At 36.7% G+C, this 124,695-nt stretch overlaps 10 protein-coding genes and 1 pseudogene across 10 annotated transcripts; 10 read left to right on the top strand and 1 right to left on the bottom strand.

The window, feature by feature from the left end:
• Nucleotides 1–14,223: 14,223 nt before the first annotated feature.
• LOC131822653 (olfactory receptor 5M5-like) lies at nt 14,224–15,177 on the top strand. Its single transcript, XM_059158942.1, has one exon. The coding sequence runs from the start codon at nt 14,242–14,244 to the stop codon at nt 15,175–15,177; it is 936 nt and encodes a 311-aa protein (XP_059014925.1). The 5' UTR covers nt 14,224–14,241.
• A 9,641-nt stretch (nt 15,178–24,818) lies between these two features.
• LOC131810879 (olfactory receptor 5M11-like) lies at nt 24,819–40,282 on the top strand. Its single transcript, XM_059138870.1, has 2 exons — nt 24,819–25,409; nt 39,311–40,282. Exons 1-2 carry the CDS (start codon nt 24,819–24,821, stop codon nt 40,280–40,282), a joined length of 1,563 nt encoding a protein of 520 aa, XP_058994853.1.
• A 10,107-nt stretch (nt 40,283–50,389) lies between these two features.
• LOC131822652 (olfactory receptor 5M5) lies at nt 50,390–51,340 on the top strand. The gene has a single exon (XM_059158941.1). It carries the CDS (start codon nt 50,402–50,404, stop codon nt 51,338–51,340), a length of 939 nt encoding a protein of 312 aa, XP_059014924.1. The 5' UTR covers nt 50,390–50,401.
• An 11,747-nt stretch (nt 51,341–63,087) lies between these two features.
• On the top strand, nt 63,088–64,023 carry LOC131822651 (olfactory receptor 5M8-like). The gene has a single exon (XM_059158939.1). It carries the CDS (start codon nt 63,091–63,093, stop codon nt 64,021–64,023), a length of 933 nt encoding a protein of 310 aa, XP_059014922.1. The 5' UTR covers nt 63,088–63,090.
• A 6,297-nt stretch (nt 64,024–70,320) lies between these two features.
• On the top strand, nt 70,321–76,264 carry LOC131822650 (olfactory receptor 5M3-like). The gene is made up of 2 exons (XM_059158938.1): nt 70,321–70,329; nt 75,329–76,264. Exon 2 carries the CDS (start codon nt 75,332–75,334, stop codon nt 76,262–76,264), a length of 933 nt encoding a protein of 310 aa, XP_059014921.1. The 5' UTR covers nt 70,321–70,329; nt 75,329–75,331.
• A 3,504-nt stretch (nt 76,265–79,768) lies between these two features.
• On the top strand, nt 79,769–80,718 carry LOC131822649 (olfactory receptor 5M8-like). Its single transcript, XM_059158937.1, is given in 2 exon segments — nt 79,769–80,005; nt 80,008–80,718. Coding segments are annotated over 2 exon segments (936 nt in total). The 5' UTR covers nt 79,769–79,780.
• Nucleotides 80,719–85,375: 4,657 nt separating this feature from the next.
• On the top strand, nt 85,376–86,530 carry LOC131822648 (olfactory receptor 5M3-like; annotated as a pseudogene).
• Nucleotides 86,531–90,099: 3,569 nt separating this feature from the next.
• LOC131822647 (olfactory receptor 5M3) lies at nt 90,100–92,888 on the top strand. Its single transcript, XM_059158936.1, has 2 exons — nt 90,100–90,108; nt 91,953–92,888. The coding sequence occupies exon 2, from the start codon at nt 91,956–91,958 to the stop codon at nt 92,886–92,888; it is 933 nt and encodes a 310-aa protein (XP_059014919.1). The 5' UTR covers nt 90,100–90,108; nt 91,953–91,955.
• Nucleotides 92,889–98,509: 5,621 nt separating this feature from the next.
• LOC131822646 (olfactory receptor 5M9) lies at nt 98,510–99,442 on the top strand. The gene has a single exon (XM_059158935.1). It carries the CDS (start codon nt 98,510–98,512, stop codon nt 99,440–99,442), a length of 933 nt encoding a protein of 310 aa, XP_059014918.1.
• Nucleotides 99,443–104,068: 4,626 nt separating this feature from the next.
• On the bottom strand, nt 104,069–105,025 carry LOC131822645 (olfactory receptor 8U3-like). Its single transcript, XM_059158934.1, has one exon. It carries the CDS (start codon nt 105,023–105,025, stop codon nt 104,069–104,071), a length of 957 nt encoding a protein of 318 aa, XP_059014917.1.
• Nucleotides 105,026–119,625: 14,600 nt separating this feature from the next.
• On the top strand, nt 119,626–120,585 carry LOC131822644 (olfactory receptor 8U3). Its single transcript, XM_059158932.1, has one exon. It carries the CDS (start codon nt 119,626–119,628, stop codon nt 120,583–120,585), a length of 960 nt encoding a protein of 319 aa, XP_059014915.1.
• The last annotated feature ends 4,110 nt before the right edge of the window (nt 120,586–124,695 follow it).

Raw genomic sequence — 124,695 nt, 5'->3', positions numbered from 1 at the left:
ATATATACACTCATATTGATACTAAATTATAAAATAATTACCAAATGATGTTATATCAATGACTGTCTCTTTGCTTTTATACTTTTTAATAATTTCCAAACTAATTTCTGGAAACATCTCTACCATCGTCTGTAAGAAATTTTTCCCTTTTTCTTTTTATAGAAATCATATAACAATAATTACCTTTCTGAATCTCAGATTATTACTCTAAGCAATATGTAGAATTATGTTACTGGTCCAATGGTATCCTCATTCATAAGAATTCAGGTGGAATAGCATCTTTCCTTAAGTAGATTGACTTTATATCAATCATTCCCATAATAAAATTAATTTAGCAGTTTCAATTGTTAATTTTTTATTATGGACCATTTCCAACACATATGCAAAAATATAAGATACTGTAAAGACCACCTGTACAAGCGTGAGTGATCATCATTAAGTCTTCATCTTTGCCACTTTGCTTCAGACGTTTCACACACTCAGATCTTCTCAAAGTGAGCCATCCCTGCCTGATTCTGTTCCTCTCTCCATTGCCTGCATTCAACTGTCATTGAATGTAATGTTTTTATCCCCATGGAGAGTTCTAACAGTTGCTGGTGTTTATGTAATCACAGAACTAAATAATGTTATTTAGCAAGATTTAAAGTTTGGTAATAACGAGTTATGCTCTCCTTCTGCAAATTATTCTATTTTTAGTAAATATGGTTAGATTCTTCCTTGCTGGTTCATGTAGCATCAGTTTTCACTGAGATAGTCTACGTGAGTATATACACATACCACACACTATCTATCCATTCTATTATTATTTTAAAAATTTGATTTATTTATTCGACAGAAGGAGATCACAAGTAAGCAGAGAAGCAGGCAGAGAGAGAGGAGGAAACAGGGTCCCCACTGAGCTGAGAGCCCATGCGGGGCTTGATCCCAGGATCCTGAGACCATGACCTGAGCTGAAGGCAAAGGCTTTAACCCGCTGAGCTACCCAGGTGCCCCTCTATCCATTCCATTATTGATAAATGAATCTATTTTCCTGTTCTGGATAATATGAAAATCTAGCAATGCTTTTTCCTCTGAAATTCTGAGTGTGTATCAGTTCAAGAGATCCTCTCAGGTGCACTCCCTGGAGGGTGATTTCTGTGTTATAAGAAAAGAACATCTTTAAATTCAGAGAAAAGGGCCAAATTACTCAATCCATCTGCTCTCCTGCAAACAGTGTGCAAGATTGGTCTTCACTGCATCTTCTTATCAATACTATATATTATCAGACTTCCAAAATGCTTTCAGGTCTGATGGGTTTAAGGGAATCTCCTTTCTTGTTTAAGCTTTTGCATTGTCATTTTAAGTGGAAAGAAGTGTTTTAAGTGCTTTGATGCTACCTGCAGAGTTTTCTTTTCTTTGGTTGTATGTCTGTATTCTTTGTTCATTGTTCAGCTGGGTTATTTTATCTTTATTTTGTACATTTGTAGTAGCTCTTTATAAATTCTATACTAGGTACTAGCCTTTTAATGATTTCTGCAATGTCTATATTTCAACCTGATTTTAGCTAGTACTCCTTTTGTGCCTGATAGACTTGGTGGGATGGAAATTTTTCATTCTAACATAGTTCAAATTTTAATTTTCTCTTTGTGCTTGTGCTTTGTATGTCTTGTCTAAATTCTTTCTTAATATAAAGATATTCTCTTTCAATGGCTTTACAGTTTTGCATATTTAAGTCTTTATTTTTGTTGATATCCTAAATGTTGCAAAATAATCTTTCATCCTGATTTTTAATGAAAGTAATACAATTTCTGTATCTTCAATACTGCATATGTTTCTCATTAAGGTTTTAATGAAAATTCTCTCATGTATCAAGTTTTGGATTTGTATCAGTCCGGTTCTTTATCGTAGGACCAAGCTGTCAATTCCTTCATCAATGCTGACTATTTTTATAAAAATAATTTTACCACCCTTCTTCTCGAAGTTTGAACATTGGAGAATTTTCCTGAAGGGTCTGTGACAGAAGATAACGATTAAGATGCATCGAAATACTTTATTCCGCAGAGGTCATGTCTGTTATTTTCCCAGAAGGCAGGTGATACCCACTTCAATGAACCAATGTTAGTGGCTGTGAGAATGAGCAAGAGAAAAAGCTATTCATAGTGTAAACTGAAGTCTATGCCCACCCTTTTGTTTGGGACTTGCGATTGCAAGTGTTCCTGACCTTGGTGTTAGCATATGTTGCAATTTGTCCTCAGTTCTGCGTGCCATGCTCAGCTTTTTTTTTTTTTCCTTCCTTTTTTTCCTTCCTTCTTTCTTTCCCCTTTCTCTCTTCCTCCTTCATTTTTGCCTTCTCCTTCCTTTCCTTTTGTGTTTTTTTCCTTTGTGTTTCCTACTTTTGTAAACTGGTTCAACTCCCAAACTTGAATCTGCCACATTTCACAGAGAAAACAACCACCAACGTGGGGTATTGGTTTTTTTCCTCTTCAGGCATTACAGGTGGCCCATTCCTGATAGCTAGTTGGCACACCTATCCATGTCATGGTACCTACTTCTCACTTTTGGCTTCTTCTACTGAGATTACAAGTTCTGAAGTCAATAATGTTGAAGAAACCCTCTCAGAAGAGATTGGGTGAGCAGAGCACAGTTCTATGAAGTCCAGGTAAATCTAGCTAATTTTTTTTTTTTTTTAGTGTCTTCAGTAACCCTACAAATGTTTTATTGCTTCATATATAAAAACTGAGAGAGATGCATATGAATTTATTTCTTTTTGTAATTTTTCTGCTTTATTATCTCATGTCCAGTAATGAACTAGTATTATTCCTTTTATCCTTTTGTATTTTCTATACCATCTTGGATGATTAAATTTTCGAAATGTTTTTACTGATAATCATATGCCACCAGCAGTATTTTTCATTGTTTTTGTTAGTTGATGTACATTATATATATTTGTACCTTTTTGCTGCAGGTTCTGAGTCCTTTAATTACTGGGTTTCTTAGTTTACTGTGGGAATATATATACTTAGAAATATTTCCTAACAACTTATTTTATATTTTTAAAAAATTTTGTCTATCTTTTCCCCCATTCCCTAGCATGAATTAAATTATGTTTTCCAAACAACTTTGATTCATGATTTTATTATTCCCAGATTGTCAGCTCCAGAAAGCAAGGCGCATGTCTGTTTTTGTTCATCAGTTTATTTTTTATCATATTTTTTCAAGATTATTTTAGAGACAGAGTGTGTGTGTGTGTGAGCAGAGAAAGGGGAAGAGGGAGAAGGAAATAATCCTCAAGCAGACTCTCCACAAGGCATGGAGCCCTATGCGGGGCTCAATCCCAGGACCTTCAGATCATGACCTTAGCCAAAACCAAGAGTTGGACGCTTAACTGACTGAGCTATTATTGCTTATTATTTTAAATATATATCCCCAAATATATATATCCCCAAATGTAGAATATAGGTGGTTCTCAATAAGTCTGTATTGACTAATAAACTGTTATTACGCCCTTTGCATTAGAATTATTTGATGGAAAACTCTGCACTACTTTCCACCATGATCTATATGAATTCTTACCAATTGAAAACCCTACTGCGAAACTTCACATATGCTTGCTTCATCCCTCCCACCATGAAGCAGAAACTGTTTAAGGACAAGTCATTCCACTTTCTTTTATACTCTCTATGTTGACAGTGCAGTGATAAATACAAGACTTTCCCTGAATGTTTTTAACCCTTTGGATGAATGAATGAATAAAAGAATGAATGTCAGTAAACCTGCAGAAGTTTAGCATGGTGTGAGCTTGTCACATTTCTTTGCTTAATTGTCAACAATGTGGTATCAAGGACTATCCACTGGCCTGTTTGAATTCCAGGCTCACAATTTATAACTTGCCTCAACCAGGAAAAGTTACTTTATCTCTCTTAGCCTCAGTTTCCCATCTCTTAAGTGAAGATGAGAGTACCAGTGCCCCATGGAGTGGTGTGAGAAATTACTGAACTACTGCTTGCAAGGTGCTAAGCCTAATACTGGGCCCACACATGAGTGGTCCAATGCCTGTCACCTATGATTAATCATCCCCATTCTGATGTGTTACCTGTGGATTCTTAAACTAATTAGTCACTGATTCCATTTCATCTCCCTACAGATTTCATGTGTGAGGAAGAAAGAAGTATGTTTCATAAGACACAAAGTTACTTGGGAGGGGGTTGGATAACCAAGATTTGTTGTGTGTTCACTGAATTAAGCACACATTTCATACTCCTTATATTATCTAGCAAGTATCTATTGATAAGCTACCATTGTGTAGGGACTGGACTAGATGCTGAGATCACAGTCCTTGCCTGTGAGGGTTTGCAGTGTAATGGCAGCAAGAGAGATACTGGCAGGTAATGAAACAGAGTGTGTTAGACAGGGATGGGGGCAGATCCCTTAAAGCACATGGCAAAGTGCTAAGTTCTTGATTCTGTGAAGACAGAGAAAGCATCTTTTGAGAGAGATCTATTTGAGCCTTTCCTATTTCTAGGAGCAGCTTGAATCTGATGGGAATGAGGAAGGTGCTGAGTAGAGGGGAAGCTCAGGGAATATTGAAAGCCAGAGATGCACAGGACAAAGTGTGACTGCAGGTTGAGGCACGGCAGCTGCCTACCATTGAAAGAGAGTCCATTGGGCATGTGCAGAGGGGCGTCGACTTCTACCCTTCCACGTGATGGTTCTGTGGCACTAAGGGAGTTAGTCCCTCACTGCTGCTTTAGTGGAGACTCTGTCTCTTCAGCTGGACATTCAGGATGGAGTCCTTGCCTCTTAGGGTTTGAGGACATTCAATTACCTACATAAAAGTTGTCCACACATAGGAAGTACTCACCAACCCATTTGCCAATACCCTGTGTTATTCACAGTGCTACGTATGACTAACCGTCTCCAAGACTCTGATGGTTCTCTCGGCCACATTCTGAGAGCTCTGGAGTTTAGGGGAGAAAACAGTCTTAGTGTGAAAGAAAGAAATGTAAAACTCAGATGATCATCAGAATTTTGAGATGTGGAGCACTGGGTGTGGAGCATAAAGAATGAATCTTGGAGCACTGAAAAAATCAAATCAAATAAAAAAAATTTTTGAGATGAACATTTTTGGTTTGCCTTCTCCAGAGATCTTAGGGCAAACAGGAAATTTGAAATGATGGAAAACAAGATCTAGACATTTGATTAGCTTTCTGATCCCAGAGTGTCCTAATGAATCTGCAGAGGCCTAATTCCCATGTAACACTCATTGATGTTATTCTCAAGATCTTCTGGGACACCTGGGTGGTTCAGTTATCTAAGCGATTGCCTTCGGCTTGGGTCATGATCTTGGAGTCCCGGGATTGAGTCCCACGTTGGGGTCCCTGCTCAGTGGAGAATCTGCTTCTCCCTCTGACCCTCCCCCTTCTCGTGCTCTCTCTCTCATTCTCTCTCTCTCTCTCTCAAATAAATAAATAAAATTTTTTTTTTTTTTTTTAAAAAGATCTTCTGAGACTTGCTTGATGACCTGTCTGTACCTTTCACATCTTGGTATAAATGCAGCTACATTTCATAGCTTAGAAAGGACTCAGTGAATATCTTTAATCAGAGATGAGAAAATAGGTGCATTTCAGAACCAGAAGTCTGTGTTTGTGTTTTTATGTTCTTTACTTTTAGAACAGAAAACAAGAGGAGATTGCAAAATGTCTCAAACTGAGACACAGTAATTTGCACCTTATTTGTGTGAAATATGCCCAAACAATGTTTTCTGTTCTCAGTTCCTGAGTTTGAACCTCAACTAATTTTCCTTAAAACAGGCTTTTGAAATTTATATTGATCTCCCTGGAGCATGTGGGTGCAAAAGAAATAAGAAAGGCAAACAATACTGTTATGCTGAAAATAAATAAAAAATAAATTAAAAAAATTATATGACCCACTGGGTTAATGGGACAATTAAGTGATCAATAAAATACTCTTAAAAGCCTTAAAAAAAGGCAACAATAATTCTACTACCATAGAAAGATGCAAGGACATTTTTAAGCATGAGATTGAGCTTACCCTAACAGAAAAGTCCTTATAGTGAGAGCCGGGAGATCTATGAGCCCCTTACAGTTATTTTGGTAGACTTGTGAGTGTATTCATTCAATGTGGTTTAGAATTCTTGGTTTCATTAGTTTTTTCACAGAATACATATAAAAAATAAAGAAGCTGAAAGACCATGCTTACAATGAATACTTGCTATAAGTTTTTTTTTTTTAACTTTTTATTTCTTTTTAGCAGAACACTATTCATTGTTTTTGCACCATACCCAGTGCTCCATGCAATCCGTGCCCTCTCTGATACCCACCACCTGGTTCCCCCAACCTTCCAACCCCCGCCCCTTCAAAACCCTCAGATTGTTTTTCAGAGTCCGCAGTCTCTCATGGTTCACCTCCCCTGCTAGTTTTGTTAATTTTTCTTCCTTTATTTTGGAAACAAAGTCTTTTGTCATTTGGGTATAATTGAATGGACAATAGAATTCATCCAGACAGCTAGTCTTTTGAGCTGTTTTACCCTCTAGCACATTCTTACTGGAGTGTAAGCATTGCATTGTGTTTCTTTCTCCTTCTCATTCTCTTTTTTCCACCCTCATTTTGTAGGGGTTGGATGTTTTCCATCTCCTATATTCCTAGATGACCAATAGGCATATGAAGATGCTCAACATCACTAACCATCAGGGAAATGCAAATCAAAGCTACAATGAGATGTCCCCTTATACCTGTCAGAATGGCTGGAATCCCAAAGCTAGAAAACAGTGTTGGCAAGGATGTGGAGAAAAAGGAACACTTATTTATTGTTGGTGGGTAAGTAATTGGTGCCACCACTGTAGAAAACAGTATGAAGGTTCCTCAAAAAATTAAAGATAAAAATACTGTATAATCTAGTAATTTCACTACTTGGTGTCTCCCAAAGAAAACAAAAGCACTAATTCAAAAACACATATGGATACCTATGTTCATTGTAGCATTGTTTAAAATAGCCAAAATATGGAAGCAACTCAAGTGTTCATAGATGAATGGTAAAGAAGAAGCATAAATGTATATTATAGAATATTACTCGGCCACTAAAAAGGATGAGATCTTGTCATTTGTGACAACATGGCTGGACCTAGAGGATAATATGCTAGCGAAACAAGTCAGACAGAGACAAATACCATATGATTTCATTACATGGATCTAAAAAAAAAACAAACAAAAGAAATGAATAAATACACAAACAACAGAGATGGTCCCTTAAAAACAAAGAACAAATTAGTGGTTGCCAGTGGGGTAGGTGGTGGGAGAGGAACCAAATGGGGAAAAGCAAATTGGAGATACAGGCTTCCAGTTATGGAATGAATGAATCATGGGGAAAAGAGGTGCATCATAGGGAACATAGTCAATTATACTATAGTAGTGTTTTATGGTGACAAGAAATGGCTACACTTAGGGTGAGTATAGCATAATGTAGAAAAGCTGTCAAATCAGTATGTTGTATACATGAAACTAATATAACATTGTATCATATTATATGTTCATTACATTATATGTGTCAATCATATAGGCATATGTGTATATACATATATATACATAATACACACACATACATACACATATATTATATATGTAATATAAAATAGTAGAGCAGTATTAATGAATATAAGTTATTAATGAATACAAGTTATTACTTGCACTAAATATGAGTAACAATTTAAGAAGGAATAACAAAATATGAAAGTACAGTGATGGATATTAAGGAAGTCATGTATTGCAGAGAGCACAGGGTGTTATATGCCAACAGTGAATCATGGGACACTACACTACACCAAGAAAATGATATTCACTTACTTATGGAGCATAAGGAGTGACATGGAGGACATTAGGAGAAGGAAAGGAAAAGTGAATTGGTGTAAATCGGAGGGGGCGATGCACCATGAGAGACTGTGGACTCTGAGAAACAAACTGAGGGTTTTGGAGAGGAGGCAGTGGTAGGATGGGTGAGCATGGTGGTGAGTATTAAGGAGCACACGTATGGCATGAAGCACTGGGTGTGGTGCATAAATGATGAATCTCAGAACACTGAAAAAAAATAAATTAAGATGTGAAAAAGAAATGAATGATATACTGTGTGGTGACTAACATAACAATATAAAAAATTATTAAAAAAGAGAAAATACCAATGTGAAAGACAAATTTAATTTTGCACTAGCTAGAGATAATTGAAATGCTGTCTTTAGTGGTTTCTGAAAACTAGCAACTAGAGACACCTAGACATATGGATATGAAAACATCCTTTAATTCACTGTGTGACTTTGAACAATTAACTTTCCCCTCTCAGCCTCAGTTTACCCCTATGCAAGTTGAAGCATTTGACTTAATCTTTTAAAAATATTTATTTATTTATCTATTTATTTGAGAGGGGGGGGCAGAGGGAGAGAACCTTTAAGCAGACTCCCTGCTGAAGTGATCTCATGACCTGAGCTCAAACCAAGAGTCGGACACTCAGTTGACTGAACCACCCAGGTGTGCCTTGGTTTAGTTAATCTTTAAAATATGGAATATTCCATATGGAATATTTTGTGATTGGTGGGATATGGATTTTAGCACATAGAGTCTTTCATGTAGTATTCATTCAATATGTTCTATGAAATAAATGGATTTTTAAAATAGCAAAAATTAAAAGCAGAAATTTTTTTAAGTTATGGAAATGATATTAGGCTCTGGACAAGAGTGAGAATAAGAGCAGGTAGTCAAGGGTAACCAGAAGTTTCTGAAATGCATAAACAGATGAAAGGGGGTGCCACTATGGTAACAAGGATGATGCCTAGTTTCTAGGCAACTTTGGGGTAAAAGTTCTGAAGGACACCACAGGCTTATCCAATTAAGGTGAGTGGAGATTGGTGAGATTATGCAAAGGCTCCTTGCTGTGTGCTGTCTGTCCAACAATACAAGTCCTCTAATTCTCTATGTGATTAATGAACATGTATTATCTCCATCAGGTGTGTTGATGGGCCATGGCTCTGGAAAGGGAAGGAAGGACCAAGAGTTATGCTGGTTGACTTCAATTCAGTGGAAAGGAACACATAAGTATGACTCAGCCACACTGTCAAATCCAAGTCTGCCTGTGGTACTTCTAGTAATGATAATATCTCACTCATATGTGTGGCCCTCAGTTGATTCAGGATCCAGAAGCAGAGTACTCAATGGTCCTTTTGAGCTCCAGGCCAGAATCTTCAAAACCCTGATATATCCCAAAACTTTAACAAAAGGATTGATCATTCTTACCACAATTGTTTTTGTTGCTCCTACTCCCAGTGCAACATTATTGAATAGTTACTGTGTGTTGCTCTGGCCTGTGTTTCTCTAGGGACATGGCACAAAATGACATTTTACTCAGACTATTTACATGAGGAGAGTTTAGTGAAAGGATATACAGATTACAGGCAAAATTATAGAAATCAATCAGAGAAGTTGAAGCATCTGGAGGCTAGCAGCAAGAAGTAGTGGCCACCCCTTGTTCTGAAGTGACCAGGCAGTGACTATAATCCCCAGATCCAAGGAGAGCTAGAAGCAAGAAGCGTGTCTGTGACCACCATCTTCCCCAACACACAGCTCAGCAGGAGTTTTGCTTGGAAAGATGCAGCCACTCTAGCACCTTCACTGTGAATCTGGAAGAAAATGAGAAATAAATGGAGCTACTTTTCTCTTTCTCCCACTTCTGATATCCTCTTGGTTTCTCCCATTGGCCAAACTCTGCTGAAACTGGACACCAAAGGAACTCTATTGATGTGATCCATAAGGGTTAAGCTCCAGGGAGACAAAGGAAGGTAGAGAAGAACAGGCAGAAGTCTCGGTGGAGTGCGGTGACAAAGGGAGAATCACCAGCCCATCTGTATTGCCTGTATATCTGTCAAGTTTCCACAGTACATGCATAGCTGTATGCATTATAATTCTTATTAAAAAAAAAAAAAAAAAAGCATGTGGCACCTGGAAGGCTCAGTTTGTTAAGCATCTGACTCTTGATTGCAGTTCAGGTTGTGATCTCAAGGTCCTGTAACAGAGCCCCACTTGGGCTCACTGCTGAGCGTGGAGCCTGTTTGAGATTCTCTCTCTTCCTCTCCTTCTGCCTGTCCCCCTACGCTCTCTGTCTCTGTCTCTCTTTCTTAAAAAAAATAAAAAATAAAGATAAGGCACAAGGCTCAAAATTAGTAGATAACTAGCCCAAGTTCAACAGAAGTCAATTGATCTTCCAATGGCACGTGTGACAGACTGCAAAATTTTCTCTTTTTACCAGCCACCATTCTACCTTACATGTTGTAAACAGAAGAACCTATTATGCCCCCAGTGGAAAAATATTAAGATATTCAAGCATAATTTAAAATAAATGATGAATCCCAATCCTTCATGATTCCTGGGAGATTTGATTTCCTGTTGACATTGGGGAATGGGCCAAAATCATGTCCTCAATGAGCTTAGTTAGGATTTGCCAGAGGATAAGAGAGTGACTATACGTAGTCTGAATGATTTGTTGCTAGAAATAATTAAACCATAGGGATTTGGTCCCTGTATGATATTTCTATTATAAACTTTTCAGGTTCTTCTATCCATTTTATCATTGGGAAATTGTGCTTCTTTCACAGGTAGGATTTGATATTGTGAAAATATATTTTGAAATGTAGAAATAAATACTTTAGTGAATAAAAATAAAATTATGGACTGAAGAATTAGCAAATATCTTGATTTAAATTCTAATGATCTTCTAAAAATAAAAGTATTTATAAGTGTTCAATGGAGCAAAAGTTCAAATGGAAACAGAACTAGACTAGAAAGAACACTCATTCCACATTTAATGACTGAGTGTCTCCATTTGGGAAAGCATTGTTCTAGGTGCCACTGAGGCTGTAACTAATAATGAGATAAACTCTGGTCCTTGAGACTCACATGTAGTTGTTGAGTGTCATTTTATTTTATTTTATTTTATTATTTTAAAGATTTTGTTTATTTATTTGAGAAAGAACAAGCAGGAGCAGTGAGGTAGTAGGACATAGGGAGAAGGAGAAGCAGATTCCCCACTGAACAGGAATCCCGAATTGGGGCTTGATCCCAGAATCCTGAGATCATGACCTGAGCCAAATGTAGACACTTAAATGGTTAAGACACCCAGGCACAATGATGTTGAGTGTTATTTTAGAATAGACCGGGATTTTCCACCCAATATAATAATGGCTATGACTTATTAAGTGCTTTCTCTATGTCAGGCACATTTTAAAGTTTTTACCTGAATTAAATCCTTCATATGAGGGAGTTGGTATGAGAACCAAATTTTATGCATGAGGAAAATTAGACACAGAGAGATAAAGAAACATGGTCAAGCTCCATAGCTAGGAATTGGAGGATGTGGGCTTTCTGGCCAGGAGGTCTCTCTGCAGACTCCCAGTACTTTTTCACATTGTTGATTCTTTTTTTTTTTTTTTTTTTTTAAGATTTTATTTATCTATTTGACAGAGATCACAAGCAGGCAGAGAAGCAGGCAGAGAGAGAGAGGGGGAAGCAGGGTCCCTGCTGAGCAGAGAGCCCGATGTGGGGCTTGATCCCAGGCCCTTGAGATTATGACCTGAGCTGAAGGCAGAGGCTTTAACCCACTGAGCCACCCAGGTGCCCCTCACATTGATGATTCTTAAGACCTAACCATATATACTGTCTCTTACTTCATGAAGAAAATTAGTGAGTGATATTGAATATCGTTCTGGTTCCTTCCAAGTTAACAATGCTACTCTTCATAATTACAAGCATCCTATTGTATAATGCCCTATGTCCCTTCATAGAGAATCAGCCATTCTTAGGTTTATGATCTACATTAGTTATTTAACGTTAATTAAAAATGCATTTCATGCAAATGCCTTCACTAAATCTTTTTCTACTTCAAACTGAATGATGACCACCTATCAGGAGACATCTTCTTAAAATAAAGACCAGGGGTGCCTGGGTGGCTCAGTGGATTAAGCCGCTGCCTTCGGCTCAGGTCATGATCTCAGGGTCCTGGGATCGAGCCCTGCATCGGGCTCTCTGCTCAGCAGGGAGCCTGCTTCCCCCTGTGTTTCTGCCTGTCTCTCTACCTACTTGTGATCTCTCTCTATCTGTCAAATAAAATAAATAAAATCTTTAAAAAAAAAATTAAAGACCAATCTTCTAGATTCTTTGGGTGTTGGCATAGGGCCAGCAAGCATCTACTTGAGAAAATCTCAGAGTTAGGGAGAAGATCAAGAGTGCAGAGCCTCAGTTGTCCCCAGAGTCACTTCTGTCTTCCTACAAATGCCTCTTTCTGAGTTTTCTTTGTTCAAATTACATAGGATGTTGTGTTTTGTTTTTTAAAGGGAAGGTATTGTCATAAAGTACTTAGTTAAATTATCTGAAATGTTCAAGCTTGTGTTGCATCATTAACCCACAGTAACAAATAGAGACATTAATTATCTTGACACATGATTTATGTGTCAATCAGTAGATATTTATTAAAAATACTACCCCAGATAAAGCCTCTGCCTCCAGCTCAGGTCATGATCCCAGGGTCCTGGGATCGAGCCCCACACTGGGCTCTCTGCTCCGCAGGAAGCCTGCTTCCTCCTCTCTCTCTGCCTGCCTCTCTGCCTAGTTGTGATTTCTCTCTGTCAAATACATAAAACATTAAAAAAAAATACTACCCCAGCACCAAAGAGTATTTGAAATATACTAAATAAGTATGATTATATTGATTTAGGTGATTAGTCTTGCATTTTATTATCCTGGTCAGTAAGTCCAAAATGCACAAGTGTACAGTAATGCGCATGGGACAATGCATGGACAACACAATGGACAAGAATGTCAGAGACATCTATGAAGTGCCTTACAAAATGATCCTTGTCTCCTTGGCCTGACAGCCATCAGTAGGAGGCAGTGTGTGTTATTGAAGGAAGGTGTAGGTTTCCCTTGATGGTCTTTATGTTACATTTATCCTGCAGAAATGTGGGGAGATGCATTTGAGGGTATTTTATGTCTTAACTCAGTGGTATGATCAATGATTATTATTTCAGTAAGATCATTTACATCTATTGAAAAACTTAAATTAACTTTATGTTATATAATTTTTCTTAATTTTTACAAGAGGGAAAAGGAGGCAGAGTTATAATAAAATTATTATAAAGTATGGATATGTTTGTCAATATTTGTTTATTTTTATTTTTTTAAAGATTTATTTATTTATTTGACAGAGATCACAAGTAGGCAGAGCAGCAGGCAGAGAGAGAGGGGGAAGCAGGCTGCCTGCCAAGCAGAGAGCCCGATGCGGGACTCTAACCCAGGACCCTGGGATCATGACCTGAGTCGAAGGCAGAGGCTTTAACCCACTGAGCCACCCAGGTGCCCCCAATCTTTTCTTTATTATTGTCTCCTCCTCATCATTAGGGAGACTTTTAATACATTGTTTTCCCTTATTTCTCTTTTAATGAATACTTGATATCCCAGATATATCTGTATGTGAATATTTTACACATATATATGTATAAATTCTGTGCATGTGTGTGTGTGTATATATATATATAGTATGTACTCTACATGTATCTTTTTTATACCAAGAATATGATTGAGTTTTGTGTCTCATGAGCCAATTTTTGGCCCTGATATTTGGCATTAATACACAAAGCAAAGGAGATCCTAGGCTAAGCCTTAAAAGTTAAGTAGGATTTGGTGATATGAGGGCCTTCTGAGTAGAGGAGACACAAAGAGAAAGGACAAGTGTTGCAGAGTTAGGGAACAAACGGCTTGACTTGGTCTTGAGTTCAGAGGGGCAGGAGGACATGTTCTGCAGGGATGTGTGTCGTTCCATTCAGTTGTGCTAAATAGATGAGAATTTATATACAACGTCAAAAATATACCGAGAAACAGAGGACTGCAATGTTCGAAACACAATAGCATTTAAGGAAATTGTAAGTGAACTAATGTAATAAATCTTGCAGAGAATATAAAGTCTTTTCAACATGAGGGGACTTGCAGAAAAACATTTAAAATATGACTGCCCCACTAAAAGGAGCGCTATACTATTTTAAAGGGTTAAAATATCAATTGCACGCTTCCTCAACTATTTCTTTGTGTCACAAGTGTTCCTACAAGTTTTAGAGAAGACGGATCAGATGATATGATGGGGGTAAGGGACACGTGACAAAAGACATACGTTTTTATTTCCTTTCTTTTAGCCCTCATTTGAAGCCAAAGACACACAATGCTAAAGAAAAACGACACAGTGGTGACTGAGTTTATTCTCCTGGGACTGACAGATCGAGCTGAGTTGCAGCCTGTCCTTTTTGTAGTCTTCCTAGTCATCTACCTTATCACGGTAATCGGCAACGTGAGCATGATTTTGCTGATCAGAAGTGACTCAAAACTTCACACTCCAATGTATTTCTTCCTCAGTCACCTCTCCTTTGTGGATCTCTGTTACACCACCAACGTCAGTCCGCAGATGCTGGTTCATTTCTTATCCAAGAGAAAATCCATTTCCTTTCTGGGTTGCATGATACAATTCCAATTTTTCATTGCCCTGGTGATCACTGATTATTATATGCTCACAGTGATGGCCTATGACCGCTACATGGCCATCTGCAAACCCTTGTTGTATAGCAGCAAGATGTCCCGATGTGTCTGCTTCTCTCTCGTGGCTACCCCTTATGGTTATGGCTTTGCAAATGGTCTGGCACAGACCATCCTGATGCTTCGCCTCTCCTTCTGTGGACCCAATGAAATCAACCACTTTTACTGTGCAGACCCACCTCTCATAGTCCTTGCATGCTCAGATACTTATGTCAAAGAAACTGCCATGTTCGTGGTGGCCGGTTCCAACCTTACTTGTTCACTCACCATCATTCTCATCTCCTACATTTTCATTTTCTCAGCCATTCTGCGTATCCGCTCTGCTGAGGGGAGGCGGAAAGCCTTCTCCACCTGCGGGTCCCATTTGACGGCTGTCACCATCTTTTATGGGACACTGTTCTGCATGTACCTGAGACCCCCTTCTGAGTCATCTGTAGAACAGGGGAAAATTGTCGCAGTGTTTTATATCTTTGTGAGTCCTATGTTAAACCCTTTGATCTATAGCCTTCGGAACAAAGATGTTAAAAGTGCAATCAGGAAGGTTTTCCAAAAGAAGTTGTTATATTAAGTAGACGCTTAGTACATCTTGTTAAGTGACCAACTATTGTGCATTTAAAGTTAGCAAGTCACCCTATGTCATTATTCTTGTTTGTCTTTCTTAATTTGTATATGAGACTTAGAAGTAGTTAGCAAAATATTTGCTGACATTTAAAGTGCCACCTTAGTGAATAATAATAATAGTAATAATAAGCATTACATAGAAATTGAAAGGCAAGACTGAGGTCTTTGCTATTGCTCTATATATCAACAAACTACAAGAGTCTATCAATATACTTGTATTGGTACAGAGTTATAAAAGTCAGAATTTCCAAATGAATTCCGTGTCAACGATCAACTGTTCTATTTTCCTAGTGATTAGTAATTTGAAACTAATATACAGAAACCTTTTTTTAAAAATTTTTATTTATTTATTTATTTTTTAATATACGGAAACTTCTAAACTGTAAGCATTTTTTCTTGTTTCTTTTTGTCTTTATAGAGATCATATAGTGATGCAGATCTGTGGGTTTCACTTTGTACAGATCATATAGTGATGCAGATCTGTGGGTACCGTAAGAAATATCTTTACAGTGATAATCCTGGCTTGATGGAATCCTCATTCATAAAGGTTTTGATGGAACAACACAGTTTATGTAGCAGTTTTTTTAAAGAATCCAAAGTCAGCCTCATGATAAAAGTAGCTTTGTGGTTTCACTTGTTAATTTTTTATTATGGACCATTTCCAACACATATACAAAAATAGAAGATAGTGTAAAGGCCGCCCGTACAAGCATGAGTGATCATCATTAAGTCTTCATCTTTGCCACTTTGCTTCAGATGTTTCACATACTCAGATCTTCTCAAAGTGAGCCCTCCCTGCCTGATTCTCTTCCTCTCTCCATTGCCTGCATTCAACTGTCATTGAATGTAATGTTTTTATCCCCATGGAGAGTTCTAACAGTTGCTGGTGTTTATGTATTCACAGAATTAAATAATGTTATTTAGCAAGATTTAAAATTTGGTAATAACGAATTATGCTCTCCTTCTGCAAATTATTCTATTTTTAGTATATATGGTTAGATTCTTCCCTGCTGGTTCATGTAGCATCAGTTTTCACTGAGATAGTCTACGTGAGTGTATACACATACCACACACTATCTATCCATTCTATTATTATTTTAAAAATTTGATTTATTTATTCGACAGAAGGAGATCACAAGTAAGCAGAGAAGCAGGCAGAGAGAGAGGAGGAAACAGGGTCCCCACTGAGCTGAGAGCCCATGCGGGGCTCGATCCCAGGACCCTGAGACCATGACCTGAGCTGAAGGCAGAGGCTTTAACCCACTGAGCCACCCAGGTGCCCCTCTATCCATTCCATTATTGATAAAGGAATCTATTTTCCTGTTCTGGATAATATGAAAATCTAGCAATGCTTTTTCCTCTGAAATTCTGAGTGTGTATCAGTTCAAGAGATCCTCTCAGGTGCACTCCCTGGAGGGTGATTTCTGTGTTATAAGAAAAGAACATCTTTAAATTCAGAGAAAAGGGCCAAATTACTCAATCCATCTGCTCTCCTGCAAACAGTGTGCAAGATTGGTCTTTACTGCATCTTCTTATCAATACTATATATTATCAGACTTCCCAAATGCTTTCAGGTCTGATGGGATTAAGGGAGTCTCCTTTCTTGTTTAAGCTTTTGCATTGTCATTTTAAGTGGAAAGAAGTGTTTTAAGTGCTTTGATGCTACCTGCAGAGTTTTCTTTTCTTTGGTTGTATGTCTATATTCTTTGTTCATTGTTCAGCGGGGTTATTTTATCTTTATTTTGTACATTTGTAGTAGCTCTTTATAAATTCTATAGTAGATACTAGCCTTTTAATGATTTCTGCAATGTCTATATTTCAACCTGATTTTAGCTAGTACTTTGTTTTTGTGCCTGATAGACTTGGTGGGGTGGAAAATTTTCATTCTAACATAGTTCAAATTTTAATTTTCTCTTTGTGCTTGTGCTTTGTATGTCTTGTCTAAACAATTCTTTCTTAATATAAAGATGTTCTCTTATATTTTCTTTCAATGGCTTTACAGTTTTGCATATTTAAGTCTTTATTTTTGTTGATATCCTAAATGTTGCAAAATAATCTTTCATCTTGATTTTTAATGAAAGTAATACATTGTATCTTCAATACTGCATTTGTTTTTCATTAAGGTTTTAGTGAAAATTCTGTCATGAATCAAGTTTTGAATTTGTATCAGTCTGGTTCTCTATCATGGGACCAATCTGTCAATTAATAGTCAATTAATAATCATCAATGCTGACTATTTTTATAAAAATAATCTTACCACCCTTCTTCTCGAAGTTTGAACATTGGAGAATTTTCCTGAAGGGTCTGTGACAGAAGATACGATTAAGATGCATAGAAATACTTTATTTCGCAGAGGTCATGACTGTTATTTTCCCAGAAGGCAGGTGATACCCACTTCAATGAACCAATGTTAGTGGCTGTGAGAATGAGCAAGAGAAAAAGCTATTTATAGTGTAAGCTGAGGTCTGTGCCCACCCTTTTGTTTGGGACTTGCAATTACAAGTGTTCCTGACCTTGATGTTAGCATATGTTGCAATCTGTCATCAGTTCTGCGTGCCATGCTCAGCTTTTCTCTCTTTTGTAAACCAGGTTTTCCCAAACTTCACTCTGCCACATCTAGGTGTAAGTGTTCAGAAAGAATGTGGCAAGAAAAGTGGGGCATTATTGTTTTTATCTCCTCAGGTATTACGGGTGGTTCATTTCTTGCTGGACAGTTTGCATACTCCTCCGTATCATGAAACCCTCCTGCTCACCTTTGGGGTTTATTTCTCACTTATTTATTTTTTTAAGATCTTATTCATTTATTTATTTTACGGAGAGAGAGATCACAAGTAGGCAGAGAGGCAGGCGATGAGGGGGGTTGGGGGGGCACAGGCTCCCTGCTGAGCAGAAAGCCCGATGTGGGGCTTGATTCCAGGACCCTGGGATCATGACCTGAGCCAACGGCAGGGGCTTAACCTACTGAGCTACCCAGGTGCCCCTTAACTAAGTCTTCATTAGTCATATTTGCTTGGAATAATAAAATGGTTATGGAATATTTTATTTTTTTATTTTATTGTATTTTTTAAAGGGTTATGGAATATTTTAATTCTGAGGACTCCTGCTTCTATATCATATGGTATCATAAAGAAGTATATAATATATGGTTGGTAATAAATTATCACTTAATAATAAACTGTTTAAATATTGTTATACATGACTGCAATTATAACTTTACTGAATATTTATTTGTTATTAATGTTCCTTTAATATTAGCCATTTAAAAAAAAATTTAAGATTTTATTTATTTATTTGACAGAGATCACAAGTAGACAGAGAGGAAGGCAGAGAGAGAGAGAGGAGGAAGCAGGCTTCCCACTGAGCAGAGAGCCCCATGCGGGGCTCAATCCCAGGACACTTGGATCATGACCTGAGCTGAAGGCAGAGGCTTTAACCACTGAGTCACCCAGGTGCCCCAATATTAGCCATTTTTGTCAATGACTCTCTCACTATTCCTTTTGCAACCACTTTTCATCCTGGGTCTAGTTTTCTTGTACATGACTTATACCCCTAATTATAAGTTCTCAATGACAGTTTCTGTGAGAGAAAGTCTGTTTTTTATTTGTCTGAAACTGTCTCATTTTAACTTTAACTCTCCAAGAGGAATTCATTCAGATATGGATCTAGATAGAGTCGTATTTCCTTTCAATACACATAAAATATTTTATTTACTGGCCTGTATTAATTTGTTTTAGAGAGGAACATATTACTAGATTATCTGTTATTTTTCCATAGGTAAATTTTCTTCTCATCTTAAATTTGGCATATTTTTAGTTTCAGAGTTTGTCTTTGTTGGTATCAGCTATATTTATCCTGCTCCATCTTTGGTGGCTCCTTGGCTGATTTCTCCAAGTTAGCTCTCTCCTCTGAGATTATGTTTTCATGGTATAATGGAACTTTAATGTAGAGGACTTTTCACAACTGTAAGTTTGCATTTGTATGATATTTGTATGATTTATTCATGATTGTGTCATGCCCAGATTGCCAGCTCCAGAGGGCAAGGTCCATATCTGGTTTTGCTTGCTATTTTAAAGCCAGTATTTTCCCCAAACCTAGAATATAGGTAATTCTCAATAGATAGATATTGAGTTAATAAACTATCATTATGCCCTTGGCATTATAGTTATTTGATGGAAAACACTACTCTGCACTACTTTCCACCATGGTCTTTATGAATCTGACAAATTGGAAACCTTACTGCGAAACTAAACTTTACATATCCTTGCTTCAGAACAGAAACTGTTGAAGGACACAAATCTTTTCACTTTCTCTTATACTCTCTATGTTGACAGTACAGTGGTAAATACCAGGCTTTCCCTGAATGTTTTTAACCTTGTGGATGAATGAATGAATGCATGTCAGTAAACCCACAGAATGTTTAGCATGGTGTGAGCTTGTCACATTTCTTTGCTTAATGGTCAACAATGTGGTATCAAGGACTATCCATTGGCCTGTTTGAATCCCAGGCTCACAATTTATAACTTGCCTCAACCAGGGCAAGTTACTTTATCTCTCTTAGCCTCAGTTTCCCATCTCTTAAGTGAAGATGAGAGTACCAGTGCCCTATGGAGTGGTGTGAGGAATTATTGAACTACTGCTTGCAGGGTGCTAAGCCTAATACCGGGCCCACACTGAGTGTCCAATGCCCGTCACCTATGATTAATCATCCCCATTCTGATGTGTTTCCTGTGGATTCTTAAACTAATTAGTCACTGATTCCATTTCAACTCCCTACAGATTTCATGTGTGAGGAAGAAAGAACCATGCTTCATAAGACACAAAGTTACTTGGGAGGGGGTTGGATAATCAAGATTTGTTGTGTGTTCACTGAATTAAGCAAACATTTCACACTCCTTATATTATCCAGCAAGGTATCTGTTGATAAGCTACCATCGTGCAGGGAGTGGACTAGATGCTGAGATCACAGTCCTTGCTTGCAAGGGTTTGCAGTGTCATGGCAGCAAGAGAGATATTGGCAGGTAATGAAACAGAGTGTGTTAGATGGGGGAAGATCCCTTAAAGCACATGGCAAAGCGCTAAGTTCTTGAAAAAAAGAAATGGAAAACTCAGATGATCATCAAAATTTTGAGATGGAGATTTTCTGGTGTGCCTTCCCCAGAGATCTTAGGGCAAATAGGAAATTTAAAATGATGGAAAACAAGATCAAGGCATTTGATTAGCTTTCTGATCCCAGAGTGTCCTAGTTATTCCACAGAGGCCTGATTCCCCATGTAACACTCATTGAGGATATTCTGAAGATCTTATGAGACTTGCTTGATGACCTGTCTGTGCTTCCCACATCCTAGTATAAAGGTGGCTACATTTCATAGCCTAGAAAGGCTCCAGTGAAGTTCCTTAATGAGAAGTGAGAAAATAGGTGCATTTCAGAATCAGAAGTAAGTGTATGTGTTTTCATGTTCTTTATTTTTAGCCAAGAGGAGATAGCAAAATGTCTCAAATTGAGGCACGGTAATTTGTACCTTGTTTGCGTGAAATATGCCCAAGCAAAGCCTTCTGTTCTCAGTTCCTGAGTTTGAAGCTCAACTAATTTCCTTAAAAAACAGGCTTTTGAAATTTCTATTGATCTCCCTTGATAATATTTTACAGATCTGTCACAGGTACAAAAGAATCAAAAAAAGGCAGAAGTTCTACTTGCTGTAGAAAAACACGAGGACATTTTCAGGCATGTGTGAACGTTTACCCTATCATAAAGTTCTTAGACCTGGAGCCAGGGGATCTAAAAGCCCTTTACTTTTATCTATCACCTATCATCCATCCATCCATCTATCTATCTGTCTATCTATCTATCATCATCTATCCTCTATCTATCTATCAACTATCATCTACCTATCTTCCATTTATTTATCATCATCATCTATTATCTATTTATTTATCTATGTATCTATTTATCCAGAATCACCTATCTATCTATCATCTAACTATCTAATCATCTATCACCTATCTATTTCTTTACTTTTTGGTAAGATTTTGAGTGTGTGCATTTATCCTCTTTGTGGATCCATAGTTATATTGGTTTCATTAGATTTTTATGAAATTTGTATTAGAAAAAAAAAGGAGGAAGTCTAAGGACCATTCTTCCACTGAATTCTTGCTGAGGGTTCTTCCTTAACTTACTTCCTTTTTCTTTCTTTTTTTTTTTTTTAATTTTCAGAAATGATATGTTTTCTCATTCTCTTGTAACTGAACAGGCTACAAAATTGATCTAGACAGCAACCCATTGAGTCGTGTTGCCCTCTAGCACATTCTCACCAGGGCTGAATCTTTGACTGACTTTTTCTATTTTTTCCTTTTCTCCTTTTTCTTCTCTTCACTTCTTCTTTTCACCGGGGTGCTACCCTCCTTCTATATCCCCATTATCAGCTCTGTTAGTCTCTGTGTTCCAGAAACACCTGGCTTCATGAGCCAGCATCTTGTGCAGTTGAACTCACCTGATTTCAGAAGCATGTTAAGCTAGGTTTCATGCCCAGCTGTCGCCATCCTGAAATGCTTGATAATTTTTGAACATAGATAACTAATAGACAGAACATAGATAACTAATATTCTTATTTTGTACCGGACCCTGTTTATTAGCTAATCCTAGTTCCAGGTTTTACCACTTGCAGCTTTGTACTGTCTTTTTGCAACTCCTTTGTTGGTTCTTTCTTCATTAGTTAGGGACTTTGCTTGGTTGTAAACTACTAAAGCCACAACTTGTTCAGAAGATACCTTTCACTCTAGCTTGACACAGGCTGCTGTGTCGTCTGTGATCTTCTTTCTCTGCAAACACATGTTATTCATTGTCTTTTTGGTGCCTGTCTAATAAGGACTTCTGTGCTACTTTTGAGTGGATATTTCTGGATCCCAACAAGTCACTGAGTTCATGGGTCCAGACTATTTCATATCCCACAGGCAGTCATTAAGTGATATGCAATAAATGAGTTTTTCTGCAACTGAGACTTTTAAGTCCAATTTCCTGCCATGCATTTTATAAATTTGAAATTTTGTATGAAATCCTGATCTTTTTCTTTCCTTTTTTCTCTGTCCTGGGAACACTGTCTACACTCTTTCTAGGGTTTCCTGGGTGCAAATGAATAGGAAATTATCTCCTTTTCCATCCTTTTGATGTCATTTAAAGAAATATGCTGTTTAATGGGTAATTTCCTGCTAGACACTTCTGGAAGTGTAGCTACAACTCTCTACTGACTTTTGTTCTGCAGTGAAGGTCATTTTTATTCTTGGTAGAAAATTCATAAGTGGAGATGAATCAGGCTTCCAAAGAAGTGAATCATTTACATTTTAGGGAACATCTAAGCTGGGACTTTTGCAACTCCTCTGCATGAAACCTGTACACATACACACATCCTTAGCAGTTCCAAAGAAAGATCACATATGGTGCCTTTGTCTCCGTTCTTTATTCTTCCTAGAATACCTTCTTAAAATAAGTTCACTGCTTGTGCTCATCCTCCTTCAGTTTGTTGCTAAAAAAAGTCACCGGTTCACGAGTACTTCAGTGATGTTACTATTTAAAAGTTGAACACCCTCTCCACAAAACTCCATTTGCTTTTTTTTCTTTTTTAAAAATTTTATTTTGTTTTTTCAGTGTTCCAAGATTCACTGTTTATGCACCACACCCAGTGCTCCATGCAATCTGTGCCCTCCTTAATACCCACCACCAGGCTCACCCATCCCCCCACTCTCCTCCCCTCCAAAACTCCATTTTCTTAATTTTTCTAACACTGCCATTTGCATCACCATATACTTAGTTGCATTCCTCTTTGTCTCTGTCTACTAGATGCGAATGCTGGAAGGGCAGGGATTTTTGAAGGTTCTGTTCATTTTGACATCTGCAGGGTCTTAGCCACATGATGTGTGGAGTATCAATAAACACTTACTTTATGAACATCTAATTTGATGTCCACAATGACTTTAGGGGCAGGCAAAACAGATGTTCTCATTCCCATTTACAAATAAGGAAATGAAAACTCATGCTTAAGGATCGTTGGTCATTATCAGTAGCTTTTACTAGTGCATTCAACCAATGTTAAGTACTTACCCTTCTGGAGAAAGGAGATAAAGCCCAAAAAGGCACTCTCATTGGCTTTCTAAAACTTAGACTAAACTAAGTTTCATGGACTCATTTGGAAATGAGATAAGAATCGGGCAAGTTTAAAAAAAAATTGAATATAAGAGAAGGGAGAAGGCAAACAAGAAAAGGCATTTGAGAGGAAGGAAGAGGAAATTCAACACCAGTAGTGATGTAAAGGGAGCTAAAAAAAACCATGGGGATTGTCATACTATAGACAGAAAGAAGTTGTGATTAACAACATAAATACTGACTATGCAAAACTTGTTTCTTTATTGGCCCATTATATCATTACTGTAGACTGTTTGCAAAATACTGAGTGAGCATTAATGTGACTTGATTCTTTGTTCATTTATTTGCCGTAAGTTTATGAGAACTCTATGACTGTGCCTTTTAAAATTGTGAATCTGGGAACATCTGCTTCATAATCTCCTGGGTAATTGTTACATATGAAGATACCCATATCCCACATAAGAGGTTCTTAAACAAACTTTCTATGACTTTTCTTGATAGAAGCTTTCTAAGAAATATCTTTGTACATTAAAATTCAAAAGCTCTTATTTCTCCTAAGGACATGCTGTCATGTCAAGTTCCGTGGGGATACGGAGATGAGTAAAACACTTATAAGTAATTCATTTTTCATACTTACTCTATTTTTTCTTTTATTTTTAAAATTCAGTACGTTAAAAGTACTTAGAAGTCAGAGTATGCAGGGCATCTGGGCGGCTCTGTTGGTGGAGCTTCCAACTCTTGATTTCGGTTCATGTTATGTCTCAGTGTTGTGGAATTAAGCCCTCTATCCAGCTCTCAGCTCAGCACAGAGTCTGACAGAGATTCTTTATCTCCTTCTGCCCCTCCCCCATTCATTCCCCCACTAACACACATTCTCTCTAAATAAATAAATAAAATCAAAAAGGAAAGAAAGAAAGAGAAAGAAAGAAAGAAAGGCAGAAAGAAAGAAAGAAAAAGAAATCATAGTGCAATAATGAGCTAGACTTTGTCCCTGCCCCTGAGGAAGGAGTATATGAGGAGTAGAAAGTAGACACGTTATGGTGATGTAATGTGCTACAGAATGAAAGAGAAGTAGGCAGCTTGTGCTGGAAGCATAAAACATACCAAGCCTTGTAGGATAAGTAGAGTTTGAGAAGCCAAAAATACTGCAGAGAAAAAAAGGATATGTAGCTCAGTTGTATACATGGATATAGGAATAGGTATAAATATTGTTATCCTTAGGTATAGCTATAGGTATAAATGTAGGTGTCTATATAGAGAAATATAATAGTAATTCAATATAAAGACAAATGAAATAATGGATTAGTAGAAGTACAGAATCTGTTTAGGGTAGTATAATATGAATGATACATGGAGATAATGAGAAAAATCATTTCAATAGTCAGTAATATGATTTGTACCTTCCTGTCTCCTTCATTTCTATTGTTTCTAGCACAGGTCCAGACCCTGAGAAAATGTCCATCACAAATAAGAGTGTAGTAACAGAATTCATTCTCCTGGGCCTTACAGATAGCCCCGAACTCCAGCCTCTCCTCTTTGTGCTGTTTCTGGGTGTGTACCTCACCACCCTCTTAGGCAACCTGGGCCTGATATTATTGATCAGGCTGGACTCTCACCTTCACACTCCCATGTACTTCTTCCTCACTAATTTGGCCTTTGTAGACTTGTGCTACATCTCAAATGCCACCCCGCAGATGTTGAGTAATTTCTTGTCAGAGAAGAAGACCATCACCTTTGCTGGCTGCTTTACACAGTGTTACATTTTCATTGCACTTCTCCTCACTGAGTTTTACATGCTGGCAGCAATGGCCTATGACCGCTATGTGGCCATATGTAACCCTTTGCACTATAGTATGAAAATGTCCAGGCGTGTTTGCATCTGCTTGGCCACATTTCCTTATGTCTACGGCTTCTCAGATGGGCTTTTGCAGGCCATCCTGACCTTCCGCTTGAGCTTCTGTAGATCCAATGTCATCAACCACTTCTACTGTGCTGACCCACCACTCATTAAGCTTTCTTGCTCCGATACTTATGTCAAAGAGCATGCCATGCTCATATCAGCTGGCTTCAACCTCTCCAACTCCCTCAGCATCATCCTGGTGTCCTACACCTTCATTATTGCTGCCATCCTCCGGATCAAATCAGCAGAGGGAAGGCACAAGGCATTCTCCACCTGTGGTTCCCACATGATGGCTGTGACCCTGTTTTATGGGACACTCTTCTGCATGTATGTAAGACCACCTACAGACAAGACTGTCGAGGAATCCAAAATCATAGCTGTCTTCTACACCTTTGTAAGTCCGCTGCTTAATCCACTGATATACAGTCTACGGAACAAAGATGTAAAGCGAGCCTTGAAGAATGTTTTCAGAAGAAATATGGTCACTAAGATGGAACTGCCTCCAATTTCCAGTAAATCATAAGTGAACCTTTGACTCAAATATCTTTGCATCATGATGATGTATTTTGATATTTTCTATGAATATGTCTCAAATGTTTCAGCTAAAAATCTCAAGTCTGGAAAAAATGAGTTTCACTTATTAACCTAGGCTCTTGTCCCTCAACATGTGCTCCACAGATCAGCAGCAACAACATCACCTTGGCGTTTATTCAAAATTTAGCACCACATTCTGCACTTAGATCCACTACGTCCAAATCTGGGTTTTGATTACATCATAGGTGATTTGTAAGCATATTAAATTTGAGAAGCACTGCTCTAAGAGAAAATTCCTACTTAATATTTCATAGGACTTTCCTGTGTTCTTATTGTTTACAACAATAAACAGGATAAAGATGCTCTTAGCTCAGTTCCCTGGATTTATTTTATTCCTATTACCGTCTATCTTTTGGGACTAGGGGTCTTTATGAAGCATCTTTCTGTACTTCTCTGACCTACTAAGTAAAGCTAAAACCATGAGTCACGAGAGTGATTCCTGTTTCTTGTGAATGTGCTTTTAGAAAAGGTCAGTAAAGGAATGGGAAGAGAGGAATATAGCTATTTTTTTTTTTTTTTCCTGCTTCAGAGTTTGTGGATCTTGTCTGTGGCCTCTGAACTATAGGGACTGACTTCTTCCTTCTGACCTGCAAGGCTGAATTTACGCACTCACGTCTAAGAAAAGAAAGAATACTTTCTGTGTCACTTGAATTTTAAAAATTGAAAATTTCTTGGCATTATCATTTATCTTCTTTTCCAGAAGATTTTTAAGTGAAGGTTTAAATTATTGATTTGAGTTTCACTTCTTTTCTCATATAAATGTTTATACAGTTTACCTAAACATGACTTTAGTTGAAAACCACTAAATTCAGTACTTTTTACATTCAGTTTGCAAAATATTCTTCTTTTTCCCAATGTGGCCTTCTTTAGCCTATAGGCCATTCAGAAGACCATGCTTAATTACCATGTACTTGGAATTTCAGAAGATATTTCATTGTTATTTATTTGTAATTTAATTTTGTTGTCTGAGAGCATATGCCTTATGATTTTAATCTTGGAAATTTACTAAATCTAGTGATTTTTTCTAGCTCTATTGAGATATAATTGACATATAACATTGTAGCGGCTTAAGGTGTTCAATTTGATGATTTAATACATGTATATGTTGTGAAATGATTATCAAAAGACTATGAGTTAACACATGAATTGTGTCATATAAGCATGATTTGTTTGTATGTAGTGGTGGTAGTAGTGGAAACATTGAAGATCTATTCTCTTAGCACTTTCCAGGATACAGGACAGTATTGTTAACTATAGTCACCATGTAATACATTAGATTCCCCAGAGCTTATTCATCTTATACCTGAAGACTGTTGCCTTTGACCAACATCTCCCCATTTCTCATGTCCCCAGCCCTGCCACCCAGCATTGTACTGTTTCTGTGAGTCTGACATTTTTAGATTCCACATAAAAGTTAGATCATATAGTCTTAGTCTCTCTGACTTATTTCACTTAACCTAATACCCTCAAGGCTCATCCATGCTGACACCAATGGCAATTTCCACTTCTTAATGATGGGATAATCTTCCATTGCATATCACCTGTGTTCCATCATCTGCAAATGGACACTTGTTTCCATGTCTTGACTACTGTGATTAATGCTGCAGTGCATGTGAGGGTGCAGACATCTCTACAAGTTCATGATTTCATTTCCTCTGGACATAGCCCCAGAAAGAGGGCTTACTGGATCGCATCATAGTTCTATTTTTGATTTATTGAGCAAGTTCCCTACTGTTTCCATACTGACTGTACTGATTTACATTTCCATCAGCAAATGCACATGTGTTGCTTTTTCTCCATGTCTTCTCCAGAACTTGTTATCTTTCATCTTTTTGATAATAGCCATATTAATAGCTGTAAAGTTATAGCTCACTGTGGCTTTCATTTGCATTTCTCTGAAGCACTTTTTCATTACCTGTCAGTTATTTGCATGTTTTCTTGGGGAAAATTTATTCAGATCCCTTGTCCACTTCTTAATTAGTTCTTTGTTTTTTGTATTGAGTTGTATAATTTTTTATATATTTTGGACCTTAACCTCTTCTTGCATATAATGTTTGCAGATATTGTCTCCTAATCCATAGGTTGTGTTTTCATTTTGTTGATTGTTTCTTTTGTTGTGCAGAAGCTTTTAAATTTAATATGGTCTAATTTTCCTTTTGTTGCTTGTGCTTTCGGTGTCATTTACAGAGAACCATTGCCAAGATCAATGTCAAATAACCTATTTCCAATGGCAGGTCTTAGATTTAAGTCCTTAATTCATTTCAAGTTAATCTGTCTGTGTGTGGTATAAGATAGAGACCCAATGTAATTGTTTGGCATGTGGTTATCCAGTTTTCCCATCGCCACTCACTGAAGAAACTATCCTTTCCACATTGAGTATTTTTGACTCCCTTGTCAAGTATCAGTTGACCTTACATGCATGGGTTTATTTCTAAGCTCACAATTCTGTTTCATTGGTCTATGTGTCTGTTCCCCCCCCCCTTTTGTTTTGTTTTGTTTTATTTTATGCCAGTACCATGCTGTTTTCATTATTATAGCTTTGTAGAATAATTTGAAACTAGGAAGTGTGATACGTCTGGCTTTGTCCTTTCTCATGTTTGTCTTGGCTATTTGAGGTCTTTTGCGGTTCCATATGAATTTTAGGACTTTTTTTTTTTTTTTTTTTTTGACTGGTATTGAACTCACAGATGAGTTTTGGGAGTATGGACATTTTAACAATTTTAACTTTCTTTGACTCCATAAATCCTTGGTATGTATGTATGTATTTATTTATTTATTTTTTCAATTTCTTTAATCAAAGACTTGTTTTTAATTTACAGATCTTTATGTATTTAAAAAATTATTTATTTATTTGACAGAGAGATCACAATTAGGCAGAGAGGCAGGCAGAGAGAGAGGGGGGAAGTTGGCTTCCTGCCAAGCAGAGAGCCCAATGTGGGCTCAATTCCAGGACCCTGAGATCATGACCTGAACTGAAAGCAAAGGCTTAACCCACTGAGCCACCACCCAGGCCCCCCAAGACCTTTATGTTTTGATTAAATTTGTTCCTAAGTATTTTATTTTTCTTCATGTTATTTTAAAAGGGATTTTTTTCTTTATTTCTTCATCATATACCTTTGTTATTACTATATAAAGCTGTAGCTTGGGTGCCTGGATGGCTCGGTTGTTTAAGCAACTGCCTTTGGCTGAGGTCATGATCCTGGAGTCCTGGGATCAAGTCCCACATCAGGCTCCCTGCTCAGCAGGGAGTTTGCTTCTCTCCCATACTCTCTCTCATTCTCTCTCTCTCTCAAAAAAAAAAAAAAATAAATAAAATCTAAAAAAAAAAAGATGTAACTTATTTTTGCATTGTAATTTTTCATTCTGCATAAACTTACTGATTCATTTATTCTAACAGTTGTTTGATAGTGTTTTTAGGGTTTTCTGTGTATAAGATCATATCATCTGTAGAGACAATTTTACTTTTTTCTTTCTGACTTCCAGTATTATGTTGAATAAGAGTGGCGATAGTGGTCACCTTTGTCTAATTTCTGACCATAGAGGAGAGCTTTCAAGTTTTTACCATGAAGTATGATATTAGTTGTAGGCTTGTCAAATATAGATTCATGTAGGCTTTTTCTATACCCAATTTGTTTAGAGTTTTTAGGATAGGACGTGAGTATTGTAAAATACATTTTATGCATTTATTGAGATGATCATATAATTTTAATATTTTATTCTATTAATGGATACATCTTTTCTTCACAAATAACAAATCCCTATAGACAAAGTGTACTATATAATAGATAATGGGTACAAATGAATTTGAATTTTGCTTTTAAAGTTTGATATGTGTAATTTGAACAAGGGTTTTAACTTCTTTTATCCTTAGCTTACTTTTGTTTGATAATAATAATAAAATATTTTAGGTTTTTAAAAATATTACTTTATTATTGTGTAATTTACATGCAATAAAATGTGTCCATTTTAAGCACAACTCAATGTGTTTTGACAAATGTGTTTATCTCTATAACTGCAACCACAATTGATACATAGAACATTTCATCACTTACAATACATTTTTTTATCCCTTTGCTGACAGTTACTTTCTCACATACCTAGCTTTTGATAATCACAATGTACTTTCCTAACTTATTTTTATTTATTATTTCTTAAATATTATTTATTAAATATCATTTATTATATAAATATTTAAATTTATATTTCATATAAATGGAATGAAACTATATACAGTATATGTGTGTATATTCTTGGACTAAGCAAAATATTTCTGAGAATCATCTAGTTGTTCTATGAATCCATAATTTGATATATTTTCTATTAATGAATAGGATTGCATTTTTAAAATTTACCTCAATGTGTTTATCCACCCATCCATTATTGGAATCTGAGTCGTTTCATTAAGTATCAGACTTGTCTTAAGTGTTGGTCTTAACAAAGGAGTGATTTCAAGTGCAAACTAAGATTCTCCCACCAACCTGAAATAAATTCACATGGAACTGAGGTGATTCAATTAAAAACCATGACTTTCTATCTTCTTATGTAAAAACTGCTTTTTCTTTCGTCCTCAACTGATCAAGTCACCATGGATATAAAGTCATCACCTCTGAGATACCTTGCTAGACTTTTGTAGGCAGAACTGATCATTTTCCATACGAATGTTCCATTCTACTTTGTAACTAAAATTTTGGGTGCATTTCTGCTATATTCAATAATAGGGCCAAAAAATTAAATTACGTTGTGACATTGGAATGGGTAATTAGAAGATAATAATAAGTTTAGGGATCTTCAGCAAACCACAGAGCACTTGCCCTGTAATGTAGGAAGCTTCTCCTCAGCTCTCATGTGCTTCCATGCTAGAATGCAAGCCATGCAGAGTCGGATTATACTGATCTTAAGAAGAATTTCATGATTTTGTAACTAGTGCAACATGTGTCAATTTAAAAATGCTATGTCACCCAAAGGCATTGGTAGGTGAAATACGGCTCTATTTCTTCAGTAAATTCACTCAAAATTTATGTATGGAGCCCTTAGGATGTTTGAGTCCCTGTGCTGAGTGTTGTGTATAGAGTGAATATAAAATGTCAGTCTCTGATCCTCTCAGAATTCATGGCCTGGAAGGAAAGACAAATCTTGAGCCAACAGACATTCCATTTACAATTAGCATTGTAATGAATGTCATAAAGGAACTGAACGAGGTCACATAAGTGAAAACAGTTACTGTGGTGAGGAGGCTTAATGAGGTGGAGGAATTCCTCTCTCAGAAATTGACATGGAAGCTGCCATCTAAAGTATGAGCAGGCATGAACCCTAGGACGTTTGGGAGAAGTGGTATTCAAAGCAGGGACACGGCTTACCAGAAATTTCTGAATTTGCAAAAAAGGTGGTCATGAGACCAGCACGGCTAGACCAGTGAATGAGGGAGAGATTGACAGAGAACATAGAGGAAGATGATATTCGGAACTTTGATTTCAATACATCATTTGCCAAATGTGCCACAGCTGAAGACTTCACAGTTGGACTAAGGACTATGAGCACATGGACTGTATCATTTTATCTTTGTATCTCTTCGATGAGTGGATAATTGGACACTTGGTAAATGGTAAGAAAAGATAGACGTACTATTTTCACATATAGCGTGTTTGTTTTCACTTGTGGGCCGATGAACAACTTGTTGTTAAATGATATGTTCACCAAGTTTTTCATGAAATATTATCTTCTAACACCGGGACTTAACATCTTGAATGAAATCTGCTGTGGCTCATTATGATATCTTATCCAAATGGTTTTACTCACTGGGTTTAATAACCTTACCGCTTTAATCTAGATATCAAAGTCCTTTCAGCAAATGTTCATTCAATAGCAACTATGTGGACAAAACACAATTCAGACTAGGGAAAATCACAAAACATAAATCCCGTGGATTATATTATTATTTTATATCTTTATTAATTGTCCTTTTACCTAACTAGAATAAATGGTGATCCATAATACAAAGACTCCATGAGAATAAACTCTGATCACTCAAAGCAATCAGCTCAAAATGATCACAAACTGGGGGTGCCTGGGAGGCTCAGTTGTTTAAACATCCAGCTCTTGATTTTGGCTCAGATCATGATCTCAGGGTCATGATCCCAGGATTATGAGATCCAGCCCCACCATGGGACCTGTGCTCAGCAGGGAGTCTGCTGCAGATTTTCTATCTCTCCCCCGATTTTCTTCTGCCCTTTCCCCACCACATGATTCTTTCTCCCTCTCTCAAAATAAATATATAAACCTTTAAAAAAAAAAAACCTTTTTTAAAAAAAAAATTACTACTAACTGATGCAAACACATTGTGAAAATCCCAAGACTCTAATTAGTGTATCTACATAAATAACTATTTCCCTGGAGTTTTCTATTTTAGTAATACTGAAGTTATTTCTTCAGGGTAGGTAAAAATATTTTAGGAATAAGAACTTCAAATTACAGTTTGGGTATAAATCACTCCCAGGAACTCAACCCTTGGACCACTAGTGTCTCTGAGTCTTTCCTGGGGTCAGGTAGGAATGACAGCTCTGACTTCTATACCTGCACTTTCTCTTCTTGTTTCAGTTTTGGATTTTAATCAGGAAGAGTTAGGTGACAACAAAAGCAACTTTAATTTCTTGGCTAGTTAGAATGAATTGGTGTGTGTGTGTGTGTGTTTTAATTATTCACTAGAAAACATAAAAGTCTCATTGGAATTATGTGTTTACACTGATCATTTTACTTTAAAAATATTGTTCTCCCCAGTCATTCAATAATTTAACACACACTGAATAAGCATATTAGACGAAGCACCTGATAATCTCGTAATTTTGCAAAATAGTATCTGTTGAATGAATACCCTCCCAAAAAATCTTAAATCATTGAAAAGAGACAGATCAGGAATTATTATACTCATTCTAGAAAAAATAAAGCTCTTATAGAACTTAATAAATCTTTTAAAAAAATTATTTGAGAGAGAACTTTTGGGGAAAATTTATATTAACTAAGAGACACATGGCTAGTAATGAGTGTAGGATTTGTAACTACATAAATGCTGAGTCAGAATGTTATCAATGATGGACATTTTAGAATTTATTTAGTCAAAGTCCTGATATTGAATAAATGGGGACTGAAGTCCAAATAAGGAAACTCACTATAACAAGGTAAAAAAAACCTGTTTTTTAAATGAAGACTCAAAAGAGTTTTTACTGATAGTATTCATTGGTACGAAGACATCCTGTGTAACATGATCCAAAATTTAGGTTCATTCATTGTAATCAGGTAATGTACCTTGCTCTTAAATTTGTGATACTTTGGAATGGAAACTGAAGAGGAAGATGCTGGAGTTCATTATAGTGGAGGAGACAAAGAAGATGCTCCTTCTGGAAAATTAATATTCACACGAGATGATTGACGGCTCCACCAACTAACTGACTTGTTTGCCTGTTTCTTCATTTCCTACCTTAAAATATTACTATTTTTCCAGATATTCCTGAACATTTATCTATCTATATGACCCATTGACGTATCTGTATGCTGGATTACTGATCCTATACTTCAATAATCCTTATTTCTCTTGTCTGTGGTCCTTTCCTTGGCTTCAGTTATCTCCTAGTCTCACACTCAATCCATCTTATAAAACAACAAAATGGTGACTTTATGCACATGGAATAGTTCCTACGTATAACGGCAGCTCAACCTTACCTGCTCCTTTGGACATGTGCCTTTTAACGGGACCCTGAAGAGGACAAACTTTTCCCCAAATGAACATTTCAACATGCAGAGTGTCAGGGACCAGTGATAACTTACAGAAATGAGCTTTGCACTTTGATATTAAGTGGGAGAATAGGAAATTCTCGGAACTCCACATTTTTACCATATATTCATCATGTTTACTAATTTACCACATATGGCATGATGTTTTTGCTCAATAATCCCTACTAAATTACAGAGTAATGTTTTGTTTTCTTGCATTTTTATGTAATAAAAATACATATGCATATCAACATCCTTGTGAATCAACTTCAAGTGGGCATGGAAAAATCTGTATAGTCTATTATTTTGTTTATCTATGAGCATTCCAATCCAGAGAAAAGCAGATTTACATTATTGAGGCAGTGAACCCTTATGCTGAGTTTTATTTTCATTACATTTTTTTTTAAATAAAGGACACAGATTTTTAAAAAATCATTGCTACTTACATAGACTTCTAATTACCCAGAAGTTTCCAATTGGACGCCAATGTCGTAAGGAGACACTTGTTTAGGAGGATGTCTGGTTCCCTTCTTCACTGAAATTTAATTATATTTCTCGGTGATATTTCTCATACAGGCAGCAAAATATGCATGAGAGACCTCTCCAATAATTCAGTATGAATTAGACGCCGATGTCGTAAGCAGACACTTGTTTAGGAGGATATCTGGTTCCCTTCTTCACTGAAATTTAATTATTTTTCTCGGTGATATTTCTCATACAGGCAGCAAAATATGCATGAGAGATCTCTCCAATAATTCAATATGAATTACTTGGCACTCTACGTTGAAATAGGAGTTAAAAAATCAGAGTTGTGGAGGATAAATTTGCTACTCCTTGAATAATTATCAAATAAATGAACCATCTTTCCACTACGGGGCATCCTGGGTCCAGTAAACTTAAAGAGGAAGCTATCTAAGGCAGTTCCTACTATCTACAAAATTTTGTTTATAGAAATAGAAATAACATTCAGTTGAATTTCTAGCAAGTCTCCCAAAATCATTCAGGGACTTATTTCCAGTGGAAAAAGGCTTTAGTTCTAAAGCAGCAAATTTGAATTTACCATTGAGGTCTACCAAAGAGATTTTAAATTTGCCAACAGTATTTGTCAAATACACATTTCCAATCTCAAATGTCTTCATTTTTTTGAGATATTGAGAATCATGTTCTCCGATACTTTTGGTCTTCATAAAATTTGAATCAGGCAAGAAATTCAGATTGATTTTGGAAATGAGAGTCATGGATGGCAAGATAGGGTTATAAAAAGACGGGAAGAGCTACTAGGGAGGCATGATTTTAAAAGAACATGTGGTAGTTTCAACACAAAAAAGTTAAAATATGTATAAATTATATACGAGTACTTAAAATATTTGGAACATAGTTTTATCCACATATATGTAAATTATCACATACTTTATCCCAAACACTTAATAAGCAACCATTATTATTTGTTTGATGTGATATAATGTGCAAATAGATGCTCGTGCTTAGGGTCCTGCTGTAGAGAATATATGTTTGGCAGTAGAAAAGTCCTGTGCTCACCTGCGATTGATAGACAGAGCTCTGTTGTCACATTGCATTCTATAGCCCTGGAAGTGCTTAGATGTTTTTCTGCTTGTTTCTATTCCTTCCCGTTTATAGAGTTCCTCTTCCATGCTCAGTAGTCCTTCAAACAGTTTTTTCTTTTTTCTTTTCTTTTTTTTTTTTTTTTTTTTGAGACCATGAGTGAATGATAAATTCAAAAGTGCTTTAATAGTGTACCAGGGGCACTACTGAAGGAAGGTGTTTTCCAAATAGTGCAAAATAGGTCTTACATCCCTGTATTTTGTGTTGCTGCTGAGGTGCAAGGATTCTAGCAATCTCTGGTACTCAGTGTGGAAATTAGGGATTCTAAGAGAACACTCGAGATGCTCCAGGCCCTTTGAACTAGTAAGCTTGGGAAAGGCTGCACGTTCTTGCCCATCCTCGAAGCTTCACAATGCACTGTGGGCATATAAAAGGCTCTGAGATCTGAGATTCCCTGCAATCCAGAAACCCGTTTTCCTTTTCTTTTGCAAAACTCAGCATTATATTTTAAATTAAGAATCATTTTATTAAAAATCAAAGCACCACAAACATTTCTTTGTTGGTTGGTTTCATTGTGAGCATATTAATTCATCGAGTCATTCAGATAGGATGATTTTTCTTCAAATACTTAATCTTCTTATGAAAAATAAAGTATAGTTTTTCCTCTCTTTGCATCTTTCCTTCTGTTCCCAGTCATTTCTTATAAAGTATATCTTTTTTTTTGTAATTTATTTTTTTCAGTGTTCCAAGATTCATTGTTTATGTGTCACACCCAGTGCTCCATGCAATACGTGCCCTCCTTAATACCTGTCACCTGGCTTGCCCATCCCTCCACCCCTCTCCCCTCCAAAACCCTCAGTTTGTTGCTCAGAGTCCATAGTCTCTCGTGGTTTGTCTCCCTCTCTGATTTACCCCAACTATTTCTCCTCTCCATCTCCGTATGTCTTCCATGTTATTCCTTATGCTCCACAAGTAAGTGAAACCATATGATAATTGACTCTCTCTGCTTGACTTATTTCTCTCAGCATTTTTCAAACTTAATTTCACCATAGACCTATTTTGTTGCCTGATATCCAGTTATTCTGCTGCACATAGTTTTGAAAATACTAATCTAAAAATCCAGGTGTCAGCAAATTTAAAATTTGTAGGGACCTCATTTGCAATTGTTCTTGCTCTATATGACTTGTAGCATTCTTCTAAAGCTAAAATAAAACAGAATAGCCTCATTGCTTTGTAAACCAGAAGTGTGTATTTGTATGGACAAAAAGTACTGTAATCAGAATGTAGTCTTTTCTTCCTAAATTATAGAATGTGGTTGCTAAACTATTTAAGGGGAATTGAAGCAGACAAGTTAAATTCCATCTTCCCTTTATATATATATTTAAAGATTTTATTTATTTATTTGACACACAGAGAGAGAGATCACAAGGAGGCAGAGAGGCAGGCAGAGAGAGAGAGGGGCAAGCAGGCTCCCCACGAGCAGAGTACCTTATGCTGGGCTCAATCCCAGGACCCTGAGATCATAACTTGAGATGAAGGCAGAAGGTTAACCCACTGAGCCACTTTAGACACCCCTCTCCTTTATCTTTTTATTGTCTTTATTAGTTGTTAAATATAATATGATGGCCAAGCAGATGCTAGCATATAGGGCATAGTTATACAGAGTATACAGATTTAAAGATTAGATGAATCTCATAATGCCATCAAAATGGAAGATTTACCTATGAAAGTGAATATTTTCCAAGTGGAGTCATATTTCTGGTCAGTGAGGAAAAGCCCTTTTGCTATTTATACAAATCCAGATTCTCAAATTAGAGTGATTTTCTTCTCAACGGCCAAAGTTGTAGACTTAAGCCCTGCAAATTACCTCCACTTCAAATTAACAGGGAATGTTGGTTCCAACCCATCGCCATAATTTAGGTGTGGTGGATATAGACCCACACACACCCTCAGATATATATCCTAAAGATATGCTACTGTGTAGATTTCAGGAGTCATCATACTTTTTGGCTTGGGATAAGGACTTTAGTTTGACTGCTTACCGCTTCGTAAATGTTTTATTTGGCACAATAGAAGACCCATCTCTGCATCTATGTGCAATATCTTTGATTTCTCTGGCAGGCCTCCTATCTCTGTATGTAGCATTTACACCCTCTGAAAGTCCTCTCTTCTCTTGCCTTTCTAGAAACTTAGTAATCCAGCAAGTTCTGGTTAAGCGTTATCAATCTTTGATGCTATCCTGATTTCTGAACACATTTACTATGTTCAAATATTTATTATCGAGCCCATTATAACCTTAATTTCCTCTTCATATGCCTCCTTTACCATGAAGATACCAACCAGTGCTCTCCTGAGAAGCACTATTACCCACTACCTCATCTGCCTAAATATCATTGAGCCAAAGTAGCTAACTTTGGAGGGTACTTGCTTCCATCTTCAGGAACAGCTCAGATACTAGAATAGAAATACAGTTGGTGACACTGGCATTGAATGATATTACTATTTGCATCTCAGTGGATCAGTCTTACAGGCTTCTTTTGTGGTATTCCGGTAAGGATAAGTTTACACATGGAAGTATTTGCCAACATTGCATGTGGTAAGTTTCACATTACATAATGAATTCTGATACCTGTTTAAATTTGGAACTCTTAAGCTCTTGGAACATGGAGCCCACATGTAACCTGAGTGGCTGCTGGCTCTTTGATTCACTTCTGCTCACCTTCAGACCCAGCCCACGTCACTCATTCTTATTATCCAAATGGCTCCCAGAGTCATTTGAGTTCTGATCCCTTATCTTACTTAGTCTATCAATTTAAAAATAGCACAGGAAAACACAAAGAATCCATGACCCAAATACATTCTCCAGACTCCTGGAAAAATTATTCATCATTTAATTTTTAAATTATAATTCATATTATAATGAACTGATAATTTTATCTAAAAGCGTAATGCTTTTGTTATAATTAGTATCACCTGAACTCTGTGCTAAGAATAATTCTTTCTCTCCTAATTGATTTTTGCTTTATAATTTCTGGGCATTGTGATTTTGTAGTGAAGAAATTGAACTATTTACATAATGCTGCTAAAATGTTTAGAGTCCAATTTGTGTTGTTTCAGTAGCACACACATGCAACTATGCTGTAAACTTAAATGCTTTCTAAGATAAATTTTAAAAAAGGGATAAGCAAACAATTCTATAATCTTAAGTTTTGGCCACTTCTCTTCCCCCCAATACCCATATCTCCCTTTCTTGATTCATACAAGTGCTTCAGAATGAATGTCCCTACGTTAGTAATTTATATCGGGTTTGTTATTTTCAAATTTGGGATCTTTATCTTTGGTCTGCTTGCATAGGAATACCACATTTCCCTGTATTTTATTGATAGAGCAGCAAAACAGGTTCCAGAGAATTTCCTTCAAACCACTATAATTTGGGGTTCTCTCATACAGCCAGTAGGGGTTGCAAGTCTCAAAAGTTGAGCTTCTAAATATGCAAACACTGTTGACTATTGAGTGTTTTCAAACACATGTCACCATTTTATCTGGCACCATTCCCAGGATCAATGATGAAGCCTATGATTTTATAGTAAACCATAAGTAACAACTGGTCATTCAGTCCATTCGTAGACAAACTTTTTTGTCATTAGGCCACCCCCGCCCCCATTCCAGAACAGGCTGCGTCACAGGGTCTGTTGTCTTGGGAATCATCTGCACATTACACACCCAGCTCATAAGGGCTCCAAAGTTCTTTTTTTGTTTGTTTGTTTGTTTATTTGACAGACAGCTAGAGAGAGAGCACAAGTAAGCAGAGCATCAGGGAGAGGGGGAGAGAGAGAAGCAGGCTCTCTTCTGAGTAGGGAGCCCGATGTGGGGCTCGATCCCTGGACCCTAGAATCACGACCCGAGCCGAAGGCAGCCACTTAACCAACTGAGCCACCCAGGTGCCCCAGGGCCACGGCATTTTTAAAAGTCTCAGCTCTTCCAACTGCAGACACTGGTAATAGTTTTGTGTAAGGATGATGGAGAGTGTGAGAATGGAGAATGAGAGAGAGAAATACATAATGGATTTCTCACTCACTTCTCACTTTATTTTATTCATCTAAGTGAACACTGCTGGCAGCTAAGAAAATGGTCAGAGGAAATTCCACCCTGGTGACTGAATTTGTTCTCTTGGGATTAACAGATCGTCCAGAGCTTCAGCTTGTCCTCTTTGTGCTATTTCTGGGTGTGTACCTCACCACCCTCTTGGGCAACCTGGGCCTGATATTATTGATCAGGCTGGACTCTCACCTTCACACACCCATGTACTTCTTCCTCACTAATTTGACCTTTGTAGACTTGTGCTACACCTCAAATGCCACCCCGCAGATGTTGAGTAATTTCTTGTCAGAGAAGAAGACCATCACCTTTGCTGGCTGCTTTACACAGTGTTACATTTTCATCGCACTTCTCCTCACTGAGTTTTACATGCTGGCAGCAATGGCCTATGACCGCTATGTGGCCATATGTAACCCTTTGCAGTATAATATGAAAATGTCCAGGCGCGTTTGCATCTGCTTGGCCACATTTCCTTATGTCTATGGCTTCTCAGACGGGCTCTTGCAGGCCATCCTGACCTTCCGCTTGAGCTTCTGTAGATCCAATGTCATCAACCACTTCTACTGTGCTGACCCACCACTCATTAAGCTTTCTTGCTCCGATACTTATGTCAAAGAGCATGCCATGCTCATATCAGCTGGCTTCAACCTCTCCAACTCCCTCAGCATCATCCTGGTGTCCTACACCTTCATTATTACTGCCATCCTCCGGATCAAATCAGCAGCGGGAAGGCACAAGGCATTCTCCACCTGTGGTTCCCCCATGATGGCTGTGACCCTGTTTTATGGGACACTCTTCTGCATGTATGTAAGACCATCAACAGATAAGACTGTCGAGGAATCCAAAATCATAGCTGTCTTCTACACCTTTGTAAGTCCGCTGCTTAATCCACTGATATACAGTCTACGGAATAAAGATGTAAAGCGAGGCTTGAAGAATGTCCTCAGAAGAAATATGGTCACTAAGATGGAACTGCCTCCAGTTTCCAGTAAATCATAAGTGAACCGTTGGCTCAAAACTTTGCATCTTGATGATGTATTTTGATATTTTCTATGAATATGTCTCAAATGTTACAGCTAAAAATTTTGTCTGGGAAAAAATGAGTTTCACTTATTAATCTAGGCTCTTGTCCCTCAACATGTGCTCCACAGATCAGCAGCAACAACATTACCTTGGGTTTATTCGAAATTTAGCACCACATTCTGCACTTAGATCCACTACATCCAAATCTGGGTTTTAATCACATCATAGGTGATTTGTAAGCATATTAAATTTGAGAAGCACTGCTCTAAGAGAAAATACCCACTTAATATGTCATAGGACTTTCCTGTGTTCTTATTGTTTACAACAATAAACAGGATAAAGATGCTCTTAGCTCAGTTCCTTGGATTTATTTTATTCCTATTACCGTCTATCTTTTGCGACTAGGAGTTTTTATGAAACATCTTTCTAGTCTTCTCTGACCTACTAAGTAAAGCTAAAAACCATGAGTCATGAGAGTGATTCCTGTTTCTTGTGAATGTGCTTTTAGAAAAGGTCAGTAAAGGAATGGGAAGAGAGGAATACAGTGATTTTTTTTTTTTTTTTTTTTTTTTTTTTTTTTTTTTTTTCCTGCTTCAGAGGTTGTGGATCCTGTCTGTGACTTCTGAACTGTAGAGACTGACCTCTTCCTTCTGACCTGCGAGCCTTTAAGACCTTACATACTCAGGTCTAGGAAAATAAAGAATACTTCTGTGTCACTTGAATTTTAAAAATTGAGAATTTCTTGGCATTATCGTTTATCTTCTTTTCCAGATTTTTAAATGAAGATTTTTTAATTTTTTAAATTTATTTTAATTAATTAATTTATTTATTATTTACATTTTTAACAATTAATTTATTTATTTTCAGAAAAACAGTATTCATTATTTTTTCACCACACCCAGTGCTCCATGCAATCTGTGCCCTCTACAATACCCACCACCTGGTACCCCAACCTCACACCCCCCACCACTTCCAACCCGTCAGATTGTTCAGAGTCCATAGTCTCTCATGATTCACCTCCCCTTCCAATTTACCCTAACTCCCTTCTCCTCTCTAACACCTCTTGTCCTCCATGGTATTTGTTATGCTCCACAAATAAGTGAAACTATATGATAATTGACTCTCTCTGTTTGACTTATTTCACTCAGCATAATCTCTTCCAGTTCCGTCCATGTTGCTACAAAAGTTGGGTATTCATCCTTTCTGATGGAGGCATCATACTCCATAGTGTATATGACCACATCTTCCTTATCCATTCGTCCATTGAAGGGCATCTTGGTTCTTTCCATAGTTTGGCAACCGTGGGCATTGCTGCTATAAACATTGGGGTACAGATGGCCATTCTTTTCATGACATCTGTATCTTTGGGGTAAATACCCAGGAGTGCAATTGCAGGGTCATAGGGAAGTTCTATTTTTAATTTCTTGAGGAATCTCCACACTGTTTTCCAAAGAGGCTGCACCAACTTGCATTCCCACCAACAGTGTAAGAGGGTTCCCCTTTCTCCACATCCTCTCCAACACACATTGTTTCCTGACTTGCTAATTTTCGCCATTTTAACTGGTGTAAGGTGGTATCTCAATGTGGTTTTAATTTGAATCTCCCTGAGGGCTAATGATGATGAACATTTTTTCATGTGTCTGCTAGCCATTTGCATGTCTTGATTGGAGAAGTGTCTGTTCATATCTTCTGCCCATTGTTTGATATGTTTGCCCACAAGTCCTTGCCCTGTAATGTAAAAAGCTTCTCCTCAGCTCTCATGTGCTTCCATGCCAGAATGCAAGCCATGCAGAGTCGGATTATACTGACCTTTAGAAGAATTTCATGATTTTGTAATTAGTGCAAAATGTGTCAATTTAAAAATGCTATGTAAACCCAAAGGCACTGGTAGGTGAAATATGGCTCTATTTCTTCAGTAAATTCACTCAAAATTTATGTATGGAGCCCTTAGGATGTTTGAGTCCCTGTGCTGAGTGTTGTGTATAGAGTGAATATAAAATGTCAGTCTCTGATCCTCTCAGAATTCATGGCCTGGAAGGAAAGACAAATCTTGAGCCAACAGACATTCCATTTACAATTAGCATTGTAATGAATGTCATAGAGGAACTGAAGGAGGTCACATAAGAGAGAACAGTTACTGTGGTGAGGAGGCTTAATGAGGTGGAGGAATTCCTCTCTCAGAAATTGACATGGAAGCTGCCATCTAAAGTATGAGCAGGCATGAACCCTAGGACGTTTGGGAGAAGTGGTATTCAAAGCAGGGACAGGGCTTACCAGAAATTTCTGAATTTGCAAAAAAGGTGGTCATGAGACCAGCACCGCTAGACCAGTGAATGAGGGAGAGATTGACAGAGAACATAGAGGAAGATGATATTCGGAACTTTGATTTCAATACATCATTTGCCGAATATGCCACAGCTGAAGACTTCACAGTTGGACTAAGGACTATGAGCACATGGACCGTATCATTTTATCTTTGTATCTCTTGGATGAGTCGATAATTGGAAACTTGGTAAATGGTAAGAAAAGATAGACGTACTATTTTTACTTTTAGCATGTTTGTTTTCACTTGTGGGCAGATGAACAACTTTTGTTAAATGATATGTTCACCAGTTTTTCGTGAAATATTATCTTCTAACACCGGGACTTAACATGTTGAATGAAATCTGCCATGGCTCATTATGATATCTTATCCAAATGGTTTTACTCACTGGGTTTAATAACCTTACCGCTTTAATCTAGATATCAAAGTCCTTTCAGCAAATGTTCATTCAATAGCAACTATGTGGACAAAACACAATTCAGACTAGGGAAAATCACAAAACATAAATCCTGTGGATTATATTATTATTTTATGTCTTTTTTAATTGTCCTTTTACCTAACTAGAATAAATGGTGATCCATAATGCAAAGACTCCATGAGAATAAACTTCTGATCACTCAAAGCAATCATCTCAAAATGATCACAAACTGGGGGTGCCTGGGAGGCTCAGTTGTTTAAACATCCAGCTCTTGATTTTGGCTCAGATCATGATCTCAGGGTCATGATCCCAGGATTATGAGATCCAGCCCCACCATGGGACCTGTGCTCAGCAGGGAGTCTGCTGCAGATTTTCGATCTCTCCCCCGATTTTCTTCTGCCCTTTCCCCACCACATGATTCTTTCTCCCTCTCTCAAAATAAATATATAAATCTTTAAAAAAAAATTACTACTAACTGATGCAAACACATTGTGGAAATCCCAAGACTCTAATTAGTGTATCTACATAAATAACTATTTCCCTGGAGTTTTCTATTTTAGTAATACTGAAATTATTTCTTCAGGGTAGGTAAAAATATTTCAAGAATAAGAGCTTCAAATTACAGTTTGGGTATAAATCACTCCCAGGAACTCATCCCTTGGACCACTAGTGTCTCTGAGTCTTTCCTGGGGTCAGGTAGGAATGACAGCTCTGACTTCTATACCTGCACTTTCTCTTCTTGTTTCAGTTTTGGATTTTAATCAGGAAGAGTTAGGTGACAACAAAAGCAACTTTAATTTCTTGGCTAGTTAGAATGAGTTGGTGTGTATTTTTTTTTAATTATTCACTAGAAAACAGAAAAGTCTCATTGGAATTATGTGTTTACACTGATCATTTTACTTTGAAAATATTGTTCTCCCCAGTCATTCAATAATTTAACACACACTGAATAAGCATATAAGACGAAGCACCTGATAATCTCGTAATTTTGCAAAATAGTATCTGTTGAATGAATACCCTCCCAAAAAACTTAAATCATTGAAAAGAGACAGATCAGGAATTGTTATACTCATTCTGGAAAAAATAAAGCTCTTATAGAACTTAATAAATCTTTTAAAAAATTATTTGAGAGAGAAACTTTTAGGGAAAATTTATATTAACTAAGAGACACATGGCTAGTAATGAGTATAGGATTTGTAACTACATAAATGCTGAGTCAGAATGTTATCAATGATGGACATTTTAGAATTAATTTAGCCAAAGTCCTGATATTGAATAACTGGGGACTGAAGTCCAAATAAGAAAACTCACTATAACAAGGTAAAAAAAATGTTTTCTAAATGAAGACTCAAAAAAGTTTTTACTGATAATATTCGTTGGTATGAAGCCATCCTGTGTAACATGATCCAAAATTTAGGTTCATTCATTGTAATCAGGTAATGTACCTTGCTCTTAAATTTGTGATACTTTGGAATGGAAACTGAAGAGGAAGATGCTGGAGTTCATTATGGTGGAGGAGACAAAGAAGATGCTCCTTCTGGAAAATTAATATTCACACGAGATGATTGACGGCTCCACCAACTAACTGACTTGTTTGCCTGTTTCTTCATTTCCTACCTTAAAATATTACTATTTTTCCAGATATTCCTGAACATTTATCTATCTATATGACCCATTGACGTGTCTGTATGCTGGATTACTGACCCTATAATTCAATAATCCTTATTTCTCTTGTCTGTGGTCCTTTCCTTGGCTTCAGTTATCTCCTAATCTCACACTCAATCCATCTTATAAAACAACAAAATGGTGACTTTATGCACATGGAATAGTTCCTACGTATAACGGCAGCTCAACCTTACCTGCTCCTTTGGACATGTGCCTTTTAACGGGACCCTGAAGAGGACAAACTTTTCCCCAAATGAACATTTCAACATGCAGAGTGTCAGGGACCAGTGATAACTTACAGAAATGAGCTTTGCACTTTGATATTAAGTGGGAGAATAGGAAATTCTCGGAACTCCACATTTTTACCATATATTCATCATGTTTACTAATTTACCACATATGGCATGATGTTTTTGCTCAATAATCCCTACTAAATTACAGAGTAATGTTTTGTTTTCTTGCATTTTTATGTAATAAAAATACATATGCATATCAACATCCTTGTGAATCAACTTCAAGTGGGCATGGAAAAATCTGTGTAGTCTATTATCTTGTTTATCTATGAGCATTCCAATCCAGAGAAAAGCAAATTTCCATTACTGAGGCAGTGAACCCTTATGCTGAGTTTTATTTTCATTACATTTTTTTTTTTTAATAAAGGACACAGATTTTTAAAAAATCATTGCTACTTACATAGACTTCTAATTACCCAGAAGTTTCCAATTGGACGCCAATGTCGTAAGGAGACACTTGTTTAGGAGGATGTCTGGTTCCCTTCTTCACTGAAATTTAATTATATTTCTCGGTGATATTTCTCATACAGGCAGCAAAATATGCATGAGAGACCTCTCCAATAATTCAGTATGAATTAGACGCCGATGTCGTAAGCAGACACTTGTTTAGGAGGATATCTGGTTCCCTTCTTCACTGAAATTTAATTATTTTTCTCGGTGATATTTCTCATACAGGCAGCAAAATATGCATGAGAGATCTCTCCAATAATTCAATATGAATTACTTGGCACTCTACGTTGAAATAGGAGTTAAAAAATCAGAGTTGTGGAGGATAAATTTGCTACTCCTTGAATAATTATCAAATAAATGAACCATCTTTCCACTACGGGGCATCCTGGGTCCAGTAAACTTAAAGAGGAAGCTATCTAAGGCAGTTCCTACTATCTACAAAATTTTGTTTATAGAAATAGAAATAACATTCAGTTGAATTTCTAGCAAGTCTCCCAAAATCATTCAGGGACTTATTTCCAGTGGAAAAAGGCTTTAGTTCTAAAGCAGCAAATTTGAATTTACCATTGAGGTCTACCAAAGAGATTTTAAATTTGCCAACAGTATTTGTCAAATACACATTTCCAATCTCAAATGTCTTCATTTTTTTGAGATATTGAGAATCATGTTCTCCGATACTTTTGGTCTTCATAAAATTTGAATCAGGCAAGAAATTCAGATTGATTTTGGAAATGAGAGTCATGGATGGCAAGATAGGGTTATAAAAAGACGGGAAGAGCTACTAGGGAGGCATGATTTTAAAAGAACATGTGGTAGTTTCAACACAAAAAAGTTAAAATATGTATAAATTATATACGAGTACTTAAAATATTTGGAACATAGTTTTATCCACATATATGTAAATTATCACATACTTTATCCCAAACACTTAATAAGCAACCATTATTATTTGTTTGATGTGATATAATGTGCAAATAGATGCTCGTGCTTAGGGTCCTGCTGTAGAGAATATGTGTTTGGCAGTAGAAAAGTCCTGTGCTCACCTGCGATTGATAGACAGAGCTCTGTTGTCACATTGCATTCTATAGCCCTGAGAGCGCTTATATGTTTTTCTGCTTGTTTCTATTCCTTCCCGTTTATAGAGTTCCTCTTCCATGCTCAGTAGTCCTTCAAACAGTTTTTTCTTTTCTTTTTCTTTCTTTTTTTTTTTTTTGAGACCATGAGTGAATGATAAATTCAAAAGTGCTTTAATAGTGTACCAGGGGCACTACTGAAGGAAGGTGTTTTCCAAATAGTGCAAAATAGGTCTTACATCCCTGTATTTTGTGTTGCTGCTGAGGTGCAAGGATTCTAGCAATCTCTGGTACTCAGTGTGGAAATTAGGGATTCTAAGAGAACACTCGAGATGCTCCAGGCCCTTTGAACTAGTAAGCTTGGGAAAGGCTGCACGTTCTTGCCCATCCTCGAAGCTTCACAATGCACTGTGGGCATATAAAAGGCTCTGAGATCTGAGATTCCCTGCAATCCAGAAACCCGTTTTCCTTTTCTTTTGCAAAACTCAGCATTATATTTTAAATTAAGAATCATTTTATTAAAAATCAAAGCACCACAAACATTTCTTTGTTGGTTGGTTTCATTGTGAGCATATTAATTCATCGAGTCATTCAGATAGGATGATTTTTCTTCAAATACTTAATCTTCTTATGAAAAATAAAGTATAGTTTTTCCTCTCTTTGCATCTTTCCTTCTGTTCCCAGTCATTTCTTATAAAGTATATCTTTTTTTTTGTAATTTATTTTTTTCAGTGTTCCAAGATTCATTGTTTATGTGTCACACCCAGTGCTCCATGCAATACGTGCCCTCCTTAATACCTGTCACCTGGCTTGCCCATCCCTCCACCCCTCTCCCCTCCAAAACCCTCAGTTTGTTGCTCAGAGTCCATAGTCTCTCGTGGTTTGTCTCCCTCTCTGATTTACCCCAACTATTTCTCCTCTCCATCTCCGTATGTCTTCCATGTTATTCCTTATGCTCCACAAGTAAGTGAAACCATATGATAATTGACTCTCTCTGCTTGACTTATTTCTCTCAGCATTTTTCAAACTTAATTTCACCATAGACCTATTTTGTTGCCTGATATCCAGTTATTCTGCTGCACATAGTTTTGAAAATACTAATCTAAAAATCCAGGTGTCAGCAAATTTAAGATTTGTGGGGACCTCATTTGCAATTGTTCTTGCTCTATATGACTTGTAGCATTCTTCTAAAGCTAAAATAAAACAGAATAGCCTCATTGCTTTGAAAACCAGAAGTGCATATGTGTATAGAAAAAAATACTGTAATCAGAATGTAGTCTTTTCTTCCTAAATTGTAGAATGTGTTTGCTAAACTATTTAAGGGGAACTGAAGCAGACAAGTTAAATTCCATCTCCCCTTTATATATATATATATATTTAAAGATTTTATTTATTTATTTGACACAGAGAGAGAGAGATCACAAGGAGGCAGAGAGGCAGCCAGAGAGAAAGAGGGGGAAGCAGGTTCTCCACTGAGCAGAGAACCTTATGCTGGGCTTAATCCCAGGACCCTGAGATCATAACTTGAGCTAAAGGCAGAAGGTTAATTTACTGAGCCACCTAGGCACCCCTCTCCTTTATGTTTTTATTGTCTTTATTAGTTGTTAAATATAATATGATGGCCAAGCAGATGCTAGCATATAGGGCATAGTTATACAGAGTATACAGATTTAAAGATTAGATGAATCTCATAATGCCATCAAAATGGAAGATTTACCTATGAAAGTGAATATTTTCCAAGTGGAGTCATATTTCTGGTCAGTGAGGAAAAGCCCTTTTGCTATTTATACAAATCCAGATTCTCAAATTAGAGTGATTTTCTTCTCAACGGCCAAAGTTGTAGACATAAGCCCTGTAAATTACTTCCACTTCAAATTAACAGGGAATGTTGGTTCCAACCCATCGCCATAATTTAGGTGTGGTGGATATAGACCCACACACACCCTCAGATATATATCCTAAAGATATGCTACCGTGTAGATTTCAGGAGTCATCATACTTTTTGGCTTGGGATAAGGACTTTAGTTTGACTGCTTACCACTTCGTAAATGTTTTATTTGGCACAATAGAAGACCCATCTCTGCATCTATGTGCAATATCTTTGATTTCTCTGACAAGCCTCCTATCTCTGTATGTAGCATTTACACCCTCTGAAAGTCCTCTCTTCTCTTGCCTTTCTAGAAACTTAGTTATCCAGCAAGTTCTGGTTAAGCGTTATCAATCTTTGATGCTATCCTGATTTCTGAACACATTTACTTTGTTCAAATATTTATTATCGAGCCCATTATAACCTTAATTTCCTCTTCATATGCCTCCTTTACCATGAAGATACCAACCAGTGCTCTCCTGAGAAGCACTGTTACCCACTACCTCGTCTGCCTAAACATCACTGAGCCAAAGTAGCTAACTTTGGAGGGTTCTTGCTTCCATCTTCAGGAACAGCTCAGATACTAGAATAGAAATACAGTTGGTGACACTGGCATTGAATGATATTACTATTTGCATCTCAGTGGATCAGTCTTACAGGCTTCTTTTGTTGTACTCTGGTAAGGATAAGTTTACACATGGAAGTATTTGCCAACATTGCATGTGGTAAGTTTCACATTACATAATGAATTCTGATACCTGTTTAAATTTGGAACTCTTAAGCTCTTGGAACATGGAGCCCACATCACTGTATAGTAACCTGAGTGGCTGCTGGCTCTTTGATTCACTTCTGCTCACCTTCAGACCCAGCCCACGTCACTCATTCTTATTATCCAAATGGCTCCCAGAGTCATTTGAGTTCTGATCCCTTATCTTACTTAGTCTATCAATTTAAAAATAGCACAGGAAAACACAAAGAATCCATGACCCAAATACATTCTCCAGACTCCTGGAAAAATTATTCATTATTTAATTTTAAATTATAATTCATATTATAATGAACTCATAATTTTATCTAAAAGCATAATGCTTTTGTTATAATTAGTATCACCTGAACTCTGTGCTAAGAATAATTCTATCTCTCCCAATTGATTTTTGCTTTATAATTTCTGGGCATTGTGATTTTGTAGTGAAGAAATTGAACTATTTACATAATGCTGCTAAAAAGTTTAGAGTCCAATTTGTGTTGTTTCTATGCTGTAAACTTAAATGCTTTCTAAGATAAATTTTAAAAAATGGATAAGCAAACAATTCTATAATCTTAAGTTTTGGCCACTTCTCTTCCCCCCAATACCCATATCTCCCTTTCTTGATTCATACAAGTGCTTCAGAATGAATGTCCCTACTTTAGTAATTTATATTGGGCTTTGTTATTTTCAAATTTGGAATCTTTATCTTTGGTCTGCTTGCATAGGAATACCACATTTCCCTGTATTTTATTGATAGAGCAGCAAAACAGGTTCCAGAGAATTTCCTTCAAACCGCTATAATTTGGGGCTCTTTCATAAGCCAGTAGGGGGTGTAAGTTTCAAAAGTTGAGCTTCTAAATATGCAAACACTGTTGACTGTTGAGTGTTTTCAAACACATGTCACCATTTTGTCTGGCACCATTCCCAGGATCAATGATGAAGCCTAAGTGACAACTGGCCATTTAATCCTTTTGTAGACACACTTTTTTGTCATAAGGCCCCCCATTCCAGAACAGGCTGTGTCACAGGGTCTGTTGTCTTGGGAATCATCTGCACATTACACACCCAGCTCAAAAGGGCTCTGACCTTCTTAAAATTCTCAGCTCTTCCAACTGCAAACACTGATACTAGTTTTGTGTGAGGATGATAGAGAGTGTGAGAATGGAGAATAAGAGAAAGAGAGAAATATATAATGGATTTCTCACTCACTCTTACTTTATTTTATTTGTCTAAGTGAACACTGCTGGCCGCTAAGAAAATGGTCAAAGGAAATTCCACCCTGGTGACTGAATTTGTTCTCTTGGGATTAACAGATCGTCCAGAGCTTCAGCCCGTCCTCTTTGTGCTGTTTCTGGTGATCTATTTGATCACCGTGGGGGGGAACCTTGGGATGTTGGTATTGATCAGGATAGATTCACGCCTCCATACCCCCATGTACTACTTTCTTGCCAGTTTGTCATGCTTGGATTTGTGCTATCCCACAAATGTGACTCCCAAGATGTTGGTGAACTTCTTATCAGAGAAGAAAACCATTTCCTATGCTGCTTGTTTAGTCCAGTGTTATTTCTTCATTGCCATGGTTATTACTGAATATTACATGCTAGCCGTAATGGCTTATGATAGATACATGGCCATCTGTAATCCTTTGCTTTACAGCAGCAAGATGTCCAGAGGGGTATGTATTCACCTGATTGTTGGTCCATATGTCTATGGGTTCCTTAGTGGTCTGATGGAAACCATGTGGACCTACCACTTGACCTTCTGTGACTCCAATATTATTAATCACTTCTACTGTGCTTACCCTCCTCTTATCCAGCTCTCCTGCTCTGACACTTTCATTAAGGAGACATCCATGTTTGTGGTAGCAGGATTTAACCTCTCCAACTCCCTCCTTATAATCCTCATCTCCTATATCTTCATACTCATTGCCATCCTGAGGATGCAGTCTGCTGAAGGCAGGCACAAAGCTTTTTCCACCTGTGGGTCCCATCTGGTGGCAGTGACTGTATTTTATGGGACGCTGTTCTGCATGTATGTTAGACCTCCCACGGACAAGTCAGTGGAACAATCTAAAGTTATTGCTGTTTTCTACACTTTTATAAGCCCTATGTTGAACCCCATCATTTATAGTCTGAGGAACAAGAATGTGAAACAAGCTTTTTGGAAACTGATCAGAAAAAATGTACTTTTGAAGTAAAATTACAATGTATCTTTCTTTATAAATTAAATAAAAGCTATATTCATAAGAACTGGATCCAACTTTAACTGCATTTACAGTAAAGTTATTTTAAATCTATAATGAAAAGCTAAAATCTAATGACAAAGCATTCAAGACATAGGTACAGGAGATTTATAGCTTTACAGGTGATGTGTGAGTGTGTATCGAGTGTGCAAAGGGTTGGAGGTTGGATATGTAGGTATAATGGATAATTTCTCTTAAACACTTTTACATCATTTGTTACTTTCACACTATAAAAATTATACATTCTATAGTAAAATATTTAATCTCTGTAGAAGAGTCTGAAGTAAAAGATTTTTCCCTTTTTCTTCTCCCTCCCTGATCTTCCACTGTCTCCTTTTAAGGTTACTATTATTAACAGTTTCTTATGTTTGTGGAAAATTTCTCTGCATCTACAAAGCAGTGTATGGCTATATATGCACACACACACACACACACACACACACACACACACATTTGCCAATACACACGTTGACTGTTAGGAGCTAACTTTTAGTAGTTTGTAATTCTGTAGCATTTGCTATGCAGTGGTTTCCACTGCATGGTCTAGAGCAATGTGACCACAACTACTAATTGAGACTTGCTGTCACCTCTGGTAGAAAAAAGTCAAGATATCAGCTCCATGTCCATACCTGATGTCCATTTATTCCTCCCTGCTTATAAGAATCATTTTTAATAAGACACTTTCTTCCTTCTGCCATAACAGTACACAAAAATTTCCAATTAGTTTTTAGATATTAACTCCTGAAGCAGGCAACGGATGTCTCTTAAAAAAAACACGTGGTTTGCCTCAAAAGAAATTGTGACTCTGTGGAGTTTATCTGTGACATCACAGACTCCTAGGCTCTGCAGTTTTCATGCCTTCCTTCATCTTTGCCTGTTAACATATTTTCAGGATGGGAAATAATTTTTTTTTAAATTTTTTTGGTAACGTAATGCTAATTTTATCCACAAAAGTTGCCCTTTGTCACAATTAGGTACTATATATCTAACTTTAGATTTCAACATTGTGACTTATTTGTAAATATTTTGATGCTAAAGAATTCAAAAGACAAGTTAATTTTTAAGATGTTAACATTTCAGGTGACTTTGCAGCTACAAAGCATAAGCAGAGTTGATGAAATGTTTACAGAGTAATGAGCCAAGTACTGATCCATTACCAAAGATTCCCCAAGGAGCTCTAGGATTGTATAGTTTTGTAGAGTTCATGAAACTGTAAAGAGAAGAATCAATACAATTTGTTAAGTGCTGCAATATAAGAAAATGAAATTGCTAATGCAACAGAGGAAAGAAGGAATGTATTCTAAGGTGAAGTTGGTCTCATATGATTGTACAAGAAGAGAACTTGTTCATCCTTTGTGCACCTGCTCCAGCATACTCAAAGCTACTAGTACAACGTGATATCAGGTTTGAACAAAATAAGTATTAGACGTGATTTGTGATCACATATGTACATGTTACTTTCAATGAAAAAGGAAAAGCTACAGAACTGTAATTAGTCACTCACCCTTGGACACATATTTCTCAGTTGTATTTCAAAGCTTCTTTTCTACCCAAGAGCTTATTTCTCTTCAATGTTTTCTATAAGGTAACATTTTCATATTTACTGATTCTCTGTTATTCCACATAATTATTGCAACTTTTCTATTACTAGATATTGTTCTTTAAGTATTTTTTATTTTGAAAGTCAAATTGTCGGGGCATCTGGGTGGCTCAGTGGGTTAAGCATCTGCCTTCTGCTCAAGTCATGATCCCAGAGTCCTGGGATGTGCCCTGCATCAGGCTTCCTGCTTAGTGGGAGTCTGCTTCTACCTCTCCTCCTTGCTTGTGCTCTCTCGCTATCTCGTCACTGTCTCTCTCTCTCTCTCTCAAATAAATAAATAAATAAAAATCTTAAAAAAAAAAAAAAGGAAAGTCAAATTGCGAATGCTGGTAAAATGCACATCTATACAAATTGTTATTTTTGTAAATTTTAACATTCAATTAATAGCGCATTGGATTTTACTTAAGCAAATACCCAGGATCTATTGCTGTTTAAGCACACACACATATACAATTATACAGAAGTAGCTCCCTTATTTTTCCAGTATTCTAATTTCAGGGTCCATGTCTGTAATTTTACAGACTAGCTTGGCAGTAAATGAAGCTTTCTTAATGATTGCAGCATAGAAAAAAATTAAGCAAACTTCCATTTTGAACGTGAACAAAGTACCTCCAGTTTGCATATGTCAGAGAATGTCTTTGAATGAACCAACAAAGGACTTTGTGGAAATATATGAGCTATAAGCTAACAATATTGTTCAGAAATACCTGTGACCATGATGCCATTGACATTTATGATTGGTATTAGCAATATGAAGCCATAGTTTTGGCCACATGTATGAACGTCTAAAATAAAAAGGGATTTCACTAAGTGCCTTCATGAATTGGTTGGTTGTTAGGAATTACACCATAGAAAGTCTATTTTTTAGTTCATATTGTGCTGTGCTGGAGATTGAGTAAGTATGTGCTTCTGCAGTGCTTTGTGTATTAATGATTTGAGTTCCCTTATTAATGAAAACATCTCCCATGAGGAATTTTAAGAACAAGCTCTTAAGCTCTTGCTCTTCTTCTTTTAAAATTGATCTTGCTGGATTCTAGATTTATTGAACAAATTAAGCAAGGTGATATTGGAAGAATCTATGAGAAAACAGAGAATATTTTCCACACTTCCTTAAGGAACAATAATTATAAGATGTTTTATACTTTTCTTCCGACCTTTCTAAAAGGTCATGAATCCAATTGGTCATTTTCTCAGGAAATCTGATCCATGTGTACTTAAAAAAATTAAAAAAAATCCCAGGGAATGATAATGCTGTAAATCTAATATTTTTCTTCATATATCATATATTTCCTTGGAGTGCTGGATATCTGAAGAATGTTAAGACTCTCACACTCATATACACACACATGAAGGGGAGAGAAGGGAATGACAATGTTCAGCAAAGTTCAGACACTGTTTTAACATATGTTGTTTCACTTAATCTGCCCATCAATATTATGATTATAGAATTGTCATACCATTTTAAAGTTGAGCAGAGACTCACAATTACTTGCTTACCTAAAATCACATAGCTGTGAAGAGAAGTCCAAATGTGTCTGGCTTTGACGTTTATTGTTTCTTTTTTCTACTATGATATGCTGTTTTTCACTATACTTTTTTGAAGGGAAAAGCCATGGAATGGGTAAAACTATCATTTTCTGTATTCCAAAAATACTGTTGATCGGGTATTTGAAAGCTGAATGCACACTGACCAATATAATCTACTATGAGAAAAGATCTTATTTTATAGTGTTTATAAAAATTCATATTTTTCAATAAAGTGAGCTTTGTAGTCAGATCCTGACTCCATCATTTATCAGCCAAATTAATAGTCATGAACATAAACTCTAGGTTCAGATTTATTGATCAAATTAATCTCTCTCTGCCTCAGTATTTTCTTTTGTAAGATAAATATATATAGTACTTTCTCATAGAAAAGCTGGGTAGAAAAATGGATTAATACCTATGTTGTGCACCTTAAACTAAGGTAACAGTGTGTGTCAACTATGCTTAAGTAAAAACATTTAAGAAATACCCATAAAGTATTTAGCACAATGTTCGATACATAGTATTCACTTAATAAAAGTGAACTGCTTTTTATTATTAACTAGAAAGTTCCTTCACCTATTTGAGACTTGGTTTACTCTCATAGCTTTCAATATTTTTCTGTTATTACTTTTATCATTCTTCAGATATAATGCCCTTATAGTTTTGGTTAATTAATTAATTCCTGTGTTCCACATCTTGTAAATACCACAAGGTCCTATCTAAAATTTGAAAGCAATTATTTCTCTGCTGTTCAACATGGTACATTGTCTGTGCCCCCTTAAAAACTAGAAAAGTGATTGACAGATAATAGATGATAGATAGATAGATAGATAGATGATAGATAGATAGAAATTAGAGGATTCTTTAAAATTGGAAATTAGATCAGTTGTGGAAGGTGACAGCAATTAGAAAACATGACACACACTGATGGAATCTTAACTGTGTATGATTTACTCATGTACAATTAGTCAATCTGTTTTTATTTTCTCCAACAGAAGAATTCATCTGGCATGTTCAGGATAAATCAGACCAGAGAGAAGGAATTTATTCTCCTGGGGTGGACCAGTTATCCAGTGTGGCTGCTTTTCTTTTTTGTCTTGTTTCTAGTTATCTGTATTCTCTTTCTTCTGGAAATCTTGAGCCTAACACTGTGGATCACATCCTCATACTATCTCTTCACTGATCTGCCAATCCCACATACTCTGGTTAACTTTTTATTTAAGAAGGTCATTTCCTTGGGGCGCCTGGGTGGCTCAGTGAGTTAAGCCGCTGCCTTTGGCTCAGGTCATGATCTCAGGGTCCTGGGATCAAGTCCCACATCGGGCTCTCTGCTCAGCAGGGAGCCTGCTTCTTCCTCTCTCTCTGCCTGCCTCTGCCTACTTGTGATCTCTGTCTGTCAAATAAATAAATAAAAATCTTAAAAAAAAAAAAAAACCATAAAATAGGAATCCTAACAGCACATCTTTAAAAAAAAAAAAAAGAAGAAGGTCATTTCCTTGATCAATTTATTTGAACAGTATAACATGCTCACTTTCCTGTTAACTCAATATTTTGTCTCTGATGCTATCTCTGACAATCACAGCCACATGATCATTTGCTCTTCATGTATTTACAGTATGAGATTCAAAGTGCTCTATATTTATATAGCTGCCATTGTCTATATATCAGTTTCATATAGATTTGTGTAACATCACAGTTGTTTTCTCAAGTGCTTGCAACATGGAAGATTATCATCATATCCAGCTGCTTTGTAGCTTCTGAAAAAAATTAGATTTTACTATAGACCAAATGAAAACTCTAGAACATGCTTAGGAGTATATGGGAGTCTCAAGTTATCACTTTTATGAGAAAATTTTCAATCTTTTCAGTCACTGTAAGCCAGAGAAACCTCTCTGCTTTTGAATTCTATTTTAGAATTACCCTGGGCAATGGCACCTCCTTGAAAAAATCAGTAGCAAAATTAAAACTGTATCTCTTATATGTTGTGACTCTTCTTTTGAGCTATCAAATAATAAAGAGAAAGAATGTAATATTTGAAAATATGAGGAAATCTAAAGTTTAATTACTACCCAAATCTTTTTTTTTTTTCATAGCATGAAGAGTCACCAAATGAATAATGTGAAAAGCTTATATGAGTTGAATTTTTATTATGTAATGTATAAAAGTGTTTTCTGTTTGCCTTTCTTCAGGGAAAGTGATTTAATTTTTTTTTTTTTTTTTTTTTTTTGAGTGAGAGAGAAAAAGAACATGAGCAGGGGTAGGGGCACAGGGAGAGAGAAAAAAATCTCAAATAGACCCCAAGCACAGCATGGAGCCTTGCATAGGGCTTGATCCCAGGACCCTGAGATCATGACCTGAGCTGAAATCAAGTGTTGGATGCTCAACTGACTGAGCCACCCAGGTGTCCTGGGGTTATGACACCTTTAAAATCATTACTTATTCTGATGATCTTGGATTGGAAAATCTGTTATAGTAAAATGGACTTTTTTCCTCCTAGAAGACTTCCTCCATTTAGTGACCTTATTGGTAATCTTCTCACACAAGCAAGACAATGTTGAGGACAAGTTACCTCTTGCTTTACACTTCAACTGATAGAAATATCTTAGTGATTAAAAAAAAAAAATCTTAAAAAAAAAGAAATATCTTAGTGTATTTGTGGTCACATGTTAATTTAACTCAGTTCAACAAAAAGTTATGGAGGCCTATCAAAGGCAAGGCCTGGGAGGTTTTAAAAATATATTTCCACTCCTTCTGAAGAGTGACACTTATTTATGGAGAAACTTCACAACTATTTTACCATAAGACTTGCTTCAATAAGGGAAACAGTTGAAGTATTTGTTTAAATTATTTTCTGGGCACAGAGGAAGAGAAGTATCCATTCTGCTTAAGGCGATTAAGGTAGTTCTCCCACAGGAAGTAACCGTTGATCTGAGCTTTGGAAGGTGAGTAGAACTTCAAAGGGCAGAGAATAGGGAAAGTCATTTCCTGAAGAAGGAACCAGCTGGTCCATGGAGGATAATTGGTTGTACCTGGGACACCAGTCATGGATAAAAAAGTGAGAAAAGATGAGGTTGAATAGTAAACTAGATTAGATGAGGAGAGAAGGAATGCTTTGCTAATGTACTTAGATGAGGAAGCATGAACACTTCATAATATTAGTGATATGAAGGAAATATGACTTCCAGTCATGACTCAGCATGTGACTTGGAGTCAAGAATTCTGTGAAGATCAATAATCTTGTTTTAACCAAGGTAGAGGGAGACTGCATGACTGGACATGATCATTGTCAATCCAGCAAATCAGAGTCTTCTTCCAAAACCAAAGTTTTTAGCTTTTTCCTTCCATCTTGAGATTGACTTTAGGAGAAATATTTGAACTGGCCATGAATTTATCTATTCCTATGTCCTTGCTACCTTCCTAGCACCCTATTTCCTTATGCACTTAGTGTTCTCCTGTGCATTTCCCTACTATCAAGATCCCAAAGTGCATGGTGCTAAATCGCTCCTTGTTCCCCAAGTTGCTGAGCAAAAGCTGAGTTTCATTAAGCTCTCAGGGGGAAAAAAGAAAAGAAGAAGCTTTCTAATAAAGGAAGTCATTTGCATATGATTTTCTCAATTTTATCAATATTGTGATATTCAAAGTGCAGAACATTTGAATTGGAAGTGACCTAGGATATACTGTAGTATACACTCATGCTTTTTATTTTTTAAAGAAGATTATATTTATTTATTGAGAGAAAGAGAGAGAGAGAGAGAGAGAGAGAGAATGAGTGGGGGAGGGGCGGAGAGAGAGGGATAAGCAGACTCTCCACTGAGCATGGAACCTGATGTGGGACTCAATCCCAGGGCCCTGACATTCATGTGTTTTAAAGATGAAGAACTCAAAGAACAATAACTTGCCTAGCACTAAAGGACTAACCTTTTTTTTTTTTTTTTAATAATTTTAATTATTTATTTGACAGACAGAGAGCACAAGTAGGCAGAGAGGCAGGCAGAGAGGGGTGGGGGAAGCAGGTTCCCTGCTGAACAGAGAGTCCCATGTGGGGCTCAATCCCAGGACCCTGGGACCATGACTGGAGCTGAAGGCAGAGGCTTTAACCCACTGAGCCACTCAAGCACCCCAGGACTAACCTTTGTAAACAGAATTCCTCAGTGGAACTAAACCCACTTTACTTGGTTCTCTCTCTAGCCAGATGTTGTAATAAATGTATTAGAAATTGCTTCCATTAACCTAAAAAGCATGGGCATTTTTGAGGCATCGTTGTAGATGTTTAATCCCTTTGTGAAATGAGATGATGCTCAATCCACCTCATGAAACGACATGAGCTAAATGTGAGAAAAGCCACCAAGGTTAGTGGTTAAGGACAGAGAGCTGCAGTCAGATCTGCTTTCTCATCTTATCCTGGTCACTTAGTAGCTCTTTTATTTTGAGAAAAGTAATTATCTTTTCTAAGGCTCAGTTCCTTCAGCTGTGAAATAGTTTTAAGAATATTAACCTGATATTTTTAAATGAGTTTTTGAAAGAATCTTACATGACAAAGGTTCAGTATGTCAAGTTTAATGAATTTAGTTACTTTATTAATCAAACATATGAAAAACACTTAAGCGCTAAGAAATTCAACAGCTAAACAAAGTACATCATGGCCTAGAAAAGTAAGGAATTGGAAGCACTATCCATCCTGTGAATTGGTGTCTCCAATTACTTTCATTTCCTCTCAGGCTTTTCTAAATAACAAAAAACCAACAAAACAAAAACACACACACAAAAACAATATAAAACAACCAAAAAAGGGGTCTAATATACCCCTTTTAATCAAAGGAATGTATGATTGCTACAGTAATACCGTACAGTAGAATGTGCCTGTGCCACATCGGTGGGAAGGTGCAATTAATGAGTAACTAACTGGCTTTCTTTAGAGTGCAACTTGTTCTGCTGAGTCTCGGAGACAGGACCGAGCAATACGTGGTAAGTAGGCAGACACAGAAGGGAAGCGTACACTATTCCTAGCTCCCCTGTTGCTAATCCTTGAGTTGTCTTCAGGAAACTTTTAATTAGCAGAATTGATTGCTTCATCTTGATATTTTAAAAATACCATAGGGAAAAATAATCACCCTTATAAATACAAGAAACAATTCCCCTTCTTTACTTTTTGAAGGTGTACTGGTTTTCCAACTTAATGAATTTAGTTGGTAGTTTGTAGGTAGGGCTGTTTATTTTGTGTTTTACGAGTGAGCAAAATGTTCTTATTTATACTTGGAATCCACTTTCTTATTTAGTAGGGATAAATGCATGGTTATAAATAGGTAAATGGCTACCTAGGCAAAAACTAGAGCTGGTCATATGAAAGATACCAATGTGCAAAATTGGGGAATATTTTATTTTTCTCAATAATAAACAAAGGGGTGGTAGACACTAAAATTTTCTTGTGATAGACTTACATGCCTCCCACATGGCCAGGTATTAACATGCATTCTAAGTTATAAAATCATCAGAGAGCAATCATGGTGCAATATTTTCAATGTGAGAAAACTCAGGCTCATAAAGATTAAGATATCTGTCATCACAGAATAAGTAGGCAGCACAGTTATATTTTTTCAAATTGAATCTGCCCAGTTGCAAAACCTGTGAGATGAACATCAGTATTAAGGATACTGGGAATATTTTAGCATTAAAATCATTTTTTAAAGTTTGGAAAGCCCAAAGATACCTTAGCAGATTATTTTTACAGAAGACAGGAGGGGTGGAAAGGGCATGAATACATAGAAGGATGTAACATGATGTTTCGCTGTTCTCCAGTAAAAGATGAGAAAAAGATTATGAGCCACCCTATACCTATATACAACAAATAACCATTTTTCTACCCCCTCTCTCTTTTTACAAACATTTACTTATTTATTTTAGAGAGAGAAAGTGCAGGGCAGAGAAGCAGAGGGAGACAGAGAAAGAATCTCAAGCAGACTCCACGCTGAGCACAGTGCCCAATGGGGAGCTTGATCTCACGATCCTGAGATTGCCACTGGAGCTGAAATCAAGAATCCAATGCGCAACCAACTGTGTCACCCAGGTGCTTCCAAATAACTACGTTTCTATAGATGATGTTTCCTATTTTATGACAAGTCTTTTAGCTTTGCAAAACATCCTAATGTATTCACTAGGTAACCATCAGTTTAGAGCTGAGCTCAAGGATAGGAGCCAGCAAAAGGTGGACCACTCAGGAAAAATGGAGTTCCTGAGGTCATTCCAGGAGAGAAGTGGTAGAGCTGAGAAATATGAATAGGAAAGAAATTAGAGAAACCAGACCTGTGTTGGGAAGCTGGGGATAAAATGCTGTACAATAGTTCTAGAAAAAATCCTCTGTGGTTAGGGTGCAGGAGGACAGCTTAAAAAATACATATAACTAATTATATTGTTAAATTATTTTGTATTAAATAGTTTCCGTCTGCTTTTGATAGAGTTGTGATGTGTGTGTGTGTGTGATCGCGGAATGGATGCGGAAGAGCTCTATGACAAATTTAAAAGGTCTCAAGAGGCTTGTGATTATTTAAACACTGTCATCACAGTTTTTAAGTCATAAAATCATCTTTGGGCATAACCTCTGAGGAATTAATTAAATTCTAACTAATAATTATCATCTGATATAGTTTTTTCTTATACAGATAAAACTTTCTTTTTCCAAGAAGGATCTTGTTGATTGAGTGAAAAATAAAACTCAAAATTACATATAGATTTGCCTGGAGATCTATATTTCTGAATAGTTATTTTTTTTTAAATTGTGGAAGCAAAATTTTTTCAATGCATTTGGATTGGAATAATAAGAACTGATGTTTCCAACTCAGGGTTGTGTTTGTCACAGATTTTAAGTAAGTTTGGACCAACAAGAGTATAGATTCTAGACTGCCTGTACCTTAAAAACCTACAAGAAAGAAGTAGTGATGAATGCAAATCTGAAAACCAGGACAAGCTCTATAGAGACTTACAGTAATCTTGGGCACTGATCCTAGAGGTCTCAATTAGTTGGATAATGATTTCAACTCCTGCAACAGCAAAACAAATTAAGTTAGAAGTCCAACTCTCACTCCTATCAAATTCTGAGCTGGTATGTCAGTTGAGGTCGGCCACGATTTTAGTAGTCATGACTCACTCATTTTTCTGCCATCTCATCCGTGGGTTCCCAGGTAGTTCAGCACTACGTCCACATGAACTGCCAGTAGGAAGGAGAAAGGAAGAAGGGAAAGGCAATCCTATGTCATAAAGGGATGGATTAGAAATTGTACACTTCTCTTTCACCACATTCTCTTGCCTAGAACATACTCTTTGGTTGTAGAAAATCTAGTCTGAGAATAAACGAAGAGAAGGGAAGCTTTGTGGTTGTGCTCTTTTGTTTACTTTGGTCTTGCTTTGTTTTTGTTTGTTTGTTGTAAGTGCTGTTCCATAAAGACCCACTCTGGCTCCAAAGGCACTAACATGGATAGAGGGGAGGTACCACTTCTAGCCCAGGCTCTGTCAAAGCCGTCTCTGCCTCAGGGCTGTCACTTTGCTCTTCCATCTGCTTTCTCAAATGTAGACAAACATACTGGACCAAGTCATTTCTATTATCTAATTCAGGTCTGATAGACTGAAAAATCAGCTTCTCTAAATGTATTGAATTGACTGGAAAATGTTAGGAGACTTTCTGAAAGCTTTCCTGTGCATTATACCTGTGGCCATACATGGTAAAATATTTACCATCATTCAACTTCTCAAAGATTTCTTTCCTTTAATAACCCCCTAAAGAACATCTAGTCTATCTCACAAAGAATGAATTAAGATGCATCTCTAATGTATCACTTCGTTCCCTTTTACAAAGAACCTAAGGAATTAATGTGGCATCTTCCGGAAGAAATCATTTGTTATCAGGAAAAGAACTTCTGGTACAAGATTCTCAACTTCTAATTAAGTTATCGGGTAAATTCATTTTTCAGTGGTGGATTTCTGTTTGTTTCTTTTTTTTTTTTTTTTCTTTGCAGAAATCTGTTTAATGGTTTAGGAATGTGTACATTCTGGCTCTGCCGTTTCCATAAAGGCAACTTTTCCATGTTTCAAAAAAAATAGATTTGCTATAAAGATTTATGTATCATAAATAGGAAATGTGAAAAATCCCCCCCAATGCAAACCAAGGATGCTGTCTGTTTGTTTCTTGGTACCGATTGGCAAAATCTGGGGTGAAAAAAAGTAATGTAAGGTTAGGTAAAGTATTGAAAAATAGACAAAGTAGAAGTGCAGGTGGGTACGAAATATCCTGAAAGAATCCAAAAATGTAAGTAGACAAAGAGAAATAAGAGGATAATTAGCAAAGGAAAAGTCTTCAAGCCCACTAATGACTGGAACCCAGAAGTTTGCACTCACTAATGTTTAATTGGATACTGTTTCAAGTAAAATACTATTTCTAGTGTTCCCAGGGACAAAGAGTCATAGAAAAGGAAAGAAAAAACAGAAGAAAATGGTCCAAAATGATGTTCTAAGAAATATGACTTTTTCTTTTGCCTTAAAAAAATTTTTCTTACTGATCGAATGTTCTCATTTCCCATTGAAAGAAACGATGAGAAACTTCACCTCAGTGACTGAGTTCATTCTCCTTGGACTGACCAGTCGCCTGGAACTGCAGATTGTCCTCTTCCTGCTGTTTCTGGCCATTTACATGGTCACGGTCGCAGAGAATGTTGGCATGATTGTCCTCATCCAGGTCAATGCCCGGCTCCACAAACCCATGTACTTTTTCCTGAGCCACTTGTCCTTTGTGGATCTGTGCTTCTCTTCCAACGTGACTCCCAAGATGCTGGCGATCTTCTTGTCGGAGAAGGAAACCATTTCCTATCCTGCTTGTCTGGTGCAGTGTTACTTCTTTATCGCCTTGGTCCACGTGGAGATGTACATCCTGGCTGTGATGGCCTTTGATCGGTACATGGCCATCTGCAACCCTCTGCTGTATGGCAGCAAGATGTCTAAGAGTGTGTGCACCACCCTCATCATGGGCTCTTACATGTATGGGGCACTCACGGGCCTCATGGAGACCATGTGGACCTACAACCTCTCCTTCTGTGGCCTCAATGAAATTAACCACTTCTACTGTGCTGACCCACCACTAATTAAGCTGGCCTGTTCTGACACTTCCAACAAGGAGCTGTCGATGTTTGTTGTGGCTGGATGTAATCTTTCTTTTTCTCTGCTCATCATCCTGATTTCCTATCTTTATATTTTTCCTACTATCCTAAGAATTCGTTCCACAGAAGGCAGGCACAAAGCTTTCTCTACCTGTGGCTCCCATCTCACAGCTGTCACCATATTCTATGTGACCCTGTTCGTCATGTATCTCAGACGTCCCTCAAAGGAATCTGTGGAACAAGGTAAAATGGTAGCTGTATTTTATACAACAGTCATCCCCATGTTGAACCCTATGATTTATAGCCTTAGGAATAAGGATGTGAAAGAAGCATTGACCAAAGAGTTGTTAAGAAAACAAAGATTTTCATAGAATCTACCACTATTTTTTTGGTTCCCAAACTTTTTCTAAAACTTTTTCCAAAGTTACAGGGTAGAATTGATGACAAAATGAGAAATATGGTGCATCAAATGGGGACATTGAATTTTTAATTCTAATTATTATTTAATTCTAATAATTTTTAGAGATTTAAACATGAGAAGTAAAATTTCATTACCAAAATTGGCATGTTGGTACTTATTCATTATGCTCACTAATTATTGTAATTTCTTTGTCTTTTGTGCACATGGTGGCATTTTAATTCTCCTGTTTTGGGTTTAGGTGGAAGTATTTCTAGACAGTGAGTTAAATTAGAATTCATACATATCACTTCTAAGCTGAGCATTTAATTGTTCATGAGAAAACCCTTCAGTGGGTTTTTTTCCCTTGTCCTGGTGACCAGCAATATTTAATATTTAAGATGGGTTTTTGAGTGAGAACATGTGGAAATGCTCCCTCCACCATCTCACACTAGAAGTGTGGAATGAGAAGTGCCCTCTGTCTTACGACATATGCTTAACTACAATGATATGTTGAGTTATATTTCCATGGCAAGGAGTCCCCTCTTCTGACTGACACTACAGTAACTATACAAAATTTAAACATGTGAATGCATACAACAGAAATTAAGCCCCACAGCCCTCAAAAAATCATATTTGAGATTTTGTGTTTTGGGCTTTTTTGGTTTCTACAAATATGTGTGTTTGAGTTAAAATTTCTTATTGTAATTATTTAAAATTGTTAATATAAAGCATAAATGTTGTTTAAAATGTCAAATAGTACTATAGGCTTATTCACACTCCTCTCTCACTTCTCCCCTCCCTATCTCCCCATAGATAAACACCTTGTTCCTGTCTTTGGGCATTAACTCATTTTACATTGTAGGTTTAGATGTCTGTGTATTGATTTTCAAACTTGTGCATGATTTATTTTTAATTTATTTTTAATTTATTTTCAGCATAACAGTATTCATTGTTTTTGCACCACACCCAGTGCTCTATGCAATCCGTGTCCTCTATAATACCCACCACCTGGTACCCTGACCTCCCACCCCCCGCCCCTTAAAACCCTCAGATTGTTTTTCAGAGTCCATAGTCTCTCACGGTTCACTTCCCCTTCCAATTTCCCCCAACTCCCTTCTCCTCTCTATCTCTCCATGTCCTCCATGCTATTTGTTATGCTCCACAAATAAGTGAAACCGTATGATAATTGACTCTCTCCGCTTGACTTATTTCACTCAGCATAATCTCTTCCAGTCCTGTCCATGTTGCTACAAAAGTTGGGTATTCATCCTTTCTGATGGAGGCATCATACTCCATAGTGTATATGGACCACATCTTCCTTATCCATTCGTCCGTTGAAGGGCATCTTGGTTCTTTCCACAGTTAGGCAACTGTGGCCATTGCTGCTATAAACATTGGGGTACAGATGGCCCTTCTCTTCACGACATCTGTATCTTTGGGGTCAATACCCAGTAGTGCAATTGCAGGGTCATAGGGAAGCTCTATTTTTAATTTCTTGAGGAGTCTCCACACTGTTTTCCAAAGTGGCTGCACCAACTTGCATTCCCACCAACAGTGTAAGAGGGTTCCCCTTTCTCCACATCCCCGCCAACACATGTTTTTTAAGAATGCTTGTGTAGTTAGGCTGAGAGCATAAACAGTTTTCTTACCTAATGTGTGAAAAATGACTAACTATTTGGAAGAAGGTGAGTGGATCATATAAATCTCCCTGCAGAGCAAAGACAATCTCCTACAGAGCTGATAATGCCTTCTATTCCTCTTTTACAAATTTGTAGTTAGATGAAGTAACACCTCTCTCAAAATGCCATTTTGGCAGAGTGGACATATTGTGCAACCCCTTTCCCTTTGCCTCAGTCTCTCCCAATAGTCTAGGAAGGATGAAACCCATCTCTTGTGTTGTCCATCTCCATCTGATTTCTATCACATAAATTTCAACGAGGAGATGAGCAGTGTGGCAGGCACAGGTCTCATTAGGCTTATACTCTTGTGGTGTGAGATATGCATACACAATTATCACAATACACAAATGAATCATATGTTAGTTACTGCATGGCAAAATCTGAAAAAAAAATACTGTAGGATAAAGGAGCACAGGTGGGTCTCTGGCTCAGGCATAGAATGAGGGTAAATTTTATTGAGAAGGTGATAGTAAACAAAAACTTCATGGAGGTTTTCTAGATATTAGCCAAGCACGTGTGTGTTGTGTGTATGGGGGGGGGGTGTGCTGTAGGCACAGAGAACAGCTGGTGAAAAGGGCTGTGTTTCAACGACAGATTAGAAGCCATTGGTGCCGAAACCTAGGTCAATGAGATAGTTGATGGAATATGAGATCAAAGGCGGAATAGGGTCGCACTGGCCAATTATTTAAGATGTGGGTGCCATTGGGAGGTTTCTTCCTTTGAGGAAAAATGAGAAGCTGTGGAAGGGCTCCATGTTCAGTAGCAATATGATGACTTGCATTTTAAAACATCCACTTCTGTTTTTGGATTTAGAATGGAGTGTAGAGGCGCTTGGACAGGGGGATGTTACATAATTCAGGCAAGAGAGATGGTTGCTAGGACCAGGGTAGAGCAGGAAAGGTAGGGAGAGGTCCTCAGATTTGGGGAATATGTTCGGTATAGATCTCTGGGTCCTTAAGGTGGGGTTATTGCTTGGAAGTTAGAGCACTACCAATTCTGGTTTAGGTGCTACAACATGACTAGTTCTCACCAATGGATTGGAAGTGTACAAGCCAGAGATTGTTTTAAAAAGGTATGGATGGCTTCCCTATTATTTCTCCAACTTCTGACAGTTGCATATAGATGCTTAAAGTGACTTAGTTGAGGGCAGAGGACCTGACAGTTGGAAACCCTGCCTGACTGCATGAAAAGGAGCCTCCTGCTGTGAATTGGAATACCTCTTTCAAATTTTATGAAAGAAGCAAAATTTCTAATATTATGTTACATAATTCCACTTAATGTTGATAATCCTACCTGGTAATTTGTCCCTATGTGTAAATGTCCAATGCCAGATTCTCAAAAACAAGATTTTTTACTTCATCAAATATCAATCCTACTCTTTCCCTTATCAATTTTTGCTTTTATGTTTGTGAATCTCATTTTATTTGTTTTATATAAAACAAATATATAAAACAAAACTGCTTTATATAAAAAATATGTTTTATATTTACTTTTTCTTCTTTCTAACACTTGGAATTATGTGCTTAATTGATCAATTTACATTTTTTCCTATTTAGTAATGATAACTATTTGAAATTATAGTTCAGATTTGGAACCTATCATATATCTTGAAATGCATCATTCCTTTTATGTTATGTTTTAAATTTAATTTTAGCTTTTACTTCACCTTAGATCTAAGAATTATATATGTAACTATTTTCATTTATGAATTCCTTTTATAATTTAATGCTAATTTAAAGATGTATTCCTTGCTATTTTCAAAAACCTTGTACTCCTTTATATCTCCTAGATGTTATCATGTTATTTTTGCACTTTTCCACTATGAATTTTGACAAATAATCAGAGGTTGCTCTGAATATAATATATTAATATCATATATTAATATAGTTATATTATATATTATATTCATTTATAATGTGTATTATATATTATGTTTATACATATTATACTGTAATATATAAAAATATAATTATGCCTTCTGAAAAATCTAGATTTCTATATTAAAATCCACATAAGTTCTCATAGTCTCTTTATAGTTATTCTTTTTCTTTCTGTTTGCTTTTGTAAAAAGATTCAAATTTAAATTAAAGATTCAAATTTAATCTTAATTTGCATTATTCTTTTCCAATACTCTGTTTTATAATTCATCTATTATATAATATAATTGCATCTTCACTATGGATGATACCCTTCATCAGTTAAGTAACATTTTCCCTCTTATTAAATGATTTTTAATTACATATACTTAAATTCAACTTTGCTTCATATTAATATTACAAACTCCTCTTCTCATGATTTTGAGTTCACTTGTCTTGTGCCTTTTAATCTTACAGAGTTCTATGTGCATCATCGGTAGGCAAAAACAACAACTTGTTGTTTCTCCCATTGTTCAAAGTGGAAACACTTCAATCAGATGATTTACATGAGGGTTGTCTTCATTTGGGGCAGTGACCTTCTCAGAGAGAAGAGCTAGCATATCCCAGGTTTTGCTATGTTTTGATTATTACCTTACAGACTCTCCATTTATTCTGGTGTCAAATATTGTGGAAACACCCATATGATTTTCTCATAGCTAAAGATCCTTTATTTTCAGTCTGTTTCATGATGCCCTCTAAGATGCATTGAAATGAGGAACCTGTTTGGCCTATGCAAATGACATGGAGATTTAGATTTAAGTGGATCTTAAATATGTTAACTCCCTCATTTTTGCCGTTTTTTAGCTTGGGCTTGTGAAGCAACACCAATAAATCGAACATGGCAGTGTGTTTTTATTCTTCATCATATTCTTTCCTTTATGTGGTTGTTCTTTCTTTCATACTTTAAAAGGAAACATTCCAAGTGCCCCAATGACAAAGTCAAATGAAGATTTATTGTTGTATAATAATTTCGTGGCAAGAAGAAAAATGGAAGTTGTCCTAGTTTGCCTGTGTCAACGCAGAGAACTACAGACTGTAGAGTCTTTTCCTCATTGGAACCCAAATTATATTGACACAAAGAGGAATTTGGAAGGTAGAAGAGGAGAAAAAGCCGGTACTCTGTGATTGGCAGAACCAAGGCTCCCGAAGATATCCACATCCTCATCCCTAAAACCTGTGAATATTGCACTGCATATGGCAAATACTAACAAAATACCTGGTATTACATAATGACCAGGGATGAGTAAGACAACGTGTCTTGGTTTCACATTGTTTCATTGTGAAACATTGTTTCAAACTGTTCACTGTCTAACATTATGAAACATGCACTTAAAACTATCTGAGATACAATACCATAATTACAGCAATATGAACTAAGTTATATGAAAATACAGGGGCGGAGAGTATTAGTTTTACTTAGAACTAAATGTTTAAAAGGAAAGTAAGTTTTTCATGACCCATAGAATTAGATAATAGTGATAAATAATCTTTGTGGTCTGGCGAGAACTCTAATTTCTTCCTCTGCGAGTTGTCCTATCTAAATTTCTCTGTGGTAGATGAATGGTTTTCATGGCTTCTTACATTGAGAACCATCTTTTAACATAAAATCCAGAGGAATCACATGATGTTATTTAGTGTCTTGTAGAGACAGGCCTTAGAAATTAAATCTAGCAAAATGTTAATATAGATAGGGCCTATATTAGGCCATGGGTAGGGCAAAGAATAAGGCAACTGCTCTACTGAAAATTTTCTTGCAATTTTGGGGGAAAGCAGCCATTTCCTCCGCTGATCTCAAGAAGCAGAAATAGGCTCTTGTTGCCGGAACTAAAGTGAGTATAATGCAGCAGTCAGGACAGAAGAGGGAACCACTTGGAGGGTATATATTGCCAGGAGATTCAATTAACATGATCAAATGCATATTATCATTGACATACCACATTATTTGGCTATACAAAGAACATATTTTTGTTCCTTCAAGTTCATAAAGAGTGTGAAGGAATATATTCTATAGAATATATTATACATACCAGTCATATAGTGGAAATGGGTGTATTTTGAATTAGAATTGAGATTTTTATCCGCTCAATTAGTAGTTACTTTAGGCCAATCGGATGAGATGAGTAGCAGTACAAACTCTGGAATCAATGCCTAGAACCAGAAACAGGAATCTAGTCCCTGATTTAGGGTGTGTAACCTTGAGCAAGTCACTGAAACTCTTTAAGCTCTAAGTTTCTTGTCTGTAAAATAGATATTATAATAATGACTTCAAGAAGTAGTGGTAAAAATTAAGTTAGTGTGTGCAAATGTAATAAATGCTTTATTGTTGCTATTATTAAATTTCTTATGTTCTTACTTGTAAAATGAAGGATGTAAAGCAAAATCATTTTCCTGCTCTGATATGCTACAGTTTTTATTGTAGGCAATGATGCTACTTGTTTCATCTTACACTGGAAAAGCCCAATGGCACAGAGCGAGGACTGCAGAACACAAGACTGCTCTGTGCAGACTGAGTGACACCATCACCAATTGGGCTTGATGCAAACCCAAAACAAATTGTGTTCTTTGATCCCAGGACACATGCAAAATACCTTGAGTTTGGGGAAAACCAAATTGTGCAAATCTGGTATTAAAAAACAAAACTCAACAGTGGACTCTTCCTCTAGAGAGCTGCTTGCCCCCAGGGTTGTTTGTAGGCAAACTTCTTAATTGTTTCTTCCTTGTTTTTGTTTTGTCAAAGCAAACATTTAAGGGAAAATTCTCTTGTGGACTTCCAGGTTCTCTTTTACCTGGTATACATTGTTGATCATTTCTTATGTAGCATTTGCCTTTTACTTCTGCATTCTTACTGGGAATATTTCTCTTCATTCTCAGGTTGGTATAAAAATGTATCTGGATCTCTCAGATTAAATTTGCATCTTGTATTTTATCTTATCTTATTCTTCATAATTGCCCTTAATTATCCCATAGATATTATCTGAGTGTGAAGATATATATTTGTGTGCATGGGAGAGACAGAGAAATAGGAGGGATGGAGGAAATAAACAGAGAGAGGGAAAGAGGCAGATTTTCTTCAATTTTTTAAAAGGATTTATTTATCTATTTGGGGTGGGGAGAGAGAGAGAAGGGGCAGATGGTTAATATCTCAAGTCAACTCCCTTCTGAGCACAGATTCCAACGTGGAGCTTGGTAACATAACCCTGATATCATGATCTGAGCCAAAATAAGAATTGGTTTCTCAACCATTTGAACCAACCAGAGGCCTTGAGAGAGATTTTCTATAGAGATTTGATTATTTGTTTATTATAAGCTACTAATGGAAGTGCTAATTTCCTGGAGTGCATTTAAGAATAATTGTGTCCTGTGTTATTTATTACATGTGAATATATAATATCTCCTTTAAGATTCATAATTAAATAATAAAATGAGTACTATAATTACTGGTACATCATATTAGGTATAGAGAAATTAAAAAGAAAACAAAGAAAGTATAAAAGCAACCCAACTTTATGAGTCATGGAGACAGAATGCAACTGAAGTCTGACAACAGAAATGAAATGCTCTTTTTTCTCTTTCTTAAAAAAAAGATTTTTAAGGAGTTATGTATTTATTTTAGAAAGAAAGAGAGAGCAGGGGCAGGGGCAAAGGGAGAGAATCTCAGGCAGATGCCCTGCTGAGCATGGAGCCAGATGCTGGACTTCATCTCAGGGCCATTAGGTTATGACCTGAGCTAAAATCAAGAGTCTGATGCCTAACTGACTGAGCCACCCGGGCACCTCAAGAAAAGGAATTATTCAACTGTAATACTTTATATTTTCATGCCTGTTTCTCCATCTTTATTGGTAATTTAATTTGAAATACAGACCGATACAACATGGGAAGTCTGTGTATGCATTTTTGCCTTTAGATGGTGAGGACAGCCCTCTAAGTGCTAATGAGGTCCCCCAACCCCCTACTTTTTTCCAGACCTCATTCTTTTTAAGATCAGGTCTGACTACTCCCCTCTTTCTGATGTCACCATTGCAGTCTATCAGCGGGCGAACCACTTCTCAGCTGTTCATATATGTAGCTTTTGCAAAGTTCATTCACCACTGTCTTTTATGCCCTTTCATTATGCTGCATCATTCTTGATACATGAGAATAGATCTGAATTTCCAAGTAAGAATTCTTCTATTAACCTTTGAAAAATGCACAAGGGTGAAAAGCCCAGGCAGCCATGTCCTTGATAGTCACTTAACTTCCAGTTGTAATGCAACTGATTTATGATTTTGTGTGCATTATCTTTATGGAAGTTGTGTAAGTGCTATACATGGTTACTGTGTATATTTGGGAAAATTTGTAATAACCAACCTAAAGCAAAATATATGTTCATATTACTACTTTCTACCTTGTGATTTGATGTCATCTTTTATTTCTTAGGCCCACAAATATATTTCTTTAAAATTGTAATTTAACTTTTGTGATAAGAATAATAAATTGGTAGGTAGGTAACCTTGGCCAATGTCTTAATACACATACTGTGAATAGTGAGTGAGTCATCACAAAGCAGTTTGTTTAGTCTTTAATTTAAAGGAAACTCTGCTCTGTGCATAATGGATTGATGTTTAACTCTAATTCAATGAGGTCACATGCATTCTTGAAGCTTTAATTTATCCCTGTGTATCTGTGTATGATTCAATCTAAATGATCATGTCCAGTTGATCCCTGGAAAACTCTTCTAGGGGAGAATGAGTCCCATAAAGGTAACATGAGGCCGTAGGGCTGAGGGTGGATGGACAGAAGACACAGACATTATACAAAAAAAGTGACATTCTGTGTATCATAAAACAAAGGATTTTAGCGATAACTTTATTAATTCTGTCACAGATCATTCAGCCTATATAGAAATATATTCCGAAGTAGTTTATCCAGTTATAAATAACTTGAACTCTTCTTTTTTTAAAATTTTTAAATAATTTTTAAAAAGTTTCTTTTCAGCATAACAGTATTCATTGTTTTTTGCACCACACCCAGTGCTCCATGCAATATGTGCCCTCCCTAAATCCCACCACCTGGTTCCCCCAACCTCCCACCTGCCGCCCCTTCAAAACCCTCAGGTTGTTTTTCAGAGTCCATAGTCTCTCATGGTTCACCTCCCCTTCCAATTTCCCTCAACTCCCTTCTCCTCTCCATCTCCCCATGTCCTCTATGCTATTTGTTATGCTCCACAAATAAGTGAAACCATAGGATAATTGACTCTCTCTGCTTGACTTATTTCACTCAGCATAATCTCTTCTAGTCACATCCATGTTGCTACAAAAGTTGGGTATTCATCCTTTCTGATGGAGGCATAATACTCCATAGCGTATATGGAACTTGAACTGTTCCTATTCTTTAAAATGTTTAAGTCATTTCATAATGCCTCAAGTTTTCATTAATTCACCTGAGACTCTGGAGTCATATAGTCTCAGTCTAATCTACTTTGGTTGGAAGCTTTCTCCTTTCTCCAAGAGAATTATTCTTTCCAAGGGTGGGTGGAAGTTACCTTTGTGGATAAAAGTCTGTTTGTTTTCATTATGGCCAGAAATGTATCTTCCTGCCCACTCTTATCTTTTCTGGTCACTATCCAGTGATATCAATGGATATGTTCAACTGTCATTAACAAAGTGTGATGCTGGAGATTAAAATAAGGGTATTGGAAACAATCACTGGCCCTAGAAATGACATTTAGGCTTTGGAGGGCACAACACAATACCATCTTCAACAAATTCATTGTCCCGTTGAAAAGCTATCTCAGGATTCCTGTTGAACAGAAGTACACTCTTTGTTCTACAGACATGAATGTACATTGAAACTGATGGAAGCTCTCTCTCTCATTTTCTTTCTTCATCTTTCTCATTTTCAAGCTAAGTAAATGCTAGCCAGGCTAATTATAACATTTTTTTTTCTCCAAAAAACTTCTCATAGTTTAACTTTACAGGTAGATGTGTATCTCTAAGACACTGATAGGATATGGAGATTACTCATTGTTATTTAATAAATAAGCAATTACAGATTTTTCTCCTTAATACCTATTAACATCATGCAAGGTGTTTTCTCAAGAAAATAATTTGTATGATATTGTCCAGAGAAAAGGTTTATATAATACAACATATACATTTGTTAAATAGAAATTTGAAGCTAAATACATTGAAAATAAGTTTGCACAATATCCAATAAGCTTTTCCAGAATGTCACTGGATGTCCAAAGTAAAGTGAATCATTCCTTACTTTCTGACTTCCCTATAACTATGTAAAAATATATTATGGTTATAGAAAGTTTGTTTGCAAAATTCCACAATAAGTGGTGACATTTATACCTTTGTTTTACCTATCTTTGAATCTCCAGAATATGATAGGACATATTGTCAATAACATTTAGTTGATTATAAGATTATTTATAATTTCACCTTAGAGATGCCAAAGGGCCCACATATATATATAGAGAGATACATATATATATTACAAGGAATATATATATATATATATATATATATATATATGTATCTATATATGTATGTGTGTGTGTATACACACACACACACGCGCGTGCGCATATTATATATATATATATATATATATATATATATATATATGGCTTATCCCTTTATACTTGGCTTTGGTGACCAATGTGGTCAGTTTGTCCTTTATCAATTTAAATGAGTCTAAGCATGAGGTTATATTAAAAACAATTAGTTGTCTGACTCTTGTGGCTGGTGAGTTATTTGATTAAGTGGTTTCCATCCCTAATCATGGAGATATGCTTATGATGAAAAAGTGATAAGGTAAAAAATTATTTTTGCTTTGGGTTAAAAAGGGAAGTAAGTCTTCATAAATACCTTAAAATACTTAAGAAGTACCAAACATGCCATTATCGGAAACAATGTATATTTAAGACATAATCTTGGAGGGGTGCCTGGGTGGCTCAGTGATTTAAGCTTCGGACTCCTGGTTTTGGCTCAGGTCGTGATATCATGGTCCTAGGACTGAGCCAAACATCCCATTCCTTGCTCAATGGGAGATCAGGTTGAGGATTCTCCTTCTCTCTCTCTCTGCTCCTCCCCCCACTCACCTTTGCTCTCTTCTCCCTTCTCTCTCTATCTCTAACATAAATAAATAAGTCTTTAAAAAGAAAGAGTTAGGGATGCCTGGGTGGCTCAGTCCTCTAAGAGTCTGCTTTAGGCTCAGGTCACGATCCCTGGGTTCTGGGATCCAATCCCACATCTGGCTCCTTCTCAGTGGGAAGACTGCTTCTGCTTCTGCCTGCCACTCCCCCTGTTTCTGCATGCTCCCTTTCTCTCTCTGACAAATAAATAAATAATCCTAAAAAAAAAAAAAAAGAAAGAAGTAATCTTGCAATTTGGCTAAGCAGAATATTGAGTACTAGTATGTTTCAATAACAATATTTGGTGTAGCTGTTATGTACTAAGGCACTCAGTAGCTTTCAGAGAGCCTGCTACATAGCAAGTCCTCAAAAAAGATGTGTTGAAAAGAATGGCAGAATTCAGGCATAGATATTGAATAAAGGAAGATAGAAGAGGCATGGAAAATATATAAATTAATAAATAAACAATATCTGATTTTTAAATTCATTTCATTCCAGTTATCACTAGGATTTATGACGAATATTGACTTAGAATTGAGAAAATATTGACTTGGAGTTGAGAAAATGCTCAATTTCACCGATGTGACAGAGTTTATTCTTTTGGGACTAACCAGTCGTCAGGAATGGCAAGTCCTCTTCTTCATCATTTTTCTTATGGTCTATGTGGTCACCGTGGTAGGCAATATTGGCATGATCATGTTAATTAAGGTCAGTCCACAGCTTAATAGCCCCATGTACTTTTTCCTCAGTCATTTGTCATTTGTGGATGTCTGGTTTTCTTCCAATGTGACCCCCAAAATGTTGGAAAATCTGTTATCAGACACAAAAACTATTTCTTATGCCGGTTGTTTGGTACAGTGTTTCTTCTTCATTGCCCTCGTCCATGTAGAAGTTTTTATTCTTGCTGTGATGGCCTTTGATAGGTACATGGCAATTGGGAAACCTCTGCTTTATGGCAGCAAAATGTCTAGGGCGGTCTGTATGCGACTGATTTCTTTCCCTTATGTATATGTTTTTCTGACTAGTCTGGCTGCAACCCTGTGGACATATGGCATGTCCTTTTGTGGGAATATTGAGATCAATCACTTCTACTGTGCGGACCCACCTCTCATCAAAATGGCATGTGCTGGGACTCTAGTAAAAGAATATACGATGACCATTCTTGGAGGCATCAATGTGACATATTCTCTGGCTGTCGTGATCATTTCATATCTGTTCATTCTCATTGCCATTCTACGGATGCACTCAGCGGAAGGGAGGCGGAAGGCCTTTTCCACCTGTGGCTCCCACTTGACAGCGGTCATCATATTTTATGGGACTCTCATATTCATGTATCTCAGGAGCCCCACAGAAGAGTCTGTGGAGCAGGGAAAAATGGTGGCTGTGTTTTACACCACAGTGATCCCCATGCTGAATCCCATGACCTACAGTCTGAGGAACAAGGGTGTGAAAGAAGCCATGAACAAAGTGATCAGGAGAACATGTTTAACAAAATAAAATAAAATTCTGTTTGTGTTGTCTTGTGGGTTTCATAAGCATTTGTCAACAAATTGCCATTCAGTGTATTGCTTAAAGACTTTTTACAAAAGTTAAATATTTCATGCGTTAAAAATAAAACAGAGAAAGTCTCAAACTAAGAGGAGAAAAAGGAGGCAGATCCATCTCTCTTGATGTAAGTAGTGAGGGTTAATTAAAACTCAAAAAGTGGGGTGCCTGGGTGGCTCAGTGAGTTAAGCCTCTGCCTTCGGCTCAGGTCATGATCTCAGGGTCCTGGGATCGGGCCCCGCGTCGGGCTCTCTGCTCAGCAGGGAGCCTGCTTACCCTCTCTCTCTGCCTGCCTCTCTGCCTATTTGTGATCTCTGTCTGTCAAATAAATAAAATCTTTAAAAAAAAAAAAAAACAAACTTAAAAAGTAATGAATTGAAAGGGTTATTGGAACCAGGGTTCACAGGCACTCTAATTGAAATTGTTCAAATACTTAGCTAAAATGAAAGGACTTCGTGCTCCTTATTAGAAAAAAAATGGAATGGGGTACCTGGGTAGCTCAGTCCATTAAGGGTCTGCCTATGTCTCAGATAGTGATCTGTGTCCTTGGATTGAACTCTATACCAGGCTCTTTGCTCAGCAAGGTGTCTGCTTCTCCTTCTCCCTCTGTGCTCTGGCTTTTTTTCCTCTCTCTTTCTCAAGTAAATAAATAAAATCTTTAAAAAAAAAAAAAAAAGAACGAATGAAAAAGTGGAATAGATGAGTTTAGGAAATACTTAACAGTTTGCCTATTTGGAGAGTAAATGGGGGCAGAAAAAAATTCAACATATTTCATTTATTTTCTAGTGTGACATAAAATTGGTGGTCTTCATTCCATTATCAAAACATTCTCTGTATCTCCAGTACACAGACTAGGAGTTTGCTAAGGCTGCCATAGGAAAATACGTCAGACTGTGATGTGTAAAGAACAAAAATTTATCTTCACAATTCTGGAGGCTGGAAGTCCAAGGTCAAAGCGCCAGCAATGCTGTTTTTTTTTTCCTGAGGACTCTCCTTTGGTTTGCAGAAGCTGTCATCTCCTTGTACTTGTCATGGTCCTCCCTCTGTGTGTGTTGTGTCCTACTCTCTACTTCTTATAAGGACACAAATCATCTTGGATTGGGACCTACACCTACGACATCATTGTAGTTTGATTTTCTCTTCACAGACTTTACCTTCAAATACAATCATATTCTGAACTGGGGGAGTCAGGACTTTGACATATAGATTTCAAGGAAACATGATTCAGCCCATAATGCAAAGTGACATGGTAATAGAATTGTGACCCAAAGTTGGGACAATGATGTAGAAAAAACTGTTTCAGAGAATTGAGTTAAGCTGAAAATCAACCTGGGAAACAGGATGCAACCTGAGTGTCCATGGAAGACATCGGTCTTACTGGACAGACTTCCCAATGTACAAAGGAAAACACTGAGCCTGAACATAAAGGAGGAAAATGCTACAGAGCGATGAGCTCCCATGTTTAGTGCTGACTGTGCTAGTTGTTGTTTCTCCAGAGGACTCATTCAGTGAAAAAAAAAAAAAAAAAAAAAAAAAGATCTAACAAAGTAATTGCCTCCTTCTCACCTATTTGTACAATCTCTTAGGAAAATGGAGTAAACAAACATGTACTATAAATTTGGTCTGCATTAATCACCAGAAGAGCCACTGATACTCCTTGTCAAGACAGTTCTTCCCCTGTAGCTAAGTAGGTTTCTTTATTCTGGGACTGTGTATAACCCTGAGAACTCTGTACTTATTTGGGCAATCATATTCATTTTCAGAATTAGACTTATGATTTATAAAGGACTACATGGAAAAAAGAATGCCAATTACCAGGAAGGTGCAGGCATTTAGGACTTCCGATATTGTTACTTATGAAAGTAATCAAGTAATGAGTCTAGAACATAAGGGAATCAAAATATATTGAATGGTATTCTCTAGAATTCTTCCGTTCACATGCCTGAGAGCCCACATTTATTGAGGGCTTGATACGGACTGTTCACAGTGCTATGCATACAACGTACTTTATTTTGTATAATCTTAAAAATAGTCCTGCCCATTTATGAAACATGTTTTTGTTTTATTTTGTTTGTTTTATCAGAACATGGGACTGTCCATAATATTTCCCTCTACCCTAAACCTGAGAAATAATCACTATCCATAATGATAAGGAATCAAACGCAGTGGGGTTGTGTGATGTTTAAATGTATTAGTATTTACAAAATATTTGGGTCAGAGCTTGGCCTATAAGACACACTAATATCTGTGCTTTATAAATTTTAATTCATTTCACCCTCTAAGCAATCCTATGGCATTCAATTCCTCATTATTTATACTCAAAGAATAGTTTACTGTGGGGTGTTCTTAGGGAATACAGATGACTCAATAGAGAAAAATTAACATGGGCATTTTAGTTAATATTACTAGTCTGAGTTTTTTTCCCAGCAAGCAACAGAAGTCAATTCCAGCTACCTTAAGCAAAACAAAACTGTTCTGGAAGGATACATAGTCTTCCAAATCCATGTGTAGCCAGAATACCAGGCTTAGAGAACAGATAACTATTCATGTTGTGGAGATAGGATAGCTCAAACTGCAGCATCGGTGTTCCTTTGCAGGATCAGTCTGCTCTTTTAGGCCCACTGCAATCAGTTTGATGCAAAAATATTTTGTTCACTGGAATCATTATTACATCCGATAATCAAGGACAAGCATCTGATCCCACCCACTCCTCCCTGAAGCTAGGGTCTAGCTCCTCAGATTTCATTATGGAAACCAGAAGTGGAAGAGTAAGCAGATAGAATTCCCATCCTTCTCAACTCTATGCAATGGGAAATTCCCTCCCAAAGAATTCTAATGGGGTGCTACTGTCTGGGAATATTTAAAAGCCAGACAATGGCCAAAATGCAAATAAAACACATTCTTAAAAATAGCAAAGAAAGATCCCATGCTCCACCTGGAAAGTGCCTATTCTGTTTAGTCTGGGAGGTTAGGTAAGCATTGGACTAGCCTTACTTAATTGCTGAGAATTCTCTAGTAATGAATGTTAGGTTACACAAAAAGAATGAAGCCATTTGGGAAAATACTGTTCTTTGATACTTAGTTCTTTTATATCCCTAAATTCCTTCTCTGCTCTTGCTAAAATAAGGGATAAAGAAATTCTTTAGTATGGAAGATTATATTTTGGGCCAGATATCTCCATAAAGTACATTTGTTCAATAAAAAGTGGAGAAGAGCGAAGAAAGAGGAAAGGAAACAGAGAAAGATAGGAGGGGAGAAGCTCAATTAGAAGAAAGTGCAGAGAAAGGAGAGGGCATAAAACAAGACAAATAGAACCTATCCTGGAAGGTAGAGGACTGCTTTGATACACCTAGGTTCTAAAGCCTTCTTGCGACTGAGCTTACCCCAGATGGAGATCAGTAGTCCTGGAGTTTAAAAAGAATATATAGTCCAATGTAAATGTAGAGTTTCCTTCTCTCACTAAAGGAAATGAGGAGGAGAAATTTCACCTCAGTGACTGAGTTCATTCTCCTTGGACTCACCAGTCACCTGGAACTGCAGATTGTCCTCTTCCCGCTGTTTCTGGCCATTTACATGGTCACAGTCGCAGGGAATGTTGGCATGATTGTCCTCATCCAGGTCAATGCCCGGCTCCACAAACCCATGTACTTTTTCCTGAGCCACTTGTCCTTTGTGGATCTGTGCTTCTCTTCCACAATGTGACTCCCCAAATGCTGGAGATCTTGTCGGAGAAGGAATTCATTTCCTATTCTGCTTGTCTGGTGCAGTGTTACTTCTTTATCGCCTTGGTCCACGTGGAGATGTACATCCTGGCTGTGATGGCCTTTGATCGGTACATGGCCATCTGCAACCCTCTGCTGTATGGCAGCAAGATGTCTAAGAGTGTGTGCACCACCCTCATCATGGGCTCTTACATGTATGGGGCACTCACGGGCCTCATGGAGACCATGTGGACCTACAACCTCTCCTTCTGTGGCCCCAATGAAATTAACCACTTCTACTGTGCTGACCCACCACTAATTAAGCTGGCCTGTTCTGACACTTCCAACAAGTAGCTGTCAATGTTTGTTGTGGCTGGATGTAACCTTTCCTTTTTTCTGCTCATCATCTTGATTTCTTATGTTTATATTTTTCCTACTATGCTGAGGATTTGTTCCACAGAAGCCAGGCACAAAGCTTTCTCTACCTGTGGCTCCCATCTCACAGCTGTCACCATATTCTATGTGACCCTTTTCTTCATATGTCTCAGATGTCCCTCAAAGGAATCTGTGGAACAAAGTAAAATGGTAGCTGTATTTTATACAACGGTCATCCCCATGTTGAACCCTATGATTTATAGCCTTAGGAATAAGGATGTGAAAGAAGCATTGACCAAAGAGTTGTTAATAAAACAAAGATTTTCTTAGAATCTATCACTATTCTTTTGGCCCCCCCATGTTTTTCTAAAGATTTTTCCAGCATTATAGGATGGAATCAATTTACTCTACTCTTATAATTGATGGCTAAGCTGAAATATCACCTCTTACAGCAAGTCTTCCCTAATACATTCAGGTTGTATAGGTACCATATGGTGCTTTACCCATGACCTTACCTTCTGGTGTATTTATAACATAGAACTATAATCTTATGTGTAGCATACCTCTGTTTCTTCCACTATTCTAGGAAGTTCAGAAAGGAAGAGACCATATCTTTTCATCTTTTTCTCTATTACCACAGCAAAGAACACCCATTCCATTTGTTTGTAGAATTCAGGTAGTAGGTTGGCCTGTATTCTTTGTTCCAGTTGAACCATTGGAAGCAATCTCCCAATTTCTTAAAGGGCCAAATGCTTATAAAATTGGCAAAAATGAAGAGGTTGCAGAACTTCAAATATGGAAAACTCACCAGATATGGTTGAGAATATATCAATAGAATATCATCTTCATCACCGCAGGTGGTTTTTTTTAATTTTTATTGTATTTCAGGCACGTAGTACTGGACACATAAATAGGTAGATGCATGTCAATGTCCATAGATGTTGATACAAAAGTCAAGAATTGTTGTGTTTTGCAATGCCTTTGAGACAGTTATCTTGTATAAGTCAGGTGCAGACCCATGAAAATTAGGGATAAGACTGAATCAACTTATATGTCTTCCAGCTTGAAAAACGGAGCTTAAAATATTAATTAATCTTAATTAGAGGAATAAAGTTATATGCTTTACCATATAGAGATTGTAAACTGAAATTTAACCCACCACATCTACAAACAATTCTCCAAACTAAAGCAATAAAAATGAAAACCGTATGTCTTGCATGATTAAATCATGCTAATTTTTCTCCTCTTCTATTAATATAAACTGTTTATCCAGGAATTTGAATCTTCTTTTACAGTGTTAAACAATAAAGAAAAATCAACCATTATCTGGGAATTCAGCTGGGTGTTAGAGAAGTGTACTAATTCTTTTAGAGGAGGAGAAGCCCGTTTGGGGCTCATCAATGACATGTCAGTATGACATATGACATGTATCTTCCTTATTATCCCATTTTTTAAACAATATTTTCTTACTGAAAAATAGAAGGAACTTTCTCTATTAATATATAGAATTTTACTTAGGTAGTACAGATTGCTTGAAATATATGTTGTGACCCATGGTTATTATCACGGGAAACTAAGACCCAGCACCTCCCCCCCCAACAAAGGTAACACAATAAACAGGATACAGACAAAACATTTTAAGAGAGGAAGAAAGTAAGATCTCAAGTTCTTCTAGCCCTTTTATTTTTTTAAGATTTTATTTATTTACTAGAGAAAGAGAGAGAGAAAGAGATAGCAAGAGAGAACACCGAGCTGGGAGAAGAGGGAGAAACAAGCTCTCCTCAAACAGGGAGACCAACACAGGACTTGATTTCAGGACCCTGGGATCATGACCTGAGCTGAAGGCAGACACCTAACTGACTGAGCCACCCAAGCACCCCTATTTTATTTATGTTAAAAATTGTAATTCCTCTGAGAGTCATTTTGTTCTTGAGATTCATTTCCTACTGTAGATGATGCAATGTGTAGCTTTTTAATGACCTCTACAGGTCTCTGTCTACACTCTCCAGTGAGAAAGCCCCATCATGGGAGATCCAACCCTTTCAAGTCCTCCTGATTTATCCTTTGGTGATGACAGATGAGATGCTTCTGAGAACATTTTTACCTCATGTACAAGTAGGTTCCTGCCCAGGTAGGTTCATGCACAAGGACAGCCTGTGTGTTTTTATGGAGTCAGTCTGAAGTGTTGGCCCTCTAGGTTGTCCTTGCAGTTCTGCAGAAGGAGAGAACGTTCTTGGAAAGGGTTATCAGGAAGTGGGATTAGAAGCTTTGTTGCAGCAACGCATGTCACTGTGTGATAGTCAGATAATTATGTTTCTGTTTTCTCTATTAAAGACATTCTGTCCTTTAGTAAAAAGTATCATTTTCCATTTCTCTCACTTTATCCATTGTCTGTCTCCTTCTTTCTCTTTGTCACCCCATACACATGTGCAGAGTCACTGATGGGAACTTTTACAAGTTCTACTGTCTGTGCTCAAACCAGCAATATGTTCAAGCACAATGACTGACAAGCCCACTTGCTCTGAAGACATTAAGAAATGACTCTGTACTGTTTAGAACCCACTACTCCTTTTCTGCCCCCTTCCTTCTACATCCTTGATGTTCGGAGCAAACCTAGAGAAAAGCTGGGAGAGCAATTTCACTCTACATGAGATTTTTCTATCGTTCTCTTCTTTGTTAAAAACAGTGCTCTGAAGATGTCTGTATGATGCTGGCAGGTTCGCTATGGGCCCAGACATTTCCAACGGGAAGCAATTATCTTGGTTTGCCTAAGACTGAGGTATTCCCCAGGATGCAAAACCAGGATATTCTTGGGCAGACTGGATGGCATTTGATCCGCTACACATTCTCCACCACAGACTGAACTGGTCACAGACATGGTGTCAACAGTTTGAACCCCTTTTTATTCCCCTGTCCAAATTTGTCATTAAACATCTACTAAAATTTAAGACCTTCCTGGAACTGGAGACTGAGCTCATATGGCTTGTCTTACTCACTGGTAACACTCCTCACTTCCTAATAGCATTTATCTTTTTCTTCTATGTTTTGATCACATTTGCCATAAGTGAAAAATAAGCAGTTAAAAATGCTCTCTTTACATATTACACATATGGTTTATTAATCATTCAATGTATCAGTGAATTTGTAAAAAGTGTTTAAGAGTGCTTGGATGAGTAGACTGAAACAAAAACAGGTTTCATAAATAAATAAAGCATAACTAGAATATTACTGCCAGTAAATGAGCTCAAAATATTTAAACTAGAGTATTAGAATGTCCTAGATGGCATCCAGAATACAGATTGCTAGTCATCTTAATTTTATATAGTCAACAACTAAAAATAACTTCCTCTTCAACTCTTTAAAAAATGTCCTTAGCTTTTGGTACGTTTTAGACATGGCATTACTTTAAGCTTAAATACTCATAGAAGAGTATGGTAGGCCCTCACTTAGTATTTCATTGTTCTTATTTTATTCAATGTTCTAAGGCAGAAAGAAAGGAAGAAAGAAATTGCCATAGAATTTCTTAATGCTTCAAGATCCAAGGGAGGGGACGCCTGGGTGGCTCAGTGGGTTAAGCCGCTGCCTTCGGCTCGGGTTGTGATCTCAGGGTCCCGGGATCAAGTCCCACATCAAGCTCTCTGCTCAGCAGGGAGCCTGCTTCCCTCTCTCTCTCTCTCTCTGCCTGCCTCTCTGTCTACTTGTGATCTCTCTCTGTCAAATAAATAAATAAAATATTAAAAAAAAATCCAAGGGAGAAGGACTTTCTAAAAGTATGGAGGAGATGCTTGAAAAAGGTGGTGATGCTTGAATTTATTCTTATTAGGTTTGTTTGCAATGTGGATGAATGCTGACAATGATTCAATTCTTGATTAGGTTGATTTTCAAAATTTTAAAAATATTAAACCAATATTAAACCAACCAAAAATATTAAACCAATATTAAACCAACCAAAAAGATTTTGCTTTTTGGGATAAGGACAATTGGTTTATAGTAAACCATTTTATACAGTTGTAGTAAGCCATTTTTTGAAAAACAGTTCAATGTAGAAGATTCAGAAATGGATGCTGAACTTTCTGATTATGAAATAACATTTCTTTGTGGCTTTGAGTAAATTTCTCTATATTATAGACCTTCAAAACTCTATAAATATAGTGAATAAAAAGTGTACACACATTTTAAAATGTGGAGCTTTCAGGAAATAACAAGAACATTCTCCTTCTGGTGTTTTTTGTTGTTGTTGTTGTTTTTTGTTTTGTTTTGTTTTGTTTTTTGAGAGGGGAGAGAGGAAAGGGAGGGGTAGCAGGTAAGGGAGGAAGAGAGAGAATCTTAAGCCAGTTCATTCCAGATGAAGATTCTGACCAGGGTTTATTCAGTTACTGGAAGGAAGGTCTCCCAGTAACATCTGCATTAGCCTGCTATATGAATAAGAAATCAACTTTTACTGTGCAAAACCACCAAAATTTCAGAGATTGTTATGACTGCTAGTATTATTTTCTTTAAGATTTATTTATTCATTTTAGAGAGAGGGAGGGGAGGGGTAGTAGGAGGAGAGTAAATCCAAATCAGACTCCCATATGAAGTTGGAGACTGATGCTGGCCTCGATCTCACAACCCTGATCTGAAATCAAGAGTCAGTCACTTAACTGACTGAACCACACAGACACCCCTCCTAAAATATTTGTGTCTACAAGAATAAGTATCCCATGTTCTGTTGGTGTATTTCTATAATTTTATACTATTTTTCTATTTTCTCTGTAAAAAGTCTCATACAGAATTACATGCATAAGAGAAAGAGATACTGCTAAGAAAAGATGCCTGAGAAAGAAAAAAGAAAAAGGAAAAAAGAAAACTAGCAGAGGAATCAAAAGAGAATGGGTTAAGAAATGATATTATACAATAAGCACAGCTATATTTGGTCAGTGTATTTTGTGATTTCTGTTTATTTTATTAGATAACGTGCATCTTTACCTGGATCAGATTTAAGAAAATGCTCAATTTTACTGATGTGACAGAATTTGTTCTTTTGGGATTAACCAGTCGTCCTGAACTACAGCTCCTTTTCTTTGCGGTGTTCTTTTTTATTTTTTTTATTTTTTAAAAGATTTTATTTATTTATTTGACAGAGAGAAATCACAAGTAGACGGAGAGGCAGGCAGAGAGAGAGACAGGGAAGCAGGCTCCCTGCTGAGCAGAGAGCCCGATGCGGGACTCGATCCCAGGACCCTGAGATCATGACCTGAGCCGAAGGCAGCGGCTTAACCCACTGAGCCACCCAGGCGCCCCTCTTTGCAGTGTTCTTACTGGTCTACATTATCACACTGATTGGGAACATTGGCATGATCATACTAATCAGGATCAGTCCCCAGGTCAACATCCCCATGTACTTTTTCCTCAGTCACTTATCTTTTGCAGATGTGTGGTTCTCCTCTGATGTCACGTTGAAGATGTTAGAAAATCTAGTAGCTGAGATCAAAACCATTTCCTATCCTGGCTGTATAATGCGGTGCTTTCTCTTCATTGCCTTTATCCACTTAGAGGTGTTCATCCTTGCCGTGATGGCCTTTGACAGATACATGGTGATTGGCAACCCTCTGCTCTATAGCAGCCGGATGTCAAGGACCATCTGTATTTGACTAATCTCTTTTCCTTATCTATATGGCTTCTTCATTAGTTGATCTCAACACTGTGGACCCATGGTTTGTACTTCTGTGGGAACATTAAGATCAACCACTTCTACTGTGCAGACCCAGCCCTCATCAAAATGGCCTGTGCAGGAAACTTCATCAAAGAATCCACCAAGTGCACCTTGGTAGGTCTCAACTTCTCTTATTCCTTGCTAATCATTATCATCTCCTACATATTTATCCTCATTGCCATCTTAAGGATGCACTCTGCAGAAGGAAGAAAGAAAGCCTTCTCCACATGTGCTTCCCACTTGACAGCTGTCACTATATTTTATGGAACCCTATTCTTCATGTACCTCAGAAGTCCAACGGAAGAGTCTGTGGAATAGGGCAAGATGGTGGCTGTGTTTTACACCACAGTAATTCCTATGTTGAATCCCATGATCTACAGTCTCAGGAACCAAGATGTAAAGGAGGCCATGAGCAAAGCAGTCAGTAGAACAATTTTAACTAAATAAAGCAGAAACTTCAAATGCAGGATGAGACCCGTAGTTCACTAGAAGTGTAAATTGACTTTCAAATCATTCTGAGAAAATTTGTTATTTCTGTTTTCAATAAATAGACGAAGAATACAGAATTGAGACGGGAGTAATAGCACCAAGAAAAGGGAAGCCTATTGTAGACCAGACTCTCTGGGTCTCTGAGACCTGAGATAATAAGATGTGTTGACGACAGCATCCACTCTTTCCCTTTCACCCAGTGTCAAATTCAGTAGTTCATTTTGTGATTGGGAATGTTTGTTCATGGCTTCTCAGTACCTCACAAGTCACTTTTTCGAGTATGATTTTAAAAGAACTGTAATGGTCTCTTCTTGCACCTAGAATAGGGATTGAGATGATAAGTTATTATTTTAAAATGCTTCAGTTGAATATAATTTCACCAGGAGGCATTGTTAAAATTGGAGATGACATCCCTGACAATTGGATATTTTATGTAGAATATGATATCATAAGATTTATATAACCATGGTAATTAATGTAACTTTATACTAGATGAGTGTCTGCCTTTCAAATATATAATAATTAATTCAATAAACTTCATTTCAAGTGAACAAACTTGACATCCTATGGTATCCATTTAAGATCCATTTTATGTCTTTTCTTACAATGACTATCAGAAGGTGATAACACAATCTCAGTGAGTTTTGGAACTTGGATTGTATTTCAATAAATATATTTCAACAAGTTACCTATAGAAAATTTGGGGGAGTATAAAGATAGCTTTACTCTTTCTTTTTCCTTTTATGTTTTTTTAAATAGTTCAGTTGGGTTTGGTGGCAGTAAGAAACTATCGAACCCTTAGTGTTTCTAGCACTTGCCTTTGTATCTTGTCATAAGTCTCATATCAGACTCTCAACTGAACATACCATTGTTCATATATAACACATGGTCTATCTTTTTTTAGAATATTATTGCCTCAGTTTCAAAAATGCTTTTTTTTTAAAAATTAAAGATTATAAGGCATGAACAGCTAAATGCTATTGTGATGTACAAAATCTATAATCTTTTATATGCTTGCACATGTATGCATATGTGTTTCACACGTATACACATGTATGTGTATGCATATTTGTGTAGTGTGTATGTATATGTGTGTGTTTCAGAGTAGTCAACTTGATAGCACTTTCTAGGAGTTCTTAGTGAAGAATTTCCTTTAGAATCCAACTTGTTGTCACACCACTATTTGTGTACTAACATCTCTATCCCTCTAATTATAAAATACCGAAAATATTGTATATAAATTTGCTTTTATTTATCTAGTTCTATTTTTTAGCATTCTAAACTGCTGTTTAATCAGTTAACTCATTCCTCTAGCAAGTTTTAGCTGAGTGTATATTATATACCTGGCACAGTGTTAGGTATTTGTTATCAATGAACCAAACAGAAAAAGAAATCCTTGGTCTCATGAAGCTTATATTCCAGTGGTGTAAGGCATACAAAAACAATTATCATAGAATACAAGTAAATCATGTAATAAGTTAGTAATTGTATGGCAAAATCTGAAAAAAATTATTGTGGGATAATAAAAGGGTCTCTGACTAAAGCATGAGAATAAAGATAACTTTTAATTGAGAAAGTGACAGTAAGTCTAAGGACAGACCACCCTGAACAGGTCTGATCTTGTCTGATCTCAAAAGCTAAACAGGGTTGGGCCTGGTTAGTACTTGGATGGGAGAAGTTGACAGTAGCAAAAACCTCATGAAAGAGGTCTAGATAGTAGCTCTGCACATGTGCTTATATGTGTGTGGGGAGGTAGTGCTCTAAGCACAAGAAACATCTAGAAAAGAGTTTAAATGCAAATATTCACTGAATATTCAAGGAAAAATTGGAAGCCATTGTTGTTAGAACCCAGGAATATGAGAAAAGTAATAGAATATGAGATCAAAGGCATAACAGGGTCTTAGTATAAGCGATATGAACTAAGTTGTATGAAATACAGGGGAGGAGATTGCTAATTTTACATAGGGACCCTCAAGGAAATGTTTAAAAGAAAAGTTTTTCATGACCCATATAGGTAGATAATTGCATTAAATAATCTTTGTGGTCTGGAGAGATCTCTGGTTAGAATAATAAAAACTCAACTTTCTTTCTCTGTGCAAGTTGTCCTATCTGGATTTCTCCATGCTAAGTGCGAAGTTGTCCTGGCTTTTTATACTGAGAACCACCTTTTAACATAAAACCTAGAGCAATCACATCAGGCTTTTTAGTGTCTTGTAGAGGCTGGCCTTAAAAATTAAACTTAGCGCAATATTTGAGGGGATGAAATATAATTAACTTCTCATTGAGAGAAATTCTGGGTCAGAGGTAGGTTACTGTTTATGATATAGGCCCAAGACTTCTGTGGACAGTAAACCTTTGGTCCTAAGTAGCAAACTTATTCTCTCAAGTAACAGTTACTCTCAAGACCCACACAGAGCTGTAACTCATATATGTTTAATCAACACTCCTCAATTCCAAAGTATGGTTTCATGGTAAGCCTGGAGCGTCTCGACACTATTCTGAGAAATATCTAGGTGATAGTTAGACATGTGCTTCTCTTAGTTATAGAGTTCACCTATTGAAAATATTATCATATCACCATTTTCTTTAGTCAAAAAAATATTTCTTGTATATCTACCATGTGCCTCCATCCTAGGTAGGGCCATGAACAAGGCAATTGCTCTACTGAAAATCTTCTTGCAGTTCGAGAAGAAGAATGAATTTGGTGGAAAACCAGCAATTCCTCCACTGATCTCAATAAGCTGAAATAGGCTCTTGTTGCAGAAACAACTTGGAGGGCATACATTGCCAGGCACTCAAGCAAAGTGATCAAATACGTATTTTTAGCTAAAGAACGAACATATTTTTGTTCCTTCAAGTTCATAAAGACTTTGATAAAATATATTCTATAGAATATATTATATACACCAGTCATATAGTAGACATGGGAGTCATTTTGGATCAGTAGTTGAGATTTTGATCTGCACAATTAATAGTTACCTTTGGGATTGAGATGAGTAGTTGTACAAACTCTAGACTCAAAGTCTGGAATCAGGAACCTAGTCCCCAATTCATTAGAAATATGACCTTGAGCAAGTCACTGAAACTCTCTAAGCTCTGTCTCTTGACTGTAAAATAGATATCATAATAATGATGGTGGTGGTGAAAATTAAGTTAGCAAATGTAACATATGCTTTATTGTTGTTGTTAACTTTCTCATGTTCTTATTCATAAAGTGAAAGATGTGAAACAGATACATTTTCCTGCTCTGATATGATACAATTTTCATTGTAGGGAATGATGCTACCTGTTTCACCTTTCACTGGAAAAGCCCAGTGGCACAGACCAAGGACTGCAGAACATAAGACTGCCTTGTGCAGACTGAGTGACACCATCACCCAGTTGAAAATGATGCAAACCCAAAGCAAATTGTGTTCTTGGATCCCAGAAGATCAAAATAACTTGAATTTGGGGAAAAACCAAATTGTGCAAACCTACTATTAAAAACCAAAACTCAACAGTGTGGACTTTCCTCTAGAGGGTTACTTGCCCCCAGGGTTCTGGGTAGGCAAAGCTTCTTAATTGGTTCTTCTTCCCCCTCCCCCGCCCCCCACCCCCTTAAGGCAAAGATTTAAGGGAAACTTCTCTTGTGGACTTTCAGGTTCTCTTTTACCTGGTATACATTGCTTATCATCTCTCATGTAGCATTTTCTTTTCACTTCTGCATTCTTACTGGGAATATTTCTCCTCATTCTCAGGTTGGTATAAAAATATATTTATCCAAATCTGTCAGACTAAATTTGCATCTCAGATTTTAACTTCTCTTATTTTTTTTTTAATTTTATTTATTTGTTTGCAAGAGAGAGCAGGAGCAAGAAAAAGCTAGATAGCAGGAACAAGGGGAGCAGCTGAGGGGGAGGGAGAAGCAGACTCCCTGCTGAGCAGGGAGCCCAAAGCAGGGCTGGATCCAAGGATCCTGGGATCATGACTCCCGCAGAAGGCAGTCACCCAACTGGCTGAGCCATTAGGTGCCCCTATCTTCTCTTATTCTTTATAATTACCATTAGTTATACTATACATGATATCTGTGTGTGAAGGTGTCTATTTATGCACATGGAAGTGACTGAGAAATGGGAAGGAGGGAGGAAAGAGACAGATACAGAGAGAGAAAGATATTTTCTACAGAGATTTGATCATTTGATTATTACAAACTACTAATGGAAACTATAATTTCCAGGAGTGCATTTAGTAATAATTGTGCTCTGTATTTATTATGTGTGAATATGTAATGTCTTTTCATACTTATAATTAAACAATGAAATGAGTATTATTGTTACTGTCACATCATATTAAGGCATAGATAAATGAAAGGCAAAGAAAACAAATATAAAACCAGTTCAAGTTCTTACATCATGGAGCCAGAATTCAACACAAGTCTAACAACAAAAACAGAATTCTTTACTGAGAATACTGAATATTTTCTCATGCCTGGTCTTGTGGGGAAAAAAAATCTGTATTTACTGATATAATTTGAAATATAGAGTGATGCAATAGGGGAATCTCCATAAATAATAGTCAATAATATTTAGTAGATTATAATTATATGCTAAGGAGTCCACATCCAGGGAATATGTATAAATTAATGAATGTAGTTAAATACTTTACCCCTTTATACCTGGCTTTGATGACCAATGTGATCAGTTTGCGCTCTTTAATTTAAGTGGGTGGAAGCATGAGATTAGATTAAAAATAATATTTTCTCAAACATTTAGGGCTGGTAAATTATTTGATTAAGTGGCTTCCATCCCTAATCATGGAGAATATGCTTATAATGAAGAAGTGATGAGGTAAGAAATTATTTTACATTGGGTTGAAGAGAGAATTATGAGCCTTCATAAATATCTTAAAATATGAAACCTCCAAACATACCAATATTGGAAACAAGAGATGTCTAATAGTCTCAGAGGGGTCTGTGTGTGGCTCAGGTCCTGAACTCAGGGTCCTTGGATCAAGCACCACATAGGGCTGTGTTTAGTGGTGAATCTGCTTGGGATTCACTCTCTCTGTCTGCCCCTCCCTCTGCTCATGCTCTCTCTGAAATAAGTAAAAAAAAAAAAAAAAAAAAAAAAAAAAAAAAAAAAAAAAAATCTTTAGAAATATAAGTAGTCTTGGCAGTTTGACTAAGCACAATATTTAGTAGCAGTATGTTTCAGTCACAATATTCATATAACTGTTATGTACTAGGGCATCTTAGTAACTTTCAGTCATAGATAGTGAATAAAGAAATATAAAAGAGGCATGGATAAAAATATAAATTAAGAAATAAACAACACTTGATTTTTAAATTTATTTCCTCCTAGTTATCCCTGAGATTTATAACAAATATTGACTTGGAGTTGAGAAAATGCTCAATTTCACCGATGTGACAGAGTTTATTCTTTTGGGACTAACCAGTCGTCAGGAATGGCAAGTTCTCTTCTTCATCATTTTTCTTATGGTCTATGTTGTCACCATAGTGGGCAATATTGGCATGATCATGTTAATTAAGGTCAGTCCACAGCTTAATAGCCCCATGTACTTTTTCCTCAGTCATTTGTCATTTGTGGATGTCTGGTTTTCTTCCAATGTGACCCCCAAAATGTTGGAAAATCTGTTATCAGAAACAAAAACTATTTCTTATGCCGGTTGTTTGGTACAGTGTTTCTTCTTCATTGCCCTCGTCCATGTAGAAGTTTTTATTCTTGCTGTGATGGCCTTTGATAGGTACATGGCAATTGGGAAACCTCTGCTTTATGGCAGCAAAATGTCTAGGGCGGTCTGTATGCGACTGATTTCTTTCCCCTATATATATGGCTTTCTGACTAGTCTGGCTGCAACCCTGTGGACATATGGCTTGTCCTTTTGTGGGAATATTGAGATCAACCACTTCTACTGTGCAGACCCACCTCTCATCAAAATGGCGTGCTCAGGGACTTTTGTAAAAGAATACACTATGATCATACTTGCAGGCATTAATTTCACATATTCTCTGACTGTGGTGACCATTTCGTATCTGTTCATTCTCATTGCCATTCTACGGATGCACTCAGCGGAAGGGAGGCAGAAGGCCTTTTCCACCTGTGGCTCCCACTTGACAGCGGTCATCATATTTTATGGGACTCTCATATTCATGTATCTCAGACGTCCTACAGAGGAATCTGTGGAGCAGGGGAAAATGGTGGCTGTGTTTTACACCACAGTGATCCCCATGCTGAATCCCATGATCTACAGTCTGAGGAATAAAGATGTGAAAGAAGCCATGAAAAAAGTTATCAGCAGAACATGTTTAACAAAATAAAATACAATTTTGTTAATATTGTCTTATGTGATCCATAAGAATTTGTCAATAGATTGTGGTTCAGCATATCAATAACTTTCACAAAAACTAGATTATTTCATGCATTAATTATAAAAAAAGAGAAAGACTCAAACCCAGTGGGAAAAAAAGGAGACAAATCAACGCTATTGATGTGAGTAGTAAGGATTTGTTAAAATTTTTTAAAAAATTAATTAATTGGAAAGTTTGTTTGAGCCAAAATTTGCAGGTACACTAATTAAAATTATTCAAATATTTAGCTGAAATGAAGTATTTTGTTTTTTTTATTAAAAAATGCAATGAATGATTATGGAAAATACTTATCAATTTGCCTATTTAGAGAGTAGATTGGAGCAGTAAAAATAAGAACTTATTGCATTTAGTTTTCTAGTATGTCAACATAAAAATGGTGGTCTTGGTAATGGTTGTGAGATTTTATGGAAACAAATATATTTTCTTCAATATGAATGGCAGGTCTATTCAGAGACTATTATCTTGAATAAAGCTATCCTCTTGTATGTCATCCCTTTTCAACATTTTTAGTATTCATGAGAGATTCGGCATGGTATGTAATTCTCTTACAGATCCCAGTAAGTGCCATATTTAAATGCCACGGTGGCCATTGATCACTGACCTTCTCCCTTGTTCCTGCCAAAGGGTCTTCGGTTGGACAGAAGAGTGGGTAGAATCAGCAAATGGATGCATAATTTTGAAAGCACAGCTCTCTTGATCCCACTTAATAAATAAATAAAATTGGTATTCATGGGGAATAATTTGCACATCTGTGACTAAGATGTAGTAAATATTTTTAAATGATTTTTATGTTTGAAAGACACAAAGTATCAGGGTGGTGTATTTGTTGCTAATGATAACATGACCCACCACTCTCATACCTCATTTCATGAAATACAAGCATGAGGAACAACTTTAAAACTTGGACTTCTTAAATTCTCTTTATCAATACATACATCTATAATACATACATTAATAATCTGCTTTTTTGATGTAGAAAATACAAAAAGTACTGCAATGGAACCAACACACACTTAAATTACACCTTTAAGTAATTACAAATTTATCTGGAAAGATATAAATATAAAATGGCATTGATGTAATATGAGAATAAACATTCTTCTTTGTCCACTTTTGAGTTTTTATTTTCTTCAAGGGGAACCAACAATGTATACGAACTCACTTCCACACACATACACACATGTCATCAGCAACTTTTTAAAAAAATATTTTATTTATTTTTTTGACAGAGAGAGAGAGAGAGAGAGAGAGATCACAAGTAGGCAGAGGGTGGGGTGAGGGAGGGAAGCAGATTCCCTGCTGAGCAGAGAGCCCGATGTGGGGCTCGATCCCAGGACCCTGAGATCATGACCTGAATCTAAGGCAGAGGCTTAACCCACTGAGCCACCCAGGTGCCCCATCAGCAATGCTTTAAAGGTATTTGCATTTAAACAAACTGGTCATTTAGATTAAATCATACTTTACCACTGTGCCTATAGTTGCAAAACTTAACCCCTCCCCCCAAAAAAACAACTTTAAGGTCTAACTCAGTGTTACTTTTGGGGTTAGTTAAAAATAACTTTGTCAGGACAACTGTTTATTCACCAGTTGGATTTTGTTAGAGAACTCTCGATATGCCAGTTAGTTGCTGATTACTAATAAATTTCAAAGTATGATTTTAAAACATTTTAATATGTAGGCTGTTAACAGTTGGATTTGGATCTGTGCTATATCTCTCATTCTCTCACTGCCTCCCCAACACCCAAAAAAATGAAAAGCTATCCCTATTTACTTTTTAGAGATTTAGTTTCGTGCTCCATGAAGAATGAGAACAGCACTTTCTGGGTTTGAGTTTCCAAATTTCAAATTAATTTGTGGTTCTCCTTGGATAAATCATTTTTATTATTCATCCAGTTAATTTTTAGTTTCTAGTCACTGCTCTCCAAGGTCTCTCCAGACTTGTAATTTCTATGAATCTAAGTTTTTAGTAGAACTTAAAGCAATTTTTTCATTTGTTGAGTATTTGGGATATTTTTGCAAAGTACTTTGAAAAATAAATCTTTTTGTTACATTCATGTCTACATCTGTCACTTTCATTATATTTAAGCATCTCTAACATACAGCACATTTATCTCTCCTTGTCATGATGCAAACCAAGAATATTTTCCCAAGATGCATAACTGCTAAATGAGAACAAAAGAATGCAGAACTCATGTAAAGGTGGGAGAGATTACACCATGTTATCAAGAATTTTGATTTCTTAATTTTACTATCAGGGTTACCCTTCTCATTAACAGGCCTTAACTTCTCCTACCCCTGAGACGTTTCTGGCATTTTAATCATTATTCCTATCATAATTACCGGGGTAGTTTCCGGGGGAGATATTCTCAATGCTCTCAGTGTTCAAAATTCTATTATAAATAGGGAACAATTATCATTGGATGTTCTCCTCTGCTGAAGGTAGGTCTACAAATTGTATACTCTTTGCAAAACAGATTAATGCAGTCAAATATTTTCATTTTTATCCATATTTTGAAGATGAGATTGAGACTTTATTTGTAGATTTATTTGTTATCACAGTGCTTTATATGATATTACTGGGAAATATTCTTTCTCTATCTGTTCAAAACATCCCAAGAATGAGCTCATTACAATGCAGATTTATACAATTTAATCCTTGTTTGTTAGCCTTTACACCATTCTCTGCAAATACCATTGATTTTCACATTGTTGCTTTAAAATAGATGTGAATGGAGTTGAGGATATCCTATCAGTGCTAATGATTGGGCCAGTAATTATACCTTTACTGTTTTTCTTTATGGAAAGTTCTTGAAAGGTTAATAAAAAAATACATATTTTTGTAAATTATACATTCTATCTTCTCAATTGTTTTGACAGATGATGCACTTCTGCAATAAACTGACTCTATCCCAGAACTCACTGGGACATCTGATCCCAGGTCTAAACTTCAAGGAGGAGGGAGAGGCAATGGTCTACTACCTCTGTAGTTCAGCCTGCTCAAGGGTCCTGCAAAGGACTAGTTCATCTAGGATGGACTGTTAAAAGGATACCTTTGTTATGTCTTGGAGGATAATCAAACTAAATTTTAAATGTAAAGAAATAGGATAATAGAATAAGTAATCAAAGAGGCAACAACATAAGGTCATTAAGGGTACTGCAGTTAAATTAATTGGTTTGCATCCTAATCTTGTCAATTACTTGTTGTCTGGCCAGGGAGACCTAGTTAGTCTCAGTGCTTTGGTTTCTTCATTGCAAAATGATGATACTAATAGAATCTGTTTCATAGGACCTTTGCATGCTAAAGTTCCAGGGAGCACTCAGTAAAAGTTAGCTATTCTTACTGATATTATAAAGCTGAGACTGTTGTCACTAGAAAAATCTGTCTTATTTTTTGTGTGTTGGAATGCTATAATGTATTCCATAAAGCTGAACTAGACTTTTTAAAACACTTTTCACAACACTTTAAAAAAAATCATAACTGTGAATATTCTTGAATATCCGTTTACATGTAACATCTTAACTAGGCAACTTAAAGAGTTCCCAAGATGGATGAGACAAACTCTACTATCACAGAGCTAAAGATTACGTATAGAGGAAAATAAATACACACTCATGCAGGAACTAAAACAAAATTGGAGAAATAGTATTAGTTTATGTTTCTTACATACCTTGAAAAATATATTTATATCATTTTATGCTTAAAATAAGTAGAACCATTAACCAAAGTCAACTCTGTGAACTGGAGAATCATGGGTTCATCAAGTGGGGTCAGGAGTTTTTGCATAGAGAAATCCCTCACTTTAGAGCTCTTCCCCAAACAAACTGCAGACATTATCTGACTCAGGATTCCCATACTTGAAATGAGCCAAAAGATGGGTTACAATCATGGAAATCTATAGTAATGGGAAACTTAGATCAGAATTAAAACTTTGGTGCCTATTATGTTATGTACCCAATTAATAGCATATTTAACTCCATTATTAAACATTTTCAGGGTAAGAATATAGTTCATTGAGATTAATTCACTCCTGAATTCATCGTGCTACCAATTACAGGTGGCCATGATATAATCACAGAGCCCATATATATTTTTTTACATGATATAAAAGGATGTCTCTAGCAACACTCTTTTTCACCTAGTGCCAAGCTAATATTTATCTTTCTGAGCTTTTCCATTGCATGCCATTCACCCTTCATATTTTTACACAGCTTGCTGTTTCTCACCAGTTCAGAAGTCCCCTCCTCAGAGAAATCTTTGATCACTCTTTCTGCACCCTGCCTCCTCCTATTTCTTATCTTCCTAGCATGCTGCCATTTTGTCACAGTATGTCCACCTCCTAAAGTATCTCATTTGTACATTTGTGTATTGCTTGGTCTTTTCAATGATGATAGAGTAGGATGCAAACCAGAATCTTATATATCTTGTTCATTCTCAGATTTCCAGAATTTAGAATACTGCTAGATCTAGGGGTACCTGGGTGGCTCAGTTGGTTAAGCATCCGAGGCTTGATTTCAGCTCAGGTCTTGATCCCAGAGTTGTGGAATTGAGTGCTGTGTCAGACTCTGTGCTAGGCATAGAGCCTGTTTGGGATTCTCTCTCTCTGTCTCTTCTCTACCCCATCTCCCTCTCTTATAAAAACACAAAACAAAAGAACTGCTAGCTGTAACAAATATATCTGCCATAATATTGGCTTTGATGTTTGTAAATAAACTAAGGTAAGCAATTATAAACTAAGGTCAATTTTCAAGAGTAATAGACCCTTCAAATATTAATATTAAGGGGAGCTCAAATTTCCAAGATGGTGTTAATCCTACAGATGTCCTTAAGAACTTATGACAAGTTTTTACTCCTTGAGAGAAGTAAGATAGAAAAGTGTAGTAAATGGGGAAAATATTGTTTCGGAACCTTTTCCTTGAGAGGATATTAAGTGTGAATATAAATAAGCAGGTGTAGCATTGATTGCATCTGAAAACCAGTAGAATCTGAAATAACATGTCACCTAAACTTTACTTCATGATATTTACCGTTGACATAATTTTAGTAGTGCATGCAGCAAACAAGCATAATGTTTAGTCAAATAAAATAAAATATGATGTAGGAATTTCGTATGTTGTAGGTATATGATAAGATATGGTAGGGAAAATATGTCAATAACTAGACTGCAACATCAATGTGTAAGTCCATAAGTTGGAAAGGATTTAGCCATTCCCTGACAATTTTTAATCTGACTTCGATCATGTTTGTGCCTTGAGATTTTAACATCAGTGTAATAATTAAGCAAATGTGAATGTCCAATTTTAGTAATATATGATAGCAATATATGTAGTTATCTATTTTACTGATAAAGAACTAATGAATATTCATGGTATGTACCTACCTATAAGACCTATTAAGGGAAACAATGAAGCCTACCTATTCTAAACTTGGACATGGTGCATAATTGCATTGATTTTAAATTATTTCCATTAGAATAAGGATAAATCCGTCTCAAAAATTTCAAGAATAAAGCAGATTCATTCCTGTTTTTTATTTCTCTGTAGGTACTACAGACTGGCTCTATGGTAAGGCAATGCCAAATTTCACAGATGTGACAGAATTTATTCTTCTGGGCTTGACCAGCCGTCAGGAATTTCAAGTTCTCTTTTTTGTGGTATTCCTTGTCGTGTACATGATCACTCTGTTAGGGAACATTGGCATGATCATTTTGATCAGCATCAGTCCTCAGCTTCAGAGCCCTATGTACTTTTTCTTGAGTCATTTGTCTTTTGTGGATGTGTGGTTCTCTTCCAACGTCACCCCTAAAATGCTGGAAAACTTAATATCAGAGACAAAAACCATTTCCTATGTGGGGTGTTTGGTGCAGTGCTACTTTTTCATTGCCCTTGTGCACGTGGAAGTCTATATCTTGGCAGTGATGGCTTTCGATCGCTACATGGCCATCTGCAACCCTTTGCTTTATGGAAGTAAAATGTCCAGGACTGTCTGTGTTCGACTTATCTCTGTGCCTTATGTCTATGGGTTCTCTGTTAGTTTAATATGTACACTCTGGACATATGGCTTATACTTCTGTGGAAACTTTGAAATCAACCACTTCTATTGTGCAGACCCTCCTCTCATCAAGATTGCCTGTGGGGGAGTCCACATCAAAGAATACACGATGATTGTTATTGCTGGAATTAACTTCACGTATTCTCTCTCTGTGGTTCTCATCTCCTACACCCTCATTGTAGTCACTGTGCTACGCATGCGCTCCGCCGATGGCAGGAGGAAGGCATTTTCCACATGTGGGTCCCACTTGACAGCTGTTACTATGTTTTATGGGACTCTCATATTCATGTATCTCAGACGTCCCACTGAGGAGTCTGTGGAGCAGGGGAAAATGGTGGCTGTGTTTTACACCACAGTGATCCCCATGCTGAATCCCATGATCTACAGTCTGAGGAACAAGGATGTGAAAGAGGCGGTCCACAAAGCAATTGCCAAGGCAAACAAGGGCCAATGAAACTTCATTAAATAGTTTTGTGGTATGTTGCTACCTATTATGAATGTCCAGGCATAAAAGTCTTAATGCAACAAGGATTTTCTAAAGGCAACTCTTACATACAATAAGAGGTCCAATCTAACACAGGATGCCTTACTCCAGAAGGGACTCCCACTGCTAAGACTGCTTTATTCTATATATACAACCTTATCATCAAAACTGACATATTAGTGTCATTCAGAATGTACATAAAATTGTGTTAAGTGTAGTCATTGGAGGAATTCATAAATGACTCTATATAAATAAATATTAATTACAGATACCTTTGCTAGAGTTGAACATGTTTTCCTAGGGTATTTCCCTATACCCATGCTCCTCTACCTAGAAAAAGAGTAATAATTCATGTATTTTTCATGACCTTAGGTATGTTAATGGTTCCTGATTAACCAAAAAGTGTTCTATAACGTTCGTTCACACATGGACTTCTGAAAATGGAATTGTATTCAGAATCTTCAACCTGTGTCTCAGGACCATCATAAATTATATCTTCAGTATGTGTTGTTTGGTAGTTAACAATGTTTCTGCTTCAGTAAGCTGTTTATTCTAACTCTACTCTTTAGTTTGGATTCTGGTAAAACTCTTTTTTTTTTTTTTTTAAAGATTTTATTTCTTTGACAAAGGGAAAGGGAGAGAAGCTGGGTAGCAGCAGAGAGAGAGAGAGAGAGAAGTAGGCTCCCCACTGAACACAAAACCTGATGTAGGGCTTGATCCCAGGATCCTGAGATCATCACCTGAGCTGAAGGCAGACGCTGAATGAGCACCCAGGCGTTCCTTGATTCTGGTATAACTCTTGTTATAAGCTGCTAAATAAAGAACTGAAGAATATAATGTTAATGAGAATAAACTAGGATCCAGCAATAACTTCGGATCATATCAACCAAAGGTTTAATGGGACAAAGTCTGGCAGAGGTCCTATTTCATATATCAGAAAATTTATAGATTCATTTTTTAAATTATGCTGAGGACAGGAAACTCCTTTGTCATAAGCGTTCACCCTTTTAAGAGCCGGAAATTTATCTATTTATTCTTATTACTTTCTATTTATTTATGAGCCTCTTTCTCATTTGTAGTGGTTGTCATCTAAAGTTCAGTTTTCAGATTTATTTAGAGAAAATTATGAATTAGTTTAAGAAAAATATGTAAGCAAATAAGTGTGATATGTTAATGAGAAAGTGTGATATGCTTATGTCAAGTGTGACATGCTAATGAGGAAAAACCATAAGGCATAGTAATAATCTAAAAGTCAGAAAACACAACTGATGACCACAAACACTCATATACACATTTGCCTGTCATATATCTATATCATCTATATCTATGTATATCTATAGATATATTTAGTCACTGTGCATATATTATATAGTATAATGCATACAGCAACTTCTTGGGACTGCTGTCACATACTACTTCCCTTGGGGGTTATATATATCCATTGTCTTAATTTCTTCAGAGTCCAATAATTTCTGCAATGTCCAAGACATTACAAACCATTACATGGTTTGAATGAGACAAAGTCCAGTAGGTCTGTTGTGAAAGTCTCTCTTGTTACACCATCAGTTAATTTTAGTCATATAATATTCAAACAGCAGACTGATTTATTTAGAATCCACCTTTTGCCCATCTTATTATTGGAGGAGGTCATTGACAGGACACAACTGCCAGTTGACTGTCAAGCTGGACCAAGGCAAGAGCTCCTTATTCCTTCCCCTGTCTTTGGAATGTTCTCCCACAGTAGGAGCCATTTTCAAGGATAAAGCCTTGGAGAGCAAAGTGTTGTTGAAGACCATCTGCACGTATATGTGACTGAACCCTGTGAAGGCCTCCATATACACTTTTAAGATTCTGGCAGGAACCTGTGGAGATTTACTTATGTGGCCACCTAAGACCAGCCTCACATGTAAGTTTCCTTCCTTATGAGATGGCACCTATCAATCTGTAGGGCTCTACCTCTTCCTTTGGTCTTTGTCCTTATAGGAAGAAGCCAGTTTCAGATTTCACTGAGGAAATTCCCAAGGTTAGAAATTAACACTTACTAAAAAAAGGTTGTTGCACTTTAAAGCCACAGAAACCATTCAAAGTATCTTAATAAAAATAAGCAAGAAGCAAATGTATTTTTGTTTTAGTTTCTGTTTTTAAGTAAAATTATAGTGGTATTTTACAAAACTCAGGGGCAGGGAACATAACTAGGTTTTACAAGAAACTAGCAGTTGGGTGATTTGGATTTCTTATTTTTCTTTCTCTACAGATCAGCATTCTGTTTTTTAGTGCTCAGGGAAGCCTTAAGTGAAAACCTCAGCTCCAGAATTCACTTAATTTAAGGTTAAGTGATCAGCTGAGACTCACTGGAATTACAGGATTACAATGACAGATTCCATTGAAAGACATCTGATTGGCTCATTCTCAGTCATGTAATCACCTCAATGTGCTGTGCTTTTAGGGGTAGGACTCCTAGTGCAATGACAATGTCCCATTCCACATCTGTGAGGAAGGAGAGTCTCAGAGGGGACAGTAACTTTGTAAACAAGAATGCCATCTACACTGTGTTCCTTTTGTCTCCTTAGCCATTCATTCACTCCACCCATATACTACCATTCAGAGTAGTTACAGGGGTTGAATTAGACCCTAAGAGGGACACATTGTAGAGGATAAATTCATCAAACCCTAACCTGGGAATTGAGCTTACCAGACTGAAAAACCTAAACCCTGTGCCTGAGCCAAACCCAGGCATGTCATAATATACTGGCAGAATAACAAAGCAGAAGGGGTAGGTATTTATACTGTATTTGTACTGAACGCTGGTGGGCTTCTCCCAAAAGAATCAGGAATGAGGATTTGCTATTTATTTATTTATTTATTTATAAATTTTATTTATTTATTTGACAAAGATCACAAGTAGGCAGAGAAGCAGGCAGAGAGAGAGGGAAGCAGTCTCCCTGCTGAGCAAGAGCCCAGTGTGGAGCTTGATCCCAGGACTCTGGGATCATGACTTGAGCCAAGGAAAGAGGCTTTAACCCACTGAGCCACCCAGGCGTCCCTATTTATTTATTTATGAATGGGCTTTCAATACCTGTTTTCCACACTAGTACTGCCTTATCCCACATATTCTCCTTTCTCCTTGGGGCCTGATACAACGCTTCAGGAGAAAACGTCTTGAAAAATGTCTGGAGGCACTTGTGGCTAGTAGCTCATGCTACTGGAATTTTTGCCTTGGTGGCACATTGATTGCCTTAGTGACCCTTTTCTGACCCTTTAATTTTCTCAGAGTGTTACTAACTCCTATCAAAACTAAAAGTTTGTTTTTGTAATTATTTGGTTGACATTTGCCTTCTCTACCAGAGTTCAGCCTTATCAGGCAGGAATGTGCTTGCTTTGGCTCACAATATCAAGCACACAGTGGACACTGAGTATTTGAATTTATGAGTGAAAAAAACGTATTACATTCTGGTTGAAGGTTTAAGTGGATTTGGATTTTTTTTCCTTATAATCACTGCAACATAGAGTTATATTCTTGGAATGTGACAGCAATCATAATTACCATATTGTTTTTCTTTTTTAAAATTAATTAATTTATTTTTTTAAATAAACATATAATGTATTTTTATCCCCAGGGGTACAGGTCTGTGAAATCGCCAGGTTTACACATTTCACAGCACTCACCATAGCACATACCCTCCCCAATGTCCAGATCTCCAACACCCTCTTCTGTCCTCCCTCCCCCCAGCAACCCTCAGTCTGTTGTTTGAGATTGAGTCCTTTATTTATGGTTTGTCTCCCTCCCAATCCCATCTTCTTTCATTTTTTCTTTTCCTACCCCCAACCCCACCACATTGCATACCATATATTTTTAACTACATCTGGCCTGTCCCCTAATCCTCGGTAAAGTTCCCATATCCCCCCAAAATATCCCCATATTCCAAAGAAACTTTGGAAAGCACAGCTTTGCTTAGGGAATTTAGGGATAGGTATACATTTTTGCTTTGGAGAGTAGAGCTTTCTAAAAGGTAATCATGATTCTCAAATCTGCATAATGAAAAATGACATCTTTTCAAAGGACATGATAATTGTATAATACCAGGGAGTGACCAGCAATGTATCTAGTGGTGGTCAGAGGCAGAGTGAGGACTGGTGGTTAGCAGACCAGGTAGAGGTGGGGGCAGGCTATGAAATGACATCAGAATGGACAAGAAACTTACTTCACCAACTTCCCTGCCCCCTTCTCTGTCTTCCACCAATATACAAACATACTTTTTTTAATTAATTATTTTTATTAATATATATGTATTATTTGCCCCAGGGGTACAGGTCTGTGAAGAAGCAGTTGACTCTTATCATTTGAACAGTAGCTATCGAGGCCAGTATTATCTGGGTGATATACCTAAACAGTAACAATTTGTTAAAAGTCTAAATTCTACTCCTTTAAACATTTCATCTTATTATAGACTATATGAAAAATATAATTCATGTACAAAATAATTTTATTCATATAAAGGGTGGTAAAAATGAATTTACCCCATCAAATGCTTATAAAAGATTATAAAAACAATGTATCTACATATGGCATTACTCCAAGTTAGACATTACTCCAAGTCATTTTTTAAAGTTTGTTAAAAACAGGACATAACATTTGTCAATTGCTTTCCTTAAGGCATTTTTTACCTCTTGGTTCCTCAAGCTATAGATCATGGGGTTTAGCATAGGAATTACTATTGTGTAGAACACAGAGGCCATTTTGTCTGTGTCAAGGGAATGGTTTGATTTTGGCTGCAGATACATGAAGATCAGAGTCCCATAGAATATAGTCACAGCAGTCAGGTGAGAGGCACAAGTAGAAAAAGCTTTGCACCTCCCTTCTGTAGATTGGATTTTCAAGATGGTGGCCACTATGTATAAGTAAGAAATAAGAACTGTTGTCAAAGAGCTGATCATGTTGAATCCAGCAAAGATGAAAATCAAGATTTCTTTGAGGCTGGTGTCCGAGCAGGCGAGGGCCATCAAAGGGACATCATCACAATAGAAGTGATTGATGATATTGGGGCCACAGTAAATCAGTTGGAAAGTAACAACTGTATGGAGCAAAGCAACAGAAAAGCTGTATAAGTAAGGGCCTATTACCAGTTGCATACACACCTTTCGGGACATAATCACCATGTAGAGAAGAGGATTGCAGATGGCCACATAACGATCATAAGCCATTACTGCAAGAAGGAACATCTCTGAAATCAGGAAGTTCAGGAAAAAGCCCAGCTGTGTTGCACATGCATAGAAAGATATAGACTTGTGCTTGCTTAGGAGGGTTTCCAGGAATTTGGGGGTTACTGATGAAGAGTAACAGAGGTCTACAATGGCCAGATTACTGAGAAAAAAGTACATGGGTGTGTGAAGTCGAGAATCCAATCGGATTAATGAAATCATCCCAAGGTTCCCTATGAAAGTTAGAGTATACACCACTGAAATGAGCACAAACAGAATGACTTCAAACTCTCTATGGACTGAAAAACCCAAAAGAATGAATTCCGTCACTTTGGTTCTATTCCTTTCAGCCATTTATTCCAGTCTCTTAACTGCTGAAAAAAGACAAGATAAATCCAGAGACAAATTATTTAGTCAAGGAATTGTCACCAGATGCCAACTCTTGCGTGTTTTAGCTTCAGAAATTATATTTCATTGAGGTGGAATTTAAAAACAAACAAATACATCCCATTTCAAACTGTTCTCTCTGGCTGTTCATAATTTTCTGAGGTCAAAAATTGAGGAACTATAAAAAAATAAATTGATGGCTATATAGTAAAAATAACAAAGAAACAAAAATTATATTGGGTAAGAAGAAGAAAACAAATTTTTATTTCCTGCCCCTTTATTTTCTTCTTCATGGAGCAAACCCATAATGCATCAATTTGTCTTTTTGAATAGATACTTTTTTTTTCAATTTTAATAAGTACGCCTTATGCTAAATGAAAAGGTAAACAGGATATCCGATGTGGAAAGTGGACCATTAAATGTTTTTATTTGTGAATTAGGCAAATTTTAAAGTGTATATGTTAGTTCATTTTCAAATACTGCAATCTAAAAATTAAAAAATAATATGCGTGTGAGTAGGAATAGAATATGTATTTTTTAAAAATATAGTTTCTTTGGATTATAGTGTTTATGGTATTCTATTTTAATTACTTCCAATGTTTATAGTTGGAAATGTTTTCCAGCATTTCTGGTAAATTCTCAGCGAAACAATAGCATGCATTCTTACTTTTAAAAGGTGGCAAACTCTTTGTCAAAAGAAGGAATGATTTTCAAGAAAAAATACTCTTTTCATATGATGTTTGTAAAGTTTTCATTATCACAAAAATGACTTTTGGATGCCTGGGTGACTCAGTCATTTAAGTGTCTGCCTTCAGTTCAGGTCCTGATCCAGGGGCCTGGGATGGAGCCCTGCATCTGGCTCCCTGCTCAGCAGGGAATCTTTCTCCCTCTCCCTCTGCCCTTCCCCCACCCCACCCCACCCCTGGTTTGTGTGCTCCTTCTCGCTCTCATGTTCTCTCTGTCTCTCTCAAATAAATAAACAAAATATTTCTTAAAAGGCAATGGCTTTCATGTCCACAGTTATGAATATATCAATATTACCTCTTGGTCCAGCTTAGGGATCTAAGCTGTCAGTCATTATTGGTGAGTCAATTTCCCTTATTGGATTCTGTATTTATAAGACATGTGAAGCCATGTCTTTCTCCAATTACCACCATATTCACAGTCTTCTTAGACCCCTGACCCTCAGTGTCTTCTCACCTTCATCTCCAAAGTCAGAATTAATTTATCTTATTCCATATATAACTCGCCTGTAGTTATCACAACTTACATGGTGTGGTTTTGGGGAGTTACATGTCTCTTTCCACCTCTGAGACTGTGAAAGTTCACTTTAATTTTGTGAGGAAAATAAAAGATAAGAAATTCTCACCATATCAAATACACATATACATATAGACAGTGTGTGAAATCTCTTTTTCTCCCCAAAGGTATTACCCAAAGGGAAACAGTTTTGTCTAAGTGGTCAGAAAAATCATCTTTTAAATTTTCTCTTCTTCCTTTATTGACTCAGCTTAACACTGTAAATGGCACCTAATGCATTCTCCAAAATTACACAAAATACATACATGCGCACATACATGTATTCATACAAACATATATAAGTGTTGTGTATGGATATATATATGCATATGTGTATGTGTATAAACACACATGCATACTCACATACATAAAATCTGACATGAAAACAATTTTCTCTCTCATTCATTTTCTTCCTTCTTGGTAGAACCAAAGCTCACCTTGTGAAAGGTGTGTTTGGATAGAATTTTGGAACTGGCTTGTCTTCCTGAGCTGGCATCTCCCTTCTCTGGGTGTAGAGCAGAAGGGGAAATGAGAAAGTGTTGATGGGATCACTTTGGATGTTTGAAAGGTGGAAGTTTTATTATGAGTTACTTTTCTTGGTACTCATACTGGAATCAGGCTCATTTTCTTCCCTTGTACAACCATTAAAAGAGAGGAAAAAAATGCAAAATCTACATTTTCATCAATTTCAGATTTTGAAAAGACCAGCCCCCATTTTTGTGTATTACTTTCACTTCTGAATAGCTTTTTAATACACATTTCTTGAACCCATCAAGATTTTCTTCTAAGAGAAAGGCAATACATACATAAAAGCTTGTCTTCTACAGAAACTGATTTCTGAAGTTTTGTCAACAGTGAAATATATTTTCTCCAAAGGAAGCCTTAGTCTCAGTGAGCTACTGAGGGGAATAACTTATTCTGGGAGCGTTAAGAGGATTATTTCATTCTTGCGTTTAGATGTTAGCTTCATCCAGTTGGAGCGGAGTCAGACAGGGTCATCTACTTTCTTTTTAATGGGGAAAACTGGATGACTTGGGGAAGGTCTGTGGAAATGACAAACCATACCTGTTTAACCTACCTGGTTGTGGAAGAAATCCTCTCCTGAATGTTTTCAAAGGGGCCTCCTTCCAATGACACTATCCAATGATAGTGAGTGTACGTGAATGAGTGATATAGGCTTTATACAATGGAGTCTTTATTCCCTAGCAAGTTAATTCCCAGTGTTCCACAACATGACTACCTTAGGGTCACTGACACTCCAGGGCACAACTATGATTAAAAAGTTCTAATTAGGAAAAGATTAGTCCAGGAAACAAATTTGACATTAGGTCATATTCAAATTAGAACTGTCTCACCATAAAATCACTAGTCTTTGGTTATGTATGTCCAATCTGATTTATGTAAACAAAACAAAGAGAAGCAAAATCAAATGGCAAGCAATTTAAATTACAACCATTTTTAATGTCATTATTTGTAATTGTCCCTTTCTGCCTATGTGACTATTTTAGAGGGATTCTGATTTAATCATTTGTCTTATCTAGCTGAGTGAGTTTTATATCTAGAAGTTCTAAATTTTTTAAAAGGTATTTTATTTATATATTTGACAGACAGAGATCGCAAGCATGCCGAGACAGAGAGGCATGCCGAGAGAGAGAGAGAGAGAGAGAGGAAGTCAGGTTTCCTGCTGAGCAGAGAGCCCCATGTGGGGCTTGGTCCCAGGTCCCTGGGATCATGACCTAAGTTGAAGGCAGAGGCTTTAACCCACTGAGCCACCCAGACGCCTCTAGAAGTTCTAAATTTTTAAGCGACAATTCTGTTTATTTTTTCTTTGCTAAGTGTGGACATGAAAATAATAACAAATCCCCTTTATTTATATTTTAGAGAGTTGACATTTAACCTTTAAAGTCACGTTTCATTAATTTGTTGTATGACTTAAGACAAGAACCTAAACTCTTTGTCCAAATAGCCAACTGCCTTGATGTTATTTAATTAAATAACCCGTCTTTCTTATTAATTTACAATTTAAAAGTATCATTTTATTTACTAGAATAATTCAATAAACTTGACTAGCTTCTGATTATAATAAATATCTTGGAGTTTTAGAAATTTATCAAAAGCATTTTTATATATCCTTTCTTTTGTAAAATAAATATTTTACAGAATATAAATGAAGTATATGTATATGTATGCTGATTATAAAATTTTATACATGGGAAGATAGAAATGCAAATATAAAAATAAATATATGTCACATACAAATTCATATCATCTACCAGAGGTAACTGTTCTTTAAATTTAGGGGGACTTTTGATTTTCTCTTTTTCCTTTATATTTTTATGTATTTCATTAAATTGGGCTCATAGAGTATATGAAAATTTACTACTTATGATTACCATTTTTACCATCAATATATCAGGATTTTACATGTTATTTAAATTTCTTTCCAAGGCATGTTTTCTACTATAACTGTAACAGTTCCTATTTCTACATTTTGTGATTTAAAAAAAAAATATAATTCTTTTATTCAAAATTTATTTTGAATGTTCCAGTATTTTAGGGTAGAATGCTAAATGGCTCTAAAGGTTCAGAATATCTGAGAAACTAAGGGAAATGCCAGCTTCTGTACTGCCCTTCTTCATCTGGTGATTTTAATTAAATAATTGATGGTCATTAAGAAAAAACTGAAATCAGAGTTACTCCAGTGTTGATGATGAAATTGTCTCTCTGTGTCTTATTAAAAACTCTTCATTGCAAACAGAATTCCCTACTGTAATTGCTTCACAGAGGCTACTTGATAATCAGTTTCAAGGGGCCTTATTAAAATGACAAGGTTTTCAGCTTTTTCATGGGGACATATTAAATGAAACCCATTTCAGCAAACATAAAGTTTCAGAGTAGATTTAATGAATCTGCAGTTTAGTTTGAGTGTGTGGAGATTATCATCTGATTCCTCGGGGATGGCTATTTCCTCTACCTTGAACTGCCTTCCTTTGGGAGATAAGATATTGTAGTGGGAAGAGAAGGGGATGTGGAATCAGATCTAGGTTTGCAAGCAGACCCTTCTGCTGTCTACACATGTGCTCTTGCGAAGGCCATAAATTCTGAGCCTCAATTAAGAAATGAAAATGTTACTAATAGCAAGGGGTTATTTTGAAGAGTAAACGCATAACAGATTTTAATTACTTTGCAAACTACAAATTGATCATATAATGATTATGAGTAGAATATTAATGGTCATAATAAGAAGCACTAAAATTCATTGGGTGCTTATTATGTGCCAGACAAGGTATAAAAATGTCTACATACATGTGAATCAAAAAGTAATTCTTATTCTTTCCCAAACAAGAATCCCACTCTAACAATGAATTCCACATCACACCCAGGGAATAGTAAACTGTTAATCACACCTCTAAATTCTCTCATTTTTCATGGGATACACATCAGTTGCAACATGTAATTTTTTTTCCATTTTGAATTCCACAAATTGTAATGTTTCTACATATGGGGTTTAGGCAAAACTCATTATTATGATCTACAATGTTGTGTATCCATGGTCCTGACTGTCTTTTCTAATTTCTCCTGCTTTTTCCTTTCCTGTCCACCATGAAATTCCTTTCCTTCATTGATTGTAGCTATCCATTTTGTCTTTGCATATTCTGTATCACTGAAATATTATCCCATAGTTTTTCCTCTCTGTAATGACTAAATCTCTCATCTTCTTAGTACAAGGTCAAAAGTTAACATCTTGGTAAAATTTTCACTAAATTCACATAATTTTCTCTTAACTAATCTTCCAAAGAAGGAAGAATGCTGATTATTTCTCAGGATACTGTGTCTTCCTTAAGTCACTGTTATATTTCTCATGCTATATTATATGCATTTTCTTTGTCTGTCTCTCTCATTAGACTCTGAGCTACATGATAAATAAAATAATATAAATAAAATAAACACTTTAAAAATAATATTCAGTAATTAGGGGAATAATTTGAATAAAATGACCTAAAAGAAAAGAAACAACATAGTAGATTATTATTTCTATATTTCTTTAGTGCCTTTTTATTTGAATATTTTTGAGTATGTCTTAGTTTAATACACACATATATAATAGACTTCACAAGATTGTTAATAGATTTTTCCCATTTTTTTTTTTAAGATTTATTTATTTATTTGGGCGGTGGGGTGGAGGGAGGGGAAGAGAGTCAAGCAGTCTCTGCACTGAGCATGGAACCTGAAATGGGGTTGATCTCACAAGCCTAAGATCACGACTGTGTTTTTTATTTTTTTTTAATTTTTCTATTTTTTTGTGTTTTCTTTAAATTTATTTTTCATTTATTTTCAGCATAACAGTATTCATCATTTTTGCACCACACCCAGTGCTCCATGCAATCCATGCCCTCTATAATACCCACCACCTGGTACGCCGACCTCCCACCCCCTGCCCCTTCAAAACCCTCAGATTGTTTTTCAGAGTCCATAGTCTCTCATGGTTCACCTCCCCTTCCAGTTTCCCTCAACTCCCTTCTCCTCTCCATCTCCCCATGTACTCCATGCTATTTGTTATGCTCCACAAATAAGTGAAACCATATGATAATTGACTCTCTCTGCTAGACTTATTTTACTCAGCATAATCTCTTCCAGTCCTGTCCATGTTGCTACAAAGTTTGGGTATTCGTCCTTTCTGATGGAGGCATAATACTCCATAATGTATATGGACCACATCTTCCTCATCCATTCATCCGTTGAAGGGCATCTTGGTTCTTTCCACAGTTTGGCGACTGTGGCCATTGTTGCTATAAACATTGGGGTACAGATGGCCCTTCTTTTCACTACATCTGTATTTTTGGGGTAAAAATACCCACTAGTGCAATTGCAGGGTCATAGGGAAGCTCTATTTTTAGTTTCTTGAGGAATCTCCACACTGTTCTCCAAAGTGGCTGCACCAACTTGCATTCCCGCCAACAGTGTAAGAGGGTTCCCCTTTCTCCACATCTTCTCCAACACATGTTGTTTCCTGTCTTGCTAATTTTGGCCAATCTAACTTGTGTAAGGTGGTATCTCAATGTGATTTTACTTTGAATCTCCGTGATGGCTAGTGATGATGTACATTTTTTCATGTGTCTGATAGCCATTTGTATGTCTCCACTGGAGCAAAGTCAATGTACAGAAATCAGTGGCTTTCTTATATACTAACAATGAAAATACAGAAAGGGAAATTAGAGAATAGATTCCATTTACTATAGCACCAAGAACCATAAGATATCTGGGAATAAACCTAACCAAAGAGGTAAAGGAACTGTACTTAAGGAACTACAGAACACCCATGAAAGAAATTGAAGAAGACACAAAAAGATGGAAGACCATTCCATGCTCTTGGATCAGAAGAATAAACATTGTTAAAATGTCTATACTGCCTAGAGCAATCTATACTTTTAATACCATTCCGATCAAAGTTCCACCAGTATTTTTCAAAGAGCTGGAGCAAATAATCCTAAAATTTGTATGGAATCAGAAGAGACCCCGAATCGCTGAGGAAATGTTGAAAAAAAAAATAAAACTGGGGGCATCACGCTACCTGATTTCAAGCTTTATTACAAAGCTGTGATCACCATCGTGTTTTTAACATTTCTGGTAAGTAAGAGTGCCATTTCTGGTGAAATTTAATTATTCTGATTCATTGATTTCCTTGGGTTTTGCTGATCACATTATTTATGAAACATGTTTTTATTCCTTTCTTTAAAAATTTTATTTCTCTTATTTTTGTTTTGTACAGATTTCCTGGTCTCCTTGATAATACTTTTAATAGAGATGTATTGATATTTTAACCTCACCAGCTAGTATGACTACTTACAAATTTTAAAATGTGTTTATCCTTTTAATTAATGAATTATTATTAGTAATTATTATTAGTAATTATTTTCAAAGACACACAAAATGAGAAGATTTGATATAATAATCCCTACCCCAATAACAATTGTCCAGATTCAGAGTCTACATTAATTGTTTGGATTTAATTTATCCATACTTCTTACCCCATTCACTAGCCCCCCAAATTTATTTTGAAATAAATCCCAGAATTCACACCATTTCATCTATCAGTGTTCTCCAGACAAAGACCTCCAGCGAGAACCTCTAGTCAAAGTTGTGTTACTGTTACTTGTTTCAACAAGGGAGGTTGAACACCATGGGAAACAGGTCCATCTCAATAAGGGGGCTTAGATATCAAGCTTGATATGGGATTTTATCCTGTGAATTTATTTATGGTAGGGTTCAAGAAAGCATGTTTGCACTCTGGATTAGTTGCAGTCATTGAGTGACTGTGTTTTTATGATTTGATATGTTAATGGTTCTTATTTAGAACATGGACAAATTGGAGTCAGGTTAAAGCTTTAGTTGGTAAAGAAGACACAGTCCCTTATATTAGCCAGATGGAAAAGATGTTTGACCATTTTTTTTTTTTTTTTTTAGATTTTATTTTTTATTTATTTGTAAGAGAGAGAGAGAGTGAGAGCGAGCACAGGCAGACAGAGTGGAAGGCAGAGTCAGAGGGAGAAGCAGGCTCCCTGCGGAGCAAGTAGCCCGATGTGGGACTCGATCCCAGGACGCTGGGATCATGACCTGAGCCGAAGGCAGCTGCTTAACCAACTGAGCCACCCAGGCGTCCCGATGTTTGACCATTTTTGTGGTTTAGACACAGTGTTCTCGATTTTGTCTAGATCTATGACATTATTACTGAGTGACTCTCTTTTGTCTTGCTTCATTACCATTACCCAGTAAACTTTTCTCATGTTGGTGCTCTGTGAAATTATTGACATATCATTAATATTATTGATATGATACTACAGCTTAGCTTTTAGTGTCAGACTAGATCCCACCTGACAATTCTCAAAAAATGTTTTGCTTCCTCATATCCACACATATCTCACTGAAGATACATAATTTTGATCACATGGATAAAATGTTGAGTTAATATATTAAGCATGTAGTAAAAATCCATGTACCTTACAGATCATTTCCTCATTTCTAGGAATAGTAATCTTATCCATTCTTTAAATCCCATCTTGGGTTCTTCATTTACCCAAAGGTCTTAGAATACACCCACCTCCACTTAAATAGAAGTGATCTTACTGACTAGAAACTTCCCAAAACGTTTAATTTTCAAAAACAACAAAAAAGTAAGATTACTTGCAAAGGAATTTGAGAATTATTGATCAGATTCCTGAGAATAAAACTATATAATTCAAATGAAGAGATGTTAACAAGCAAAGAATTGTAATGCACTTAGAACCTAAGAAAAATGCAATCATATCACTACTTCAAGGTTTGAAGGGACATAGGGAGTTGGAGGAGCCCAATGGGAGGAAGGCTGTGGATGAGGGGCTGACTGGAGGAACCCAGAGGGAGGGTTGCATCTTCTGCTTAAGACATGGTACCAGAGTGAGGCGAGAGCAGGGGCAGGGATGAAGGGCACTGACCTCCCTCTCTTGGTGCCATCAAACCTCTTGTCACAACCTCCTTATGGCTGCATTCAGTTGGATCCAGCTCTCATGCATGTTTAGGAGATGCGGTTACTCTGTGTATGCTTAAAGCAGAGAAAGGACGAGAATTCACAACCAATTCATGGTTATGTCTCTGGGGTCAAAATATGATTTTTCACTTACTCAGTGGGTGACCTTAAGCAAGATGCCCAATCTCTCTATACTTTGGTTTCCTCCTTTGACAGTAATAATGATAGTTATATCACAGGATCGTTGTGAAAATTAAATGTACATATAATGTATAAAAATTTATATAATATCATATATAAATAAATAAAAATTACACACAGACACACACACTACACACAAGTGCCTGGAACAATATGAGTGACCCTAAATAAATGTTTGTATATATTATCATTAGTGAAGAGAGATGTTCTTCTATCTATTTATAGGAGAAAGCTGAGAGAATTGTTTAAGTTGAGAAGGCTTAGTTTCCACATCTGTTTAAATGACCATGTTAAGTTAAATGACCCTGGATGTTTACATTGAAAAAGATGCAAATAATTAGTTGTAAGACCTTCAAAAATTGAATGCAAGGGTTAGTGTTGGTAAGGATGTGGAGAAATTGTCTTATACCTAATTGATAGGAATACACTATGGTATAGCTGCTATGGAAAATGTTATAGAGGCTTCCTCAAAAAAATGAAAATAGAACTACCTTATCCTTCATCAATCTCACTTTTGGATATATATCTCAAAAACTTGAAATCAAGATCTAGAAGAGATATCGAAATCCTCACATTTCTTGCATCATTATTCCCAATAACCACAGTGCAGAAGCAACTTAAATGCCCATAAAGAAAATATGGCATATACCTACAATAGAATATCCTTCAGCTGTGAAGAAGGAGGAAATTCTGCCGTATGTAAGAACATGAAGATATTACACTAAGTGCAATAAGCCAGCTACAGAAGGATGAACACTGCATTATTCTAAGTAGAAGAATGAGGCGTCTAACATTAACTCATAGAAAGAGTAGAATGGTGGCTTCCAGGGACCGGGGGTTGAAGGAAATGAGAGTTGTTTGTCAACGGGTAGAAAAGGTCCATATGTTCTAGGGCTCTGCTGTGCAACATTTTGTCTATAGTTAACAGTGCTGTATTGTGCACTTAAGAAATTGCCAAAGAGGTTCCATCTCATGTGAAATGTTTTTACCATGATTAAGAAATAAAAGCTGAAAAAAGTGTGGTTTATTAAATGATAAGGATACAATATACATTTTTCCAAGTTCCAGAGGAAATCTGACAAAGAACTGAAGAGTGTTCATTGTCTGTATCAGTAGGATAATTATCAGACAAGCTATAAAGAACTGGCTTCAGTGGTGGAGGGAAAAGTTGGATTGGAAAGTACAAAAGATTGGGAGAACTTGGAAGCAGTAGAAACATTTTCCAGGAATGTTTGCTTCTTCTATGAGTTTTGTTTTACACACACACTTATCTAGTAATGTATGATATATACTAGGCTTAAAAATGGCTTTCTAGTTTGAAATTTGGTAAGAAACTGGATTTTATTATTAATAAAAACACATTTTCTTTTTTATATAGACTCACTGAGGTAGAATCTGAAACTGGTTTTCAGGTATGATTTTGGATTATTTTGGCTTTATTTACTTTTTGTTTTCTCTTAGTTTTTTTTTTTTTTAAAGATTTTATTTATTTGACAGAGAGAGAGAGAGAGAGAGATCATAAGTAGGCAGAGAGGCAGGGAAAGAAAGAGGGGGAAGTAGGTTCCCTTCTGAGCAGAGAGCCCGATGCGGGGCTCCATCCTAGGATCCTGGCATTATGACCTGAGCTGAAGGCAGAGGCTTAATCCACTGAACCACCCAGGCACCTCTCCTCTTACTTTTTAAAAAAAATCTTCTGAAAACTTACTTACTATAGAGTTTACTGAATCCTTCCCATATATGAATTTATTCAATCCTCACAAAATCATAAAGAATGTACAATTTTTATTTGATTTTACAATTGAGGACCAAAATATATATGGACATTGTCTAAGGTCTAACACGTTAGTTACTCAAGATTTAAGTGTTAGTCTTTTCCTTTCACAAAACTTGTATTTTGATTCAAATGAACCAAGGTTCACAGTCTTTTCATATTGTTTCTAGTAGTATAGTCTACTTTTTCCTTCATGGAAATTGTCTGATTGGTATACTTGAAGTATGGTTCCTTTAGGAATACAGATAATTAAAAATATTTTTTAAACTCCCCAATATAATTTGTCCAGCTCATCTTAATTTGAGAAAAATAAGAAAGAAAACTCTCAGATGTCTCCAGATATCTCCAGATAAAAAAGCTCTCAGATATCTCCAGTGGTTCAAATTTAAACCCAAAGGGATCTAGGAACTAATAAATCACCCAAACAACTTCAGAATGAACTCACTCATAGCTTAGGATTATTGCTAAGCCCAGGTGAGTCATGGAATTTGTATATGGAGTGAATCACCAATGCTCTACCAATGACTAGGTTTTCCATTAGAAACCTCTCCTCTTGGTGAGTTGTGGTAGTCGATGGAATAAATGAGCCTGCTTTTAGAGAAAATGCCTATAACATCCTAACTGCATTTCTTAGTTTCATAATCCTTATTGTTACACTCTTTGCTTTTCGGTACTTTCTAAAGGATGTCTGCTTCCTTATTCATCTCCAATTCTCTGTCCTTCTTTCCATCCCTACCTTCCTCCCTTCTGTTTGTCTGTCTGTCATTCCTTTAAATGACCTCATATTGAGTTAGCGAGATAATCTTGAATCACCCTCTGTCCTACAGTAGTACCCACAAAAGCTAGTTGTTATTATATAGCCAATGGAGTAGAAATACATGAGCGGGTGGGTTTTTCTGTCTAAAGTTCTATTATAAGAATGGACGACCAAGAATGGCTCTACACTTAAGTGCTGGTAACAGTGTTTATCTCTCTTGGCCTTTGGAAACACCAAATGTTTTGTAATAAATAAAGAATGAGTACTCACTGTAATTTTTGAATCCTGACATAAAATAGAAATCCACTGGATTTCATTTTTCTAATTTTGCTTCTCAGAAGAGATGTTCTTGATGCCTCAAGAAGGGTTTTAAGATAATCAGTCTTACACCCATGCTTCCTAACCCTTTTTTATGTTATGCCATGTCATTGGTATGTGTTTTGGGACACACAAAGGGAGCATTGATGGCTGAAGAAGTCACATTGTCTGCACATCTGTACACTTGTACACCTAGGATACTGGTGGTGTTCAGTGTGCCTCTGGAGCCTGGTAAGCTCTGGAGAAGAAAGCAAGCTTGGTGAAGCCCTGGAATGATGGATGCTTGGCTTTGAGAAACCATACAGACCCTTATAAAAAGCAGGGAACAAGACCTGGATAAGACTAGACAGTGAGTAAATAGAGAATAACTTGGTGTATAGAGCAGTGGATAGGAGAGAAGAGGATTATCAATGACTATTTCCTTCTTCCCTGTCTATTGAACTCATTTTCTGTGTAAAATTTTCCCATTATGTTAATTGCCAAAGTGTGTAGACACATCAGGGGTAGTTCCCTAATCCTTATTAAGAAGAGGCAAACCCTTAAAGAATTTGTACAAAGAAAAGATTTAATGTGCTCAAAAACTATGTTTTGAGAACCTCTATGGGCAAAATGGAATCTTATAAAGACTGATGGAGAACCAAATAAATGAAGTTCTTTTTTGTTAAAAACAGGATCCAACTACGGACTAAAAATTATCATCACCAATTAATTTGGTACTCAAATAACTGAAAATAACAAGTATTTGTCTTGCTATACATAGTTAAGTAAACATCTAAAATGTTTCACCAATAGCTCAAATAGGTATAAAAGATGTAGTTTTTCATGTTATAAGTATTGACATTCATATATATATGAATTTATGTATATACAGATATATGTACACATACATACACATATATGCCTAAAAATAGTGTAATATTATGGTAATAAATAATTGCCATCATCCATTGAAAATAAGAGACTCCTTTGTAAAATTAGGTAGCATAAAACATTTTTTTGTCCTTAAATTCATTTGTTCATTCAATTTCCATCAAAAGAAAAAGTAAACCTAATGTAATATATTATGTTATAGAAAGTATTTCCCTGGCCATTTTTCCTTACTCCCCTAAAACTCAAATACATGCACACACACACTAGAATTTTATTATTGTAACAATAGATTCTATAGCTTTTATATATTACATTAGTAAAATATTTCTATTTGAGTTGTAATCACAAGTAAGTGATTGAAATAACTGATATACTCCCGATGTTGATGCATAATTGTTCGATACGGATTTAACTTTTATTTGAAATTTATCTTATTAATGAGATGGGGGTATATTTATGCAGTCATATGAAAGGAATTATCTAAATGTCTAACTGTTGGACAAGGAATCATACACACATTCCAGGTAAGTGAGAGATACACCTTGCATTTGTGAAATGTGAAAAGTGTGAGTTTTGAAAAGGGAAGATGAAAATAAAACAAACAAAAAACCAAGATCACAGATGCCTTCTCAGACAAATGAGTTTCAGAAAGGAACAGATAAAAATAATGGAGGGATTGAAAATTAATTTTCTTGAAAATATTCTTGTCCACATATCCTTTGGTGAGTCTTTTCATGTGAGTAGAAATAGCCATACTCCAATGTGATTTCCTCTGGCATGGTGGAGTCACTGTTACTCAAACATATTCAGCCATAGGTCAGGCAAACTAAACCAAAAGAGAAATAAAAGTAAGTTTGAAAATATGGCTGATTTTTGCTTGCCATTCTCATGAATTTGTTTTTTAGGCTACTTTTTCCCAAACATGTCTGTATATAGGAATCCCCTGGGGGGCTTTAAAATACTGATGCCTGGGTACTAACCAGACATTTTGATTAAACTGGTAGGGGGTTCCTGGGCATTGAGATGTTAAAACACTCCATATGTGATTCAATGTGCAGTCAAGTTTAAGACAAAACTCACTTTAGGAAGGATACAATGAAACAAGAAACAACAGTGCTTATTAAGTAAATCTTCAGCTGAAATATGTCAGTGATTTTGAGGACTTTCCCTCAAAATTGACAGAGATGTGGAAATGACAGAATAATTAGGAAGACTTTGAGACACTGTTTGCTTTAGAACAACCTATAGAAAATAATTGGAGACTATGAAAAAAAATACTTTTAAAAAATTAGAGGAATTGATAAAATAATCCAGAGAATAGTAAGGTAGATACAAAATCATAAATGCTCTTTTGTATGAGCATTTTAACAAATGTCTGTAGGTAGTCTTGTTTCTAGGGTGATTTAAAAGTTTCTTGAGTTTGGAATCCAAACTCCACCTTAATATTAATATTAACATAGCTTCATTTATGAGTTACCTGTTTCTGTGCTGCTATATTTATATGCATACAAAGAAAAGATAGTAGCAACAAAAACACTGAAATCTTAGTGGTCTCAAGTGTTTTCTATCAGGTGGTATTGCAATTTTAACCAGCACCCTTCCATGTTCTTAAAAATTACAAAGCAAAACAACTTTCAAGAAAGCTATTCTGAGAGCATGGGACTCCTCTCCCTGAGGCAAGGATGCATGTCATCAGAGAGCTAACGTGTACTTTTTGCCCACAAGACAACATGGTTCAAGGCAAGAAGACACCAGCAATCATCTTTTGTCAACAGTGACAAGGGCCATGAGAAGCATTATTTGTATTCTTCAACTTGCAACAAAATCAACAAAATTCACTGGGATAAATGGCCAATGTCAATATCACCTATGTCACTGAGTTCATTCTAAAGGGAATTACAGACCGGCCAGAGCTTCAGGCCCCATGCTTTGTGGTGTTTTTCATCATCTATCTGGTCACAGTGCTGGGCAACCTGGGGTTGATAACCTTAATCAGGATTGATGCTCGACTCCACACACCTATGTACTATTTCCTCAGTCACTTGGCCTTTGTTGATGTTTGCTACTCCTCTGCTATCACACCAAAGATGATGGTGAATTTTGTTGTGGAACTCAATACTATTTCTTTCCATGCTTGTGCAACACAGCTGGGCTGTTTTCTCACCTTCATGATCACTGAGTGTTTCCTTTTGTCTTCCATGGCCTATGATCGCTATGTAGCTATCTGTAGTCCTCTGCACTATTCAACACTGATGTCAAGAAGACTCTGCATTCAATTAGTGGCAGTGCCATATATATACAGCTTTCTGGTTGCCCTATTCCATACCATTATCACCTTCCATCTAACTTACTGTGGCCCCAACGTAATTAACCATTTCTACTGTGATGACCTCCCTCTCTTGGCTCTGTCCTGTTCAGACACACACATCAAGGAAATTCTGATCTTTGCCTTTGCTGGTTTTGATATGATCTGTTCCTCTTCCATCGTCCTCACCTCCTACATCTTTATCATTGCAGCCATATTAAGGATCCGCTCTACCCAGGGGCGACGCAAGGCCATTTCTACCTGTGGCTCCCATATGGTGGCTGTCACTATTTTCTATGGCACCTTGATCTTTATGTACCTACAGCCTAAATCAAATCATTCCCTGGACACAGATAAAATGGCATCTGTATTTTACACAGTGGTGATCCCGATGTTGAACCCCCTGATCTATAGTCTAAGGAACAAAGAGGTGAAGGATGCCTCAAAGAAAGCCTTGGATAAATGTTGTGAAACCTTAAAGCTGTTAAAATTAAGGAAATAACAATAATAAATTCTTTATTGAATGCAAGAAGATAAATAAATCAAGCTTTCTCCTGCTGACATTTCTTTTTTTTAAAATTTTTTATTTTTTATAAACATATATTTTTATCCCCAGGGGTACAGGTCTGTGAATCACCAGGTTTACACACTTCACAGCACTCACCAAAGCCCATACCCTCCCCAATGTCCATAATTCCACCCCCTTCTCCCAACTTCCCTCCCCCCAGCAAACCTCAGTTTGTTTTGTGAGATTAAGAGTCACTTATGGTTTGTCTCCCTCCCAATTCCATCTTGTTTCATTGATTCTTCTTCTACCCACTTAAGCCCCCATGTTGCATCACCACTTCCTCATATGAGGGAGATCATATGATAGTTGTCTTTCTCCACTTGACTTATTTCGCTAAGCATGATACACTCTAGTTCCATCCATGTTGTCGCAAATGGCAAGATTTCATTTCTTTTGATGGCTGCATAATATTCCATTGTGTATATATACCACATCTTCTTGATCCATTCATCTGTTGATGGACATCTAGGTTCTTTCCATAGTTTGGCTATTGTGGACATTGCTGCTATAAACATTCGGGTGCACGTGCCCCTTTGGATCACTACGTTTGTATCTTTAGGGTAAATACCCAGTAGTGGTATTGCTGGGTCATAGGACAGTTCTATTTTCAACATTTTGAGGAACCTCCATGCTGTTTTCCAGAGTGGCTGCACCAGCTTGCATTCCCACCAACAGTGTAGGAGGGTTCCCCTTTCTCCGCATCCTCTCCAGCATCTGTCATTTCCTGACTTGTTGCTTTTAGCCATTCTGACTGGTGTGAGGTGATACCTAATTGTGGTTTTGATTTGTATTTCCCTGATGCCGAGTGATATGGAGCACTTTTTCATGTGTCTGTTGGCCATCTGGATGTCTTCTTTGCAGAAATGTCTGTTCATGTCCTCTGCCCATTTCTTGATTGGATTATTTGTTCTTTGGGTGTTGAGTTTGCTAAGTTCTTCATAGATTTTGGACACTAGTCCTTTATCTGATATGTCGTTTGCAAATATCTTCTCCCATTCTGTCAGTTGTCTTTTGATTTTATTAACTGTTTCCTTTGCTGTGCAAAAGCTTTTGATCTTGATGAAATCCCAATAGTTCATTTTTGCCCTTGCTTCCCTTGCCTTCGGCGATGTTCCTAGGAAGATGTTGCTGCGGCTGAGGTCAAAGAGGTTGCTGCCTGTGTTCTCCTCAAGGATTTTGATGGATTCCTTTTGCACATTGAGGTCCTTCATCCATTTGGAGTCTATTTTCGTGTGTGGTGTAAGGAAATGGTCCAATTTCATTTTTCTGCATGTGGCTGTCCAATTTTCCCAGCAACATTTATTAAAGAGGATGTCTTTTTTCCATTGGACATTCTTTCCTGCTTTGTGGAAGATGAGTTGACCATAGAGTTGGTGGTCTATTTCTGGGCTCTCTATTCTGTTCCATTGATCTATGTGTCTGTTTTTGTGCCACTACCATGCTGTCTTGATGATGACAGCTTTGGAATAGAGCTTGAAGTCCGGAATTGTGATGCCACCAACGTTGGCTTTCTTTTTCAATATCGCTTTGGCTATTCGAGGTCTTTTCTGGTTCCATATAAATTTTAGAATTATTTGTTCCATTTCTTTGAAAAAGATGGATGGTACTTTGATAGGAATTGCATTAAATGTGTAGATTGCTTTAGGTAGCATAGACATTTTCACAATATTTATTCTTCCAATCCAGGAGCATGGAACATTTTTCCATTTCTTTGTGTCTTCCTCAATTTCTTTCATGAGTACTTTATAGTTTTCTGAGTATAGATTCTGTGCCTCTTTGGTTAGGTATATTCCTAGGTATCTTATGGTTTGGGGTGCAATTGTAAATGGGATTGACTCCTTAATTTCTCTTTCTTCTGTCTTGTTGTTGGTGTAGAGAAATGCAACTGATTTCTGTGCATTGATTTTATATCCTGACACTTTACTGAATTCCTGTATAAGTTCTAGCAGTTTTGGAGTGGAGTCTTTTGGGTTTTCCACATATAGTATCATATCATCTGCGAAGTGTGATAATTTGACTACTTCTTTGCCGATTTGGATGCCTTTAATTTCCTTTTGTTGTCTGATTGCTGAGGCTAGGACCTCTAGTACTATGTTGAATAGCAGTGGTGATAATGGACATCCCTGCCGTGTTCCTGACCTTAGGGGAAAAGCTTTCAGTTTTTCTCCATTGAGAATGATATTTGTGGTGGGTTTTTCATAGATGGCTTTGGTGATATTGAGGTATGTGCCCTCTATCCCTACACTTTGAAGAGTTTTGATCAGGAAGGGATGCTGTACTTTGTCAAATGCTTTTTCAGCATCTATTGAGAGTATCATATGGTTCTTGTTCTTTCTTTTATTGATGTGTCATATCACATTGACTGATTTGCAGATGTTGAACCAAACTTGCAGCCCTGGAATAAATCCCCCTTGGTCGTGGTGAATAATTCTTTTAATGTACTGTTGAATCCTATTGGCTAGTATTTTGGTGAGAATTTTCGCATCTGTGTTCATCAAGGATATTGGTCTATAGCTCACTTTTTTGATGGGATCTTTGACTGGTTTTGGGATCAAGGTGATGCTGGCCTCATAAAATGAGTTTGGAAGTTTTCCTTCCATTTCTATTTTTTGGAACAGTTTCAGGAGAATAGGAATTAGTTCTTCTTTAAATGTTTGGTAGAATTCCCCTGGGAAGCCGTCTGGCCCTGGGCTTTTGTTTGTTTGGAGATTTTTGATGACTGTTTCAATCTCCTTACTGGTTATGGGTCTCTTCAGGCTTTCTATTTCTTCCTGGTTCAGTTGTGGTAGTTTATATGTTTTTAGGAATGCATCCATTTCTTCCAGATTATCAAATTTGTTGGTGTAGAGTTGCTCATAGTATTTCTTATAATAGTTTGTATTTCTTTGGTGTTAGTTGTGATCTCTCCTCTTTCATTCATGATTTTATTTATTTAGGTCCTTTCTCTTTTCTTTTTGATAAATTGGGCCAGGGGTTTATCAATTTTATTAATTCTTTCAAAGAACCAGCTCCTAGTTTCGTTGATTTGTTCTATTGTTTTTTTGGTTTCTATTTCATTGATTTCTGCTCTGATCTTTATGATTTCTCTTCTCCTGCTGGGCTTAGGGTTTCTTTTTTGTTCTGTCTCCAACTCCTTTAGGTGTAGTGTTAGGTTGTGTACCTGAGACCTTTCTTGTTTCTTGAGAAAGGCTTGTACTGCTATATATTTTCCTCTCAAGACTGCCTTTGTTGTGTCCCACAGATTTTGAACCATTGTATTTTCATTATCATTTGTTTCCATGATTTTCTTTAATTCTTCTTTAATTTCCTGGTTGACCCATTCATTCTTTAGAAGGATGCTGTTTAGTCTCCATGTATTTGGGTTCTTTCCAAACTTCCTTTTGTGGTTGAGTTCTAGCTTTAGAGCATTGTGGTCTGAAAATGTGCAGGGAATGATCCCAATCTTTTGATACCTGTTGAGTCCTGATTTAGGACCGAGGATGTGATCTATTCTGGAGAATGTTCCATGTGCACTAAAGAAGAATGTGTATTCTGTTGCTTTGGGATGAAATGTTCTGAATAGATCTGTGATGTCCATCTGGTCCAGTGTGTCGTTTAAGGCCTATATTTCCTTGCTGATCTTTTGCTTGGATGATCTGTCCATTTCAGTGATGGGAGTGTTAAAGTCCCCTACTATTGCTGTATTATTGTTGATGTGTTTCTTTGATTTTTGTTATTAATTGGTTTATATAGTTGGCTGCTCCCACGTTGGGGGCATAGATATTTAAAATTGTTAGATCTTCTTGTTGGACAGACCCTTTGTGTATGATATAGTGTCCTTCCTCATCTCTTATTATAGTCTTTGGCTTAAAATCTAATTGATTTGATATAAGGATTGCCACTTCTGCCTTTTTCTGATGTCCATTAGCATGGTAAATTCTTTTCCACCCCCTCACTTTAAATCTGGAGGTGTCTTCGGGCTTCAAATGAGTTTCTTGGAGGCCACATATATATGGGTTTTGTTTTTTTATCCATTCTGATACCCTGTGTCTTTTGACAGGGGCA

This window comes from Mustela lutreola, chromosome 1 (assembly GCF_030435805.1).
Source record: "Mustela lutreola isolate mMusLut2 chromosome 1, mMusLut2.pri, whole genome shotgun sequence".
NCBI classification, from domain to species: domain Eukaryota; kingdom Metazoa; phylum Chordata; class Mammalia; order Carnivora; family Mustelidae; genus Mustela; species Mustela lutreola.
Note: the sequence above shows the minus strand (reverse complement) of the source record. Positions and strands in the feature narration are given on the sequence as shown.

Bases quoted from the DNA above. Each gene is read 5' to 3' on its own strand.
- LOC131822653 (XM_059158942.1), top strand. From the start codon at position 14,242: ATGCTAAAGAAAAACGACACAGTGGTGACTGAGTTTATTCTCCTGGGA.
- LOC131810879 (XM_059138870.1), top strand. From the start codon at position 24,819: ATGTCCATCACAAATAAGAGTGTAGTAACAGAATTCATTCTCCTGGGC. The intron at 25,410-39,310 runs GCCATGCTCATA...CTGGCAGCTAAG, and splicing joins ATACTTATGTCAAAGAGCAT to AAAATGGTCAGAGGAAATTC.
- LOC131822652 (XM_059158941.1), top strand. From the start codon at position 50,402: ATGGTCAAAGGAAATTCCACCCTGGTGACTGAATTTGTTCTCTTGGGA.
- LOC131822651 (XM_059158939.1), top strand. From the start codon at position 63,091: ATGAGAAACTTCACCTCAGTGACTGAGTTCATTCTCCTTGGACTGACC.
- LOC131822650 (XM_059158938.1), top strand. From the start codon at position 75,332: ATGCTCAATTTCACCGATGTGACAGAGTTTATTCTTTTGGGACTAACC.
- LOC131822647 (XM_059158936.1), top strand. From the start codon at position 91,956: ATGCTCAATTTCACCGATGTGACAGAGTTTATTCTTTTGGGACTAACC.
- LOC131822646 (XM_059158935.1), top strand. From the start codon at position 98,510: ATGCCAAATTTCACAGATGTGACAGAATTTATTCTTCTGGGCTTGACC.
- LOC131822645 (XM_059158934.1), bottom strand. From the start codon at position 105,025: ATGGCTGAAAGGAATAGAACCAAAGTGACGGAATTCATTCTTTTGGGT.
- LOC131822644 (XM_059158932.1), top strand. From the start codon at position 119,626: ATGGCCAATGTCAATATCACCTATGTCACTGAGTTCATTCTAAAGGGA.